Source organism: Enhydra lutris, unplaced genomic scaffold (assembly GCF_002288905.1).
Source record: "Enhydra lutris kenyoni isolate GAN:26980312 unplaced genomic scaffold, ASM228890v2 scaffoldscaffold18, whole genome shotgun sequence".
In the NCBI taxonomy this organism is placed as follows: Eukaryota; Metazoa; Chordata; class Mammalia; order Carnivora; family Mustelidae; genus Enhydra; species Enhydra lutris.
The window spans coordinates 4,262,515-4,406,693 of record NW_019154102.1 but is presented as its reverse complement, the minus strand read 5'-3'; positions in this window follow the sequence as shown (position 1 = coordinate 4,406,693).

The following is a 144,179-nucleotide window of genomic DNA, read 5'->3' as shown; positions in this document are numbered from 1 at the left end:
AGTTAACACTTTAATACATTTTTTCCCAAACATATGCTCACACACACAATATTATTATGATAATAAGTAGGCACATGCCTGCTTTCCAGCCAAATGATGAAAACCAGGACCATTTATCTCAGGGTTCATCTGTGGTTTGCTGAAAACTAATTTCTTCCTTATAAATACATCATATTAGCAAATGTATTCTGCTATATTATGAAAACTGTCTAGATTTTTAAGTGTACATTTTTCCTTATAAAAGCATATATTCTTCCATTATTATCTATGATACTATTAAGGACTCATGCAGTTATGCAGCAGATCATTTCTCATACTGCCACACTTTGATGCATTTTTAGGGTACTTGTGATAGAGTTGAAATATGTTTTATATAGTGGCTATGTCATAAATCTTGTGTTTTACTTTAACCACCTACTACATTAGGATTTATATAAAATGCATTTTGATCTCAACAACTTCTTTCAGATATTAATGTAAGTTTTTATGTTTCCTATAAAATCCTCATAATCAACAGATCAAATTATTAGTACATTGTACATTCCACTCTTATCCAAAGTCTAATTTGTAATGTGTAACATGAGAAGCAATGGTATTGGCTGTGATACTTCAAATTCAGATACACTAATCCACTGAGGCACAGGCTAATGAAGTATACACATAGGAAGTGTCCTTGACATTTAAGGAGGAGGGTCCTGTGATATGTCCCAGGTTTGGAACACTAGTCAGTTTCTTTCTAAAATTTCCAGATCATTTGCAAACAATTATCTCATTGCTCAACTTGGCCAATAGCATATTAGTAAGACATGTATTCCCACCAACTTTCTCCTATTTCAGAAATAAAATCCTTTCCCATATAATCAGTTCTTTCTTTTCATCTGTTTGCTAGTTGTGGAGTTATATTATTAACCTTCCATTCATACTGTGCGTTTTGCATAAATTAGTACCAAGCTTAATAATTCCTTACTCTCTTATAGTTCTGGAATGATGGGTATGTTTCAATCTCTTAAAAATATAAGATTAGTATATCAAATATCAGGACTGATTAATTACTATGATATGTGGCTAAGCATCCAGACTATAAATCTTTCTAGTATAAGGCACTTCTGTATTCAGTGTCCTAAATCACTAAGGAAGTAACTGTCTTCCTAGTATAGATATAGTTATGAATATTCCTTCAGGGAAGGCTGGCCTCTCAAATGACCATTGCATCTGAGTCATAGTGACTGCTCTAAGGTAAATGGCTGAAAACATCCCAATTAGAGTCAACATATCCCTCACTCAGTTTCCTTTACATTATGTATGCGGCAGGTATCACTGCATCTCCCTACATGCTTTCACGCTCACGGGTTTTTTTGCAGAGCTAGTTCCAAAAGAACAACCTTTGGTGTCAGCTGGTGTTGCTGAAACACCAAGCAAAGTCTGTTCTGAGCTCACTGAAGTCCTAGCAACAATCACTCCAGATTACTTTCCTGCCCTGGCAGACAATTTCCAGAACAATAAAGTATACACAATTGCTACTTTAAAAAAAAGAAAAAAAGTTCTATTTATTTAAAGAGAGAGAGAGAAAGAGAGAGAGCATGCAAGCAGGGTGGAGGGGCAAAGGGAGAGGAGAGAATCCAAACAGACTCCCCATTCAGTGCAGAGCCCAACGCAGGACTCACTCTCATGACCCTGAGATCATGAACTGAAGCCAACCAAGAGTCAGACGCTTAAGAGACTAAGTCACTCAGGCGCCTCTGCGCAATGCTATTTTTTAAATGAGACTTTCAAATAAAGCCAATTTCAAAAATTTAGCCACTACAGTATTTTTGAGGGGAAAAAAAAATAAACTGCAATGAGTTTTGAAATCTTCTCCCAATTCTCGTCAGGAAAACTCTGTGGCTTTCATCGGTAATGGTAGCTGTGAAACACTCTGTCTCAAACTGGCATGGATGCGTGTGTGAATGATACATGATAAGCAGGATCAGGATTAATAGTATCTTTCCAGGTTTAGTTTGCACAAGGCAGATGGCCCTTCCCGTCTCATCAGCATTTTTTACATAACTTGCTGATTATTAACCTTGGAAGGAAACATTATTAAACTTTCTCCTATGCTGTTAGCCATTCAGTGTCTGCACAGAAGCATCCCTCAATAAAAATGGACATATGTCCCCTGCACCTTCCCCATCATTCACTAGAGTGTGCCTTGAGTCATTGGATTTATGTGACCACTACACATTGGACTCCTCAGAAAAGACTGGGTTTAAGTGTACCCTACCTAAGGCATTCAACCACTTCAAATAAAGGCATTTGTAGTTGCTATTATTATCTTAACCAATAAATCAGCATATTATCTACCAGTTTACCCAGACTCAATTTTAAGGTTCCAAATAAAAATAGTGAATGATATATTACATTCTAAGAATTTCCCTAAATTATGCTTGCAAGTCATAGAAGGATTTTCTACTCTAGAAGCTTCCCTAGTTGCAGTCCTAGAGATGACCTGCTACACTATTCCTTCTTGTGAAAGGAATAGATTGTGATTCCTGTCCATATACAAGGTGATTAGGAAACATGCTTGGGGCTCAGATGAGCCTTTGAAGTCACCAGGTGTTAAAAGTTTGGCTAAACTATTCCATATTGCAGGCATGGCATCTATTTTGTATGGCCAAGTGGCCTACAGGAGTCTTGAACTGACGCTGGTCCCTCCTGTGAACATACGCCTTAGATAACAGCAAGCAGACTTGCAAATAAAGGTAAGGTCTGATACAACTCCCCCAACTGCCCTTGGGCTAGCGCTTATCCCTGCCTCCCAGGGCCTTCCTCTGTGCACCTTCTGTGTACCCTGGAGCTTACCAAAACTCTGCTCTTTTGGGTTTAAACTGGCCAGTTGGGGCTTGTCCCAGGAGCTTCAAAGTATTCCACCCATCCCCCTTAAGAAAGGCATGTGTTCCAGGTCCTGTTGTTCTCTGGCTCTGTGTGTGGCCTCTCCAATGTACCTGGAAGCAAAAAACTTCTCTACTTTTGTTCCTTTGTGACCTTTTGTTAAAATACTCTTCACTGGTTCACCACCTGACACCCCAGGAATCTACTTAACAAATGTTAACAAAGGAACAAGACCAGTTGCAAGAACCTGGGCTAAATATGCAGGGTACTTCGGGTCTGGATAAGCACTGTGTTCAACTTGAGCAACTGAAAGGTGCACAGTTATGGAGATGAATTCAAATATTGGTCAACAAAGGGAACCTGACAGCAGAAATAAAAAATATGGGGTGTCTGGGTGGCTCTGTCTATTGAGTGTGCAACTCTTGGTTTTGGCTCAGGTCATAACCTCATGGGTCCCAGAACTGAGCCCCGTGTTGGGCTCCATGCTCAGTAGGGAGTCTGCTTGAGATTCTCTCCCTCTGCCCCTCCCCCACTCACGTGTGTGTGTGTGTGTGTGTGTGTGTGTGTGTGTGTGTGTGTGTGAATGCACATGTTCTCAATATATAAAATAAATAAATCAATTTTTATTTATTTATTTATTTATTTTTTAAAGATTTTATTTATTCATTTGACAGACAGAGATCACAAGTAGGCAGAGAGGCAGGCAGAGAGAGAGGAAGAAGCAGGTTCCCTGCTGAGCAGAAAGCCTGATGCGGGGCTTGATCCCAGGACCCTGGGATCATGACCTGAGCCGAAGGCAGAGGCTTTAACCCACTGAGACACCCAGGTGCCCCAGTAAATCAATTTTTAAAAAAGAACTAAAAAACTGCATATAAGGAAAGGGTTTCCCAGGTCATATGAAATTTTCAAAAGTGTATATAGGTATAAACAAAGCAAAAAGATCTGGAGTATAGAAACAAACAAACAAAAAAAGGTTAATATAAAAAGGGTCAGGATATAGGCTTCTGGATCTTGAACATGGTGAACACTGGTAGCTGTTTGGGATGCAAACTATCCAGAATGGGAGGCAGACCTGCTGACTTAAAGAAGCTATGCACCTTGTATACATTAAATGTTCACCTCTGGAGTTTTAGTTTTTTCTTAGTTACCTGGGAATTATCCATTGTCACTGATTGTATAACTTCTCTCTTTATTTCTTAGGTAGGGCAGTTGTTTGTTTGTTTTGTTTGTTTGAATTTTTTAAAAAAGATTTTATTTACTTATTTGACAGAGAGAAAGATCACAAGTAGGCAGAGAGGCAGGCAGAGAGAGAGGGGGAAGCAGGCTTCCCACTGAGCAGAGAGCCCGATGCGGGGCTCGATCCCAGGACCCTGAGATCATGACCTGAGCTGAAGGCAGAGGCTTAACCCACTGAGCCACACACACACCAGGTAGGGCTGTTGTTTTAAGGCAGTGTTCTCAATGGGGGCAATTTGGTAATATCTGAAAATATTGTTGGCTGCCAAAGGACTGGACTGTGCTACTGGAATTTAGTGACTAGAGGCCAGAAATGCTGCTAAACAACCTACCGTATGCAGGAAAGTCGTTTACAACAAAGAATTATTCATCCTCAATATCAGTATAAATAGTGCCAAGGTGGAGAAACACTGCTCTAACAACAGTAAATACATAGATTTGTCTATATTTTTGTAGGTATTTGAGAACAAAAATAATAAATGAAATAATAATAGTTTTCATATTTGATTAGACATCAGAATTATGAGGGTTTTGAGAACCATGAGTTCTAGGAGCCTCCTCTACATTTGCCAAGTTAGAGTTTTAATGAATATATTTCATATTTTAAAGGACTAAATAGTTGCTTCTGTTAGGTATTCATGCTTGAGAGTAACTAAGGTATTATCTCCATTTCTGGCTAACTAGAGAAAAGGGATTTTATTTTCTGATTCTGTTTATTCTCACAGAAAGTTCTTATTGGTCTGTTCGTTAAATTCTGCCTCTAAGCACATATGGAAAAAATATAGAAAAATGTATTCTACATCAAAATTTAACATCTCTACACATGAACTGAGGGATTATAATGATGATGATTCAGATTATTAAAGTAATAAATATCATAGGAATTGTTGACATAGTTGTAGCATGCTGATACTTAGGGTTCAAACAATTTCTTTTTCCAAGAGGCTTACGTTGATTGTCACAGTAATGAAAACTAAGAAAACATTTTCAACTCTATTCATATTAAGTCCTATCCTTATTGACTCTGCTATGTTTTTTATTAAAATAGTACTCTAACTCAAGTACCTGAGAAAATGTAACATAAATATTTCTACCTTTTTATTATTGAAACATTTAAAAAAAATAAATCCTTTTTAAATAAATTTAAATTTATTTTAAAAATAAATTTAAAATTAAATTTTAAATAAATTACATTTCTGTATGAAAATTATATATGTGCTTTTTTGAAAATTAAATCAGATAATACATAAGAATATAAGGACAAAAGTAAATACTCACGATCCTCTGAGAAGATGGCAGAGAAGTAGCAGGGTGAGACTACTTCAGGTAGCGGGAGATCAGCTAGATAGCTTATCTAAAGATTGCAAACACCTACAAATCCAACGGGAGATCAAAGAGAAGAAGAACAGCAATTCTAGAAACAGGAAATCAACCACTTTCTGAAAGGTAGGACTGGCGGAGAAGTGGATCCAAAGCGACAGGAAGATAGACCGCGGGGGGAGGGGCCGGCTCCCGGCAAGCGGCAGAGCAACGGAGCACAAAATCGGGACTTTTAAAAGTCTGTTCCGCAGAGGGACATCACTCCAGAGGCTAAACCGGGGTGAAGCCCACGCGGGGTCAGCGTGGCCTCAGGTCCCGCAGGGTCACAGAAGGATCGGGGGTGGCTGAGTGTCGCAGAGCTCACAGGAATTAGAATGGGGAAGCCGGCTACAGAGACAGAGCCGAGGAGTGAGCTCATAGCTTGGGGTTACCTTGAACCGGTCGCAGGCTCGGTCAGCTCGGAGTGCGGCCGGAGGTCAGGCAGACAGGAGTAAATGGGTGCTGTTCTCTGAGGGCGCACTGAAGAGTGGGGCCCTGAGCTCTCGGCTCCTCTGGGCCAGAGACCAGGAGGCCACCATTTTCATTCCTGTCCTCCAGAACTCTATGGAAAGCGCTCAGGGAACAAAAGCTCCCGAAAGCAAACCCGAGCGGATTACACAGGCCGGCCCCTGGTTAGGGCAGTGCAATTCCGCCTGGGGCAAAGACACTTGAGAATCACTACAACAGGCCCCTGCCCCAGAAGAACAACAAGAAATCCAGGCAGGACCAAGTTCGCCTACCGAGGAGTCCAGTTTTAATACCAAGGAGAGCAGCTGAATTCCAGAGGAGGAGAAAGCAAAGCATGGAACTCATGGCTTTCTCCCCATGATTCTTTAGTCTTGCAGTTAATTTAATTTTTTTTCTCTCTTCTTCTGCTAAATTTTTTTTAATTTTTACCCTTTTCTTTTTTAACGTTTTTTAACTAGTTTATCTAATATATATATTTTTTTCTTTTTTCTATTTTTCTTTATTCATTTTCTTTTTTTAATTGTTTCTTTTTTTTTTTTTTTTCTTTCTGAACCTCTTTTTATCCCCTTGCTCCCCCCTCACGATTTGGGATCTCTTCTGATTTGGTTAAAGCATATTTTCCTGGGGTATTTGCCACCCTTTTAGTATTTTAATTGCTTTTTCATATACTCTTATCTGGACAAAATGACAAGGAGGAAAATTTCACCACAAAAAAAAGAACAAGAGGCAGTACCAAAGGCTAGGGACCTAATCAATACAGACACTGGTAATATGTCAGATCTAGAGTTCAGAATGACAATTCTCAAGGTTCAAGCCGGGCTCGAAAAAGGCATGGAAGATATTAGAGAAACCCTCTCAGGAGATATAAAAGCCCTTTCTGGAGAAATAAAAGAACTAAAATCTAACCAAGTTGAAATAAAAAAAGCTATTAATGAGGTGCAATCAAAAATGGAGGCTCTCACTGCTAGGATAAATGAGGCAGAAGAAAGAATTAGCGATATAGAAGACCAAAAGACAGAGAATAAAGAAGCTGAGCAAAAGAGGGACAAACAGTACCAGACCACAAGGGGAGAATTTGAGAGATAAGTGACACCGTAAGATGAAACAACATTAGAATAATTGGGATTCCAGAAGAAGAGGAAACAGATGGGGAGCAGAAGGTATATTGGAGAGAATTATTGGAGAGAATTTCCCCAATATGGCAAAGGGAACAAGCATCAAAATCCAGGAGGTTCAGAGAACCCCCCTCAAAATCATTAAGAATAGGTCCACACCCCGTCACCTAATAGTAAAATTTACAAGTCTTAGTGACAAAGAGAAAATCCTGAAAGCAGCCCGGGAAAAGAAGTCTGTAACAGGGGCGCCTGGGAAGCTCAGTGGGTTAAAGCCTCTGCCTTCGGCTCAGGTCGTGATCCCAGGGTCCTGGGATCGAGCCCCGCATCGGGCTCTCTGCTCAGTGGGGAGCCTGCTTCCTCCTCTCTCTCTCTCTCTGCCTGCCTCTCCGCCTACTTGTGATCTCCCTCTCTCTGTGTCAAATTAAAAAAAAAAAAAAAAAAAGTTGAGCAAGCAGTTTAATATATTAAAAAAAAAAAAAAGAAGTCTGTAACATACAATGGTAAAAATATTAGATTGGCAGCAGACTTATCCACAGAGACCTGGCAGGCCAGAAAGAGCTGGCATGATATATTCAGAGTACTAAACGAGAAAAACATGCAGCCAAGAATACTATATCCAGCTAGGCTATCATTGAAAATAGAAGGAGAGATAAAAAGCTTCCAGGACAAACAAAAACTGAAAGAATTTGCAAACACCAAACCAGCTCTACAGGAAATATTGAAAGGGGTCCTCTAAGCAAAGAGAGACCCTAAAAGTAGTAGATCAGAAAGGAATAGAAACAATATACAATAACAGTCACCTTACAGGCAATACAATGGCACTAAATTCATATCTCTCAATAGTTACCCTGAATGTTAATGGGCTAAATGCCCCAATCAAAAGACACAGGGTATCAGAATGGATAAAAAAACAAAACCCATCTATATGTTGCCTACAAGAAACTCATTTTAAACCCGAAGACACCTCCAGATTTAAAGTGAGGGGGTGGAAAAGAATTTACCATGCTAATGGACATCAGAAGAAAGCAGGAGTGGCAATCCTTATGTCAGATCAATTAGATTTTAAGCCAAAGACTATAATAAGAGATGAGGAAGGACACTATATCATACTCAAAGGATCTGTCCAACAAGAAGATCTAACAATTTTGAATATCTATGCCCCTAATGTGGGAGCAGCCAACTATATAAACCAATTAATAACAAAATCAAAGAAACACATCGACAATAATACAATAATAGTAGGGGACTTTAACACTCCCCTCACTGAAATGGACAGATCATCCAAGCAAAAGATCAACAAGGACATAAATGACACACTGGACCAGATGGACATCACAGATATATTCAGAACATTTCATCCCAAAGCAACAGAATACACATTCTTCTCTAGTGCACATGGAACATTCTCCAGAATAGATCACATCCTCGGTCCTAAATTAGGTCTCAACCTTTATCAAAAGATTGGGATCATTCCCTGCGTATTTTCAGACCACAATGCTCTGAAGCTAGAACTCAATCACAAGAGGAAATTTGGAAAGAACCCAAATACATGGAGACTAAACAGCAATCTTCTATAGAATGAATGGGTCAACCAGGAAATTAAAGAAGAATTGAAAAAATTCATGGAAACAAATGATAATGAAAACACAAAGTTCAAAATCTGTGGGACACAACAAAGGCAGCCCTGAGAGGAAAATATAGAGCGGTACAAGCCTTTCTCAAGAAACAAGAAAGGTCTCAAGTACACAACCTAACCCTACACCAAAAGGAGCTGGAGAAAGAAGAAAGAAATCCTAAACCCAGCAGGAGAAGAGAAATCATAAAGATCAGAGCAGAAATCAATGAAATAGAAACCAAAAAAACAATAGAAAAAACCAACAACACTGGGAGCTGGTTCTTTGAAAGAATTAATAGGATTGATAAACCCCTGGCCAGACTTATCAAAAAGAAAAGAGAAAGGACACAAACTAATAAAATCATGAATGAAAGAGGCGAGATCACAACCAACACCAAAGAAATACAAACAATTATAAGAACATAATATGAGCAACTCTATGCCAACAAATTTGACAATCTGGAAGAAATGGATGCATTCCTAGAGACATATAAACTACCACAACTGAACCAGGAAGAAATAGAAAACCTGAACAGACCCATAACCAGTAAGGAGATTGAAACAGTCATCAAAAATCTCCAAACAAACAAAAGCCCAGGGCCAGACAGCTTCCCCGGGGAATTCTACAAAACATTGAAAGAAGAACTAATTCCTATTCTCCTGAAACTGTTCCAAAAAATAGAAATGGAAGGAAAACTTCCAAACTCATTTTATGAGGCCAGCATCACCTTGATCCCAAAACCGGACAAGGATCCCATCAAAAAAGAGAACTACAGACCAATATCCTTGATGAACACAGATGCAAAAATTCTCACCAAAATACTAGCCAATAGGATTCAACGGTACATTAAAAGGATTATTCACCACGACCAAGTGGGATTTATTCCAGGGCTGCAAGGTTGGTTCAACATCCGCAAATCAATCAATGTTATACAACACTTTAATAAAAGAAAGAACAAGAACCATATGATACTCTCAATAGATGCTGAAAAAGCATTTGACAAAGTACAGCATCCCTTCCTGATCAAAACTCTTCAACGTGTAGGGATAGAGGGCACATACCTCAATATTATCAAAGCAATCTATGAAAAACCCACTGCAAATATCATTCTCAATGGAGAAAAATTGAAAGCTTTTCCGCTAAGGTCAGGAACACGGCAGGGATGTCCATTATCACCACTGCTATTCAACATAGTACTAGAAGTCCTAGCCTCATCAATCAGACAACAAAAGGAAATTAAAGTCATCCAAATCAGCAAAAAAGAAGTCAAACTATCACTATTCGCAGATGATACGATACTATTTGTGGAAAACCCAAAAGACTCCACTCCAAAACTGCTAGAACTTGTACAGGAATTCAGTAAAGTGTCAGGATATAAAATCAATGCACAGAAATCAGTTGCATTTCTCTACATCAATAGCAAGACAGAAGAAAGGGAATTAAGGAGTCAATCCCATTTACAATTGCACCCAAAACTATAAGATACCTAGGAGTAAACCTAACCAAAGAGGCTAAGAATCTATACTCAGAAAACTATTAAGTACTCATGAAGGAAATTGAGGAAGACACAAAGAAATGGAAAAATGTTCCATGCTCCTGGATTGGAAGAATATATATTGTGAAAATGTCTATGCTATCTAAAGCAATCTACACATTTAATGCAATTCCTATCAAAGTACCATCCATTTTTTTTCAAAGAAATGGAACAAAGAATCCTAAAATTTATATGGAACCAGAAAAGACCTCGAATAACCAAAGGAATATTGAAAAAGAAAGCCAAAGTTGGTGGCATCACAATTCCGGACTTCAAGCTCTATTACAAAGCTGTCATCATCAAGACAGCATGGTACTGGCACAAAAACAGACACATAGATCAATGGAACAGAATAGAGAGCCCAGAAATACAGCCTCAACTCTATGTCAACTAATCTTCGACAAAGCAGGAAAGAATGTCCAATGGAAAAAAGACAGCCTCTTCAACAAATGGTGTTGGGAAAATTGGACAGCCACATGCAGAAAAATGAAATTGGACCATTTCCTTCCACCACACACGAAAATAGACTCAAAATGGATAAAGGACCTCAATGTGAGAAAGGAATCCATCAAAATCCTTGAGGAAAACACAGGCAGCTACCTTTTCGACCTCAGCCGCAGCAACATCTTCCTAGGAACATCGCCAAAGGCAAGGGAAGCAAGGGCAAAAATGAACTATTGGGATTTTATCAAGATCAAAAGCTTTTGCACAGCAAAGGAAACAGTTAAGAAAACCAAAAGACAAGTGACAGAATGGGAGAAGATATTTGCAAACGACATATCAGATAAAGGGCTAGTGTCCAAAATCTATAAAGAACTTAGCAAACTCAACACCCAAAGAACAAATAATCCAATCAAGAAATGGGCAGAAGACATGAACAGACATTTCTGCCAAGAAGACATCCCGATGGCCAACAGACACATGAAAAAGTGCTCCATATCGCTCAGCATCAGGGAAATACAAATCAAAACCACAATGAGATATCACCTCACACCAGTCAGAATGGCTAAAATTAACAAGTCAGGAAATGACAGATGCTGGCGAGGATGCAGAGAAAGGGGAACCCTCCTACACTGTTGGTGGGAATGCAATCTGGTACAGCCACTCTGGAAAACAGCATGGAGGTTCCTCAAAATGTTGAAAATAGAACTACCCTATGACCCAGCAATTGCACTACTGGGTATTTACCCTAAAGATACAAACGTAGTGATCCGAAGGGGCATGTGCACCCGAATGTTTATAGCAGCAATGTCTACAATAGCCAAACTATGGAAAGAACCTAGATGTCCATCAACAGATGAATGGATAAAGAAGATGTGGTATATATACACAATGGAATACTATGCAGCCATCAAAAGAAATGAAATATTGCCATTTGCTATGACTTGGATGGAACTAGAGGGTATCATGCTTAGCGAAATAAGTCAATCAGAGATAGACAGCTATCATATGATCTCCCTGATATGAGGAAGTGGAGATGCAACATGTGGGGTTAAGGGGGTAGGAGAAGAATAAATGAAACAAGATGGGATTGGGAGGGAGACAAACCATAAGTGACTCTTAAGCTCAGAAAACAAACTGAGGGTTGCTGGGGGGAGGGCGGTTGGGAGAAAGGGGGGTGGGGTTATGGACATTGGGGAGGGTATGTGCTATGGTGAGTGCTGTGAAGTGTGTAAACCTGGCGATTCACAGACCTGTACCCCTAGGGATAAAAATATATTATATGTTTATAAAAAATAAAAATAAATAAATAAATAAATAAAGTAAATAGTCACTATATCACCTATTCAGAGTTAAAAACTGCAACCATTTAAAAAATATCATTCAATATTATTTATATGCACATAAACATACATTAACAGCATTTCCTTAGTTTAAAAAAGAATTGAAACAGTTTCTGCCTGGTCATTATAGAGTAGCAGTATTGGACTAATTCTACTGCCAGAAATTATTATGAAAGCTAAATAATTCAGTAAGTCTTAATGTAACTGAATCTGTATTCCAAAAATTTCTCCAAAAGAGAGGAAGTCAGAAAGGCAAGCAGGAAGGGAGGTAAAGAAGGAAGGAAGAAAGGAAGGATTTCCTCCCTCCAGATGGCTTCACTGATGAATTCTTCCAAATAGCAAAAGGAGAAATAATATCAATATTACACATATTTATCCAAAAAACAAAAATGTGAGACCACCTTTCAGCTCCTTTTATGGAGCCAGCACAACTCTGGCATCAAAAGTCATGTGAAAACTACAAGGGAACAGATTACAGGCCTGTATCTCTCACGAATGTACAGATATAATATATAAATATGATAAAACCATTTCCAAATGAGGTTTATTCCAAAAATCCAAGGTTGGCTTAACATATGTAGATTAGCAAGGATTAAAAACAAACAAACAAACAAACAAACAAAAAAAAACACAATCATCTTAATAGAGGAATAAAGTTCTCTGATAAATTTTAACATTTTAACATTCATTTACTTTTTAAAAAACAAAACAAACAGAAACCCTTTCAGCTAAGAACAGAAAGAAACTTCCATAATCTGTGTTATTTGCAAAAGGCCTACAACTAATGCCATACTTAATGGGAAGAATTATTGAATGTTTTTTTCTGCCTTGGACAAAGAGCAAAGATGTCCACTATCACCATTCTGTTCAACATTTTACTAGAGGTACTGGCCATGACAATAAAGAGAGAGAACTAAAAGGTATAAAAATTAAAAAGGAAGAAGTGACACCACCATTATTTTTAAGATGTTTCTATTACTTAATTCAAAATTCCAGAAGGATCCATAAACATTTATAATTAATAAGTGAATTTGGTAAAGTTAATACACACTTTATAAACAAAAAATGTGTACCTCCATCAGTTAAAATTACTTCAAGTAGCATAAAATACCTAGAAATCATTTAATTAAAACTGGGCAAGACACCTACACTGAAAAGTTAGACAAATTGCTGAAAGAAATTAAAGATTTAAATAAATCTTCATGAATGGGGAGACTCATAAGAACAATTCTATTCTCCCTAAATTGATCTAACTGACCACTGTAGGTATTCTATTCAATATCAGTTGGTGTTCAACGTTCAAGGAAAATTTTGGAGATGCAAGGAATATAGAATAGCCAAAGCTGTCTTTGAAAAGATAAATAAAATTGGAAGACTTAAACAACCAAAAATATAAAGTATAATATTGAAGATAATGTTAAATAAGTACATATGTATACAAAAAGACTACTAAGAAATATCGGAGGTCCCAGAAACAAACCCACTGGTAGATAATTACCTAATTTATATAAAGACTTCTGTAATTTAGAGCAAACTTGAGGTTGGTCTTTCCAATAAATGGTGCTGGAACCACTGAAGAGTAGCACAGAAGAATTTTACTACTACCTCACACTATTAAAAAAAAATTATTCAAGGAAGTTCATGATCCCTTGTTCAAGGTAAAATAATAAAGATTCAAGGGAAAACATGAGTATAGTATCTTCAAGGACTTGAGAAAAACAAAGGTTTCTTAAATAGACCATGAAAAGCATTAAACAAAGAAAAATTAATATTTTACAACTTCATCAAAAAGTCATCTTTAAACAGAGTACAAATGTAAATCACTGTGTGGAAAAGGACAGCTGCAATTCACATACTTAACACAGTACTCATATCTAGAATATGTAAATAACTACACATGAATTTTTTTTAAAAAGATAAAGTACATTATAAAACCTGGCCAAAAGCCTTAACTAGGAACTTCATCAACGAAAATGTCTAAATAGCCAGACTATAAACATTTGGTCAGAATTTTTAGACATCATGGAAATGCAAACTTAAACACTGAGACTGATAAACACCCACCAAAATGGTATAAATAAAATGACTGAAAATGAGGATGTACAGCAATTCAAGTTGGCATATGTAACTGTTGTAGTGTAAACCAGTAAAACAGTCTTCAAAAATGTTTTGCCAGTATCCAAAAAACTAAATATACATTTACCCCATAATTTAGCAAATTCATATACCTACAAATTTACTTTCAAGAATGTTCATAGCATCCTTATTCATAGTACCCAAAAACTGAAAATATATGTCAACAGTGGAATAAGTGAATAAATTAAATGTGTATTAAATTGCAATAAAAAGAATAGTATACTGATACACACAACAAAGGTTAATTTTTTAGATATTATATTGCACAAACAATATTGACAGAAATCAAAACAAATGGCCAATTTAGTTTGATTTTATTCTAGTGAACGGTACTGGGTAAGTCTGGGAGACTGGGATAGGACATAAATTACACAGTTTATCAAATACCACTGAGTTTATCAAATACCATTTCAAAAGGAAATAAGAGCCAAGTTTCACCAAAATAACTAGAGACTTCTGAACTCCCTCCTTCCCATAAAAACAGCAAATGTAGAGCTACACATTGGTCAATTATCTCCGGAAGAAACCCAGGGATTGATGCCTATACATCAAGCGAATGAAAAAATACCTATGGAAATAGGCAAAATTGAGACCCAATCTTGCCATACACCCCATTCCCAGCCCAGTGTCATACAATCAAGAGGGAACTTCCCAACTCCCAGGTCCTCCCAGAGGGGGTGAAGGGCTTGAACCTCTCCATGACTATAGCGGATAACACTTTATTGTATAGTTGAAATTTGCTAAGAGAGTAGACTTTAAATGTTCTCACAAGAAAAAAAAAAAAGTAAATATGTAAGAAGACAGATTAATTTTAACTGGTCAGGGGAAATACTTTCACAATGTGTATGTATATCAAATCATCATATTCTATACTTTAAATATCTCTACAAACTTTTTGTCAATTTAAATTCAATAAAGCTGAGAGGAAAAAAAAAAAAGATTGGTAGAAACATTAAAAAAAATAATAAAGGGAAATAAGAGCCAACCTGAAAGGTTTCTCACTGGCCAGAGTTAAATATCAAAAGAACAGTGACAACAACAGACTGAAATACTTCAAATATGTAAAAATATATTTGTTCATAATAATACCAAAATATATTTGTTAATCAACTCTGGAGATTTCTAAAGCACCATATAATTGTTCTGAAATTAACAAATAATGGGAAAGACTTGCATATTTAATTATCCCTACTTTTCCAGATAAACTGTTTCAGAGCATCCTGATATTTGATGAAAAAATATCATTTCTGGCCTCTTGTCAGATAATTGCAACTAACAGATGTAAAAGAAATGATAAAATTAGAAAATCACTGTTTGCAACCACTTATAAATAATAAATCTAGGCAATGATTATCAATGGTTGCTAAAATTATTAGGTGAAATGTTAATGGAAAACTTTATAATGAATGGATATACCTAAAACACCTGAACCTACTTATCTATCTTAACTTCAAAATTATAGGGACAGCAGGCATTATGACTTTCCTGACTTGATGTAAAATGGAATACATCACCTATAAAGAAATATTGCCATTGCTCCCAAATGCATATGAATCCAATCAAAGCTCTTGTTTCATCAATTGAGAAAATGAGGAAGCAGCCAGAATACCCGTCCAATGAATTCAGTTTAAATAGAAGTTTTGTGGGGCACATTGGTGGCTCAGTCGGTTAAACACCTGACTCCTGATTTCAGCTCAGGTCATGATCTCAAGGTTATGGGATCCAACCCCAAGTGGGGCCCAACTACAGGCTCCAAGTTGGGCCCCACATCAGATAGAGTTTGGAGTTTGGTTCCACACTTAGCATGGACTATGCTTGTCTCTCACCCTCTGTTTCCTGCCTCCCCACTCTCTTGATCTCTCACTCTCTCTTTCTCAAATAAATAAATAAAATCTTTAAAAAAATTAAAAATAAAATAGAAGTTTTGTCTCAAATTAAAAAGTTTTAAAAACTATGTCAAGATGTATGTGTAGACCTTGTCTGCATCTAAATTTCAACAATGTATAAAAATTTACTTTGAGATAATTTTAACATAGGTTAAGTATTAAATATCACTAAAGAAAATTATAATTAATTTGGTAAAGTGTGATAATGCCATTTTGTTTATACTTAAAAATATCCTCATCTGTTCCTTATATATATGGAAATACTTATGAATGAAATTATATGATGCCGAGATTTGTCTTTAAATACTACAAAAACAACATAAATAATAGTGGCAAGGGAGACATGGGTAAAACAAGATTGGCTAAATAGCATTAACTGTTGAAACTTGATGCTGGAAATGTGGATATTCATTATATGAATAGATATTGATTTTTTTGCTTGTTTGACAATTTCCATTAAGATATTGTTACTTTGTAGAATTATCATTTATTCTCAAGGTATTATTTAACTTCTTAAGTTTTTATTTAAATTCCACTAGTTAACAAACAGTGTAATGTTAGTTTCAGGTGTACAATTTAGTGATTCAACACTTCCATAAAATACCCTGTGCTAATCACAAGTGCCCCTCCTTAATCCCCATCACCTATTTCACCTCCCCTCTGGTAACCATCAGTTTGCTATCTATGGTTAAGAGTTCATTGGTTTGCTTCCCTTTTGTCTTCTATGATCATTTGATTTGTTTCTTAAATTCCACATATGAGTGAAATTATATGGTATCTGCCTTCTCTGATTTACTTTACTTAGCATAATACCTCTCTAGCCCTATCCAAGTTGTGACAAATGGCAAGATTTCATTCTTTTTATGGCTGAGTAATAGTCCATTACCTATACATACCACTTCTTTATCCATTCATCAGTTGATAGAAAGTTGGGCTGTTTCCATAATTTGGCTATTGTTGATAATGCTGCTATAAACATCAGAGTGCATGTACTCTTTGAATTAATATTTTTGTTTTCTTTAGGTAAATACCTGGGAGTGCAGTTGTTGGATTATAGGGTAGTTCTACTTTTTTTTTTTTTTTAAAGATTTTATTTATTTATTTGTCAGAGAGAGAGAGAGGGAGAGAGAGCAAGCACAGGCAGACAGAATGGCAGGCAGAGGCAGAGGGAGAAGCAGGCTCCCTGATGAGCAAGGAGCCCGATGTGGGACTCGATCCCAGGACGCTGGGATCATGACCTGAGCCGAAGGCAGCTGCTTAACCAACTGAGCCACACAGGCGTCCCGGGTAGTTCTACTTTTAACTTTTTATGGAATCTCCATACTGTATTCCAGAGTGGCTACACCAGTTTGTCTTCCTGCCAACAGAGTAAAAGGGTTCCCCTTTCTCCACATCCTTGCCAACACATGTTGTTTATTTTAGGCATTCTGACAAGTGTGACATGATATCACATTGTAGTTTTGATTTGTATTAGCCTTATGATGAGTGATGTTGTGCCTCTTTCCACGTGTCTGTTGGCCCCATGTGTGTTTAGTTTTGTTTTGTTTTGTTTTTTGAAAAATGTCTGTTCATGTCTTCAGCCCATTGTTTAATTGGATTATTTGTATTTGGGTTATTAACCCTTTATCACATATGTTATTTACAATTATATCCTCCCATTCCATAGGTTGACTTTTAGTTTTGTTGATTGTTTCCTTTCCTGTGTAGAAGACTTTTATTTTGATGAAGTCCCAATAGCTTAATTTTGCTTTTGTTTCCCTTGCCTCAGGAGACATATCAAGAAAGAAGTTGCTATAGCCACTATCAAAGAGGTAACTGCCTGTTTTCTCCTCTAGGATTTTTATGGTTTCAAGTCTCACATTTAGGTTTTTAATCCATTTTGAATTTATTTTTGTGTTTGGTGTAAAAAAGTGGCAAAGTTTCTTTCTTTTGTATGTTGTTGTCCAGTTTTCCCAACACCATTTGTTGAAAAGACTGTTTTTCCCTGCTTTCCTGCTTTGTTGAAGTTAACTGACCATATAGTTGTGGGCTCGTTTGCCAGTTTTCCATTCTATTCTATCGATCTTTTTGTCTATTTTTGTGCCAGTACCATACTGTTTTGATCACTACAGCTTTCTAATGTAACTTGAGGTCTGGAATTATGATGCTTCCAGTTTTGCTTTTCTCTTTCAAGGTTGTTTTGACTTTTAGAGATCTTTGTGGTTCCACACAAATTTTAGGACTGTTCAAGCCCTGTGAAAAATACTGTTGGTATTTTGATAGGTATTACATTAAAAGTGTAGATTGCTTTGGGTAGTATAGACAGTCTCACAATATTTGCTCTTCTAATCCATGAGCATCAAATATTCAAAGTTAAAATTTTATTTGAATTGTTTTTAGTATCAGTAATCAGTAAGGTTAAAACTAATCTCTTTCAAATCTGATTGATAATAAAATTTTTGTAAAAATATAAATGTTATTAAAATATTTTTTTAATTTACCATCTAGATATCACCACTGTTAATATTTTATGAATGATATTCCAGGTTTACCTCTTTGAGTATATAATTATAATGTATTGTATCATCATTATAATTAATAATTATTATTTAATATATAGTACTATTAATAACAAGAGAACTAAGAATATATATGCTAGACCAAATAGTGTATGTGTTTTAAGTATTGTACATAACAAATGAGGTCATTTATCCTTGTGAAACCCCTATGATGAAAGCATTACTATTTTATCTTACAAATGAGCAACCTGAGTCACAATAGGGTTAAATAATGCACCTAAGGTCACAGTTACTAGGTAAAGAAGATAAAAAAAAATACCTACACAATTCAACTTTGCAGCCTAATTTCTCTCAACAAAATTTTTTTTTAAAGATTTTATTTATTTATTTGACAGACAGAGATCACAAGTAGGCAGAGAGGCAGGCAAAGAGAGAGAGAGGAGGAAGCAGGCTCCCTGCGGAGCAGAGAGCCCAATGCAGGGCTCAATCCCAGGACCCTGGGATCATGACCTGAACCAAAGGCAGAGGTTTTAACCCACTGAGCCACCCAGGTCCCCCTCAACAAAATTTTAATAGAAAAAGACACCAACAGGAATTTGAGGATTGCTGAAATTAAAAAGTAGGTTTTGTTAAATCATTTTTGTAATTTAAAAATGAACACTATGGACTCCAGGAAACAAAATGAGGGTTTAAGTGTGGGGGGTGATGGAGTAGCAGGGTGATGGATATTAAGGAGGGCCCGTTTTGTGATGAATGCTGGGTGTTATACGCAACTAGTGCATCACTGAACACTACCTCAAAAACGAATGATATACTATATGGTGGCTAACTGAACATTAAAAAAAATTTTAAATAAACACTAAAATTAGTTTGCTCAACTTTTTAGTATGCTGATTTGTATGATTTAATAACATTCCAAGTAGAATGTGTCTATGCATGAGATTAGTTCATAATGAATGAGTGTGTATCTGCTTGTATAAGCAGATTCTTTGGTTGGTTTTATCATTAGTACCAATCCAACATCTTAGTTTCTATCATATAACTGTACTATATACTTATTAATCATAGTCATCAGGCCCAACATTTAAACATTTTATTATATATTCATTTTTCATTTCTCTTTCTCTGTCTCTCTTTCTCTCTCTCTCTCTCTCTCTCTCTCTCTCACACACACACACACACACACACACACACACGCAGATGATATGAAGACAGACATGCATGTAATCAAGCAACTTTTAAAGAACAAAAAGAGGGGCGCCTGGGTGGCTCAGTGACCTGCCTTCGGCTCAGGTCATGATCCCAGGGTCCTGGGATCAAGCCCCCCATCGGGCTCTCTGCTCCGCGGGGAGCCTGCTTCCTCCTCTCTCTCTGCCTGCCTCTCTGCCGAGTTGTGATCTCTGTCTGTCAAATAAATAAATAAAATCTTTAAAAAAATAAATAAAGAACAAAAAGATTGGCCCCAGTTTAGGGTAGGAAAATAATTACAGACCTTTACAGAGTATCTTGTAGAATTTCTATAATTATATTTTTAGTAATTTTCCAGTAGGAGGAAACTGCATGATAAAATGATTTGGTTTGCTAAAAAAATACAGACAAAGTTAGGGACTATTATGCAGTTCAAGAAAATTTAGTGGACTGAGTTGCTGAAATTTATAATGAAAAAGTGGCAGATTTAGGATAAAATCTGTGCATGAATGTCAAAACCTAAGCTTCTATGAAACAAACATAGAAGAATATTCTTTCCTTTTTCAGCTTTTTAACTTATCATGCTTTTAGAACTGTTTATATAATATTAATCATTTTGTCTTTCAAAGTACCAAAAAAAAAAAAAAACAACCCACATAGCTAATAATGGCATTTTAATGTCTTCATGGGTCTTTTTCCATTCATTTTCTACTTCTTTTTGAAATTACTTTTTCTTTTTTTTTTTTTTTAAGATTTTATTTATTTACTTGACAGAGAGAGATCACAAGTAGGCAGAGAGGCAGGCAGAGAGAGAGGAGGAAGTAGGCTCCCTGCTGAGCAGAGAGCCCGATGTGGGGTTCGATCCCAGGACCCTGGGATCACGACCTGAGCTGAAAGCAGAGGCTTTAACCCCCTGAGCCACCCAGGCACCCCAAAATTACTTTTTCTAATGTACAATGCTTATAATAGTACACATTTCACTAAGTTTTATTTCTCTTTATTTTCTAATTTTGTTAATTTGTTTTAACACTGGGAGTTTTAAAAATTGATTTCACCTTTCATATACAGCTGTGAAAAATGATTCTTGGCACCCATGTTGGACACAGATCTCTTGATATCTACTCCTGTGCTTTTACTATGTTCTAGATTAGTAAGTACTGCCTCAGTTTTGGGAGACTGAATACTTTCTAAGAATTTATAATTCCCATACCTTTTCTTCATTTGACTTGTGATTAGGAACAGAGATCGTTGTAGATTCATGTGAAAGGGCTTATGAAAATATAGTAATTTCCATAGGCCCAATGCTCTCTGCTGCAGTGGAGGTTATAGGGTGCACTTTTCTTCAGTTCTAGTCTGACCTGATGTCTGAGGCCATGTCTAAAGCTGTCCTTTTCCTTCATGTTAGAGGACATAGTGGATTTCTTGATTCAGTTCTCTGCATATGAATTAGTCAAAGAGATTTTACAATTGGCTTCTTGTGATTCTGTGTTGTGATTCATCTGCTTTGACCTTCATCCACTCTTGAGCATGACTTTTTTCCCCTTCCAATGACCCAAATGTCCTGGTAACTTCATTTACAGAGAATCCTTGCCTCTGTACTGAGACATATTGCTCTCCTATAGTTCCAAGAATCAAGGATCTGTCTATGACACAGTCTCTTCTTCCTAATGAATATGCAGACAAGTAGAAGGAACTAAAAATGGCTTGTGCATATTCTACCGGTTTTCCCATATCCTATTTACCTACCATCTCTGAGATTTTCCATGGTGTCTGTTTTTCCCCAGAGCACACCAAACTCATAGTGTTTAATTGGTGACCTGTGACAATTTCAGTCACTGGGGAATTACAACAGCTCCTGCCCTTGAGTATTTCAAGTCAGACAGGACCTGGAATACCATTACTGGCCTGGGAATTTACTAATTATTTCCCTTTCTTATAGTCATATCTAATACTTTTTTAATTCCTCTACTCAAAACAAGGGTTTATTTCTCTGTGATTTGCATCACTGCATATGCATCTTCTTTTAGTAGAAAAAACATATTACCTTTATACTGATTTATTCTTTACGAGGCAAGATTCTTTTAATTAATTTTTACTCTTCTGGTTATGCAAATTTTCTTTGGCTTTTTTAGTGACTTTTCTAAGGCAGTTTTTATAGGAGGATCAAACCTTTTTTTTTTTTTTTTTACTTACTAAAATAAAATTTTCATATAGTGAAATTCACAGATGATAAGTATGGAGTTGAGTTTTCAAAATATGTACACCGATGTGAAACTCACACTAATAATGTGTTTCTACGACTGTAGAACATTCATGTATGTCCCATTCTAGTTAACTACCATCTCCCACAGGCATACAATGTCTTGATTTTATCACCATAAATTAGTGTTTGCCTGTATTATACAGACAGAATCTTATAATGTATATGCTTTTACTTCTTTTACTCAACATGTTTTTGAGATTCTAATGGTTTTACATATCAGTTCATTCTTTATGCTGCTGATCACAAAAAATTGCATTTTATGAATATACCACAATTTGTTTCTCTTCTTCTGTTGATGGACATATCATTTGTTCTAAATGGTTTTTTTTCCACTTTGTAATCATTTCTCACTAGTATATTGATGGACAGTTACAGAATAAATCAACTGCCCATCAATAAACCAGCAGGAAATTCATCTTGCAAAATTACTAAATTCAATCATTAGTTCTAGTTTTGTAGATTCCTTGGGATTTTCTATGTAAAAATTCATGTAGTCTACAAATAAAGTTTTAGTTCTTCCTTTCCTATCTTTTGCCTTTTTATTTGTCTTAATAGTCTCATTTCATTGATTGGGACTTCAGGTACAATATTAAAAATAAGTGATATGAATAGACATGTTTGGCTTAATCTTGATCTGAGGGAAAATCAGAGGGAAATACTTCATCATTATTTATGGTATCAGTGGTAAATTTATTTTTATGCCCTTTATAAGCTTTAGAATGTGTCCCTATATTCCTAATTTATTAAGTTTTGTTACACACGGGTATTAACTTTTCTCACATACTTTCTCACAACTTTTCTCACTTTTTCTGCATCTATTAATATGCCTCTTCTCCTTTATTCTGTTAATATGATAAAGTGCATTGATTGATCTTCTATTGTGAATCCAAACTTGCATTTTTCAAACAAGTCCCACATAATCATGCCGTACTTATATATTGATGGATTACATTTCCTGATATTTTGTTAAGTACTTTTACATCCATATTCAAGAAATGTATTTATGAATTATTTCCTGCAATGTCAAGTAAAGTTTTGGTACCAGGGTTTTTCTGCCTTTATAATATTGAGTTTCTACTAATGCCCAGAGTAAAGTTTGCTTCAATTTTAGCCAATAACTGATATATACCTTTAACTGGTCCTGTGTTTCAAAACATCTAATCTCTTCTCTTGGTTGCTAAAATCATTGGGGAATAGGTCTACACATTTTCTGCCATCATTTATCAATCTCTCAATCACAGCAACAACCTTCTCAATCAACCTACTTTCAGTACCACTTGGAAAGCTTCAATGACTTCAATTCTAGTAGCTTCAGACTTGAATTCCAAGCCCATATTTTGTTTTTCTGTCTTCTCCCATTAGAGTATGTATGATCACCTAATGCTTAATACTTTTAAAGTAGAAAACATCACATTATCTTCCAGTTTACTCCACCTCTGAGCTCTCAGTATTTTCCAATGGCATCAATATCATGTTAAACTAAAAATCATACCTTATCTTTGAGTCTTGTTTCTCCTGTACTTCACAGACAGTCAACTGATAGTACCTATCAATTCTAGTCCTGAGATTCTTGTCAAATTAAGATCCTTAAGTCTCACTGTTGAGATCTTTCATGTTGCTTGTCTAGACTACTACACTGGCCTTCTAAATGATCTAATTTCTTCCAGCCTTCTCCCACCCCTCCAATCCATTTTAAACATTATTATGGATTTTATCTCATGAATGCATATGTCAGATCTCACCACTTCCCTCCTTGAAAACAAACCCATAATTATCTTATCAAATGAGAAAGGGGTTTCACATTCAAAGGCTGGAAATGCCATATTTTAACTCCCCAGGATAATTTCTACACTTGCTACACTTTTTGTTTATGTTTCTGTCCAGTATCAAAACTGAGTAACTTATTTTCCTTTGTATGCCACATATATTCCTGAATTCATTTCTGTGTTGATTTTAATTCCTTAATCTGGATCTTTCCCCCTTCTTACCATATATACTATAAGGTAATGGTTAATAATACAAACTCTGAAGTGATCAGATAAAATGATCAGATTCTAATTATGTCAAATGTTTTCTAGTGAACTATACAATTTTTGAAGGTAGGGTCTAAGTCTAATTCTTTATTGTTATCTCAAAATACATAGCATGTTATTTTGTTCCTGGTAAAATTATAAAAACTATTTGCTGAATGAATTAGTTTCCACTGACTTGCTTTTTTTATAAAACCAAAAATGTCACTGGTAGCCAATTTAAAGTGACAAATTGTGGCTAAACATTAGACTTGATCTCTGCAACTAAACTATGTCCTTGACTAGGATGTAAAGAGTTAGTTTAAGAACATTAATGTGTTTAAATCTGGGGAAATAATACATCTTTAAATTATTTACTAACCAAGGCCACATATCTTTGTTTTGAGTCTCATAAAGAGTTTTAAGTTAATGACCTTCATCTCCATTAGCTCTTCACTTATGTGATCTGATTGAAATTATAAGACTTTATCATTTCTCTGGAGACCCTCAGTTGAGAATGAAATGTCTTGAGATTTTTTTATAGATTTTTATTTTGGTTTCAGAAAAATAATTAAGTTTATTTTTAAATTTTATTTTATTAATTTTATTTTCATTAAAATAAATAGCCAAATTCATGTAGAACAGAAAGATACCTTTTTATTCTCTGATGTGGAAAATAACAAGATTTAACAGAACACTTCCTCAACATTAAGGCTCCAGCACCTTATCTAGACATGGAGACAATAGCAGGTATCTGGCATGGTAAGTTTCAAAATGGCAGTGAGAGTTGTTTGTTACCACATGTGGGACTTTCTTTACAGCTCCCTATAACTACTGAGGTTTTCACTTCACATGACTCTGAGATCCTGCACAGGTAATTGGGGCATACATGTTAGAAATATGTGTGTTGTTATTGTTGATATGATCTCATTAACACCTACAGATTACTAAGAACAGAGAAAACGGTTTCTCTATATATTCCCATCTTTTACATCATTTGGTATTTCTACTATTATTTAATCATACATAGTATTCTTATAATAAAGTAAGCTAGAGAAAAAATGTTATTAAAAATTATAAGGACGAATACATTTACTAGTGCTATCTTGTATTTATTTAAAACAACAACAACAACAACAAAAAAACAACTGCATGTAAGTGGACATGCACAGTTTATACACATGTTGTTCAAGGACCAACTGGTATATATATCTGTGTCCAGTGGTTTATGGAACTATGGCACATTATGGCTTTTCTAACATATTGTCAGTGAACAGTAACTATCAATATTCAAAGAAAATCACTGCTCTGTGGATCTTCATAAGATTCATTATAAAGTTTAAGTCATGCTTAAATTAAGTCATGGTCTATTAAAAAGTTTAAGTTACCCAGATGCCCAAAATATTTGGCTACATTCCCAAGGATTTGGTAGGTGAGAAACATTAAATATTCATCTGAAAGATTGGAAAAATTAGGTCTGTTATTTGTAAACAATTAGCATATTAAACTATGCAATATAATTCAATACTTCTAAGAATGGAGAAATAATTTTGCATTCATATAACATACAAAATATATTTTAACTGACTATGTTATCATTAAGGCTTCTGGTCTGCAATAAGTGAGTAAGAGTTAAGTTTGCAGGAATTCAAAAGTTATATGTGGGTTGGTGCCCCTAACCCCTATGTTGTTTAAGGGTCATTTGTATATGTACATAAACTGTGTGTATGAAGGTGTGTGTGTATGTGTGTCTGTATATATGTGTCTGTGCTGATAGTTCACAAAGTGCAACTTCTGGTGATTTTTCTATAAGTCTCCAAAGGTAGATATTTCGGGCATAAATACACAGTTCATGACTATTTAAATTCTTAGAGGTTAAATTTACAATGGTGAGAATAGAATAGAAAGGCATTAGAATGATCTGAATATATGTACAGCAACTTCAAAGAGGAAGAAAAATAAATATCTAATAGTCTGGATGTAAATTATGCCTCTAAACAGTTTGAATCATTTGGATATTATATGCATCTGTCTGCCCACTTGCTATAAAAGTCCTTTGTTCCACTGTGAGATCTCTTGTCTAAACTCAGGTAAACCTACCCAGCAAATGTGAAAAGATGTCTTATATTAGCAACATTTCTGAACTATTTCTTTAGCTTGAAAAAACAAAATTGATTTGACAACATGCATGAAAGTGTAACGACGGGTTACTGATTTTTATTTTTCACACATTTTTCCTAAAGCTTTTGGATTCAGATTTTATGTGAATCACTCTGTATTTGTAAACCACAAATTTTTGGTTTCAGTTGCTCTATCAAATGGTTCCAGGTCTTTGCTGAAGTCATCCGTGAACATAAAGAATGACATTTTGCTAGCAATGCACTTTATATCACAGTAACAATCCTGAGCTTCTCTTTTGTGGAATGACCCTGAAATGGATACAACTGGGAGAGATGAGGATCTAACAAGGTGAGTGAATACTTTCTTAGTAGGTGAAGCAAACCATTTGCTCCGTCAACCTACTTTTGTGCTTCAATGATAATGGGATCTTTTAGAAACACCTAGTCTCTCACAAACCATACCTGATAAGTTTCCATTTGTTACATCTATACACAGATATACTGGATTTTCTCCAGCTGGCTTTTCTTCCTACAAAAGTTTCTGAAATTCAAATTCTTCTCATTATACCTGGACTCTGTTCCTTGTTGAGGCTGCCAATGCATTTCTAGTTCAACATAAAAAGAACTGGTATATATAAACACAGATGAAACAGTATAATGACTCTTTTATATTCTTTTAGAGTTGTCTTTGGTTTGGCTGCAGTCACTGTTTCTTGAACCTAATCTCAGTTTTAACTCTGACTATTGATATCAATTTCCAGCCACCTACCACCCTCCTTTCCTGTCAACAATATCATTTGTAATTCTCAGAATATAAAATTTTTATATAGTCTTTTCTTTTATATAAAGTATATAATTTCTTTTCTTTTTCTTTCAAATCTTGTGGTTTTATAAACATTTGTAACATTTATTCTATATACACTGTGTGCTGCCCTCTGTTCAACACAAAGGACTATCTCACCTTTTATATATTTCATTTTATCTCAAAGCTGTGCAAAGCATGTGTCATTATGGTCTTCAGATGTTAACTTCCTCCAGTACTAAAAACTTAGTGATCCTATCCTGTTAAGATAAACCACTACCAAGCCTAGTCAGGAAGCTGTATATGGAATTTAAATTAGTGTTAAAGCTCAAGCGAGTTCAAGTAAAGATAATTAATCAAACTAATTCTTGATACTTTTAGTCTCAAATCCTATAAACCAATACTGGTAGTTGCAAAAGCCAAACTGAGAATCTGGCAATCCTAATTCTCAGTTCTTGCTCTGTCAACCATTATAACTTTTAGTACTATAATATATAACTGATAATTTTATGTATATACATACATATACACATACATATTAATATATATAGTAATATAATTATTGCTTGCATTTCTACCTAAGTAAATGAGATGTGACATAATTCACTTACATGCATGTATATTGTTATTCACATAATAGATGTATATCAGAATTATTATGGAGGTTTGCTTGAGAAAAGTAGTTTGTGCAATATCCAACAGATAGTGGCTAGTACAAAGTCCATCAGAGAGTTGAAACTCAATAATAGTGGGGAGAGTACGTGTCAGAGATGTGCTGTCCAATATGATAACTATTAATAATATGTGACTACTTAATTTTAAATGCAAATGAATTATAATAAAATAAGATTCTTTAAAAAACATGAGTTCCTTGGTATATTGGCAACACCATGTGCTCAGGAACTACACGGAACTTGTAGCTGTCAGACTGGATAGTGCAGAAGCTTTAATAAAAAGTGCTGGTAGATGGAAAGGATGGCCTTTGGTATCAAGCCGACCCAACTTCAAATCTCAACTCCACTACTACTGAGTGATTTTGACAAGGTTATTTTATACCATCTAGTAAGTGTCATATTGATCTTGAATTTGGAGTGTGGTCTGCTAAGATTTCTGTTTCACAGAGGCTTCAATGATCCTTGTATAGCCACAGTATCAGAAGATTGTAGAATAGCCAAGCCATTTAAAACCACATAAAAACCAGGGAAAAGCCAAAGACATAGCATCACAAACTCAAATGAATTCCACTGTCTCTCTGTGACAAATCTTCACTCCATTTGTATGTTGTTTTCAAGGTCTTCTGTTTACAGTTTCTTCCACTTACCACAGAGGAAAGGCTTTTGCCTTTCCAACCCTAATTAGAAATCCTCAGTTAATACCTCTGTTTTTGACACTATCCCAGCTGCATCAGTCAGTTTGGTTTGAGAGGGTGAAATACAGTGATGTTGCAAAGGGCCCGGCTAAAAACAGTTTTAGGGACCGGGATGTTTCATCATATTAAAGTTACAGCTACCATTCAGATCATTGATAGAGTTGTTTTCCACTTCAAGGGAAAAGAAGCCAAATATGGAGGTCCTCTAGTTGCTCTAAGACCCCGTCAGAAGACACAATGGCTTCTACTACAAGTTACATGATGTATGCCTTGCAAAGTGCTGTGGTGAGGAGCAATTGAAAAGTCATCAGTGAGGCACCGTTTCAAATCTATAGGTTACAGCAGACATTCAAGAAGTGACAATTGTTGATTTTTTGGCTACTTTTAAATAATTAGTAAGACACATGAAGAAGCTTGACTCTTCTCTTTTCCTAGGTAGTCTTGCATAAATGCAGAAATTTAGCTGGTAAGAGGTATAAATGGTCAATCCCTTCTTCTAGAAGGCTTTATCCCACTACAACATTCCTTCAAAACTTTTTCCCTAATCCTCTTTCCCAGTCAGACCATAGCTCACTCAAATGCCCTCCTTCACTATCCTCTTTTACCTACTTGGAATGTTCTACATCTTTTTCCTTTTTCTTACTTCCCCTGTGGAGCCTCACCTGCTATAGTCCAACTTGGCTGCATTTTCTTTTCTTAACTGTTATAGTAACTGCTGCCTGTATCTCATTATTATGGTGCATGTAATAAATTATAATGTATGTATTTTTTCCACATTTAAATGGCTCTGAATATGAAGTGGCATGTGTCTTCTAATTAATGGTATCTCACAATCTCTGCTGGCTTAGAAGAACATGTAGTATATGAGTACTTTAAGCCACAGGAATCAAATGTTTATGGGAAGGAATTGGATGAGATGATGAATTAGACATTTTCTTTCTGGATAAATAGTAGTAAACAGAAAGTATATTCCATAGTTTAAATACTCAATTATTAAATATATATGAGTTATTAAATTCCCCAATTATTAGTAATCATTTATTTAACTTTTGTATACTGAAAACTTCCATATGTAAAAAGATTACTTCATAAGTACAGAACCCCCAAATTATCATAGAGATGCATTTATGGCTCCTGATAAATATGTTGGCAAATTTTTTACCAAAGTGATGCTATTAATTTACAGTTCCACCAGACAAGTATTTGCCTTCCTAAATAAATGTTTGAATAATTTTAAGCACCCACAGAATGTTCATCAGAAGGTCAAGTCTTTCAGATTCAAAGTCCCATGATATTTTCATGTCATATTGTTGGTTACATAAAATGAACAGAATTTGAGTTTATCCAGAGGGCTCCTATTTTTGATCAGTCCCCATTTAGCATACTATTGGTTAGAGACCCGAATACCTTCAGAATCAATGGGAAATGTCCTTGATTTGTATATTCTGTTCATCACCCAACCTCAAAATTTTAACATCAGGGTAGATTTTAGCATAGTATATACACACAGAGAAGTCTGTGCCAGAGTTTTAAGATAGAATCTCTGTTAAAGGCATTAATATATTCTCTAGGCTTGGTCATTATTCAATGGGCATCTTGGGAGATCACTAACATTATTAAAATCATCAAATTTTAATTTAATTATTTAATTTATAATTAAATTAAATATGTAATTATTTCTATTATTATATTTGATATATATTAATACATTAATTAATTATATAATTATATTTATATAAATATATAATATATAACATATAATATATAATAAATAGATAAAATATTTATATGATCATATAATAGTCAAGTAATTATATATCATATAATTATATTAATAATTAAATATACAGTTATTTAATTTAAATAAATTATTAAATTTATTTTAATTAATTAAAATTAATAAAATTATTTAAAATGTGCACTCTCAGGTCCTACGCCTACTTTTAAGACCTCCTGTATTATAAACTGCATTTTAGGATTTCCCTTTTGGTTCATATACACATCAACATTTAAGAAACACTGATACAGGTTGTTACGAAGTCACATTAAGAAATATTGTTCTTAGCTCTTTAATGTTTAACAGTTGCTATCATTTCTTTAGGTGACATTCACAACAAAATGCAGAGAGAAGAATCCCTTTCCCCTCCATGGATCTGTGCTTTCTATATGTATTTTTTTTAAGATTTTGTTTATTTGACAGAGAGAGAAACAGTGAGACAGGAAACACAAACAGGGGGAGTAGGAGAGGGAGAAGCAGGCTTTCCACTGAGCAAGAGTCCGATGCGAGGCTTGATCCCAGGACTCTGGGATCATGACCTGAGCCAAAGGCAGACAGTTAACAACTGAGCCACCCAGGTGCCTCAATATATGTGTAATCCTTTTTAAAATTATTCTAATGTATGACATTCCCATGTTTTGACATTGCTTAATTTCCCATCTCAGATAATATTCTTTTTTTTAATTTTTTAAATTTATTTTCAGTGTAACAGTATTCATTATTTTTGCACCACACCCAGTGCTCCATGCAATCCATGCCCTCTCCAATACCCACCGCCTGGTTCCCCCAACCTCCCACCCCCTGCCCCTTCAAAACCCTCAGATTGTTTTTCAGAGTCCATAGTCTCTCATGGTTCACCTCCCCTTCCAATTTCTTTTAAGGCTAAGTTCTTCTTCTACTATTCCTAATAGCTTTGCTTTCTTGTACCCACAGCACTTTGAAATTTCAATGATCATTAACTATTTAGACCACTTAGCTGTTTCCAGCTATTCACTCAGATTTTTTTTTTTAAAGATTTTATTTATTTATTTGACAGACAGAGATCACAAGTAGACAGAGAGGCAGGCAGAGAGAGAGGGAAGCAGGCTCCCTGCTGAGCAGAGATCCCGATGTGGGACTCGATCCCAGGACCCTGAGATCATGACCTGAGCCGAAGGCAGTGGCTTAACCCACTGAGCCACCCAGGCGCCCTTACTCAGATTTTTTATTTTATTTTTATTTTCATTGAGAGTCAATGGCAAAATAAGTGAAGCAAATGGTTTTACTGTTTAAAAATGTGCATGTATCACAAAGATAATATTCTAAGAATTCACCAGTATGATCTCTGAAGAATAATGTGCTAAATTCCATTCATTCATTTAGCAATTAATTAACGAGCATCTACAACTTGCTGGATCTAAGTACTAGAGATTTTGCAGAGAAGAAGGGGGAAAAAAGTCTTTATTCTCAGAAAGCTTACATTGTATAAACAGAGAATACAAGATGGCCAAGGAAGAAGTAACCACAATTTTCATATAGTGATGATTACCATGAAGAAAATAAAAGAGGGAAATGAGCCAGAGTAGCAGAGAGTGTGGTAAGAATTATGGGCCACCATTTCTCTCTGGAACAATGCTGGTTTACATACATCAAGTCTTAGCCCTATGGTTAGTACTTTGGTGCCAATTTAGAATTTTTTGTGTGTGGATATTACTTATCCATTTCTACTGTCACCTAGGTTACTCTTGAGATCAGAGCTGAAAACTAAAATAAAAGGGTTTTAGAAGTAAATCCTTTTTACATGCAGGATGTAAGATTCAATGATAAGTAATAAAGAGAGAAAGGAAAGCCTGGTTGTATACCTAAAACTTCCAAATGTATGAAAATATGGAAAACTTGATATATCCTACAACTTACGTATTCCATATTATTTTAACATATGGCTTGTTTATTTTTGTATTCTTGTTTAGGATGAAATTGATTACATTAAATAATGGCCCACAAAAGTTAATTAACTTGCTCTAGCTCACATATATTAGAAGGAAACAAACAAACAACTAAAAACATTGTTACTTGGGAATTTGTAACTCTACAGAGCAAACAGTTTCTTCTCTTTTTCTTCCTCACTACAAAGAAAATAGAGGACTGCTGGGCAAGCCCCAATGAACAAAACTTGCTTAGAAGAAGCAACAGCTGGAAGTAAAAAAGACAATAGGGCAAGTGGCCCAAATCCAAATGGAAACTTAGTGAACACTGGGGACCCAAGGAGGTCCAAAGCATCTATGAATGGAGGTCCAGGAATGCAGGGTCATGCATATGGGACTTCTTTCTAACTCAGTCATTTCTTTCTGGCTCAGTATATCTTTACTCTTAAGAGACAGGAAAGAAATTCAGAAAGAAAAGTAGACATAACTATACCACATACTATACTAAATACTGTATAGCTACATGTAGATATATGAGGATGAAACAAATAAAAAACTAAACTCAGAAACATACCTGAAATACTTTTAAAAATAAAAAGAAACCACATACTGAGTTTCTGCTGAGAGTATTTCCTGACTCCTTTATAACGAACCAATGATTATCTGGCTATCTGTTATGGACTATTTGTGTCCCCTCCCAAATTCATATGTTATATATGAATTTGTTGTGATGGTACTAGGAGATGGCATCTTTGGAGGTAATTAGTTCATGAAGGTGGAGCTCTTATGAATAGGATTAGGGCCCTTAAAGAAGGGACAAGAGAGCTTGTTTCCTTTCTCTGCTCTCCTACCATGTGAGGATACAAGAACATAACCAACAAACCAGGAAAAGTGCCCTCATCAGAGACTGTATCTGTAGGCACCTTAATCTTGGACCTCTTAGCCTTTAGAACTCTGGAAAAAAAAAAAAAAATTTGTCATTAGTCATTAGGGAGATTCAAATCAAAACTACATTGAGATACCACCTTACACCAGTTAGAATGGCCAAAATTAACAAGACAATAAACAACAAGTGTTGGAGAGGATGTGGAGAAAAGGGAACCCTCTTACACTGCTGGTGGGAATGCAAGCTGGTGCAGCCACTTTGGAAAACAGTGTGGAGATTCCTTAAGAAATTAAAAATAGAGCTTCCCTGTGATCTTGCAATTCCACTATGGATATTTACCCCAAAGATACTGATGTAGTGAAAAGAAGGGCCACCTGTACCCCAATGTTCATAGCAGCAATGGCCACAGTCGTGAAACTGTGGAAAGAGCAAAGATGTCCTTCAACGGATGAATGGATAAAGAAAATTTGGTCCATATGTACAACGGAATATTATGCCTCCATTAGAAAGGATGAATACCCAACTTTTGTATCAACATGGACAAGACTGGAAGAGATTATGCTGAGTGAAACAAATCAAGCAGAGAGAGTAAATTATCATATGGTTTCATTTACTTGTGGAGCATAAGGAATAACATGGAAGACATTGGGAGATGGAGGGGAGAAGTGAGTTAGAGGAAATCTGAGGGGGAGACAAACCATGAGAGACGGTGGACTCTGAGAAACAAACTGAGGGTTTTGGAGGGGGGTGGGATGTGGGTTTGGGTGAGCCTGATGGTGGGTATTATGGAGGGCACATATTGCATGGAGCACTGGGTGTGGTGCATAAACAATGAATTTTGGAACACTGAAAAAAATTAATTTAATTAAAAAAAATTCGGTTGTTTAAACCACTCAGATTGTGGTATCTTGTTATGGCAACCTGATCTAAGGCACCACCTGAAAAATCTAAAAATATTCAATGTAGATGATGAGTATTTCAAACATAATCCTTACAAAATGCTGTGTAGATACTGCTAAATCTCTTCCTTTTTCCCCCTTTTTAGTAATGATGTGATGATGATGATGATAATAAAATACAAAGTGGAGGAAAATGATAATAACACATAAATGGATCTTCTTTTGAGATTAAAATATAAAAGTAGAAAAGATAAATACAATTTGGATAGAATTAAACATGTATATTTAGGAAAATTCAAGAAAGCATTGACTCTATGAAACAAGAGATCAACAAATAGATTCTATGAAATGTGATCACTTTCAGAAGTTGGCAGAAATTACAAAAATAATCTAAGGACAAAAACATAAATTATAAATTTAAAAACTATAATATAATCAGGTAACAACAAAAAGTAAGGAGATAATTGAGATAAAGGAGAAATTTGAGATTCTCTGAGAAGGTAAAGTTAAGATGAAAAACCACAGATGATCTTATAGGTGAATAAATATGGAAGACAGAAAATGTACATGCAACATGATTATCCTTGATTGAAGGTTTACAAATAAAATACAGAGTATCTTCCATTGGTTGAAGAAAAATTGGATAACAGATTGTGATGAACCCCAGATTAAAATTGAAGAAAGGGGGGAGGACTACTAAAGCATAGCCTAATAAAGTTTTAAAGTTTAAGTACCAAAAAAATTCTTAAAATATAAATAAAAAGGAATATTAAATAAAAATGAACCAAAAAAATCATATCAAAGAGTTGCAATCACAGAAAGAAAAATAAACCTGGTTTCAGCTTTCTTCAGTGAAGTTCTAAATTCCTTAAGATATTGGCACAAAATCCAAAGAGGACTTTCATGACAAGAATGGTCAAAGATTGATTAATAACACTTCACCCAGTTAAATTTTTTTTTTAAAGATTTTATTTATTTTTTTGACAGAGAGAAATCACAAGTAGGCAGAGAGGCAAGCAGAGAGAGAGAGAGGAGGAAGCAGGCTCCCTGCAGAGCAGAGAGCCCGACACGGGGCTCGATCCCAGGACCCTGAGATCATGACCTGAGCTGAAGGCAGAGGCTTAACCCACTGAGCCACCCAGGCGCCCCCACCCAGTTAAATTTTAATGTAGGTATACACTGAGAGGAGGGGTGGGGAGACTAGATTTGTAAGAACCAATGAAATAAATTTTGAATTTTAGTCCTAGAAGAAAAGAAAGGAAGCTATGATCAAACCACAAAGAGTCAAAATAATGATCTTTAGAACTTTAGGTTTGAAAAAATGTGACTGACAGATTGCATTGACCACTGAAACTTGTGATTAGAATTAATTCTAAATACTTGTAAATAAGGTTGCAAAACAGAATGCAAATTTCATTAATAATTCTTAAAATAGAGCATGCAAAAATGTCAAAATGATTTAATCATGAACCTGAGGACTCAACAACTTATAAATTTAAACCATAATTTTCTTTAAAAGGTAATTGAGAAGGTCAGAAGTAGGAGAAAACAAACATAAGCTACTTTCTTAAAATCTTTTTTATTTCACAGAGAGAACTTTGATACAGGCTTATTTTGAAACTATCATACAAAAGTTCTCATGTCAAATATTGTATACTTTTTATTCTTTAGAAATTTTACAGAAAATACTTAAAAGCATAACTCATTTAGAAAAAGAATTAAAATTTATCAAAAAGAAAAGAAACCTGTGATTTTGTGTGGAAGGTGGGCTCAGTACAAATATGTAACTATGTTGCAACATAAAATACTTTAAGTAATTAGCTTAGCTAACAGAAAATAATAAATAAACATTTACAATTGATAGGCCAGTACTTGTGTATGTTTACAGTGGCTTTATTCACAGCAGGTCACGGGGAAACAATCCAAATGTCTATCAACAGGTGAAAGAATGATGAAATTGTGGCTTAGGTATACAATGGAATATTACTAGGCAATAAAAAAGAATGGACTGCTGGCACATGCAGCAATATAAACAAATCTCTAAAAATTTTTTTTCTTTTTTTTTTTTAAAGACTCAGTTATTTATCTTATGAGAGGTGGGGAAGGGGGAGAAGGAGAGGGAGAGAGCATCCTAAGCAGACTCTGAGCTGAATACAGAACTCAGTGAGCCTGAGTCTGACATGGGGCTCAATCTCACAATACATGAGATCATGACCTGAGCCAAAACCAACAGTTTGAATGCTTAACTGACTGATCCACTCAATCACCCCTCTAAAATATTTTCTTGAGTGAGAGAAAACAGTTATAAAATAATATATGCATGATTCTATTTACATGAAAGTCACAAAACAGGCAAAACTAAGTATGGTGATAAACCTGAGAACATGGTTGCCTGGTGACAGCAAGACTGATCAGAAAGGGATTTGAGAAAATATGTCAGTGTAATATTATTGTTCTCTATCTTAACTGGGGTGTGGTATATCTCTTTGAACTGAACACTTAAGATCTGTATATTTTTTAGTGTGTAAATACTAACTCAAAACAGAAAAATTCCCTGGGTAATGTTGCTCTGATGTGTATCTAGAGTGAAATAAAACCATAATAATCTCATACCCTCCTCAATGAAAATTTTCAAACTTCTGCACAGAAATTTGTTCCACCCATCCCACACATTCTTTCATTTGATGACCCTGACTCCTACTTTCTCCTAGAGAAAAAGTAGAAGCCATCAGTCAGGATTCCATCAACTACCCCATAACCAGTTATTTTATTTCCAAATTCTCACTATCTGTTCCCAGCCCCTCCTCCCTTCTAATGTGTATGAGAAGTCAAATATGCTATAGTTCTTTCTTTCTTTTTTGTCCTGTACAGTAAACATATCAGGGACTATACTTTTTCTTTCTTCCTTATTTAATCTCATCTTTTCTAATTTTGCTCCTTGATTACAAAACCCAAGCCTTTTTTTTTTTTTTTAAGATTTATCTATTTATTTATTTGACACAGAGAGAGAGAGAGAGAGAGAGAGACATCACAAGTAGGCAGAGAGGCAGGCAGAGACTGGGGGGGAAGCAGGCTCCCTGATGACCAGAGAGCCCGATGCGGGCCTTGATCCCAGGACCCTGGGATCATGACCTGAGCCGAAAGCAGAGGCTTACCCCACTGAGCTACCCAGGCGCCCTCCAAAACCCAAGCCTTTCTTATAAAAAGCTGAACAAAATTACTGTAGATTTATGCATCTCCTGACATTCCTTATAACTATGTTTAAACTATGTGTTTGTTTCCCTTTCTTCATATTTCATCAACTTTAATGCATAATAACTCTATCAAACTATTATCGCTAATAGTCTCTTTTTGAACTTCATGCTACTATATACAATGATCATATTTAGATCTCCTCTTGAATTATATTGAATAATTTGACACTGTTGACTCTTGGTTCCATTATAAAACCCTCCTTTCTTTTGATTTTCTGGGCATGTAACTTCAGTATTCATTTCTGTCCCTTCTCTCAGGCTCAATCATCACCATCAGCTATATAAATGTCAGAATTCTTAAAGGAATATTCTAGGTCCTTTCTCCTGTCACTTTCCTCCTAACTAATTTCCTCTATGCCAGGGCTAGATATTGAAGCAGAAGGTATGTTACCAAAACTCAAGAATATATTGACTGATAAGAGTCAGGGTGTTACAAAAAAAAATCAAGAAGGGAAACAATTAAAAAACAAAAGACTATAGTAAGTATTAAATATAACAGAATAGAATATTATAATACTTCTGAGAATGGGTAACAGTGGGCTGGGGGGAAAAAAAAAAGGAAGGCAAAGAGAACTGGTAATTGCTTGTGTGATGCCCGACAGTGTTAAACATAGGGTGGAAGTGGATTTTAACGTGTCATAAAGAGATACGCTAATTTAGTCACAGTTACCACATTGTACTGGGTGATTTTTGTTTGATGATGCTCTTAAAATATAAAATATTTCCACCATTTAATAAAGTTATACTTAATGCCTTTTTATAGTTGAAATAACTTTAGTAATAAATACTGTTACTGTACCTTCAGCTACAAAAACAAACTCTTCTGAGGTTAGAGACTGGCACTAATCAAATTTTGTCCATTTTGTAAACTGGTTCTTATCTTCCTAGGCAACTAATTATCAGTCAGCACTCATATATTGAACTTCTTTATCAGTGTTTCATTTCACTTCTTGGCTTCCAACAAGATTAAAATCTGTATCAATGGTAGTGACTGAAGACTGAGAAGTACATCCATTGAGCTTTTGACACATTCTATATACCAGAGATTTTATGTTTTTTGTGGCTGGTATATTTCCATAGCCAGGTATATTTCTAAAATGCAAATGTGATTACCTCTTTTCCTCAATTTTAAATGCTGCCATATTGTATATATGTTTAAATTAAAACTCAATGTTTTGGGCCCCAAACACTTCATAATCTGATCCCTATCAATATTAATCATGTTGTAGAGCTCCAGAATATGACCACTTTTCCAAACATTCCCATTTCCTCTTGGCCCAGCAAATGTGTATCCAAGATAGGAAGGCTCCTCTCTCCCAGAAGAGTTTGATTATGAATTAAATACTTCCTCTTGTAATCTATTACAACTTGTCAATATGCAGCTCTTCCTTTAGGTTCTCAAAGGTAGTAATTATGGGATGCCTGAGTGGCTCATTTGGTTAAGCTTCTGCCTTCCATTCAGGTCATGATCCCAGGATCCTGGGATCCAGTCCCACATTGGATTCCTTGCTCAGTGGGGAGCCTGCTTCTTCCTTTGCCTCTGCCTGCTGCTTCTCCTCCCCTGCTTGTGCTCTCTCTCTCTCTCTCACAAATAAAAAAAAATCTTAAAATAAAAAGTGGGGGGGCGCCTGGGTGGCTCAGTGGGTTAAAGCCTCTGCCTTCGGCTCGGGTCATGATTCCAGAGTCCTGGGATGGAGCCCTGCATCTGTCAAATAAATAAATAGAATCTTAAAAAAAAAAAAAAAAAAGTAGTAACTATGTAGACTTCCATCACCAAAACTAGTTTTGCCTGGGGTATGAATCCTTTCTGTATCCTCAGAGCTGAGCTTAGTATCTGGTGCACATTAAATATATAGTGAGTAACTGAATAATTGAAAAAGAAATGAATCATTGAATAAACAAAAGGAAACTAACCACTGATCCCAGATCATTTGAATGGCTTACATGAAGCCATATAACAAACAAATAGTAAAAATAAAAATGACTTTCATTCATGTATTCATTCTGTCTTATTGGTATTTTATTAAATTCATTTACTTATTCAATATCTATAACAAAGCATAAGTCATAAATTGTCAATTTAAAAACTTCTAAGTAAATCTGTATGATTCTGGAACAAAAGGACAGATACTCTTGACAAGCTTCTCCCATCAGCTGGGGGGGTACCCCTTGCTGCTCCTTTACAGGATTGGAAGTAGAAAGCTATATTGTTAGTAGTGTAGAGCTTCTTTCAAATGTGGTAAATGCAGTTTGTGTGCCAGTTTTGATATTTTATTTGAATCAAAAGAATGAATTTGGGAGAAAAATTTTGTTTCTGAAATAGTACATATCTTTAGTATAAATGCAGCATAATTAAGATTTTTTGCAGCATACCTAATGTTACACAAGGTAACAGTTATCTATGTGTAGCCAGCATATAGCAAGGTTCACAAACACATGCATACACAATAAAAAGAAACACTGTGTTAGTAAAAATAAAAGGTAATGAATCAGATTAATTTGCTATTTATTTTTCAAATGTCATTTTAAATCCATTTTGAGTCAACTTTGTTTTACCTGATTCTATATAATATATATTACACATTTCTAAAAGTCAATTTTTGTTGACACCCCACACAAGTTAGTGCATGATACCTCAGTCATATACTTGTTCAATAAATACTTTTCAAGAGAGAAAGATACTAACTGTCCAATGGTAAAATGGTAGTGTCTTTTTTTTTTATGCAATTTACACCTAGTAAACACTGAAACAATGAAAAACTAAGTACATATGTATTTTTTTAACTTAGCTTAGTTATCATACCTTAGCTTAGTTATTATACATTTTGTTTTAATAAGGAAATAAGTGACTGCTATTATGACTAAATGAGGTAGCCACTTAAAATTTTTACTGGACAAATTTTTAAAATTTTATTTCCCAAACACAGTAATTTCAATAGGGTCTATATAGCATGAAACAAGACCTCATATCATATTTTAAAGTCTCTTTTTCCACATATTTATGTCACTATTTGTCAGTTTGGGATCTAAAACAGAATGCCATAACAACCAGAGGAAAAAACTGCCCTGAGCAGACAGAGAAAGAATTTCAGTGTCACTGATTCCAGATCTGTAGTCTTGGGTAACACAATTTTCTATAGTATTTTACAACTGAAATATTCTACCGTATCAGAACAATTAATCATGCATTTTCAAAAGTATTTAATTGTTGTTTTAATCCTTAATTCAAAAGAGATCAGAAATAAAGCCTCAGACAACTTCATCAGTCTTGTAACTCAGCCTCCTCATTAAGTTTCAGCCTCAAAACAGTATGCTAACTTTGTTAATTTAATGTTGATTATTAAACATTATTTCCTCTTTCACTAAGTAATCAGGGAAATTGATAGTTGTGTTAGTCTACACTCTGCTTCATCTGCATTGTTGTGAAAGCATATTAAATAGCTTTTTATAGAGCTTGAAAGTCAGAGAAACATGCTAATCTAACACATGCACGCACACGAGCATGATAATGATATGAACAACCCAAACAGTTTTAGAATAAGAAGTTTAACACATTTAAAATGTCGCTTCAGAATTTATCAATGCAAAAAGAAATCTAACACAATGTAAATATGTTGCATTTTGAAAGTATTTGTATCAAAGTTATTATCATGCATACACACATATACACATACATATACACAGATGCTCAAACACACACGCGTGCACACACACACACGTGTGTATGTATATGGAGACCTGAGTTGAGATTCTTGTATTTATAATATATTACTTATGGTATCAAATCTCCACTGGTTGGGGCACCTGGGTGGCTCAGTGGGTTAGGGCCTCTGCCTTCGGCTCGGGTTGTGATCCCAGGGTCCTGGGATAGAGCCCCGCATGGGGCTCTCTGCTCAGTGGGGAGCCTGCTTCCCCCTCTCTCTCTGCCTGCTTGTCTGCCTACTTGTGATCTCTCTCTCTCTGTTAAATAAATAAATAAAATCTTTAAAAAAAAAATCTCCACTGGTTTACTTTATATAACAAATAAAAATTATGACATACAAGTATATTAGATATCAGATATACAATTTGTAAATGGAATCTGCATCATGACCTATATAGTCTTTTGAAAACTTTAATAGTCATACCTTAGTCCTTTTTCTCTAAGTGAAATAAAGACTTTACCAGACAGTAAATACAATTTATAGAAACCTACAATTATTCTCAACAGAAATGGACATTCCCTAATAAGACCTCTCAGGCATTCATTTATAACTTTGATATTGTGTTGATTAATTCACTTTTTTCAGTCTATCTTTTTTTTTCTAAAGATTTTATTTATTTATTTGACAGAGAGAGATCACAAGTAGACAGAGAGGCAGGCAGAGAGAGAGAGAGAGGGAAGCAGGCTCCCTGCTGAGCAGAGAGCCCGATGCGGAACTCGATCCCAGGACCCTGAGATCATGACCTGAGCCGAAGGCAGCGGCCCAACCCACTGAGCCACCCAGGCGCCCCATCAGTCAATCTATCTTAAAGCTTTCACTTAGTCTGTTAGTCATCCTTACTCAAAATATTTCTGGAAGCATTTATACAAGAGGTTAGAGTTCATAAAATAAAAATAAAATACATTATCCATCCCATGAAGCCTGCTGTTTAAAGAGAAGACAAATATACAAAGAAATAAATTTAAAGTATGATATGTTCCCTAATACTGCAAGTTAAAAGAAGGCTCTAGTGAAGGATATAACTTTTGAAATGAGTAGTACAGGCAGGTGTGATTTCTCTAAGTGATGAGTAGGGTGATCTCTCATAGAAATGAACAGTATCGTGGATTTTGGGGACCATATGTTATTTGTTCATGCTGGAGGGTGATGAAGCAAAAGAAGGAGCTGTTGCTTTGGTATGTGCAGGAGGCATATCAAATACTGCCCAGGGTCTTTACTGTGCGACACTGAATTAACATAAACCCCCATTCCTTTTTCCTCCATTTCTTACCTTGGCTAATGGAATATACATTTACCTCTTCATTCAGAACAGAAATCTGAGAAAGATCCAAGATCACTATCTTTCTCATCTCCTGATATTCAGGTGGGTCCTATTTCCTATCTCTCATCCCTACCCACCCTTTGCCTCCAACTTCCTCAATTAAATTGTCATCATCTCTTTCCTGGGTTACTGCAGTAGCCTTGAATGTATTTTATCTGCCTAGAGTTCCATTCCTCCATGTATTCACCATGATGTTCCAAAAACAATACATAAAACAGTGAAGTTTTAATGTCATCGCCTGATGAATGGAACTTACTACTTCACTTACATGTGAAACATTTTCTTTCTAATGCATTGTCACTTACTGGACGACAAATGTGATTAGTCATTTTTGTGTCCTCAAGAGCAGCTATAATGTGACATCAGCTAATAGTAAGATTTAATAAATACCTGTTAATTGAATAAATAAGAAACATTCTTAAAATTTTACCAAAGCCTTCAAATAGTCTCTATTAAACAAATGTAACTTCTAAAAAGTCTTATTTCTGGGGCGCCTGGGTGGCTCAGTTAATTAAGCTTCTGACTCTTGATTTTGGCTCAGATCATGATCTCAGGGTTGTGAGACCGAGCCCCACCTCTAGCTCTGGGGTGAGTGTGGAACCTGCCTAAGATTCTCTTTCTTCCTCTCTTCCTTCCCTGCTTATGCGTGCATGCTTGCTCTCTGATTCTTTCTCTAAAAAGAAATCGTCTTATTTCAATCTTTCTTCTTCTACTCAAGCTTGTATGTTAATTTTCAGTTTTTGGGTTTTCTTCACTTTTTCACATATTTTCTGCTCCAAAGCACAAGAGCGAAAAATGAAACAAAATTAAAAAAAAAAACAACAAGCAAACAAACAAAAAAATTAAAATAAATAGTTAAATTCCTTATACCTTATTACCTTACTACTTGGTCTGCATTAATATAAATATTCTGACTAATTAAATACAATCTCCCGGGATTGGCTGTGAGCTCCTATGTGACTGCATGCTGTATTTTATACCATGTTTTAAGTATAGTTGTCCTGGAAATGAGCAAAACATCAGTAATCATTAATTGATGGTGAGTGGAAACATATAGCTAATACATTTGATTTTTATCTCTCACTTGCTCTTTTTATAACCATATGTCTTAATCTTTCTTTAAAATTCAATGGAATAATTAATTCAATGTGAATATGATATGTGATTGATGTCAAGCCACTTCATGAATTGCTGCTGATGGTAAAAATGATTTTACATTATATAGGCATTTTATATATATATATTTTTATACATTATTCTAGGGAGTTTAACCTCATTCAGGAAGGGTACCTATATACTCAAAAACTAAAGACTGTAATACCATGAAGATTTACATAAAAACTAATATAAGGAATGACGAACTCGCATTCGTATGGGAGAATGTGAAATCGTGTATTTTGTATTTAAAAAGAAGAAGATTCAGCTTTGTCATTGTTGAAAATATGTCCTTTAAGGATCAAAAGAACAGAAAAGCAAACCTACAAAACACACATATACACAGGAAATCTCTGTACCAGAAAAACAACTTGGTCAACTAATCTTCAACAAGGCAGGAAAAATGGAAAGAAGACAGTCTCTTCAGCAAAGGTGTTGGGAAAACTGGACAGCCACATGCAGAAGAACGAAACTGGACGATTTCCTTACACCATACATAAGGATGAAATGCCTAAATGTGAGAAAGGAAAACAACTTGAACTTTATAAAGAATGAAGGCGGGGGGGGGGGGGGGGGGGGGGGTGCGCCTGGTTGGCTCAGTGAGTTAAGCCTCTGCCTTCAGCTCAAGTCATGATCTCAGGGTCCTGGGATTGAGCCCGCATTGGACACCCTAGTTGGCAGAGAGCCTGCTACTCCCTCCCTCTCTGCCTGCCTCTCTGCCTACTTGTGATCTTTCTATCTGTCAAATAAATAAATTCTTTAAAAAAAAAAAAAAAAGAATGAAAGGCTCCTGATGAATGCTGAGTTATTTATAGAAGGTTCATCTTCTTTTCTGTTCTAGGACATACGAGCACTGTTGAGCATGAATAAAATGGAAACAGTGCTCTTTTCACTATATCCCACTTCACATTCCTCTTTCCTGGACTCATGGAAAACTAAACTTACACGGTTTCGTTTTGACAATGATTATTTGAACAGTTCTGACTAAACAAACGTATGAAGGGTAACATTCAGCCTCCTGCACACTTTTCCCATCAATCTTTCTTTTTATTCTGGCAACTAAAGATGCCTTGTATTCAAATGTAGATTTTGTTTCAAGCCATCCTTAATAACTGTATGAAAGACATCTCCCCTAGAGAGTTGACTACCTACAGCACATTTTATAAGAGCAAGAAACAAACTTCTGTTATGTGAAACCATGTGCCTTGAGGGTCTCTGTCTTTTGCCTTATATTACAAGATAGCATTTCCTAATTTAATATACATTTGTCTGTAACTTTCCTTATCTAAATTCTGAATTTTTATTTGATAGAATTTATGCCTTTTCTGTGATATTAGTGTCTCTTCCAAAAAATGAGCTTCCTGTACCGTAGAAATAGTAACATTCTGTCTGAATTGAGACAGTGGTTTTTAATTTGTTATAAATACTCTCAGGTTGCTTGCTTTCTGTATAGAATATTCTTTATAAAGACACTTTTCTTCACTCCTATTTTAATTTGATTGTAAGTGACGAATCACTGTGTACATCTCTTCTTCCAGCTTCTAGATATTCAACAACACTGGAAATAACTATAGGTTTATTTGACAGGTTATCATACAGGTAAATTTAAGAAATTAAGAAGCTAACTGATTTTGGGTGGGGATACAGATTTTTAGGTGAAAGGATGTATAGTTATGATGCCATCAGGTTGGTGACTGAATATCCTTGTTGTTGGATTAAATTAAATGTTATAATTAATGATGTTTATGATAGTTTTAGCCTGATAACTTTTAAGTCCTTAAATAACAACAACAGCATACAGTTAATGAGACACTTAGGGGCTCAGAGATCCAATACTACTAGCAAGCTCACAAAATAACCTTCACAATAAAAACAAAATGTCCACGTTTTTCTATCTTCTTAACTTTGACAATCTATGTTGATATGAAAGTACGAACTCATCGCATCTTATTATCAGTAACTGTCCCTACTGTCCCAGACAAAGGAAATGTTAGAATACTTCTCCAAACTTAAAGTAACAACAAAATGCAAAGAACCAGAGAATTTTGAACTAACATAAGTTAGGATTCATGCCAATAATTTTTGGATTATTTTCAGTTTTTTATATGAAATATATTTTTTAATCTACAAGGGATATTATATATGCATTCATGTGCATATTTTTAATGAATAAACACTTGAAAATAAATAATTGATTTGTGAAAATTTAAGTGTTAGTATTTGAGCAAATATGGTATCCATAAAATTCTTTTGAGTCAGGATGAGAGAAAGAAGGGAAATAGCAAATTATAGAATTCAAACACACACACCATTTATTATGGTCTGCTTCGACAGGGTTTGGCCTAGAAAAGTAGTGAAATTTGATGGATAAAGATATAATCAAATGAGTATCTTAACCATTTTGAACAAACTTTTCCAGAATTCCAACAGCATAAAGGGCATTGTACAAAATTTTGAGTGTCAGAGATATAAAACTATTCTAGTTTCTTTTTAAAGCTAAAGGACTATTGTTTCTAACATCATAACACATTTGTACTACAAAAGGAATTCAACATACACATTTAAGTAATACAGAAAAGCACAAAGGCAAAAAAGAAAGTATAAAATCACCCTAAATTCCATCTAATATCATTGTTAACTTTATTATTTTTTAAAGACTTTATTTATTTGACAGAGAGAGAGCACAATTTGGGGGAGAGGCAAGCAGAGGGTGAGGGAGAAGCAAGCTCCCCATTGAGCAAGGAGTCTGACATGGGGCTCTATGCCAGGACTCTGGGATCACAACCTGGGCCAAAGGCAGACGCTTCATTGACTGAGCCACCCAGGTGGCTTAACTGATTGAGCTACCCAGGGACCCCCATTGTTAACTTTAGATGAACATCAGTCTCAACATGCCTTTCTATATTTATCTTCCTAACTGAATAAATTTAATGAGAGACAGAAAATATTTTTATAGAAATTGCATCATGCTAAAAATGTTACTTTTAATGAAACAAAATTTTGACTCAATTAATTAATGTAAGTAAGGTTTTACACTGTGAAGAAATCCGTAGTTAGTAGAGTAAGGGATCACTTTTTAATCTTTAAGAGATGGAGTCAATTTTTCAGCTGCGTGTTTCAATTTTAGAGGATATTTGAATTCCCATCCAGAATGATCAGATAAATAGTATTCTTCTGTTTTTCTCTGTCCTTCCCCACCTGCCAATTTCTGAAAGCCACATTATTATTTATACATTGTCAAAGTTTATAAAATTCATATTCTGTTTTACAACCTTCATTTCCAGAGATGTTTAGTATTAATTCTATTTTTAAATGGATTCAGTGTTCTCAGCCAGTCCTTTATGACAGGTTTTCCATTTCAGATTTTATTTTGTTTTGCTTCATCACTTAGTTGACTGGAGTTATTTATCAAATTTGCTTTGTTTTTTTCCCTTCAAAAATGGCCCATAAATGCTGTATTCCCTGAGTTTCTGCATGCCTGAAAATATCTGTCATCCTGCATTGTTTTGTCCTGTTTTATTGTACTTGAAGGACAATTTGGTTATCTGTAAAATCTTGGCTCAGGTTTTTATTTTCCTCGGAACTTTGTAGCTATTGCATCATGACATTTTGGCATTTAATGTTGCTGTAGAGAAATCTAAGGCCAGACTGAATTTGTATTTTTCCACAATACATGACTTGTTTCTTTTTGTGCCCAATTACCTGAAGAATGCTTTCTTTGTATTTAAGGTTTAATAAATTACATATTATTGCCAATTGTTCTATACACATTTATTTTCTACAATATCTCCTAGTGTATTTAACATGTTACACTTATTTCTTATAACATCTATGAATGGCAAATACTGTTCTGTTTTAGGATTTCTACTTCAAAAATAAAAATTGTGTTGGCTCATCATTGTCTGGTATCTCAAATTACCACCTTCAGTTTTGTTGCTTTGATCTCCTCTGAGTTCATTATTATTTCACCAAAACTTTATGTTCATAATTTGATTTTAATCTACCCCTTTGTTGTTTTTGATGTTTCTAAATTATTCATTAGTTCTATAATGGATTTTACTTTTTTTTTTTACTTTATTTTCCTAAGTCTACAATGTCCCTTTTTATATTTTAGTATCTCATCTTTGAGGGTTTTTAAAAAGATTTTACTTATTTGAGAGACAGAGCATGAAAGAGAAAGAGAGAGAGAAGGAGAGAGACCAAGGGAGAGTGAGCAGGGAGAGAGAGGGAGAAACAGGTTTCCCCCTGAGCAGGGAGCCCAACGTGGGGCTGGATCCCAGGACCCTGAGATCATGATCTGAGCTGAAGGCAGACGCTTAACCAACTGAACCACACAGGTGCCCTGAGTTTTTTTTTTTTTTAATGATACCTAATATTTATTAAGTTTTCATGAGTGGGGGAATGTATTCTGTTTCCAGGGCTACATTTTGATTTGAGTTAGGTTCACTGTACTTTAAAAAAAAAATCTTTTTTTTCTTATAATATGCATGCAGACTTACACTCTTTTTTCTTTTTTTTTCAACCCTTTTATTTACTCTTTTTATTTAAAATTCTGATTTATAATTTCCTAAGTGTCTGGACATAGACATACATAAATAATTTTGATTACATGTCACAATCATAAATGCAGATCTTGGAAGGCTGAAATTGAGTAACACCATCTGGATTGACAATAAGCCCATAATGTAGCATAATGGATATTTATTTATTTGTCTGTTTGTTTATATTTCTACACTTCAGCTCCAGGAATGACTGATCTATCTTATTTTTTAAGTTTTATTTTATTTTATTTCTTATATTTTGACCCCTTCCATTAATTTCTCCTACTCTCCATCCATGCCTCTGGCAACCACCAATCTTTTCCCTGTATCTATGGGCTTGTTTTGTGGTTTTTTGTTTGTTTGTTTGTTTGTTTTCTTTTGTTTTTAAGATTACACATATATAAGAATTCACATGGTATTTATCTTTTTCTGTCTGACTTATTTCACTCAGCATGATGCCCTCAAAGTCCATCTATATTGGTGCAAATGGCAAGACTTTTTTTAATGGCTGAAAAATATCCCATTGTATATGTATACCATGATTTCTTTATCCATTCATCCATCAGTGGATTCTTAGGTTGTTTTCAGATCTTGTAAATTGCATTGCAATGATATGAATGGGCATTTATCTTCTTTGAATTGGTGTTTTCATTTTCTTTGGATAAATAACTAGGAGTGGTATTGCTGGATCATACACTAACTCTATTTTTAATTTTTGAGCAATCTCCACATTGTTTTTTATAATGATTATACCAATTTACATTACCACCAACAGTGCATGAGGGCTCCCTTTTTCCATATCCATTCCAAAACTTATTTCTTGTCTTTTTTTTTAATGACTGACTGACTGATTGATTTGAAAGAGAGAGAGAGAGAGCACATGCGGAAGTCGGGGGAGGGGCAGAGGAAGAGGGAGAGAATCTTCAAGCAGACTCCCTGCTAAACATGGCACCTGGCACAGGGCTTGATCCTATGACCCATGAGATCATGACCTGAGCCAAAATCAAGAGTTGGATGCTCATGTGACTCAGCCACCCAGGTGCACTTATTCCTGTCCTTTTGATAATAGCTATTCTAACTGCTGTGAGGTGCTACTTCACCACGGTTTTGACTTACATTTTTCTGATGATTAAAGATATTGAGCATCTTTTCATGTAGCTGTTGGCCATTTATAAGTTTTCTTTGGAAAAAAAAATGTTGAGATTTTCTACCCATTTTGTAATCGGATTATTTATTTTTTAGCTATTGAGTTATGTGAGCTCTTTATGTATTTTGGGTATTAACCTTTATCAGATATATGATTTGCAATAATTTTCTCCCATTCAGTAGGCTGCCTTCTCATTTTGTTAATGATTCCCTTTATTGTACAGAAGCTTTTCAGTTTGAGGTAGTTCCACTTTTTTTTACTTTTTGCTTTTGCAGATTTCACTTTTGGTATCAGATTCAAAAAATCATCATCAAGACCTAGTCAAGAAGCTTACTCTGTTTCTTTCTAGGAATTTTATAGTTTTAGACATACAGTTTTATAGTTTTAGTTTACATTCAAGTCCTTAATAATTCTTTTTTTTTAAAGATTTTATTTATTTATTTGACAGAGGGAGAGAGATCACAAGTAGGCAGAGCAGCAGGCAGAGAGAGAGAGGAGGAAGCAGGCTCCCTGCTGAGCAGAGAGCCCAATGTGGGGCTCGATCCCAGGACCCTGAGATCAACCTGGGCTGAAGGCAGAGGCCTAACCCACTGAGCCACCCAGGCGCCCCAAGTCTTTAATAATTCTTAAGTTAACTTTTGCATATGGTGTAAAATAAAGGTCTAGTTTCATTCTTTTGCATATAGTTGTCCGGTTTTCTGAACACAATTTTTGAAGAGACTGGCCTTTCTCCATTGTATATTCTTGGCTCATTTCCTAAATTAACTGACCACGTATGTATAGGTTTATTTCTGGGTTCTTCATTGATCTATATATACATCTGGTTTTACACTAGTACTATACTGTTTTAATTACTAAAAACATGATTTTTTTTTTAAGATTTTATTTATTTGACAGAGAGATAGAGAGCACAAGCAGGGGGGGTGACACACAGAGGGAGAGGGAGAAGCAGGAGCCTGAAGTGGGGCTTGATTCCAGGACCCTGGGATCACGACCCTAGACAAAGGCAGATGCTTAACTGTCTGAGTCACCCAGGGGTCCCAGTTACTAAAAATTTGTAATGGAGCATGAAATTAGGGAGCATGATGCCTCCAGTTTTGTTTTCCTTCTTTTCTTTTTTTTCTTTTAATTTTTATTTATTTAAAAAATTTTTTTTCAGTGTTCCAAAATTCATTGTTTATGCACCACACCCAGTGCTCCATGCAATATGTGCCCTCCATAATACCCACCACCAGGTGCACCCAACCTCTTACCCCCTCCCCTCCAAAACCTTCAGTTTGTTTCTCAGAGTCCACAGTCTCTCATGGTTTGTCTCCCCATCCGATTTCCCCCAACTCACTTCTCCTCTCCATCTCCCCATGTCCTCCGTGTTTTTCCTTATGCTCCATAAATAAGCGAAACCATATGATAACTGACTCTCTCTGCTTCACTTATTTCACTCAGCATAATCTCTTCCAGTCCCGTCCATGTTGATAGAAAAGTTGGGTAACGGAGGCATAATACTCCCTAGTGTATACGGACCATCTTCTTTATCCATTCGTCCGTTGAAGGGCATCTCGGCTCTTTCCACAGTTTGGCGACTGTGGCCATTGCTGCTATGAACATTGGGGTACAGGTGGCCCTTCTTTTCACTACATCTGTATCTTTGGGGTAAATACCCAGTGGCGCAATTGCAGGGTCATAGGGTAGCTCTATATTTTGTTTTCCTTTCTTAAGATTGTTTTGGCTATTCAGGATCTTTTTGTTTTTCCATAAAAATTTTAGGATTGTTTATTTCTGTGAAAAATGACATTGAACTTTTGACAGGGATTCCACTGAATCTGTATATTGCTTTGTGAAGTATGAACATTTTAACAATATTAAATCTTTCTAATCTATGAGCATGGAATATTTTTCCATTTATTGTCTCTAATTTATATGTCTTCAGTTTCTTTCAATAATGTCTTATAGTTTTTAGTGTACAGGTCTTTCAGTTCTGTGATAAAATTTATTCTGAAGTATTTAATTCTTATTTTATTCTTATTTTATTCCTAAGTATTTTATTCCGTGATAAAATTTATTCCTAAGTATTTTATTTTTTGATGCAATTACAAGGGGAATTATTTTCTTAAATTCTCTTTCTGATAGTTCATTATTAGTATATACAAATGCAACAGGTTTTTGCATATTGATCTTGTATCCTGCAACTTTACTGAATTCATTTATTCTAACAGTTTTTTGGGTACAGTCTTTAGGGGCTTCTATATATAGTAATGTCATCTACAGATAGTGATCATTTTACTTCTTTCTTTCCAATATGGATGCCTTTTATTTCTTGCTCTTACCCATTTGTTCTAGCTAGGGCTTCTAGTATTAAGTTGAATGAAAGTGTTAAGAGCAGGCATTCCTGTCTTATTCCTGATACTAGAGGAAAATTTTTCAGGGACAACTCTCTGGGACACCCTCCCTCTTTGGGAGCTTTGTACTCTACCATTCCATAAAGTTTGCTTTGGTGCCCACCCCCCACAAAAAAAGAGGAAAATTTTTCAGCTTTTCACCCTTGAATATGTTAACCCTGGCCGTTAATATGTTGAGGTATAGAGGGAATATACCCCCCTTTGTTGAGAATTTTTATCATAATTAGATGTTGGATTCTGCCACATGCTTGTTCTGCATCTATTGATATGATTATTTAATTTTTATCCTTCATTTTGCTAATTGAGTGCATCACATTCAGCAATCTGTGGATATTAAGCCAGGCTTGTACCTCTGGAATAAATTCTACTTGTTTATTTACAAGATCCTGATATTTTGTTGAGAATTTTTGTATCTATAATCTTTAGGATATTGGCCTATAATTTTCTTATGAGAACCTTGCCTGGTTTTTGTATCAGAATATCACAGTCTATAGTATCATGCCACTGTCTTTACTCTTGATAATGCTAAATGTTGACAACTCAGTTTAGATTTTTTTTTATTGCGCAGAGTAGGCTAAGTTTTCTTCACTTTCTAGCCTGATCTGTGATGTTCACTTATTTATTTTTCTTTATGCTGTGGCTTGAGGCCTTGTTTTTGTTTATTTTATCTACTTTTCAACTGTGTGGTCTGATGATAAGTTGGTGGGTCAAGCAGAGGAGAATCACTCTCCTTACACTAGATGCAGTTTAGTTGGAGTAAATATGTTTGATTCTCTCTTGTGATAAAGAACCCTTTTCTCCCCGTGATGTCTAGGCACCCTACTTATGGAGGAAAGTCTCATGAATTCTGATGGTTCCTCTATTTCAGTAAAATCCTACATCCTTTGTTTGTATTAGGAAGAATCAGTTCCTACTACTGACTTCCTTCTTTCTACCTATCTCTTCCCATCTAAGTTTTCTGTTCTTATTTCCACTCTACACACCATCCTCCTGCCAGTAAGAAAACAGGAAAAATAAATAGAATACGTTCCTTCTCTTCTCTCCAAATCACAGTATGTGTGAGGCTTTTCAGGATTCGTATTTACCCATAAATTACACTTCTGGCATAGGCTGAGGATACAGTTACACAATGACAAAATTTTCTGCCTCTTTCCTTAATTGTTCCTTCTTAAATCTGTCAGCCTGAGGCTATACCATTTTCTTTATTTGGTTTCAATGAGCAGTGTGTTTGTCTTTACAACATCTGTTTATTTACTTGGACTTTATTATTGCTACCCAGAAATCCCTACTTTTTTGTTCTCTCTCTCTCTTTTTTTCTTTTTTTCTTTTGGTCATGAGTCTGTCCAACACTAGCCATTGATCTGTTTATGAGCAATGTAAGGGAGAAGAGAAAATAAAAACATAGGCGCAGACTAAGACCTACTCCTGAACACACTCCTCTCTCAATTTAAGTTAAAAGAAATTTGCTTGGAAGAAAAGAAGTAAAGAGAAAATGATGATGGAAGGAGAAATTTGGGGTAGATACTAGAATTTTCTGTACTGTTTTTATTATAAGAAATTGCTGGGCTGGTAAAAATAAATAAATAAATAAAAATGGCCTGTTTGTCTAACATGGAGAACAGAAGAATAAGAACCAAAAGGCTCTGTATTTTGGAATGAGTGGTTGGGATATAAAAACAAAATACATATGAAATAGTCTTAATTTTGAATTCTTATAAAGAGAGATCTATATAGGTCATAAAGACTCAAGACTTCACTGAAATAATAAGTGGATGGAATTTGAAGATAAAATATTGCCATATGAAAATAAGTAGCCCATTTTAGATAGGCTGGATTTTGAGTATATAAACAAAACATATCTTTATTTATCCTATGTTACATTCAAACATACTTCCTTAGAGATGTTTAATGCCCTCAGAAGAAACAATATATTTGTAATCACTTCCAGTTACAAGAAGAGTTTAAGTCTGATACTTCAAACTCAATATTAATATTAAGAAGTTCAGGCTTGTTCAAATAAAAACTTCAATTGCATATCCATTTCAAAGATTCTCTTCTCCCTTTAGTTTAGGACCTGATACATGGCTTAGGGGACTTTCACTGGGGAATATGGATGTATTCTCCTTTCTCACTCTTTCTCCACCTTCTTTTTTCTTCTTCTGATGCTTCTAAAACTTGGACAGGGGAACAAAGAGTTGTGTCTATTCCTCAGGGCTTACCATGGCAGTCCACCCCAGACTTTTTACTCCTAAGATCCTCTAAACTCTGTCTCCACTTTTCTGAGCATAGTGTCTTAAGATTACCCAACAGGGGCATCTGGGTGGCTCAGTCGTTAAACTTCTGCCTTCAGCTAAGGTCATGATCCCAGGGTCCTGGGATCGAGCCTGTCATCAGGCTCCCTGCTCAGCTGGGAGCCTGCTTCTCCCTTTCCTGCTCCCCTTGTTTGTGCTTGCTCTCTGTCAAATAAATAAATAAAAACTAAAAAATTTTTAAAAATTAGATTATCAAGACATTTCCCTTATTTGGCATCTGTTTTTCCTGAGGGAACTCATGTATTTCTTCCATGCCAAACAATGGGAAAGCAGGCTCCTAATCTTTTCTGTGGCTTGCCCCATGAGCTCTTTGAGTTGGCACCCTAACTTCTCAAGTTTCGAATAGAAGTCAGTGTGATGTGCTCCTAAAAAATCTTTTGTGTTCTTTATTGTATGTGGACCACTAGAGCTTATAAACCATAAATATGGGGAGTATGTCAATCTCTCTTTCCTGCAAACACTTCTAATGCATCAAGTTCTCTTGCGAAGGTGGTGGGGGGCAGAAACAGGTAAAAAACAAACAACTTCCCTCCTTAGAAGAAATATCATTGCATTCTCCATTAGAGCGACTTAATTAACAACTCGCACACTACCCAACTCTCATTTTCCAGAAAGATTAGTTGGCCAAACTTTAGTGAGTCCTAAAAAGATATATTTAGCAGTGCCTTTTCTTTTTTTAAGCAGTGCTTTTTAACATGGAGGAGAGTTTTATATCTACCCACAGAGCTTTGATTAAATATCCTCAATATTTTGGGGCTTAATATTCTGTTCTTCTAAGATAACAAGTCATGTTTATTGTTTACTAATACTTCACTGCTTTAATATGATACTTTTACAAAATGAAGAAATAACTTGGCAAGGTTTTTTAATTAATAAAAATGATTTAATAAGGAATGGAAAAGATGTTCTGTTGTTGAACAATTTTAACTTAATTTTCAATATTTTAAAACAAATTTTAAAAACATTTCCCCAACCAATCCGCATAAAGGTCTATTTGAGGTAATCAAAATATTTCTTTTTTCTTTTAAAAGTGACATTTCAGGGGCACCTGGGTGGCTCAGTGGGTTAAAGCCTCTGCCTTCAGCTCAGGTCATGATCCCAGGATCCTGGGATGGAGCCCTGCATCCATTGGGCTCTCTGCTCAGCAGGGAGCCTGCTTCCCCTCCTCTCTGCCTGCCTCTCTGCCTACTTGTGATCTCTGTCTGTCAAATAAATAAATAAAATCTTTAAAAAAAAAAAAAAGGTGACATTTCAGTACTACTACTACTACTACTACTACTACCACCACCACCACCACCACCAATGATTACTCCTTCAGGGAAATCATGAGCTTTACTCATGAGATGATTATTTCATCAGGAGAGAAGTATTATATAAAATGAAGCCTCTGACAGGTAAATGTTTATTAGAGAATATGATTAAAGGTATCAAAATTATTTTACCACTATTTCTTTCTACTTAAGTAATAGTCAGTTGTTGCTTAAATGTGAAAGAACTCATACATATTTCCAGTTTTGCTGTTGATAGTGTTGAAAGTTCATTCCTCTTCCTTATATTTTCATGGGGAAGGGCAGTGATCAGTGCACCAGACTAAACTTCTTTCCCCTGGGAAGAGTGACAGATCTGATTGGTGAGTTAGGAACAGACAATGGGCATATTTAGATCAGTTTGTACTTTTTCCTTCTTTGAACAGAACTATAGACACAGACATATGGGGGAAATCTGTATCTTTACAATTAATAGGGATCATAGAAGAATCTGTAGATTTGAGATAAACTCCATTAAATGGAGTATTAGGTTCTGGTCTATTGGTCTACAAACCTTGGAAAAGAAACATGAGTAGAATCTGTGACGGAAAATCTTACTTAAAGTTTAAGGCATTTGGTGTATCCAAGTAGTTACTTTTTCCTTGACAGTTCGCTGCATCCTGCCTAAACAACTTAAAGCCTGAGGCGACATGATATCTTGACCTTCTTGTGCCTCTGTGGCTCTTGGCAGTTTTGTCCACTGGGGAGTGTCTGCTTGTATTTATACAGGAAGATGAGTAAGCCTTAGCCAAATAACAGGAAAAGTCTATGCAAGTAGGTCGATGGCAGGGAGCACATGACTCACAGCTGAGTGAACTTCATGGTCTCATTAGTCATCCTGTTTAAGCCACAAGTGTGTCTTTGAAATATACAGGTGTGGAATGACGTAGAACTACAGGTAAAACTGAGACTGACTAAATCTTGTCAGGAATTATGGTTAGAATATTTCCTCTTTTTTCAGGCTGAATCTGTAAGCAGCTACTTTAAAGTGTCTATAAAATACCCTTATGTGCCTTGTTGTCTGGACTCCCTATTTATGTTGTTGGACTCTATTTCATCCTATCTAACATATGTTTCCTGGATGATAAATTATGCAGTCAGTCTACCTAGTAAACTCTAAGGTGTGACTTTAAATTATTGATGAGAAGTTTAGGTATGTAGTTATCAAAAGGTTTCCTTAAATTCAGTTCCTTTTGATGATGTTTGCGCTGTATTTAGAACTCAAATAGGGAACTATGCAATGAGCAGATAACCATTTGGATTCATGTAGCTGATCCACAGAGTCCTTATAAATCTACAATTGCAGTTTTTACATACACAAAAATAGAGATATAGGAAAATAGTAAAATAAATCCTATGAGATTCAACTTCCACATTCTTGTTCCATTTACTCCACCACCCCCACACATAATTTTTTTTTTTTCTGGAGTATCTATTTTAAGGCAACTCCTAGTAATCTGATCATGTTAACTATAAATGTATTAGTAAGTATTTCTAGCACATAAGGATTTTAAAAATTGAACAAAATCATTAATTATTTATTTTTACTAATTACATCATTATTAATTATTAATAAAGATTTTATAGGGCAACAAATATACTGTCTGTATTCAACTTAGCTCAACTTTCAGGAAAAAAAGTATGTATAGGTTTTTTTGTTTTGTTTTGTTTTGTTTTAATAAGGGTTCACCTAAAGTCTTGCATTAAATTCAGTTGATAGTCTCAGATATCTCATTTTATCAGGAGTGGCTCTCTCTCCCAACATTTTCCTCCATATGTGTTCTCCATATGTCATGTCTCTGGTGTAATTTTCCACATTCTGTATAGTGTGATATTATTTGTCATGATTCTCTTTCTCCTGAAAGTCTCATAAGTTAATTGGGGAATAGATACAGAGATAGGTTTAGATTCAGGGACAAAAACTTTTAATAAATATATATGGTTCTGAATATTTCCTATTATACACTCATAGTAAAATACAAATTTTACCATTGGTTCAAGTAGTGTCAGCCTGACACTTTCATTTTCAACTTTCCGATTATCTTTGTCTTAATGAGTTAGCAGACATTGAACATCATTGCTTTGATCCACTATATTCCATTTGTGCTATTTCCTTTATTCCCCTAGAGGTTATTGGCTCTGATTCTTATATAAAGGAGAGTTTCCCTCATGAACTTTTGATTTATCTAAAAATAGTCCTTGTAAGAGAGACCAGACAGATGCTTGCTTCTTTCCTTTTACTTACCTTGTGTTAAGACCATGGTTAGACTGCTTTACATTGGATTAAAAAAAAAAAAAAAAAAGGAGAAATCTTTGGGTATGGGATTATTGAGTTCAGCAGTGGGGGTGATCAAGGATTTAGGATGAATGTTGTTGGTCAACTCAGAATTCATTGATCTTAACTTACCCATATAAAAAAATTCAAGGCACAAAATCTATAGTTATTTTGGAAAACTATGTCAGAAAGAAAAGAATGAGGAAAAATTAAGGTCAAATCCAACTAAATTAGTTATATATTTCACAGAAAGAAAATAATTAAGAATACATTGGCATATTAAAACTCTTCCAAGTTTACTGAGGATTATCATCCAGCTCACCCAAAAATACCGGAGAGAAGGAATATCTTTCTTGGCCTACAGGTTTCCCTAGCTATGGGCCATGATGAGAGCCATGGTAACCCATAACTTAAAATGTCACAAGAGAGTGCAGAAACTGTGTTCCTTTTTTTATTTTTTAAGACTTTATTTATTTGAGAGAGTACAAGCAGGGGGAGCAGCAGGGAGAGGGAGAAGCAGGCTCCCACTGAGCAGAGAGCCCGACAGGAACCATGGGATCATCACCTAAGTCAAAGGCAGATATTTAACCAACTGAGCCACACAGGTGCCCCAGAAACGTGCTCCTAAACAGAACCATATTCAATGAAGCCTTAGGCAGCAAGAAATTCAGAATTCAAGGCGTCAAAGTAAAGTGAAAATTAGAATTTTGAAAGTTCAAGGAAGGTTTTTCTACTGAAATTATATAATTTGTAAAAAGTCACACCCACAGGAAAAGGCTTCAATATCACTCTCTCAGAAAGAAGAAAGTGATCTATAGTATCAAAATTTTCACGTGGATGGAGTTTCTCTAAACTGATAACTTAATTACTGGGTCCGCACTGGTACCCCAACTGTTTTCACTTTTTAGCTGGGAGAAACCCAGAAGTAATAAACATGTAAACATGACAGATATGTAAGAGTGTCAGTCAACTATACTTCTCAGAAGAGGAAATTTGAGCAATGGCTTTCCATAGACTCCAAAAAATTGAAGCTTAGATCACTGATTTTTGACATTTCATGTTTTTCAATATGAGTATTTAAGGTTATACTTTTTTTCTGAAGACTATTTTAGCTGCATTTCTGAAATTTTCCCATGTGTTTTCATTTCAACTCAAAATCTTTTCTAATTCCTTTTGTAAAATTTCCTTTGATCCATAGATTACTTAGAAGTGCATTGCTTAATTAAAAAAAAAAGTTTGGGATTTTCCACATTTTTTTATTATTCATTTCTAGTTTATTATGTTTTGGTCACAGTATATACTCTGCATGATTTTAATCTGCTTTAAATTGATTAAATCCTGTTTATGGCCTAGCATATGGTCTATCCTGGTAAATACTTTATATGTGCTTGAAATGAATATGTATTCTTTTGTTGGATGATGTAGTCTATAAATGTGATTTAGGTTAAGCTGATTTGTAGTGATGCTCAAATATTATAAATCACACTGATTCTCTAACTTTTGTTCCATCAATTACTGAGAAAGGAGATTTGGGTGTAATTTTAAGATAATATGAGAGAAGATGGGCTGTAAGGCATGCCTTAGACTGTTCAGATTGCTGTAACAAAATATCACAGATTGGGTGATTTAAACCAGGTAAGTGTTAGATTTGGTAGAGAGAACTTATGAAATCATTCCTATGTAGTGCTGGAATAACACATTATTCATGACATTTGTTAAAGATAGTAGGGAAGAACTAATTGAAGAGGTATTACTGCAACGGGGGTTTTGCAGTAGAGAGGAGTACTGAGGCCCAACTCTGAATAAGGCAAGGACAAGCAGAAATGTATAGCCAAGCAGCAAGGTGGGAAGAGTAAACAACAAAGCTGAAGGGATTCTTGGTAGACCAACTCAAGAGAATTCTTACTGAAGGCAGGTCAAGATGATATGATGATACAAAATGGAGATGAGAAATTTGATCAGATGTTCAGGATGAGGGATATTCACTAAACCGACTCAGCAGGATTTTTGCTAAAACCGAGCTAAGGTAGTTAAGGACAGAGTCCAACTTCAGGCCTCCTCACAGGACTCAGAAGAGCCTGACTCAAGTTTGATCAAAGACAGAGTCTCTTTCAGTAAGAGAATTTCCCAGAAGGCTAAGGCTCACTTTAAATCTCCATGACCATATAATTATGCAGCTGTAAATGGTAAGGACACACGCATTAATAAAATATAATCTAAATGAATTAAATATATATATATATATATGTAACTGGAATGTACAGTATTATTGCTGTCATATATATGAGTTATAAAACCATCAACTATTACCATTCTATAATCTGATTTTAGAAAATTCTAAAGTTCCATAGCTCTTCCAGCGCAGTAGGGCTTCCATATGCATACACACATACAAACACACGGGACACCCAAATATATAAAGAAAAACAGAGAATGTGAAGGCAAGAGCAAGAGTGAGGGAGGTGGCAAGAAAGAATCAGTATTGTCTGTCATTTGTTTAGAAATGGCTTTATGACAACCAATGTTTCTGCTGATCTTGATTCTAAAGCAGCATGATTTTCCTACCTTTTTTAAAAATATTTTATTTATTTATTTATTTATTTATTTATAGCACAAGCCAGGGGGTCGGGGGCAGAGGGAGAGAGAGAATCCCAAGCAGACTCTGTGCTGAGTGTGGAGTCTGACCTGGGGCTCGATCTCACAACCCACACATCATGACCTGAGCTGAAATCAAGAGTTGGATGCCCTACTGACTGAGACATCCAGGCACTTCCAGAAGTACAATTTACAAATCTTGTTTCCATTATATCACACACAAGAGATTAGTTGCATGTGTCACAGGTTCCCACATTCGACACTCAGAATAATGAATGCAACTCTATGTCTTTCTCTATCCTCAGTAAATTATTGTCAATGAAACTAATATTGAAAATATCATAGGAAGAATCTGAATCCTCCGTGTGTGTGTATATATACATATATACAAATATATATATTTTTATATATGCATTTTTTACTTCATTTGTGTTATATTCTAGAATTTACACACAGTTTTGTAATCAATTGTACTTTTTCTTTGCATATTCTTCCACAAGTGAATACAAGTGAGTAATTCTGTCATTGTCATACCTCATTCTATGAGAAGTAGGTTGGCTGAGAAGGCCCTTCTTTCTTTTTTTCTTTCTTTTATTACATGCATTTTTTTAAAAGATTTTATTTATTTATTTGAGAGAGTAAGCGAGAGAGAGTGAGAGAGAGACAGAGAGAGCGTGCAAGTGGTGGGGGAGGGTCAGAGGGAGAGGGGCAAGCAGACTCCCCGCTGAGCAGGGAGCTCTGACTCCAGCTCTGTCCCAGGACCCTGGGATCATGACCTGAGCCGAAGGCAAACACTTAACCAACTGAGCCACCCAGGCACCCCTATTACATGCATTTTTAAAGACAATATTTAGTGCTTAAAATTTAATTATTAGTATCCTTTACTGAATGGCAATATAATGTAGTGGTTAAGACCTGAGCTTTTAGATTAGACAGATGTGACTTTTTGCTTGCTGTGCTACTACCAGCACTGGCAAGAGCAGAAACAGTCAGAAGAGAGCAAAAGACTGTCAGGACATGAATCTACTCTACCAGCTGCCAGTTATGTGACTTTGAGAAATTTACTTAAAATTTCTGAGCTTCTCCCCCTCTTAAGAGAGATAATAATAGTACTTTCTCTAATGTTTTTTTTTTTTTTCAAAAGCTAAAGATATAATTTCTTGGCACAGCTTATGGAAGATATTAAATACCCTATAAATGTTTGTTGGCAGCCAAGGTAATTGAAATAGTAGCAGCAGGACTTGTCACAGTAGTTTAAACTGTAGTCATACCAGTAGTAGCTGTAATAAATTCTGCTTATACCTCATTGTTGTGCCAAATCATCTTGGTTGAGAGTCAATCAATTCCTTAGGATATAGCCCTGTGGGAGAAATTTTACTGTAAAAAGATCCCTGAGAACCTGTGCTGGTTTTGTACTAATCCCTTTAAACTTGATATCCACAATTTTGTTGTTGTTGTTGTTTTTGCCGTTGTTGTTATAACCATCATCTAGACATTGCTATACTCTGAACACATGAGTCCCAGAGTGGCCAGGGTGAGGGAACTGATGGAATTTAAAAAGCTGACTTTGAGACATGGCATAGCACGGAAGACATACATACACTAGGCCTTGTTGTCTTCACACCGCACAGCACAACAGCATTGGAAGTACATAAGGATATGTGTCCTAGATGCTCTCTGATGCTAGTAGAACAGATTGTCTTTTAGAGGCAACCTACATTCATTGGCTTTACCTGAGTAAATCTAGAGAAAGGAGCATGGATGATAAAAGTGCAGTCAGAATTCTAGAAAATTATAGCCCAGTAGTGATGCTAGGATACGGAAGATTTATATTAAGCCTCAGTGAAGTGGAAATAGCCACAAAAGAATAAACGCCAGAGATTTTAAAAGTCATTCAGCAGTTCCATTTTATTTTACTTTATTTTATTTTATTTTATTTTATTTTATTTTGTGAAATAAGAACCTGCCTACCAAAATTGCCTAGGCCACTTATCTTCATCCACACAAGAAGTTAAACAAAATACATATTTTAAAGCTCTCTCCATATTTGGTAAGTAACACAAACTCCTTGAACCCTTGGTGTTCTGTTTCATAACACAGGCATGATAATAATTATACACAGGCCTATTTTAGGACTCAAATGAATTGTGTAGAAAAAACATCTGGCATTGAGCAGGCCCACCCTGAACTTAAGTGCTTTTCTACATGGTGACAGTGCTGAGGATCCTCACTGGAAAATTAGAAGAGACAATCATATAATTTCGTCTTCATATTTCCAGGCCTCAGTCCTCTTACATCAAGGCTGAAAACAGCCTTATACATAGTGTGTAAACATGGTACCATCAGCTCTGCTCATCTTTGCGAATTAGTTCAGGTGGTTAGAACATACTGTTAATAACTCTAGGGTCATAGTTTTGGTTTCAGTTAGGGTAAGTTGTATTAAAATAGAAAAAGAAGAAACACACAAAAATTCTGTTTTACTGTCAAACTACACATCTAACCATTTTAAGTGAACTCATTATTATGTGCTATTTGTCAAAAGAAGGTGCTCTAACAATGGAGGAAAAAGGAGCTGGACAGCCCATTACTGGTACAGGTAAAAGTAATTTCAAGTTAACAACATCGTTATGTGTCCTAGATGACTTTGTCTCTTCCCAGTGTGGACAAATCCAAGCGAGAATTTTGAGTTCTATTTGGAGTATGAGCAATAAAGACAAGCCAGCTACAGTTAAAAGCTGAAAGAAACAAATACATTTTCTGTTCTATTTGGCCTCTATACCTTGTTAGGAAGGATTTGGGACCACAAAGGCTATAACAAAAAAATTATTTTAAAAAAGGATTTAATTGAAATATTATTTAGGGATTTTTTAAGAGCTTTCTGCATGAATTTACTGAATTTAGTTTTCCTAGCCCAGATAAATTACATAGACCCTCCCCAAAAAAGAAAATTTGCAGATGAGTAAGCTCAACGTTAATAATCTCTGATGAAATAGTGAAAAGTTGCTACAATCTAGAGATAAGAAAATGCAAGTCTGAATTTTTTTTAAATCAAGTTTAAAAATTTACAACAGAATTATAATATTTAGGCTATGGAGTTATATCATTAATGCCAATATTTTATATAAACTGTACTGCACCTTTAGAAAAAAATGCATCAAGTATTTAGAAAAGGTAGGGAAACACTAAGAGCAGGTGATGCCAAGGAAATTATATAGATAGATAGATAGATAGATAGATAGATAGATAGAGGGGTGCCTGGGTGGCTTAGTGGGTTAAAACCTCTGCCTTCAGCTCAGGTCATGATCCCGGGGTCCTGGGATCGAGCCCCACATCGGGCTCTCTGCTCATCGGGAAGCCTGCTTCCTCCTCTCTCTCTGCCTGCCTCTCTGCCTACTTGTGGTCTCTGTCTGTCAAATAAATAAATAAAATCTTTTAAAAAAAAGATAGATATTGATATTGATATATGCTGATCTGTTAATATATGTTCGTATTAATATTAATAATATATTTATTATTCTAATTTTTCAAGATTGCTGTGGACATAATACAATATGGATTTGAATGAGGTTTTGACAAAACCTCTCCTGTATTCAATGAGTCAAAATGGAGAGTGGTAGATGAGGTAAATGAATTCATAACTTCTATACAAATATGTGCTAGGAAATTAAAGAATCGCTATCCCTTAATTATATGTCACAGGTCTATGGTTTCAATTTGTGTTTATACCAGTGATATGGTAAAAGTCAATACAAGAGAATATATAGTTAAAATTCCCTAGTGGGAGAATGAGGCATGATTTGAAATCAAGGCTGGGAAAATTTTGGCAAGTTTACTTAATCATTTTCCACCTCTATTGATTCATTTCTGAATTATGGAAAATATTACTTTCCTCCTAGGGTACTGGATTAACATTATATAAGAACATGTATATAAAGTTTGTAGCACATTGCTTGTCATTTTTTAAGAATTCAATAAATTATCATTACTATATTGTTTGGATGGTAATTATAGTCATACTTCATGCCTTTGGGTCTTTTCTTTGCCTTTCATTCATTTAGATATATTAAGGACACTACTGGATATATAAAGGACAGTGTCCCCACGATATTTGGCTTCATTTTATTTACAATAATATTTCTCAAAATAGTTCCATTCCATTTGATCTTCTATGACCAAGTTGAAGCCCTCCTTCGTCTCATCCTGAATTAGAGAAAGCGCTTCCTAGCTAATATTCTTGCTTCCAAGCTTTTTAAAAGTTTCTATTTATCCAGGAATTGTGCTGAATTTATCTTCCCAAAATCTATTTCTAAAATACCACTGCTATATTCTAAAATACTCCAAAATGTGTAATGGCATTATCCCATCCTCAGGAAAACATCAGCTTCCTTACTTTTAGACATTGATACTTCAAAATCATTCCCATGCTATCATAATGTCTTTGGGTGCCTCCACTTTCCTTTAGGACTCTCCATTTTGCCTCACTGCCCTATATTGCCTGTGCTACCAGTGAACACCCTTTCCTTCTATCATCTCCCTTTTGTTTTCTGAGCTACTTCTACCAGTGTAAATTATCTGCTCTTAAATTTTTTTTTATTGTGCTAGCCTACGTTGATCTAATTCTTCCATACCCATCATCCAGGAATTAATTATGCAATTCTGTGCTAGGTTAATAATAAAAAAGTCTTGTTTTGGAGGTTTACTTGTCATAGATATCCTAGTCTCCCCAGTTAGAAACATATCATTTTTTTTTCTAATTTGGTACATACAGCAATGCAGTATGCACAAATTTGCAAAGCAGGTATGAGATATATAAATGTATATTAAATAATTTAACAAGACTGCTAATTGAATGATTTCCTTAACACTGAATCCATTTTTTGGCCCAGGTCCATATAAATCCAAAAGCATGTAAAAAGACTGTTGGTTTGTTATGGAAATCCCAGGGATATGAATCAAATTATCTGCAGAGGAGACTTCATTTATCCACAAAGATTTTTTCATTCCAGTGACACGTTAATAATGCTTTACTGATGTGTATATTCTATGTACACTGTGCAGATCTCTATCTATTTCCTGTCTCTCGTGACTCCACTAATGATCCCTTCATAGCTAGAACAAAAACTTGGTTTCCCCACGATGCTCCATCATTATTCAATATACCACGGAGCAGAGCCACAGCTAGCAGTTGCCAGAATTTCCTATTCCAGCATGCAAACCTTTGTCAAGCTTGTTTTAATAAATGAAAGAAAAAAGAAATCCACTGGACTTTCCTATGTTCTCCTCTAAGGCTTACAGTGAACAATGAGCCCAATACTGTGCTGTACATCTGACCGCTGAGCTGCCTGAAGAATTCAGACTTCACTAAGCCCAAGAGCCAAGGGAGCTATTAGCATAAATCTAAGCCCAGAGCTTAACATTCCAGATGAGACTAGTGTCACAGGTTCCGCTGGAAGTGATTTTTTCTTGATTCTTTTCCATTTGGATGTGTGAAAATATGAGGGAGGCTGAAGCAGTTGGAGAGGGAGGGAGAGCATGTCTAGAGTGATGACACATTTAAAAATACCATCCTGAGAAGCCCTGAGCTCTCTAGCTATAGATTCTAAATATAGTTATGCCAACAGGAGAGACATGCGCCAGTCTGGGCTTTCAGAAAGCCACTCCAGCACCAGGTAAAGATGACTCACCCAGGGGGCGTCAAGCTGTGATGTGCCATTTCAGCATTTTCTAACCAAAACCTTCAAAGACAGTTCCTTCCCAGAAAGTCACACTCTTCTCAGAGCATAGAGGAATAACACATCAATACTGAATTCCTAGCATTAGATCATTGTTAATCACCTCAAAAAACACTTTTTCATTGTTATTACAAAAAGGCTTTCTAGATAATGACTCTTATTGGCTAAGGAAATATACAAAAAAAATAGACAGTAGCTATTATTTCATTTTGTACATATGTTGGCTTGAATTTTTTCCATTAAGTTGATTTTTATAAGGGAATCTAAAACTGGTCTTTCATTAAACATATCTAACATTCCAAACAATAATTTGAGCAGGATCATAAGAAGGAAAGCTCTTGTTTATTACATGGTTTTTGTTTATTTTTTACATCAGAATGTGCACACAGAAACACACAATTCCCTACAACCTCTTAAACCATCAAACCTATTTGAGCCTATTGTTAAAAATGAGTAGGAAGGCATCTACTATAGTTCTTGCCCACTGCATATTTATTGTGCTGATTAGATTTATTGCATTTTAATGGCTACGTGTTCATAAGTTGATTCTTAACCAGGGCTATTTAAAAACCTCCTGTGATGAGCTAACTATAACAAACTTGCCATCTGTGTCTCTTAGGAAGCAAAAGTTTTAAATTTAGTCAACTTGTTGGCATTCTATTTTTTCAATCCAATCTCGTCTGTAAATTCCTTTCTCCAGGTTCTGGATTCTAGAGGTGTGGGGGTGGAGGGTAGACTAGATTCACTTGTTCCTTAGAGTTGGAACCAGGAGGAACCTCTTAACTGTGACTTCATTGAGTGGTGACTTAATATTCTAGCCCTAGCCCCTCCTTTCCTCTTCCTCACTCCTCTTTAAAATAAGAAGTCAAGATGTTACCAGGTGATGCCAGTGGGATAGAAGCATTGAAGAAATTGTCAACCACATTGGAAATCAGGAGCAGAAGGTGGAGATTTCATGTTCTTCTGCAGACACATTCATTCAGTGGTTTTAATGACTGAACTTTGTCATTAGATCTGAAGGGCAGACAGCTAGGTCTCTGGAACCTGTAACTTTTCTTTCCTTTGAGTCCTAATTTCTTCATCTTATCTTGATACAATGGACAATGTCTCCTCTTTTTGATTTTTGCTTCCAATGTTTTTGACATTTGTATTTATCCTTTTGTATCTCTTCCTGCCTCTTTTCTTTGTCTGCCTTGCTTATTTTCATTCTTCTGTCTTCCCTCCAAATTAGAAAATAAATAGAAAATAATAAAAATGCAAACAAAACAATCTTTTACTTTGGGGAAGAATTTATCAGTTTTGTTGCTTTGGATGTTAGCATGAGGTTCTAATTGTAGAACACTATCAGTTTTTATTAATTTTCTCTACAGCTTTCATATATTCAGAGATAATTAACATAATTTGACAAAAACAAATGGGTAATAAATTTCAGCCAATTTTGGAATTCCTCATCTATTATCAACTAAACTAAATAATTCCCCTATAAATGCCATTTGACTATGGTAAGCACTCTAAATTTATTTTAGAAATACATGTCATTTTTTTTTTTTCCAAAATTAAGTCAGATTTAAAAATTCCGGCCTCAGAATGGTATCCAAATGCCAGGAAGCCTTCTATTCCGAATGAACATCTATTAATTAAAGGTGGAAAAATGGGGAGTGTGGGGTAAAAGAAAACCATGCATTAAATCAGTGCTTAAAATTATGCCCCACCCATGGGGTGCCTGGGTGGCTCAGTGGATTAAAGCCTCTGCCTTCGGCTCAGGTCATGATCCCAGGGTCCTGGGATTGAGCCCCACATCAGGCTCTCTGCTCACTAGGGGGCCTGCTTCCTCCTCTCTCTCTGCCTGCCTCTCTGCCTACTTGTGATCTCTGTCTAATGAATAAATAAAATCTTAAAAAAAAAATTTAAAAAAAATAAATAAAAATAAAAATAAAAATTATGCCCCACCCAGGATAACCAGTGGAAAAATACTAAAATTTGTGTTTAAAAATTAACTATGAACAGAAATTAACCTGTGCCTATTATCTATGTATGACATAGACTAAAGAACAAAAGCAAATATGACTTGTTTCTCTTTACATGCATTTTGAAGTCACAGTCAATGAATTTTGCCACAGAGTTTTTCTGACATTGTTAAGACTCACATGCACATAAATTCTAGAATTCAATTTCTTTGAATCATAGGTAAAATGGCTTCTCAGATACCTAATACCTTGACTTTCAAAAAATTTTGGTTCTTTTCACCAATCTTCACATTGCATTAAAGTATGAATTATAGATGCTGGCCTTTGGGAAGGAGCTAAACTGATGACAAGCAATTTGATAGGAAGCGAATTCATATTGTTAAGTGGCTGCCATGGGAAAGAGAGGTGGTGAAGGAAACTGGTGTCTGGGACTGACGTGCTATTTGCACTCTTGAAGACCCCCCACAGTCCAGGGAAGCCTCAGAGCTGGCCTTCCTCCATCTCACTCAGTCCAAATGCATTATCTCACTTTCTAGTACCTTTTAACATGCCAAGATCTCATCTTAACCCAACTTCCCTAGTTTATCTTAATTCTGATTCCTGGAACAATTATTTGCTCTAGAGACAGGAAGAAAAGATACTGATGAGGAAATTTCTATTCCATTAACTTTGATCAATTCTACAGTTTGGGCGAGTGGTCAAACTTCAGTCTAAATACACAGGTTTATCCTGGTTGCTTACTTTTGATCTTGGCAATGTGAAATTGCTTTAGAAAAGAATAATAACCTTTATAACTGTTAGTATTATTTATTAGTATTAAATAAGTAGGCTAGTGACTCTCATTACTCTTATTACTAAGAAACCAGTTATGAAATTTTGATCAAATAATTTCCCCTCATACATTTTCTGGAAGTTTCTTCTTTTGGACACCCATCTTTGGGATGATTGGATTTTCAGAAATCACTTCCAAAAGATGTTCCTGGAAGCACGAAGTATAAATAAATGCCATTGTGCTTCAAAATTAGGGGACTAAAATTAAAAAAAAAAAATTCAAAATTAGTTTCGGTTTCATTAAGCAATAGACCAATATAGCAAAAAGAGAACTGATTTTGGAATCAGGAAACTGATCTTCTTGTTGCCCTGACCATTAAATAAATGTGCAACCTCGGAGAAGCCACTTCATCTTTTTTTAGCGAGTCTTCACTTGTAACTTGGCACAGATTAAAAGAAAAATCTCTGGATATAGATGTGTTAAGGACAGGCAGTAGTTGAATGTTTCATTAATGCTCCATTTTCTTGGTTTTCTCCATCATTTCTTACTGAGAAAGATTTTGAACTTTCTCAAGAAACGTAAAGGTTACATAAGGGTTACTGTAACACTTAAGATTTACTAGATGTTACAGTTTCTTTTAGGAAAGCACTTTAATAGTTTTATTCATCACTCTATCCCCACAACATAAAGCATAATAGGTATTATGAGCAAGTATCTGTTGAATGAATGACTTAATAGGACTGGCACATACATCTTAGGAATTCTGACATCTAAGAGACCTTTTTAATATTATCACTATATAGGAAACCTCCCAAGCCCTTTATTTCTGGACTAAAAGCCAAAAATTAAGGTCCAAAATAGCATTCATCCTGTCTCAAAGAACCCCAAAACATCACATACATAAAACATAGATATTCTAATAAAATATGCAAAGTATTTCACTGAAATTATAATAATAAAAATTTAATTTATATTAATATGCTTGTATCTGAAATTATAAATGTATACAGATTCAAAAGATGTTATATAAATATTTCTATAAATTACTTGGATATCAGAAGACTTTTTGATAATATTTGTTTTAGTAATGACATAGGGTGATATTTAGTAATGCATAGGGTGTTTATAGTGAAAAAATGTGTTTTCGGTACTTTTTTCTTTTTTCTTTTTTTTTCATTTCTTCCTTCTCTCTCATTCAGGTGCTACTTAACAGTACATGTGCAGAATATGATGCTTTAAAACTGGGGTTCAAATCCCTGATCTGTAATTTGAAATTTATTTATTATTATTATTTTTCTCATCTTTAAAACAAAAATAACTCAATATTAATCTAACTGGGTTATTTTCAGGATGAAATAAGTTATTACAAAAAAGCATCTTAAAATAAAGCATGTCACAAAACAGGTATTCAATAGATGTTAGCAATGCTTTTAAGCATGATTTTTATAATGAGAAGCATAATTAACTCTCCAAAGAAGAAAGAAATCTAACTTCGAAAAATCCCTAATCCACACAATGAATATTCTCAATCATGATCCCTTTCTACTCCCACCACATTCTTCACTTGCCTTCCTACGTCCCCTCCCAGCTTCAAGAACAAGGCCAATTTTCTCTGATAGGCTATGAATAAACCTGGCTTTTAGTAGATCGAAAAAGGGTTGAGTATGATACTTGGAGCCCTCAGTGATGAACTTGTCTAATCTAATAGTTCATTTGTTCCTTCCTTCCTTCCTTCTTCCCTCCCTCCCCTCCTCCTTTCTTTCTTCCTTTTATAATTGCAATATTTGTTGACATACAATGTTATATTAGTTTCAGGCATAAAACATACTGATTCAACAACTCTATACATTATACTAAGCTCACCAGAAGGATAACTACCATCTGTCACCATACAATGCTATTACAGTACCACTGACTATATTTCATATGTTCCATCTTTTATTCTCATGACTATTCATTCCACAATTGAAAGCCATTATCTCCCACTCTCCTCCACCCATTTTGGCTATCACCTCACCTCCTTCTCCTCTGGCAACCATCAGTTTGTTCTCTGTATTTAAGGGTCAGTTTCTGCTTTTTATTTTATTTTATTTTATTTTTTATTCATATGTACCCAGGCTTTTAATCCTTATTACCAAATGCTTCAGAATTCATATATGAATCACCTCAGTCTTTTTTCCATATCCAAAGACAGATATTAATCAGAAGCACAGAACAAAAATAACTGGTGAAAGCTGCAATAATGTCTGACATTTACTTTTAAGATTTTTAACATTGGTGATACTCCCCACCACAAATTATGTCTAATTTCATTCCTCCTACAAACAAACAAAATAACAAGGTAGCTTTGCCCTTTTAGGGGCGAATATGAGTAAAACTGAGAAAAATGTATTGCTTGTGAAGGCTTAGCTCCTTTACACAGCCTGATCTATCAAAGGGACCCTCCCACTCACTGATAACCGAACAAGTGAAGGACTCCCAGATTTGCATACTCTGCCTCATAAGACTTTAGTATTTTTCAATGATTTCAATGATAAGAAAGTGAACAACAGTATGGTACACTTTGATGATGGAGAAACAATTGATAATGTACAGCATGACTTATAAGAAATCACTAAAACGGCCTTAATGTTAGTGTTTTCACTAGCATCTTCTGGGTATTTATTCATTTTAGTATTCATTTGAGAAAAGTATACATTGGAGTGATTTGAAAATTTATTTAGCTAAGAATTCAAGTTGATACTTTTAGTTCCTCTTTAATGAATTTATATTTATTTAGATAAGTACAGACAGAAACTACTCAAAGTCTGAAAATGACCATTGTTGAGGTATATCATTTATAAATAAGAACAAAAGTAAAACCATTATTTTCAGACAAAATCTAGGGGCTGTGAATAATTACTTTAGTCAGGTTTATTGAAACGTAATTTATATATAATGAAATTTATCCCTTTTGGTGCAGAGTTCTATGAGTTTTGGCAAACACTTTTTGCGTAAATACTACTACAAATAACATGGGCCATTTCTATGATTCCCCCAAGTCCTCTCCATATCTTTTTAACCAATCCTTTCCCAACCTTAGACCCAGAAACTACCTGCCTGTTATCTGTTTCTATAGTTTTGTATTTTCCAGAATGTCATATCTATGTAATTATAGAGAATGCAGCTACTGAATCATACTTTTTCATTCAGCATGATGTATTTGAGATTAATCCTTGTTAGAGTATCTACTAGTAGCTTGTTCCTTTTTATTATCGAGTAGCATTCCATCCAGCATAGAAAGTACCATCATTTGTTTATTCCTTCATCTGTTGAAGGATATTTGGATTGTTTCCAGTTTCTAACAATTAAGACTAGAGCTACAGTCAATCCTCCTTTTGACGTTCTGTATCGGCAGAAGTTTTCACTTATCTACAGCAAGTGCCGCATACTGAACTGCAGGATTATATGGTAAGTAAATTTTTAACATCATAAAAAAATGTAAAACTTTTTCCAAAATGGCGGGACCATTTTGAAATCCCACCAGCATTTTATGAGAGTTTTAGTTCCTTCATATCCAGACTTGTTTTCTTGCATTCTAACTGGATTATTTTAGTATTCATTCATCTACCCATCTATTTATTAATTTACCTGAAAAATAGCTTATTTGGATGATTTACAAGTTTATGATGAAAACTAAAATTGATGCTTTTTGCCCTCTTAATGATAGTACTTTGATCTAAGTAAGTACAAGAAAGAAGTGAGGTAATAAGAGAAAGCAGTAATTACCGAAATAAGTAATTTATAAATAAAGACAAAAATTAAAAACCACAATATTCCATAAATTCTAAGAATGTGAAATTATTTTATACTTAGTTCCATACAATTAACAATATATAGTTACTGCTTATAAATCTATTCCTTTGGAGTATTACCACGGGTATTGCTCTAGAACTATTTCAAAGAAGCTTAAATATCATCTTACTCATAAATCTTCACTTCTCATTTTCTCTGACCCTTATCAATATTTTGTTATATTTATCATGATACAAAAATAATGGTGTATGTATGATATTGTGCAAATTTCTACAAAAATAAATTATCAGAAATTCTTAATGCCTATCATACAGAACTGATAAATATAAAAGGAATTATTAATGGTATAGAGAAATAACATTTATTTTAATTAAAGTATTGAGATTTTATTCAAGGAGTAAAGTTAAATGAACATAAGATTAAAGAAAGAAAAGCAGGAGTTTTGACAGGTTGAAGAGCTAACACTTACCCACATTTCCACATTTATGTATTACTGTATTGAAAGTATTTTTGTTGGGGGCGCCCGGGTGGCTCAGTTGGTTAAGTGGCTGCCTTAGGCTCGGGTCATGATTCCAGGGTCCTGGGATCGAGCCCCGCATTGGGCTCCCCGCTCAGCGGAGAGCCTGCTTCTCTCTCTCCCCCTCTCCCTGCCGCTCTGCTTACTTGTGCTCTCTCTCTAGCTCTCTGTCAAATAAACAAATAAAAAAAAAAATTAAAAAAAAAAAAGTATTTTTGTTGTTACATGATTGACTTCATAACTTGTACAAAACTAAACATGACTGAGGTTATCAAGCCTCAAGTAAAGAAGAACAAGTACTGACTTAACTATTATCACTTGAGATTTAAGAATTAGTACAGTATGTATTACAATGAGAACTAAGACATAATAAATGAGTTTAAATCAAAAAGAAAAAGATATAAGTAAGCATTACTACCTTTGGAGAAAGAGAGATTGAGGAGCCTCTGCTCTGGAGATCTCATTTCAGAGAGCTTCATGCCATTTGCTTTGGAAGATTTGGACATGCAAGCTCCTGAAAGCAAGGGGATATACATCGGAGCATGCATTTCATAATTTATGCCTTATGTCTCTCAATAAAGCACAATTAAGACAAAAGAAAACCTAAATGCTAACTTTATTTTTAGAAAACATTTTTTCTAAAATTTATCTAAAATTGGATCAATAGTGTGTAATTTTAGTTGTTTTATTAGTATATAATTAATATAGAACAAACTGCAACTTTTTAAAATGTACAATTTATAAATTTTGAAACATGTAAACATGGATGAAACATTCATACTTTAAAGATAGTGAACAATTTTCTTCTTGCCTCTTATTAATGCCACCTTTCCATCTTTTTCTGAATCCACCTCCATAGTTGTGCAACACCTGGTCTGCTTTTTTGTTAATATAAATTAGTTTGCCCTTACTAGAATATTACATAAATGAGATCATACAACATGTACTTTTTTTGCCTGGCTTTTTAAATTCAGTATAATTTATTTTTATCTCCATTCATGTTGTAGTATGTATCAGTATTTCATTAATTTTTTGCTGAATAGTTTTGCATTTTATGGACATACTGCAATTACACTTATGAATAGACATTCATTTCCAAGTAAACTATGAATAAAACTGTTATAAACATTTGCAAACATATTTTTGTAAAAATATTTTATTCCTCTTGAATAAATATCTACATATGGAATATCTAGATCATACGGAAGATGTAGGTTTCATTTTTAAGAAACTTCTTTCCAAAACGGTTGTTCTATTTTATATCCTTCAAACAGTTTGTTTCAATTGCTCCACACTCTTGTCCACAGTTGGTACAGCAAGTCTTTTTAATTGTAGCTATTTCAAAGATGTGTAGTCACTACAGTGGAGTATCTCTGTAGTTGTCATATTCACCTTTTCCTAATAACTAATGATGCTGAGCATCTTATTAGGTGCTTATTTGCTATTTGTACATTTTCTCTAGTAATATGTTCAAATATTTTCCCCATATTTTTGTATTGGGTTTTTAGAGTTCCAAATATATTCTAGATATAATTACGGTACCAGACATACACACTGGATATAATTTCCGTCGTTTGCCTTTTATTCTCTGAACTCTGTCAAAGAACAATAGTCTTTAATTTTGTTGAAGAAATATTTTTTTAAAGATTTTATTTATTTGACAGAGATCACAAGTAGGAAGAGAGGCAGGCAAAGAGAGAGAGAGGAGGAAGCAGGCTCCCTGCAGAGCAGAGAGTCCAATGTGGGGCTCGATCCCAGGACACTGGGATCATGACCTGAGCCGAAGGCAGAGGCTTTAACCCACTGAGCCACCCAGGAGCCCCGTTGAAGAAATATTTATCAATTAATTCTGATTCCTATTTATAGCATAATATCAACAAATCTTTCCTATTTTAAGTCCACTGAGGTTGTTTTCCTCTAGATGTTTTGTAATTTTAGGTTTTAAACTTAGTTCTATGTTCATTTTGAGTTAATTTTGATTAATGGTGCAAAATATTTTTATTTTTCTGCTTATAGATATCAAATTGATATGGCATCATTTGTTGAAAACAAAATCTAATCTCCACTGAAATGCTTTTGCATCTGTGTTATGCATCAATTATCCACATACACATGGATCTAGTTTAGGATTCTCTTTTCTGCTCTGTTGATCTACTTGTCTATCTTTATGCCAACACCATGCTGATCTAAGACCTTTCTTTTTCTTTACTTTAGTATTAACTGCTACAGATAGAATGATAAGTAATCATTCAGTTGCATTTCACAAATTTTGGCATGTTGTGTTTTCATATTACTATCATTATATTTTATTATATTATTATAGATTATATTATAAATTATTATATTATTATACTATTATATTTTGATTTTGTGTTTCACAAAACAATTTAAAAGTTTGTTACTAAGTTTCTATATTTGGAGGTTTTCCAGAAATCTTTCCATTATTGATTTTTAATTATTATATATCACCTGAATACTTTTATATTTATGTAGTCTTTTTTTTTGTAGTCTTTTTTTTATATCTAAGATGTTCTTTCTTAATAAATGTGGATACACTTGAAAGAAGGTGAAAGTGATCTGTATTATACTGTTGTTGGGTGGAATGTTAGAGATTTCAATTAGGCATGTTGTTTGATACTGTTAATTAAATCCTCTGCATTCGTACTGATTTTCTGTCTACATGTTCTGTTAATTATTGAGAAATATTCCTGAAATCTCTGACTATAATTTAGAGTGTTTCTCCATTCAGTCCTTGCAATTTTTACTTCATATATATTAAAGCTCTGTTATTAGTTACAGAAGCATTTAGAATATTCATAACCTCATGATGAATGAGCCTCTTTATTAGTATGAAAATATGTTCTTTATACTTAGCAATAGTCTTTGCCTTAAAATCAAATTTCTGAAGTTAGCATAACTATTGAAACTTACTTTTGATTAGTGTTACTAGGGTATATATTTGTAAATCCTTTAACAATAATTAATTTTTTAAATCTTGAGATGACTATGAATTTACATGAAACTGTAAAAAATATTAGCAATCCCATGTGCCCTTTACCCAGTTACTTTTCATGGCAACTGTGCAAAACTATGGTGCAATATCACAACCAGGATACACTGATACAGTCAAGATACAGAACATTTCCAACAAAACAAGGATTCCTTATGTTGCCCTTGTAGGCACCACGACTTCCTTCTTATCCTATATGCTTCTTTTTCTAAATATTTTTTTCTTTAAGATTTATTTATTTGGGAGAGAGAAAAACAGAGACAGAGATGGGGTGAAGGAGAAGAGGGAGAGCGAGATGTTCTTAAGCATGAATGTCATATACATGGAGTCATACAGTATGTAACCCTTGGAATTGGCCTTTGTAACTTGGCATAATTGTCTGGAAATTTATCAAGGTTGCTGCATGTATCAAATAATCCAACTCTTTTTATTGCTGAATAGTATTTATTGGTATGGGATTATCATAGTTTGTCTACCATTCAGCAGTGTTAGGACATATAAGCTGTTTTTAGTTTTTGCTATTACAAATGATGCGGCTCTAAACATTCATGTACAGATTTTCATTTCTCTGGGATAAATGCTGGGTTGTATGTCAACTACATGTTTAGTTTTTTAAGAAACAGCCAAACTCTTTTAGAGAGGGGCTGTACCGTTTTACAATCCTAAAAGCAATGCATAAGTGGTCCACTTTCTAAATATCCTGTCACTATTTTTGTGTTGTCATTATTTTTTATTTTAGCCATTCTGATAGGTGTATAGTGTTATCTCATTGTTTTTACTTTGCATTTTCTTAATAGCTAATGAAATTAAACAAATTTTCATGTGTTTATTCGGTATCTGTAGCTCACCTCAGTGAATTTTTTTTCATCATGTTTTTTGTCCATTTTATAACTGATTGTTTATTTACTGTTAAACATTGGGGGTGTTTGCTTGTTTAGTGTTTGGGGCTCTTTTTATTTCTGTTTACACTCAAGTTAAAATATTTTACAGTAGTATTAGAAGTTCTTTACATATTAAATAACTTTTATACTCAAGAATATATATAGAATATATTCAAGTATTCAGTTATACTCAAAATACAAAGAATATTGATACATTCTTTATAATATGTTAAAGAATATTTTGAAATATTCAATATATCAATCCTTTACTGAATATGTGGTTTGCAAATACTTTCTCCCAGTCTGTATCTTTTCTTTTTTTCTTTTATTGTTTTATTTATTTGACAGAAAGAGAGAGCACACAAGCGGGCAGAGGGAGAGGGAGAAGCAGGCTCCCAGCTGAGCAGGGAGCCCAATGTGTGACTCGATTCTAGGACTTCAGGATCATGACCTGAGCCAAAAGGCAGATACTTAACCAACTGAGCCACCCAGGAGCCCTATACTTTGTCTTTTCATCTCTTCACCAGAACCTTTTGCAGAGCAAACTTTCAATCTTGCAATTCAATTTACTGATTTTCCTTTTACCTATTCTGCTTTAGTTGTAAAGCCTAAGATCTTTTCAACAGGCTCTAGATCCTGAATCTTTTTCAAAAAGTTTTATATTTTTTATATTTTACATCTAAGTTTATGATCCATTTTGACTTATTATGTGTATAAAACTTGAAGTGTATGTCAAGGTTTTTGTTTCTTTTTTTTTTACTCTAGATAGCCAATCGTTCCAGCACCATGTGTTGAAAAGGAAACTATCTTACCTCCACCGATTGGCTTTTACTCATCTGTCAATAACCAGTTGCATATTTTGTTGGTCTCTTCCTAGATTTTCAATTTTGTTCCATTGCACTGTGTCTGTTCTTCCACCAGTACTACAGTCTTGTTTTCTATAGCCATGTAACTATCTAACAAGTCTTAAAACTGAGTACACAGATTCCTACTTTATTCCTTTTTATCAAAAATATATTAGCTATTCATACCATAAGATGCAGCAATTCCACTTCTGGGTATTTATCCAAAGAAAACAAAAACACTAATTTAAAAAGATATATGCACCCCCATGTTCACTGTGGCATTATTTACAATAGCAAAGATAATGGAAACAATCTAAGTGTATATCAGGGGATATATGGATAAATTGGAATATAAATATATATATGTGTGTGTGTGTGTGTGTGTGTGTGTGTAAATGTTTATATATATTTACACACACACACGTATATACATCCATATGAAATATTATTTAGCCATAGGAAAAAAAGAAATCTTACTACTTGGAAAAAACAAATGGACCTCAAGGGAATTGTGCATACTGAAATGAGTCTGGGAGAGAAAGACACATACTACATGATCTCTCTTAAATGTGGAATCCAAAAAGCAAACAAATAAACAAGTTCACAGATACAGAGAACATGGCTGTAAAAAGTGGAGGTGGATGCGTAAGCTTTGTTGTTGTTGTTGTTGTTTAATTAAAATATTTTTTTTAAAATAAGATAGTAAAGACCTGCAGGTGACAAATCGTAATTCAGAGGAATGATTTAAATAGAATGCTTCTACTTACCTCATACCAAAAAATAATTAGCAGATTTAATGGTTAGTCACCAGATGTAAATAAGCAAAGGCTAACTAATTATTTTTGAAATGGAAGCACATAACCATATAAGAGTTATTGAGACAGATATTCATAAATCCCACAAGAGACAAGTAACCATTAGAATAAAGCATATGTTGATAAAGTTTAAATGAAATAAATGAAATATGAATGAAATAAATGAAATAAAATTAATTATTAGTTCTAGGGATTTATGTATTTCTTAGAATTTTCCATATAGACAAAAATAAGGACTTTTTATTTATTCTTTTTAAATTTATATGCTTCTTATTTTCTTTTAGTTCCCTACTGACTTGGTTAAGACTTCTAGCACCATAGTGAATAAGTCTTGAGAGAGTATGCCCTGGTCTTGTTCCCTGTCTTAGGGGAAAATCATTAAGACTTTCATCATAAAGTATAATTGTTCACTGTAGGTTTGTTACAAGTGTTCTTTATCAAATGAGCAAGTTCCTATCAGTATTTTTTTCTAAGAGTGTTTATCATGAATGGGTATTGAATTTTGCCAAATGCATTTCTATACTGAATGATATGATTTTTCTTAAGTTTATTAATACAGTGGATTACATGATTAATTTTTAATTACTAAACCAGGCCTACATTTATAGAATAAATCCCACTTGATCATGGTATATAATTATTGTCATATATTGCTGAATTCTATGTACTAACATTTTATTATGGATTTATGCACCTATATTTGTGAATATTGCTCTGTAGTTTTCTTTTACTATCTTTGTCTGATTTTGATATCAGTGTAATTCTACCATCATAAAATGAATTGTGAAAAATTCTCTCTTCTATGTAAGAGAATGTGTAGAACCAGTGTTAACTCTTGTTTAAACATTTGGTAGAATTCTCCATTCAAATTACATGGCCCTAGAGATTCATTTTTTGGAATTTTTAAGTTAAAAATTTAAACTTTTATTCATAGTTTTAAGTCTATTTAAATTATTTCTTGATGTGTTGTGGTTATTTATGATTTTGGAAAAAATGGATAATTTTTTCTAAGTCGTCAAATTATATGAAAATCATGTTTTATTTTTTTATAATAGTTCCTGAATATCCTTTTTATGCTTACAGGAACTGTAGGGATATTCTCTATTCCATTTCTGTTATTGGTAATTTGTATTTTCTCATTTATTCTTTGACAGGTCTTTCTAGAGGTCTGTTCATTTTATTGGTGCTTTCTAAGCAGCAGCTATCTGTTTCAATTACTTATTCTATCTTCAATTTCATTAGTTTCTGCTCTAAACTTTATAATTTTCATCTTTTTGTTTGTTTGGGGCTTGTTTTGCTCTTCACTTTCTTAATTTAGATAACTGATTCAAGATGCTTGATCTTTTCTGTGTTTAGTGCTATAAATGTCCCTCTCAGCACTGGTTTAGATGTGTCCTCCCAAATCTGGTATGCTGTATTTTGGTTTTCATTTATTTCTGCTTCCTTTTGTTCACCTGTGAAAGAAAAGCTGATTTTGACCCATGTTTCATTTAGAAGAGGTTGTTCCATTTCCATGTTTTTGTAGTTTTTCCCATTATAGTTCTGTCATTTAATTCTAATTTGATTATATTGTTGTTACAGATACTCTATACGACTTCTTTTATATTTGTTGCAATTTGTGTTATGACTCAGGATGTACTCTATATGTTTCATGAGCACTTGAAAATGTGAATTCTGCTATTGTTAGGTCAAGTGTTCTATACATGTCAATGAGATCCTGTTGGTTGATGCTGTAGTTGGGTTGTTCTATATATGCCTTGCTAATTTTCTATCAGTCATTGAGAAAACAGTGTTGAAGTCTCACAATTACATGGTTGGTTTGCATGATATATCTTTTTCCATACTTTTAACTTTTATCTTATCTTGTTATATTAAACATTTCACAGACATCATAAACCAATTTTTTAAAACATATTCTGCTAATCTTTGTCATTTCTTTTGCACAGTATGATGATTTTCATTTAATGTATGCTGAGGCTTAAATCTGTTATTTCCTTTTCCTTTTCCTTTTTTTGTTTTGTTTTGTTTTCTGTTTGTTCTGTTTTTCCATTTCTTTCTTTTTCTTTTTCCTGCCCTCTGTCAGTTACTTGAACCTTTTTTAGATTTCCATTTTGATTTATGTATAGTGTTTCTGATTGTATTTCTTTGTGTAGCTCTTTTAGTGTTTTCTCTGGGTATCAGATTATATATACATACCTAAACACAGTCTTCTGGTATTGCCACTTTTCTAGTTTGAGAAATCTTACCTCTATGTCCCTTTACTCCTCCCTGTTTAAAATATAATCATCTTAAATACTTCCTCTACATACATGTGAAATTATATGAAGTAATTTATAATTTTTGCTTCAACAATTAAACATAATTTAGAAAATTAATAAAAGAAGGAAAGCCTACTGTATTTGCCCACATTCTTCTTTTATATTGAAATATAACTAACATGACAATGTTAGTTTCAGGTGTACAACATATTGATTTGACAATTCTGTATGTTACTTAATGCTTACCACATAAGTATAATCACCATCTAATGTTTTTACAATATTATTTTTTTAAAGATTTATTTATTTTAGAGAGAGAGAGAGAGCACAGGCAGGAGGAGGAGCAGAGGGAGAAAGAATTCTCAAGCAGCCTCTCCACTGAGCATGGAGTCTGACTCGTGACTCAGTCCTAGAACCCTGGGATCATGACCTGAGCTGTAATCAAGACTCAGACACTTAAATGACTGAGCCATCCAGGTGTCCCTACAATATTACTATTTTCCCTATGTTGTACTTTTCATCACTATGACTCATTTATTTTGTGACCGGAAGGTTGCACCTTTTAATCCCCTTTAACTATTTCACCCATCACCTGCTCACCTATCTTCTGGCAACTATCAGTTTGTTCTCTGTATTTAAGATGAGTCTGTTTGTTTTCTGTTTGTATTTATCCACATTCTCATTCACATTTCCCTTCTGTCTAAAAAACGTACTTTAGTCATTCTGATTGGTCTGCTGGTGACAAATTATCCCAGTTTTCCTTCTGGGAATGTCTGGATTTTCCCTTTATTCCTGCATAATATTTTCCATGAGTCTAATATTTTGGGTTGACAGAGCTTTTCTTTCAGCACTTAAAAAAATGTGCCATTTTTCTTCTGGTTTCCATGGTTTCTGAAGAGATACCACTATCATTTGAATAGTTCCCCCTCCCCCATAATAATGTATCATTTGTTTTTGGTTGTTTTCAAGATTTTTTTTCTTTGCCCTTAGGTTTCAAATGTTTTGTTATGATGTACATTGGCACAGCTTTCATTGGGTTGAACCTGCTTAAGTTTACTCATCTTGTTACTGTATGTTGAGGTCTCCTTACATATTTTGAAGTTTTCAGCTATTATTAATTTGAGCAATTTTTCATGACTACTCTTTTTCTCTCCTCCATCTGGGATTCTAATGACAAAAATGTTTTACATTATAATCCTCCATTTATCTTAACATATATCTTTCTTAGTATTATATATACACATATACACATATATATTAAGAAAAATGGAAGATTATAATTAAGCATTATGATTATGTAAACATTATATGTATACTTACTTTTATTTATATATTTCTATATATTTACTATTTTATCCTCTCCTATTCAGTTTAAGTAATTCCTTTTATTATTATCCTCTTCCCTGTTATTTTTTATGTTCTATTCTACTTGTCCACTGACATTTTAAATTTTGATTATTTTAAATTCTAAATTTTCAGTTTTGTTCTTCTTATCTTGGTTCAATGTACTATTTATTTTCTATAGTTTTCTATTTTTCCATTTGATCCAAATGTGCACAATTACTCACTGAGGCATTTTTATCATGACTGCTTTAAAATCTTTGTCAGATATTTCTAGTGCCTCTGTTATCTCATTCTTGACTCCTTTAACAGTCTTTTTAAACACAGTTTGAGTGTGTTCCGAATCTCAGCATGGCGAATGATTTCTTTACCGGTATTATTTTATGTTAGGAGAATCTGAATCTTATTTAAATTTACCATGCTTAATTAATATATAATTCATATACCATAAAATTAAGCTCTTTAGAGCTGAACAACACATTCTACACTTGCAGTGTGTACAGCACATTCACAAGACCATGCAACTCTCACCACTATCCAATTTCAGAATATTTTAATCACCCCAAAAAGAAATCATATGTCAATTAGCATCCACTCCTATTCATCCCTCTATAGTCCCTGATAACCACGAATTTCTATTGTTTCTACGTATTTGCACATTTTGAAAATTTCATGTAAAACAAACCATACAATAAAAAATCTTTCATGTCTGGCTTTTTAAATGTAGCCTAAAGTTTTCAAGGTTTATCCATGTTGTAGTATGTATCAGTACTCTATCCCTTCTTATAGCTAAATAAAATTATAGTGTATGGATATACCAATTTCATTTACTCAATAAAGAATAAGGCTGCCATAAAGTTATTTCGCGAGGGTGGAAGGAGGTGAGCGAATGTGTTTTCAATTATCTTGAGTATGTACATGGAGGTGAAATTACTGTTACATGGAAACTCTAGGATGGAGATTTTTTCAGAACTTCCAAACTGTTCTCCAAAACTGATGCACTATTTTGCATTATTATAATGATATGTGAGGGCAAATATTCCATATCAACTGACTTTTTCTGATGCCTTAGATCTTTGGTTTAATTTCCTCAATTCAAATAACTCACTGGGCTCTACCCTAATTCTCACTTCCTGCACATCATCCTGAAAATTCTTTCAAGGTACTAAACTGAGTCAGTCTCAGTGCTCAACCTTTCTTTTCCCCCTGTCTGAGGGAATTGTCCTTTCAAAATCTTGAAAACTGTGTGTGTGTGTGTGTGTGTGTGTGTGTGTGTGTGTGTTTACTTGTTTTCACTGCTTCTTTACTGCTCTCAGTTTTTTGTTGTTGTTGTTTCTGGTGTTCTAGTAGAAGGTCAAATCTGATTCCTTTTACTCTATCTTGATCGAAAGTGAAAGGCTTAACATATAATTTTGAGAAGAGAAGAAAAAGAAAAAAAGGGAGACAACAATAACAATAAAAATAAAAATCCAGGGGCATCTGGGTGGCTCAGTGGGTTAAAGCCTCTGCCTTCGGCTCAGGTCATGATCCCAGGGTCCTGGGATGGAGCCCTGCATCCGGCTCTCTGCTCAGCAGGGAGCCTGCTTCCCTTCCTCTCTCTGACTGTTTCCTCCTCTCTCTCTCTCTGCCTGCCTCTCTGCCTACTTGTGATCTCCGTCTGTCAAATAAATAAATAAAATCTTTAAAAATAAATAAATAAATAAATAAATAAATAAAAAATAAAAATCCACAGATGTTAGACTCAATCATCGCAACAGAAAATAGCTCCCAATAAAGTATTCCTATTGCCCTAACACTAGAGATTAGTGCTTTTGGATTCACAAATTTCCTTAAATTGTACACATTAATTTTGTATATATGTAAGCAAAATTTTCTCTAGAGGAAGTCCATATTTTCCTGCATTTCAAAGAAATCTGATTAATAAGGAATTAATAACAAATTTAAGAAGAGCTCTTAAGACCAGAAGTTATCAAATCAATTGAGGTTAGATAAACCCTTTTAAGAAAGGGGCACCTGGGTGGCTTAGTGGGTTAAGCCTCTGCCTTTGGCCCAGGTCATAATCTCAGGGTCCTGGGACTGAGCCCCACATCAGGCTCTCTGGTTGGTGGGGAGCTTGCTTCCCCCTCTCTCCCTGCCTGCCTCGCTGCCTATTTCTGATCTCTCTCTCTCTCTCTCTCTCTCTCTCTCTATTAAATAAATAAATAAATCTTAAAACAAACAAACAAACCTTTTAAAAAAGTCATACTGTGGCTCAAGAAAGAACTTCAGTTTTAGAAAGTTTTCCAGGCAAGGAATAGGACAAAGTCTAAAATTTCTTTTCTAATGAAATATTTCTTATAGTTTCCTATCAAACTTGTACAGATTTGAGGCAGAAAGAGACAAATGACCCCTGCAGTCATCTTTTCAAATAAAATTGCTGAACACTGGCTTTTGTAAAACTGTTAACTCATTTTCTTCCAAAAGATCACTCAAGTTCTGGTAATTACTATTTTTCTTAGCTGTCATGCCAAATTGAATAGATTTATTTTCTTTCCTATTCTGAGTGTTAATAAGAAGCTAATAATAAGAAGCTAATATAATCCAAAAACCTAAGTACTCGAGCATACATGGTTTGGAATACGGATTAGATTGCTGTGGTTTTAACCAAGTAATAATAGCTACTGTCAGAAAATAAGCAAGAAGCAGTCACAGTATCTATTTTTTGAAGCTCCTTTAAACATATTATGTCTAATCCAAAGGAGAGTATTTGTCATTATTGAGGGTTTTTTTGGTCATTATTGAGTTTATGAGTCTCTTTAACATAATGGGATGTCAAAGAAACAGAGTTAAAATGTAAAAAAAATAAAAAAAAATAAAACATTGTCTGTTAGTTTGTTGATTATTTAAATTCACCAAATAATGTGAATTACTCCTCATATCTGGACCTCAGCAATGACCTCCATCCCATCTCTGAATTTCATTTGATTACTGACTAGCAAATTCCTGCCTCAAACCTAGAGCAATTATAGGGATGCTAGGAAGCTCAAGTATGTAATGGAATAATGATCCCAAAAATTACCTGGAAATATGTAAAATAATACATGACATATTTCAAAATATAATCGCTTTCCTAGTTGGATTTTTTGGGGGAGGGGGGTGGCAGGATATTTCCAAACAACCTTAATGTCAAACTGCTATAACAAAATGCCATCTATGTGTCCAAACAGTATAGAGCTTCTTAATCTAGAGTCGGTTTGGGCACATAGTAATCTCTCAATGCATTTAAGCAATTATTAACATTATGATATTAAGATCCCTGTCTTTAAAGATACATAAATATTTAATACATGCCCCCTGTGTGCCAGGCCTTGTGCCATTCTTTCATACTAAAAGGTATAGAATATCATGGGATCAAATAAACAAGAAAGCAAAATATTAATGACTGCAGTGTCTACTGTTAACAGGAATTAATATGAAAAACACTTGACATTATGGAAGCTTTAGTTAAATTGGAAAATATCAGGCAAAGAAAATACAATTAAGCCTAGGTATATTTAAGCTTTGCTATTACCACCACACAAGATGGGACATACAACTTCAATACTGTAGATTGAACAACTGTAAAATTCTAAGGCAAATGACCATGTTGTTTCTGCTCACACTTCACATGCACAAGAAAATATGGAATTATTTTTCCTTGATAATAAAGCACATCAATAAAGGTTAAAATCTTTCCCCAAATTAAAAAATTCCTCCAACACAAAATTTTCACCCTAAAGCTTCCTACTAAATTGTCTCACAAAAGAAATCTTAGTTATTAGACTTCACCTCAAGAGATATGGCCTTGCATCACTAATCTGTCAGGATATGGGGTCTCAATATGAGGTTCCCTATTACAGATAATTTGTATGCCATATCTCTTAGGAGATATTTTGATTTTTCTTGAAGATTTAATTTATTTATTTGACAGAGAGAGCACAGCAGGGGGAGTGGGAGGAGAGGTGGAGGGAGAAGCAGGCTCCCCACTGAGCAGGGAGCCCAATGTGTGGCTCCATCCCAGACCCTGGGATCATGACCCAAGCCAAGGGCAGATGCCTAACTGAATGAGTCACCCAGGTGCCCCAAAATTTAGATTTCTTTTTAAGAGAAATCTCTTAGAGCTAGTTACAAAGCAGGGCATTTTTATGGATTGACCTCTCTTTTGATTAATTCTAAACATACAAATTTAGTACATTCTCTGATTCAAGCCCTTTCTGGTGTCATTTGAGCTATAGCTGAAAAATACTCAGTTACTTTGATGCAGGTGGTGGATCTTGAAGGTGTATATAATATATGAGGTTTCTAATACAAAAGAAGTAACAATCAAGAATGGACAGACAGTCAATTTTTCTGATGGACAATATCTAAAAACAATGTGTAATAGTTTTGAACATTTCTTTTCAAGGAAGTTAAAATTTAGTATTAATTCATAATATTTTGCTGATAAGAGACAATGTTCATAATTCTGGCATTGCCAAAGATAACCTTATTGGCATGAAAGGAAATAATACAGATTGAAATAAACCAGAACAGTGTGTTAATGTATTTGAGCATTTTCAATTAATAACACCTTAGGACCATGCATGCATTTATCATACTAGCTCCAATTAATCTGCAGGATCCTAAATATATGCTGAATACTTATAAACCATAAGGTATAGAGAGGCTGGAATCAGGTGGGGTATTTTGGTTGAAGAGGATAAATGAAGTTAGATATTTGAAATGCCTGGATGCCAGCATAGGACCCAGAAAAAAATAAACGGTGGTTGAAGGAGAAAAGAAGACAATGAAAGACACAAGAACATACAAGAGGAGTACTGAAAAACGAAGACACTTGCAGACAAGAAGTATTTCTTATCTTTCTTCTGAATCCTCCATAGCCTAATGTAGGACTTATTTAGCACAAAGCTAGCGTTCAAAATAGTCACAAATGTATTAATTGATTAAAAAAATTTCCCAAAATATGTTACATCTAATTGATTTTTTACGGAAAATCCCACAGGTGAACATATAAAATAACAGACAGCAAACAAAAGCAGGTGGGAAAGGAGAGAAAAGCATCATCTGAGGACTGCTATCTACTAAGCATAAAATTAATAAGATAGCTTGCTAATCCTTTTTTCTCTTTTATGACTTATTTAAATTCAATTAGCTAAAATATAGTGTATCATTGATTATCTACATGCATTGATCTCTTGGGAGAAATTTCAGATGTAGAGTCCAGTAAATCATCATTTGCATGTAACACCCAGTGCTCATTACATCACATGCCTTCCTTAATAACCATCACTCAGTTACCTCATCTCTCTACTCACCTCCCCTCCAGCAATGCTCAGTTTGTTTCTTGTAGTTAAGAGTCTAATTACAGTTTGTCTCCCTCTCTGATTTCATCTAATTTTATTTTTCCCTCCCTTCCTCTATGATCCTCTGTCTTGTTTCTTAAATTCCAATCCTTTATTAAGCATTGCAGGTGTGTGTGTGTGTGTGTACACACACATATCTGCAGTATAATTACAGGGAATCAACTGAAGCAATTAGCTGAATTTACTAGTAAAACCCCAGATTGTCAGTATCTTGATTTAAGTACCATCTATAGGGATCCTCTTGTAAGGTAGGAAGATCGTAAATGTGATTGTTAATGTACTCAGAGGTGAATAGCCCCTATGACTGACTGACATTAACCAATGTCATAACAGATTCATGTATATAACCTAAAAAACAGTTCTAATTTTATAATACACATGGCCTGTGGAATATCAAATATCTCTTTTCTAATCAGCATACCAATATATAAGTGAAGCTGAATTTATATCTGAATATTATAGAATGAGGGTGTGTTTTATGATTTGATTGTAAAGTTAGTCAAGATACTATTATTTACCAACTCACTTTCATCCTTACCCATAGACTCTGCCTTTCTTCTTGCTACAACAAATTAGCTTTCTGAGCCCCTACCCAAAACTAATCTTCATGCATTATATTCTATCTACTCATACCTACTAAAAGACATTCACTTTTCTCTTTTTCAACATTATATTTTACTCTTATATTTTACTTACTATATTTTACCATCAACCAGCTTTTCCCATAAACTTTCTGTGGAGTGAAGGATTAATCTAGACCATTATTATTTCAAGACTAAACATTAACTTGTAATAGTTTTTAACTCACTCCTCTCACACCTCAGATAATTCATCAAGACATCATACATTCATAGTTCAACCATGGCTCATACATTCAACCCCACCAACTTCAAGCAACTATAGTCTTCTGACTAGATTAATATCATTGTCCCCAACTGGCCTTCTTGCTTTCTCCCTTAAATTCTTAAATTAATTCGGTCAGTGATCATTTTAAGCACATATTAGATCGTGTATCTTCTCTTCTGCTCAGATACTTCAGAATACTATCTACCTCAGCACCACAGCCAAACTGATCAGTTTTACTTCTGCTATAGTCTTCACTTATCCTGCCCTAGACACATCCATGCTGTTTCTTAAGCATATTAAGCACATCTCCACTCCTCTACTTTTCCCACTGCCTGGACCATTTTCTTCTAGGTATTATTTCCTTGGTTCTTTGAGGTTTGTTTTCAAACATTATTTTGTCAGTGTAATACTCCATAACAACTTTTTAATAAAATAACTATTCCCCTCATCCTTGCCACATTCTATTCTTACCTAATCATGTCTCATTTGTGTATTTTTTTTCCCTACATAACAATTAATATTATCTAACTGATACCACCAGCTTTGCTGTTTAGTAGCTATGCGACTTTGGGCAAATTACTTAGCAGAATGCCCCAGTTTCCATATTTATAAGATGGAAATGCTATTAGTAATTGCTTCATAGTATTGACATGAGGATTCAATAATTTGATATATGTAATATGCTTAGACCAGTGCCAGTTAAATCAGCAATATGATAGTTATCATTTTATTATGGTTGTTATTAGCATCTTATACTTATTCATAAGGTAAGGCAAGCCTACCTTATGGAATATTCCATGAGAGTTGAAATTTTTTATGTCCACTGTTTTATCCTAATGCCTTAATCAGAATGTGGTACATGACAGAGGACTGATAAACATCATTTGAATGAATGAAACATATTAGAAGGTGACAAATGAGTTTTTAAGTTTCTGCCAGTAAAAATGAATCAGTCCTTTTTCAGCTCCTAATTATTCCTTTTTTTTTTTGAGTATTTTTTACTCATAAGTCCTCCTCATTAGACAGACTAATTCTAAAATGTGAGGATACTGCTTTATCTTTGTATGCTGTAAAACATTAACTCCACTGCCTTCACTTTCTAGGGCTACTTTTAAAGTTTCCTTTATATTTCCAAAAACAATGAAAACCCTAAATAACTCAGTTATATCCAGTAACCACATAATAGGAGTTTTCTTCCTGTAATGCAATAAAGCAAGAAAAGCTTAACTAAATTACTGAAATATCAATATGCCAATTACCTATCCTATTATATTTCTAGGGAACAATTTGTATTCAGTATACTTTTATGAATCATTAAACAGCACTCTGTGGGGGCATATAACTTCAAGTATATCAATGGTTACTAATTGGTTGCAGTGCCTTTTTTATAATGAATATTAGGCATTCAGTCTAGGTAGATGAAAGAAATATTACATTGTTTTCTAATTCATGAAAGTTTCTATTGATATTATTAATTTGAATAAAATGAAACAACTCCCTCAAATAGATAATGAACTACTTTTTATAAGAATTACTTTTCTGTAAGGATTAATGCAGTCTGTAATTGGATAAAAACAGATACAAATATAGCAAAAAAAGCTTCCCATAAAAGTAAACCGGTACTTACCAAAAAAATGAACCACTTAAGAATTTACATTCCAGTTCTACCTCACTTACCAATTATTTGAGATTTTACTTTATTTTATGAGCTCTTCAGAAAGAACATCATGACAACAAATTTAAAAAATTGGCAAGTTTATTATTTACTCACTTTACTAAAGAGAAGAAAAGGAGATGATGGCAAATGGCAGGCTGACAAGTTGAACACATTGTTTCCTAAGGGATATTTTAATAGGCAAACACAGCAAGTGACTTATATACAGATGTCAGTACTCTGGTTATCACCTTATAATATCTGCTTAACAGCAACATGATGCATTTTCATATACAGTCTTCTTAAAAATACAAAAATACTTTTTTTTGCCCTTGGGCTAGGATATAAAGTTGCATTTGACCTTTATATGCTTGGACTTCAGGTCACACTTCCTTGGGCAGTAATAAGACCATTATGAAGGATGAGTCACTGTGACAGACCAACAATTTTTGTAGCAATAGTCCTGTGCATCTGATAAAGTTGGGAAAAATTATTGCCTATATAGGAGGGTGACCAACAGAACAGGGTGAGACTGTCAATGTATATTTGCCATTCCAGTTTTGACTTTGGGACATCCAACAACACTTGTGTCTTCAGTATATGATAAAAACTTGCCGTCTTATCCCCATTTTATTAAGTCTATGGAACTTCTAAAAGGTTATGTGTCACATCAAAGCTTACTAGTTGCACTTGAAACACTAATATCACAAAGTTCCATTTCCACATTCTAAACACAGAAAATAATCTTTTATGTAATTTTTTGTTCACATGATGCTTAATTTTATAACTTATTCAAGTGAAGTCTGCTTTTGTGGGGGAATACACATGTTTAATTCTGAAGAAGAGGAAGGGGTAAAGGGAAGAAAAAGAGAAAATGAGATAAAATTCAGACTTTCACTGTTCTGCAACTGTTACTCAAATTCTTTCCTGAGCAGTTAGGTACACATTTTACCTCTTTCTTTTCCTACCACTCTTAATTTTTTTTTTTTTTTTAATTTGGTTCTCTTATTTCTCTTTCTTCTTCTATGTAGCTACCTCAGAATTAAAGTTGACCTTGGAGTTTAACAGAGTTTGGTAACAGCATAAGCCTCACTCTAAATCATGCAGTTAATTTTGCCCTCCTAATGAATTCAGGACCAATGATAAGTACATAATATGAAAAGAAAAACCAATCAATAATACTGAAAATTCACATATTTATGTACTTCTTATTCATAGTTCCCTTTTCATTTTTTTAAAAACCGTGCTCATTTTCTTAAGCAAAACCGCCAATATTATATAAATATATGTCATTTCAAGGAAGTTTGTATCTATGTTTACATGCATAGTCTAGGTTCAAGTGATTTTTACAGTGGATGTAAACTATTAATAACCATTATATTGACATGTTTTATGGCAATTAGCCTGTCTTGCTTGTGTTAACAATTATTGAAGTAATCTTCTCTCTTATAAATTATTGGTAATGTGTAGTATAATGCATGCATGCATCACTACTTGAGATTTTTTTTTATTATTCTGTAAATAGGTTTTCATAAAATAAATCCTAGAAACAAATGCATGCAAGAATATATTTCTAAATTTATTACTTCATTAAATTAAATATCAGTACAGTGACCAAGGTAAAGCTAACATCAGGTTGTATCTTATTAGGATTTCTAGACTTTTTGGAGCATAATAACTAATCTTAGAAATATCCTGTGATTAAAAGAAAAGACAGAAAGAAGAAGAAAAAGAAATCTCCTGTGCTGTCTAGTGTGGGTTATTTACAATACAGTCAATTCCTACAAAGTCTCTGATTCTTTAAAATTTCATTTTTAATTACTAATGTCCAGTTATAATAAAAATATTGAAACACTAAGAATACCTAACAGACCACATATAAAACTGGGCCATATCAGCTGTTTAGGAAAACTTTCACCTCACATTGTTACACTTAAGGTCAAAAGCTGGACATTAAAACTAATACTGTACATCACATTCAATTAAAGGCATTAGAAAAACATTCTTAATTTTAAAAGTTTTAATCTAGTTATTAAATATTATATTCCAATGAATATTTATAAATTTAGATATTCTCTAGACACAAAATATGTAAATACATATAACCACACTTGTGAAGGATTAGTTATCTGAGATTTATTGGAGGTTTATTTGCTCATTTGGTTTTCCAATTCATAATGTTTATTGGGCAAACTCTATCCTCTGAATGATTCATTTATTCACTTACAGATTTCACATGGTGTGAATAATATATATATATATATTTATTACCTTTTGCTGCTCTGTATAAGAAAATGAGCTTATGCATGCCTTTATCTGTTGCTTTATTATACAAAGTAATCTGAAACAAAATATCTTTGGATCATCCACTTTAACTTGTGTTTTTATATACCCATTTTCCACAAGTATGTGCAATGAGTATTATCTAAAATTTACGTTTCAATTTCAGTATAAATTACTGCTTAATTTTAACTTCACATTGAAACTTTTTCTTTGCAACTGCTAAGGTAACTTACTGCATCGAGACCCTGAACAAACATCATTTTATTTTTTTAAAACAAGATTTATTTATTTGAGATGGAGAGAAAGAGAGAAAAGAGGAAGAGGCAGAGAGAGTCTTAAGTACACTCCGCGCTAAGCACAGAGCCTGACACGAGGCTCAGTCTCACGATTCTGAAATCACAACCTGAGCTGAAAACCAAGAGTTGGATGCTTAACTGACTGCGCCACCCAAGCACCCCTGAACAAACATCACTTTAAAAAGGAGACATGATAAATGTTGTAAATTTGACATATATTTTTTTCTCCAACTTGAATTCAAGTTTGCCTGGAATGTTCTGAAGTTTATTTGCTTTAAAAATGATTCATCTTTGGAGCATCTGGGTGGCTCAATGGGTTAAAGCCTCTGCCTTTGGCTCAGGTCATCCCAGGGTCCTGGCATTGAGCCCCGCGTTGGCCTCTCTGCTCAGCGGGGAGCCTGCTTCCTTCCCCTCTCTCTCTCTGCCTGCCTCTCTGCCTACTTGTGATCTCTGTCTGTCAAATAAATAAATAAATAAATCTTTAAAAAAAAGATTCCTCTTTTTTCTATATGACAGCCTCCTAAAATTCCATGGCATGCCATTTCAAATTTTTCAGATTACAATGATTAAATCTTTGTAAGCAGGCCTACTGTTGCTGAGACACAAAGATACAAAAGATTACAAATGTATGGTAACTATCCAAACACAGGAAAATAAGGGAAACATCTATAACAAAAAAAAATTATATCTATTTATGTATATATCTATATCTATATCTATATCTATCTATCTATCTATCTATCTAGTGTGCTGGTAGCTCAGTTGGTTAAGTGACTGACTCTTGATTTCAGCTCAGGTCATGATCTCTGGGTCATGACGTCAAGGTCCTCCACTGGGCATAGAGCCTGCTTAAGATTCTCTTTCTCCTCTCCTACAGCTTCCCCTCCCCTCTAAATATAAATAAATAAAAACCTGTCTTTATCATAAAACAAAAATTATAAAATACCATGTAATCGAGTTAATAAAAGTAATTAAAATTTTTAAATGAAATTTATAATACAATTAAAAATCCTGGACAATTATAAGACAATGCTTTAAATTATATACCAAAAACACGTCTTTGGTTTATTACAGATCTGCATTTCTAGAAGACCAGCCAAAGATTCAGGGGAATTTGGTGCAAATGCAAACATTATTTTTACAACCACACATCAACATTTGCTTTATAAAATCTCTGCTCTTCTGGGGAGAGACAAGAGAAAGAGCCCTGAACTTGGAAGAATGGGAATCTAGTGTGATTATAAATTTTACCTGAACAACCTAATTTCACTCTCAAAACTACCATGATATTCTATGTTTCTGTTGTAAAGAGGACTTGAACTTACTATCCTACTTTGCAGCCAAAAAAAAAAAAAAAAAAAAAAGGTAGTGTTGGAATATCGGTTATATGTGGTTTTTTTTTCCCACACTATAAACCTAAAAACTGAATGATCTTTATTCAAATAATTTTTGTGCAGTTGAACCATTATTTTCATTTTGAGTTTCAATAGTATTTAGTATAATTAACACCTCTCTAACATGCTTATTAAGTTTCATTAAATCATTTCTGCTGAGCACATTATTTTGTTATCAAAGTTCAGGAATTTATTGTGATTCTTGTTAGTTTTGTGATATCCAGTCATAATTTCTTACTGTTCATAAAAGGTCCATAAACAGATTAAAGGGATCTTCTTTGGTATAGCTTCCTATGTTTTTGTATTTCAAAATTTCACTGGCCTTCATATAGAATGACAAGACTGTTCTAAGCCTGGTTCACTACTATTTTCAGGCAAACCATTCAGAACATTTCATGGACAACCTTCCTTTATTGATAAACTGAATACTACCTTTTACAGTTATTTGCTGCTAAAAATATGCACTTGCTCTGTGGTCTGGAGCAAATCACTCACATCTCTCTAACTCAATTTCTTCAACTACAAAATTAAAAATAATGAATAATTTATAACTCATAGAGTCAAACACTACAATGTTAGTCATATGGTAAATGCACTGTGTTTGTTCTCAGTACGCAATATTCCTACAGATCTATGGTATTCAGTAGTTTTATTCTACTAATATTCTATCTAAAAGGCTAAACTTAATATATTATGTGTTATATTCTAAAATTTTAGAAGCCTATTAATGTCTTTAATTCCCATATGTTGACCTAAATACTGCTTCAGTTCAGATAGCAAGCATATTGTTAGTGTAGATATCAGCACAGTACTGTGTTTTACTTCCATATATAATTGCTTTTGATTATTCCTTATGCAAGCAGGACAGTTACTCCTACCATAGTGATATGTATGACAGAACAGAAAAGGTACTTCTAGGGGTATCAGTAATTGAAATTCTAATCCCCAACTTGCTTTGTAATTTTGGTTAAGCTATATAATTCTTTTTTCATTACCATTTCCTCATCTATAAAGCAGGCCCAATACATCTTTATTCTGTAAGGATTTCTGTGAAGATAAAACCAAGTTATGTTCACAAAATTTCCTTGAAAAATAGAAAACAGTATTGATGATAACCAGTATTAGAAAGTAAATATAAGCTCTTTGTTATATTTTTAAAAAACAGGAAAATTATCTCAGTAAATAGTGATCTTTGATATCCTGGAATTTCAAAGCACTTTACTAACATTTTACTTATGAAATAAACTCCAAGCCAGATTCATCCTTATGATGGTAATCTATCCTTTTTTTCCCTTAAATAAAATTCTTTTTTTTTTTTAATGAATACTTAGGAAGTGAGCCATTTTAAACTTATGTTTTCCTTTTTTTTTTTTTTAAGATTTTATTTATTTATTTGACAGAGATCACAAGTAGGCAGAGAGGCAGGCAGAGAGAGAGGGAAGCAGGCTCCCTACTGAGCAGAGAGCCCCATGTGGGGCTTGAACTCAGGACCCTGGGATCATGACCTGAGCTGAAGGCAGAGGCTTAACCCACTGAGCCACCCAGGCACCCCCAAATAAAATTCTTCTTAAAAGAGGTGCTATCATTCATGAAATTGTCACTAATGAAGTATGCCAGTTTCTTGCAGGAATGCCTTGATATATAAAAAGTTACTTAGACTTCTAAGGCTATGCAAGGACTTCTTGACACAGTGTTTCTCACTGAAGAAAATGACCTAAGATATTTGTATACAATTGTTCGTTCTCTTGGAGGTGAAGAACAAAGATAAAATAAATACATCACTCTAACAGCACAAAAAACTAACAGAAATAAATCTAATTTCAGAGAAGTATTAGTCTCTGGGAAGCACTCTTTAAATACCCTACTTGGGGCTACTTAGTTTCATTTGCTTTACTTTAATCACCATAGTACACATTATAATATCCTTTTGTTTGTTTACTTTTTATGCTACCTTACTCTATTATACTAAAGGACAGCAGAGCTGATATATTTTTAGAGAATTTTGTATACTCTCAATGGTTGGCAAAATCCTTTTAGAAGTTTGACAATAACATGCCTTTCTCTATTGATTTCTTCTCTTCCATTTGGCAAATATTGATTTTTGTGTGTGTGTGTGCATTTACAAGACTCCATTTTGTTTAATTCCTTCTCCATGAATCAGCATTGCTGACAACAGGAGCTGAAATGTCTGAAACTTAAAGAAATGCCTTTGATTGAATAGTTGTCCTAGAACTAGAGATGGAAATGCAAAGAAATAAAATGGGACTTCTCAAAGGGTTCCATGAGATTTATTAAGGTCCTCTTTGTTTTAAAGACTAGAAATTGAAAATAATCTATTAAGACTAATATGTGATCTTAAAAAAAATGCTTATATTAGCAATATACACCAAGTCAATTTCCTAGAGTTTTCAATTCTTGCCTGAAAAACTTCCCTTCCTTTTTTACCAGGAAACTGTTTAAAAAAAAAAAAAAAGTCAGTGCTGATCTAGGAAGCAATGTTTCATAGTATATAACGCAACCCCCTCCCTAAGCACTGTGATAAGGTCAAGGGTGACCTTCTAGTGCAAGGAGAATCATCCATAGGCAGCCCTAATTACAAAGCATAAAAGTAATATGGAAGAACTAGAAAAGTCATTAACACCATGTTTAAGAAGAATTAAGACAACAGAGATAAGTAAACAAAAAAGTGAGTTGATCATAGAAAAGATGAGAGTAAAGGCACCTGAAGTGGAATTTCATCATGTTAATGAAGAACAGTAGCATCAAGATGTATTTTTTCAGGTACTGAAATTCATAGAGCAACTTTGAATACAGAACTTCCTAAAATGGTCAACTCTGACTTTAGGTAGTCCCAGGTTCTTCCTCTCAAGGAATCCACTGACTAGTGAAAGAGATATCATCCTGAACATTTCATAGAAATATGCATAAACCCAATGGCTACAGAGAAAGAGGAATAATCAACTCTATACCAGGAAGTCTGGAAAGCCATTGGCAGGATTAATCAAAATTAGTTTCAGAGGCAAAATGAGATCAAATGCACTGGGAGCAGGAAACTTGGTAGATGACAATTTAATAACAAGTTTTCCAAACTTAAACATTGGCATTCAGCAAAATGCCATCTACTGATTTATTTTCTCTGTTATAGCACAGGTCAGAAACCAGGCCAAAGGCAAAAAGGTGGACAGGATATGAGTGCTGAAGGTCAGAGAAAAGCTTAATTAAAACCTTAAGAAAGAAACAGACTTAATTAATGAGGTGAATAGGATTTACTGAAAAATGCATAACCACCAGTTTAAAATGGTAACATATAATTTAGTTTCAAGCAATTTCAACATGAAGCTAAAATTTGTTGATAATTTGGAATTGCCCTCTCACTTGGCTTCAATGATGTTTTCTCCTAAACATCCTGAACTCAACATTTTTTTCAAAATGGGTTTGTTTAGTAAAAAATAAGATTGGGGTGCCTGTGTGGCTGTCAGTTGGGCACCCCACTCTTGTTTTTGGCTCAAGTCATGATCTTAGGGTGGTGAGATCGAACTCTGCATCTGACTCACTTCCTCTCCCTTTGCCCCTCCCCCCATGCATGTTCTCTCTCTTTTGGAAAAAAAAGATTAAAAGTGTTTTATTAATTATTAATGTTATTAGTTTTAATACTTGAACAAGTTTTGCTCTGAAATCAGTTGTTTTTATAAATTACTTGCAAGTGGAACTAGATACTAATGGATACATCTATTTAGCTGATAGCATATTGACCTCCATATTCTTCGATCTACTCTTTTTTTGGTCTAAACTCTTTTTTGGTCTACTCCAAGATATACCTCTTCTTTCCCTTCTGCTTATTAATTCTGGGAATTAACTCCTTCCTATACTATTTTTAAAATGCATTTTGGAGATATTTTTAAATGTTAAGGTAATGAGTTAACATATTTCAATAATATATAATATATTGTATATTATTATATTTCTTGCTATTATAAAAAATGGTGCAACGAACATCAATAGATCTTTTCCTTCCTCCCTTTCTCCCTTCTGTCTTTTCCTCTTTCTTTCATTTTTTCCTTCTTTCCTTTCCTTCCTTTCTTCCTTCTTTCAGAAATTAAAAATGAAAAAGATTCAGAGAAAAAATTGAAAGACATTAAGCTATACCACTATCTGATTACAATTAATAGTCTTTTTTAAAAGTCTTTACTTCACTAGTCTCCATTTTTCCCTTATTCTGTTTGATTCTTTTCAATAGGATCAGATTGCAGAAAAAAGCCATCATCATATTGTTGGGTCCCCAATGTTGGGTCCATGGTCAAAGGAGAGAAACTGATAAAAAGCGAAGTTCAAGCAAAGCTTTATTTCGCGCCAAGCATCAAGAATCAAACCGACCGTCAAACAGACCGGTCAGGGCTGCCCCTTACAGAGAGGGCGCCCCCCCCCGGGGGGCCCCCCCCCCCCCCCCCCCCCCCCGCTTCACAGACTAACTTTTATAGAGCAAAGACCATGTGGTTGAGACTGGCCACACACCGGTGGCCAATGAGATTGCAACACACAGAGAATAAAGTTGCACAGTCACGGTAGGTCACACATGGGTGGCCAATTGAACTACAATTTACCCTATAGTAGACATTTGAACTAGCCTATCACCTTGGTCAGAATTGGCACCCAAAAGGCGGGGCCCACACTCCTTGCCAGCTAGGGAGATATTATGCACACTTTACTGATTGGATGTCTCCACCTGACCCAACTCATCCAGAAAACAGCATTCAGGCTGTTATCTCCACCTGATCTGACCCACCCTTGTATTTGGGCTTTGTTACCTGGGACTGGTTTCCCGGACTTGCTTTTAAGTAAGTGGGGGGGGGGCAGGGTCAGTTTAAGTTTTACTGCATAAACAACAAAATGGCTGTTCAACCGAGGTGGGGCTGCTCTGGCTAAATAGGCCCTTACGATATCATTTACCCACTTAATTAATAATAGTAGTAACAAATTATTAGAATTTTCAATTATTAATCAAATATTTTGTTCTGGGTTGCATAACATTAATAATATATTCATTTGTTTTCTAGTATTGAAAGCACTCCAAGAAGGGTGCCATTCCTACTCCTATTTTACATAGGAAATAACTGAGCACCAGAGGTTACGGCATCAGTATGTACCTTAGTCTATAGCTACTTATCTACATTTAGTTATTTTACTTTCTTTAATAGATTCTAAGATAGACTTATCTCAATTCAAGCTCAATTCCTAATAATAATTATATTTTTAAAGTGATTTATCAAATAATCCTCATCAATCTTATGATAAGGTAAAAAGTATTCTCCTTAATTTACAGAGAGCAAATGGAGTCAGTAGAAGTTAAATAATTCATCCAAGGTTACAAAGCCTGTGAATGGCAAAAATGGATTTGATACTAGGCAGTGTGGCTTGATACTGTAAACTATTGTGCTCCAGGGTCTCTCTATAAAAGAGGTTTAAAATTTAGGCATAAGGCCTTGTTTTGCTTGCTCTTTCTTTCCCCTTCTTATAATTCTGAAAATATTTTCTTAAACTATCTTCTAAGAAGAATCTTTCTACTCCATCTAAATTTAATTCATTTCCTTATGACTTCAACTCATAATTGTAATGATAAACCCAGCTGTGGTTAAAGTCACAGATGGCTCAAACAGGTGACAATGAGCTCAGATGAGAAGAGGAGAAGGAGGAGAAGAAGAAAGAGGAGCTGATTGTTTCCTAAGGAACAACAGTTCTGTTTTTTCATACAAACTCAATGACTGAAAACTTCAAAAAGGTAAAACGTAATTCAAATAAACAGCTGGATGAGCAGAATCAGTTTCAATCAAGTGGTCAACACAATTAAAATCTTAAAAAGTAAATAACAAAAATTTTTAAAAAGTTACAAGGGACTTAAAAAAAAAGGCTAATGGAGGACACCTGGCTCAGTCAGTTGATTAAATGTCTGCCTTTCGCTCAGGTCATGATCCCAGGGTCCTGGAATCAAGTTCCACATTGGGCCCCCTGCTCAGCAGGGACTCTGCTTCTCCTTTTGCCTCTGTCTCTTTCTCTCTCACAAAAATAAATAAAACGTTTAAAAAAGACTAGTGGAGTCCTTATCACAAAATAACAGCTTGATTTTGGAGGACATTTGATAATTCATCTGCCAAATAACTCAATGAGAAAATGCTCTAGAAAGATGGCAACCCAAATGTGTCTTGGGTCTTCTATTGTTTTTAATCTGACTTCCTTTTTTGAATGGAACATTAGTGGGCAGGTCAGAAGACAAAATCTAAGTCTGTGAGTTTTCACAGTATATTCCAGTATATATTATATATATAACTTCCATACTGGAAAACAGTTTGGAGGTTCTCAAAAGATTAAAAATACAACCACCCTATGACCCAGCAATTGCACTACCAGGTATTTATCCAAATGACACAAAAATACTGGCTCATGCACCCTCTTGTTTATAGCAGCATTATCAAAAATAGCCAAATTATGAAAAGAGCCCAAATGTTCATTGACTGATGAATGGCTAAAGAAGTGGTATATTACTCTGTCATAAAAAAGATTGAAATTTTGCCATTTGCAACAATGTGGATTTAGAGACTATTATGTTAGTTAGAATTAGAGACTATTATGCTAAGCAAGATAAGTCAGTCAGAGAAAGACAAAATACCATTTACTATATTTGGAATTTAAGAGACAAAACAAATAACATAGAGGGTTTGGGGAAAAAAGAGAGAGGCAAACCTTAAAACAGATATTTAACTATAGAGAACAACTGAGGGTTGCTGGAGGGGAGGTGGGTGGGTTAAATGGGTGGTGAGTATTAAGAAGTATACTTGTGATGAGTATTGGGTCTTGCATATAAATGATTAATCACTGAATTGTACACCTGAAACTAAGTGCAGCCTACTTAAGATTTTTTCTCTCCCTCTACCCGCCCCCACCCCACTCACCCTACCCTGCTCCCTCTCACAGTGTGCATGCTTTCTCTCTCTCTCTCTCAAAATTATAAGTAAATAAATAAATAAATAAATAGTTTAGATCTTAAGAGGGTAAATTGTTTTCATCTAAAGAAGTTTACAAATATTAACAGTCATACTGCTGTTAAGATAATAAGAGGGAAGAGGACAGGGCTGGAAATGGTTTAGTAGATAAATGAATTGAGATTATGTTTCCGAAGGTTAGACTATATCTATTGCCTATTTAAGTACACACCATAAGTGGTATCTGAGAGAATTACATATCTCAATTAATCATTTTAAAATGTAATGAGCATTCAACTGGCAAAATGAGTTGCAATCAACTTATTTTGCCTAATATTCTAAGGACTTAATTTCCAGCCTATGCTCTTGTGGGAATAATGCCTAGGAACATTATTTATTTCAAAGCAGTCTGACATCAAGCCTTCTTTCCCTTCCAACTGAAAAATCCTCACGGTATTATAAATCAGTTTTACTCAAGAAGCTTGATAATCCTATCACCATATTACACAAATAGTAGTGAAAATTTAAATAATATGCTGTCCCTCCTTCACTGGGGGAATTTTTCAGGATTTTAAAATGTATTTTCACTTTATTGTATTTCACTGGTGACTTAATTTCTATCATTATTATTTTACATCTGTTAATTTAACATCATGAATATCATGCCAGTGTTATGCTTTGCAAGGAGGTTAGTTAATTATAATCCATGGTTTGGGAGTCATTTACTTTGTTGTACTTTGACTTCATGTAAAAATAACTTTTTTGATATATGTGTCTGGTATATGCCAAAGGAATGATAATAAACCTGCTAATAGTATTGCAAGGTAACCACGGTTCTTGTCACGAAGAGCCCTTCCTCTTTGATATGTAGCTACTTGCATCATTCTTGAATATGAGTTGTTAATGTAGGTGTTTGACATGGGCTTCTTTCTATCAGAATGAAAAAAAAAATTACTCTCACATTTGTGTCTGTAATAGCCTTTGAATCCAAATCTATACCGTCTCTCTTTTCCTATTATTTTATAATGATGGGAGATGAAACATGTCTTTTTCACTCTGAAGAGAAATTTTCCTTCATTTTGAAAAAGGTATACTGTTCTAGATTTTTTTCCTCCAAAAATGGACAAAGAGGTGTTCTAGCAACTTAGCTCAAATGGATCATTTATGTTGGTAAACATATGTACCATAAGCTATAAACGCAGCAGCTTGTAAACCCATTAAATGGGGAAATTCTACTACAGTGTTTGCTAAAACTTCAGTGACAGTAATTCTTTGAGCAGAGCTTTGATGGATGAATTGACATTTCCAGGTAAGGGAGAGGCACAGTATAATGTATTATAGCCATAATGATAATGCCATGTCATCAAGACAACAGTTACCAGGTTTGGCATCTTTTAAGATGAAACTTAATGTTTTGCCAATAATTTCCATGTTAGAATGGAAGGAATCACCTTAGACAGATTTTCCATGCTAATCTGTGGCTTCAATTATGGTAGGAAATAGATATCCACTGCTTTGGGAGAGTGCCTTTTTAAAGACTTAACTCCTTGTCAGATAAAGCTAGAAACAAGGAAAAAGTATGAATCTATTTATACAGTATTCTAGGAACTTTCTTAAAAAAAAAAAAAAAAAGAATTAAAGGCCAAATCATTTCAAAGTGACTCCAACCTCAATGATGGATTCAGATGATTCCAGTTGTGTCATATTAATAGAAAGGACCACTACTGATCCCAAATAAAAACTCACAAAGGGTGGAATCAGGGCTAGTGACTGTGGCTCACACCAAATTAAATATTTGAAGAATGCTAACTCTGGGATAGTTTGTGTCCTATACTAGAAGCTCTAACTCTAGACACACTGGTTTCGTGGTCTTAGTTGGGACACAGTGGTTGGGCATACAAATCCAAAGAATTCTAATCTTGGGAACCCAAACATGATACACTAATGAGAACTGTGTAGTCATGTACACAATACAGAAGTGATCAAGAAAATAAAGAACATATCCTGCTGTGTGTGAATAACATAAGAGTTATAATAAGAACTCAAGGACCCTTCTGGTACAAAAGACTCCTTGATTTCCCCCGCCCCCAGCTCTCACAACATTTACAGCTATGACTGAGGATTCATTAAGGAAGCCCTAAGAATTGACATACTATGGCTAGGTCAAAGAGAACAAGAGTTGAGGCACAAATCTTAAACTACTTGTTAATAAATTCATGGAGTATTTGAGTACTGAAGTTTTAAAATAGGAAATAAAATACTGTGTATTTATTTGATTTAATTAATCAGTATTGAATACTGATGAAGAGTGTTTATATTCGGGTTTTTTTTTAAAGCAAAAAAGATAACTTTTGGAAAAACACATTAACACCCAACAAGATTATATATGTTAAAGTTACCTAAAAAATTAAGTTGTAATTATTTAAGAAATTGGTTATATGTAATATATTTTTCTGCACAATGTCAGATAAATACAGTTTTACAGTATCCCACTAAAATAAAAATTCTGAAGCACTACCAGATTTAAACTCCTTTAACAAGGCTCATGTGTCACTTTCAGTAGGAAAGAAATTGGCTCAACTTCCTGATATAGCACTGGTACTTCGTCTAGGTTCAAACCATAATCTCTTCATCTTACACATTTATTTTCACAGTGTTCTTAATATTATGGTCTTCCTATTAGTGCTCTATTAAAAATCAGAAGCTACTGTCTTTGACTAATGTTTCAACCAAATAGTAGATTAGAGAAAGTTGAAAATAACAACCATGTGCTCTAATGCGTAAATAAAATAGACCATTTTTTTAAGTAAAAGAAAAGAAGCATCTTTCAGAAAGGATGGCAAATATGGGGCCCCATGCTCTCAGGTGCTCTTCTGGAACAAATGGTAGCTACTCTTAGATGACCACATGATCTTTCCTGATGAGCTTCAAATTTATTTTGAAGTCAAGGCTCCAGGGAGCCACTAGCCACAAATCACAGTTGGAATTATAGATAAAAATCACTGCCTATCCCTAGATTAAGCAGATGATAGTGGCTGTGTATGGGGTTATTTGACAACATTTTCTATTATAAAAATATTATATGTTTCTTGCAGTAGCATCAGAAAACAGAAACTTAAAATTTTATATTAAATAACAGATAATTGAAGCATTCCCATTTAAGAACTGTTAACTATTTTAGCATTAGCTAAACATTCACATTTTTAGAATTCCTTTGTGTATGTAAAATATGTGTCTTATAAAATTGAGACAGTGTGGGAATTCATAATGCCTGGCTAGAGAAGATTTAATAAACATATGACTCTCTGGATGAGACTAGTTGAAAAGCAAAGAAGGGGTATCCAGAAAACTGGGCCTCCTTTAAAGCTTCTGGGCTGAAAATAGCCATGTCCTTGTTGCTGCTCAATACACTCATCCAGGAAGGAAATGTTTGGGAGAAATATTTATCTTTGGTGGTCACTGATTCCATATACTCCCTGGGTTCGCATGTGTCACAGACACTCACCCCATGTACTCCCTGTCTGCACGCATGACACGAGCACAGCTTGTTCTAATCACATGATACTCCCTATGTCACTGTCCTAATTATTAAGGCTTCTTGCTAATTTTTGTTGTTATTATTCCCGTGTATTGATAACATTCACAATAAAAGTGGAGGCAGAGTTTGGCCTAGGGCCTTTTGCCACTAGATCATCATGGCTTCTCTTTTCTCCTACTCAGGTGTCTAGAGTAATCTTTTCATTTGCCACCTCAGGGTTTGCTGGCCAAATCCAACAGGATAGTACTTATTGACCTATCATCATCTTCCTTCTTCTGGTTAAAAAAAAAAAAAAAGCAATTTTCCAAATTTTTCTCAACAAATAGTTTTCAAAATCATCATCTGTGATGGCACATACTTATCCACTGCATAGATACAAGATAAGAGAATTATACCTTTCTCTTGCTCTTCTACACTATGTTTTTAATCTTCCCTTAATAAAAATGACAAATTCCTTATAAATAAATGTATATTTCATTTTAGCAAAATTTGGTGGATAAGGTGAGACCAAATATTATGTGTTTGTAAATATGCTCTGGCAAATGTTCTGACAGATGTTTCAGAATGTGGTGAGGTAATGATGCAGACCCACAGAGATTTTTTTTAAAAAGCAGGAAAAATCTAAGTTGGCAGATAGCACAATGTGCACAGATCACACTTGTGACAGCCAGGACCAAAAGCCTCAGAACTAGCTTTCCTTCCCCAGAAAAGCCAATGTGGAAAACACTTCTCCATATCACTTCAAACTCTGGTTTCTCGGTGTGGAGTCCCAGGCACAGCACATAAAATCTATGACTGGGCATCAAACTATGACACCTATAATATATTAGAAATATTCATTCCTTTCCTTATGAAAAAGTATAAGTTTTCCATGGTATTTATAAGTTTCCCACTTTTTTTTCTTTTTTCCTCTTTCTGTCTCTCTGTTCCATTCTCTTTAGTCATTTATAAGAACAAAGAAAGAAGAGTTGAAGAAAATATTGATTTGCTTTGGGCTAGAGACTGGGGAAGACAGATGTGATTTTTAAAAATAGATTATAAAGATCAAAACAGAACACAGTAAAGTGAGTTTCTGAGTGTAAGAATGGGAATTGTTTTGGAGATGATTTAATGAGCGCTGAACAGACCTTATAAAACCATTGACCAAAATACAACCTTAATTCATGGAATAAACACTTCAAATAGCTTAATTAATCATGGATACAATAAATAGCTGAGATGTTAAATGTATTTACATATTTCTGATAATTTGGTAGAGCAGAAGCTCTTTGCCATGAATTATCTGGTATCCTTCCAAATACACAAAAATGTAAGGTGGAAGAGTTTGTAACTGAGCAACTCTAGGGATATGCATTTCCTTTAGTAAAGGATTTTGTGTTTTTATCTTCATTTGATCAGGACAATGTTTCATGATTTGGAAGTAGATGTTAGTAAATGCCTTATGGAGTTATGGGAACTACTTTTAACCAAAAAGAGTAAGAACTCTAAGAAGCTCCTTAGATGAACCTTAACAAAATGATACTCTTCTCTATTATACCACTCCTCATGAGTGCTGGTTTACAATGTTTTGATTATAAGCCACTGAAGCATATTCATCAACACATAGAAAATACTGCATACTTCCATTAATGATTTGTTTGTGCAATTAAAAGCAAAACAAATTAAACACATTTTTCTCTGGCCTAAATTCAAAGCTGTTTTCAAAATAAGAGTTTCAGATTCAAAATGCAATCATATGTTTACAAGTTGATTATAGTTTCATAATGATTTTAAAATGTGGAAAAATAACCTAGGGTGGCACAAAGAGAAATCAATTAAGACACAGTAAGAAAATATTAGTGATTCTCTTTATTTTTAAAGTCATCTGTAATAGTCTATTCATTCTACTATAACAAAATATCATAAACTGGGTGGCTTAAACAACAGAAATTAATTTCTTACAACTTTGGAGGTCTCAAAGCACAAGATCAAGGTACTGGGCAATGTGATTTCTGGTGAGATCTCTTTTCTTGACATGTAGTCAGCTACCTACTTGCTATATCCTCACATAGTATTACATGACAGAAAGAGAGTATGAAAGAGCGAGTAATTCCTCTGGAGTCTATTCTTATAAGGGTACTAATCCTATCAGAGTAGGGCCCCTTATGATCTGATTCGACCTCAGTGAATTCCTTAGAGACCTATCTTCAAATATAGTCATATTGGGGCTTAGTTCTTCATTATACGAATTTTAGGGGAACACATTTAGTTCATAACTATCTGTTTTGTATTATCTTTTATGGCATGCTTCATGATGTTTTACTATACTAGCACAATAGTATATTTCTACAACATACACACTCATAAACATATACAAAGACACAAAAGTGTACACACACATAGGTATGCATGTATGCATGGCATGTCTCATAAAACAAAAACAAAAACAAACAAAAACAAAACAAAGAGAGGCCTGTCCACAAGCATCAAAGTTTGGAGACTGCTGATCTAGGGTATATTTTAATGCTAGTGGTGAAAAAATTACTACGTCTCAAGATAGCATAGTTTATTTTTAGATATTTCTTTTTGAAGTTTTCTAGTATTTTCAGTTAAAATGTGTCCCCTCAATAATGATCATTCATTGGTTTCACTTCTACTATACATCAAATAAAACAAATCCACCCCTTTTTCATGTCAGAACCAGTTATTTCTATGAAGTTATTAAATTTAATACAATGCATTTAAATATTTATTTATTGAGTCTCTCTTATGCCACCAAATGCTGGTATGTAATCCCCTCCCCTAGGAAGTATATAGATTGTTTTAAAGATATTCATTTATAGGGATTACGTTACTGAAATAAGGTGAGATCAAGGAAGAGGATGTAACTATGTGAGGTAACTGATGTTAACTAAATTTATTATGGTAACCATTTTGAATGTATGCATATTTAAAATACTACATTGTACACTTTAAACCAATACAATATTATGTCAGTTAAATGGATAAATAAATGTCAATAAAATGGGGGAAAAAGACCAAGGAGGTGGCGGGCCAAAACAGTAGCTACACTAAGAAAAAACACCATATGTGCAGAAAGGGTGGTGATTAACAGAAGCATTCCTGCAAATAAAATTTTGCAAATAAGCCCTTCAAGGGGATGGAGCAGGAAGGACAGCCTTCCAGGGATAGAGTGAAACTGAGGTCCTAAGTGGTCCCAAAATGAAAGAGAATAAGGCAGATTTGGGGAAGTACCAACAATTCCATAAACCTCAAGCACAGCAGGTGGTTAATGTTGGGATCTAAGCTGGAACTAGATTTTTAAAAACCCCAAAAAACCAAACCAAACCAAACCAAACCAATCTCCATGACAGTAATGACAAATGTTGGGATTTTGTATACATGGTAATAAATAACAGTTAAAGGACTTTAAGCCAGGGAATGATATACTTAGTGTTTTAAGAAAATCTCTCTATTTGGGTAGTGAGAAAATGATTGCATATCCATAGGCCAAAAAGGAGGTGAGAAATTATGCTACCCAAAATATCTACTAAGGCTAGAACTGATTTGACAGTGACATGGCATTACAAGAACTGTCAACCCCATCTCCAGATTTTGTGTGTGTATGTGAGGGTATGTGGGCAAATTTATTCACTTGTAAGATCTTAAGGCAAGGAAGCGAAAGTTTGTCAATAAGGTTGGAGATGTGGAAATATTTACTTACAGGTATTCCAAAGACACAGTGGCAAAATGCCTTGGAGAAATAAAATCAAGATAAAGAAGTCCAGAGTAGTACAAGGATAAAGTATAAGTGAACCCATAAAGAAAACTGATAATTAGGGGGGGGCTAAAGTTTTGCAAGATGAACCAAGTTAGAGAGGTATATAAGCAATGTTTGTAAAACCTGGCCTCAAAATCACCACTCCCTTCCTTCCTAGGAGTCAGTGGTGACCTAAAGTGATTATTATTCTGTGATTGTCCTGTCCTACTTGACCAAACTAATTGTATGTCAAAAACAGCAGCAGGGACACCTGGGTGGCTCAGCTGGTTAAGCATCCGACTCCTTATCTCAGTTCCAGTCTTGACCTCAAGGTTGTGAGTTTGAGTCCTGCATTGGGCTCCATGCTGGCCATGGAGCTACTTAAAAACAACAACAACCAAAAAAACCAAAAAACAAAACAAAACAAAACAAAACATAAAACAGTGCAATATCACACACTGTCACTGTGTCAGGCCTCTCTGGAAGTAGTCTTCTATGTTCCATGCCAAAAGGCTCCAATTCCTAACTCTTCTTATAATAAATGGTTTTATGTCCCTCATAAACTTGATTAGTCCTCATAGAAGATATTCCAGTTTGCCTATGACGACAGAGCAATTTACAAAATTTAGTTTTTAATTTCTGCCATGTTTGTTCCAAAAATGATTTTAAATAGCTGAAATAGGTGATATTATAAAATGTTGGTGGGAAAAAATGAGAAAATAGGACAAAAAGAGTAAATAACAAAATATGAGTCAATAGTGACATTAAGTATATAAAGTATATGTCATAAGGTCTTCAGTATTTACCGAAATGAGGCTACAGATCTGGTTATACTATTGTCTACAACACACAGTGTGTGCGTGTGTGTGTGCTCACATGTATGTACACATAAAGTATTCATGTGTTTCTGATCCTGATTTACAAAAAGAAAATACTCAGAGAGTCACAAGGCTCCAGTTCTTTTGATTCAGTTAGAGTTATCTGGGAGTGTTTAAAGGCTTTAATGTCATGGCCTTTCGTGATAAATCTATCTTCTGTGATTTCTGTTCACAGAAAGTTTGCTGAAAGGCAACTCAAGTGAATGATATATTAAGGTTGTCAAAGATCACAGCAATCACTCCAAAATCCATTTCTGAGCACCTAAACCTGTGAAGTTTATGGAGATTCAAGGGCCCCCTAGCTCTTTTTTTTTTTTTTAAAGATCTTATTTATTTGACAGAGAGAGATCAGAAGTAGGCAGAGCAGCAGGCAGAGAGAGAAGGGGAAGCAGGCTCCCCGCTGAGCAGAGAGCCTGACGTGGGGCTCGATCCCAGGCCCCTGAGATCATGACCTGAGCCGAAGGCAGAGGCTTAACCCACTGAGCCACCCAGGTGCCCCAAGGGCCCCCTAGCTCTTGAATGCTCTTTTCTGCAACTAATCATACTAAGCTATATTTTAAAAAATGGCACTGCTGACCTCTCACCCTGGCCAAGTCAATTAGATTAATAGTTCTGACATAGCAAATGGAATAGCTAATCTCACAGGTGCTCTGATCTGAAGTATCATTCCTAGCTGACTTCAATCATGGCTACTGGTACTGCTAAACTAAGAAACCACCTTGGACAACTCAGATCATTCAATTAGACTAAATTAGAGCCATAACGAGCTAGAGTAAACAAATAGCAGATGTTGATTAAAAAAATCATAAAGTAGGAGAAGACCAACATTGCTGTGATTTCTCCTCATGATATATCTAGACAGTGAAGACAAAAAGAAATATACAATTTCAAATACCACATAAAAGAAAGCAAATTTGGTTTTGAGTCTATGTCTAAAAGTTTAATACCATAGAATTACTCAATGACTTTAGGTTTTATCCTATATACTATAAAGAAGCTGACTCACCAGGGCACAAAGGTGTAAATAGATGCTCCTTTACTCACCTTAATACTTATTTTAAGGAATATGCTTCCTATAGGAATGTATTTGGTATATTCTTCCTAAAAGAAACCACAATTCATAGGATAAAGAAAATAATGATGTTTCTGATATTTATTGGAAAATAACTTTGAAAAAGAAGCATTTTGCATTTAGATTTTTGGAACAAGCATCAATGTCAGTCATTAGAAAAATTATTTATTTATGTATTTTAAAATTGCAACCTTTACTTCTTTTTCTTTGGACACTTCCCGTCCTAATTCTCCAGTTTTCCCACTTCCTACTTACGCCCTTCAGTTCAGCTTTTATTTTTCTTTCCTTATTGGTAGAAAAGAAGTATGCTAGATTTTTAAATATTTTTCAAATATTAACTCATCTAAAATTTACAGCAACCCTGTGAAGTAAGTCCTACTATTGTCTTCATATTACATATGAGGAAATTACTATATATAAAGATTCAATAATTTTCTTATTTAGTGTTTAAGTAATTTCCCCTATGTGTGCCCAAGCTCCTCCATGTTCCATTTCAGTTCACTATAGCTTCAAAATGGCACTTTTCAAAAAACATGTTGTTTCAAAAAACATACCTATGTAGAGGTCTAAAGAAATACACACACACACACACACACACACACACATAAAAATAAAGAGAGTAATAATATAAATTATTTTTCAAATTATAAATATGTATCAGCTAGTTTAAATAATCTGTATGATAATCAAATCCTTAAGCAAATGAAGAAATAAATATGCATGTATATAAAGCTAATTCAAGTAAACAAGTTCACTGTAGAGGATTTAGAAAACTTACAAATATTTACTTATTTATTATTTTTTAAAGGTTTTATTTATTTATTTGACAGAGAGATAGAGCACTAGCAGGAGGAGCAGCAGGCAGAGGGAGAAAGAGAAGCAGGCTCCCTGCCAGAAAGAGAGCCCTATGGACCTTGGCTCCATTCCAGGACCCTGGGATCGTGAACTGAGCAGGCATTTAACTGACTAAGCCACCCAGGCGCCCTCAAAATGTACAAATATTTAAAAGCAAAAAGTTAAAAAACACAAGCAATTTCAACAATTGTAGAAGCCACTCCTAACATTTTGGTGAATTTCCTTCCAACCATTTACACATGAACATGTAAGTTTTTCTTTACATTTAATTATGTCAATTCTGACATTCTGATAATATTAATTCCATGTTGCCATTCATATGTTGCCATTCTACATTTGCCCAAACTTTAAAAAAAAACATTTTTTAAAAAGATGTTATTTATTTGAGACAGAAAGAGAGAAAGAGAGCATGAGAGGGGAAGAGGTTAGAAGGAGAAGCAGACTTCCCACCAAGCAGGGAGCCCGATGTGGAACTAGATCCCAGGACTCCAGGATCATGACCTGAGCCAATGGCAGTTGTTTAACCAACTGAGCCACTCAGGCACCCCTCAAAAAGCCATTCTTGCTGTAAGATCTACTTAAGAAAATAAAACTGTTTTCTCCACATAGTGTTAGAATTGGCAGTGACCCACAGATACTTCTGTTTTCACTGTCATGGCCTTAAGGGAGACATTTGTTGAGCCCTCTTCCTCACAAATAGTCAAGTTTAGAAATGGTCAAGTATATATCTTAGTCATCAGTACCAAAGAAAAATGTCTTCTATACTGTAGGCCCTCAGCCAGAATAGGCTGAATTAAATTCAGAGTATAATGAAGACTGAAGATGTGTAGATCTTACATCCTTAAAACTTTAACATTTGATCAGCCACAACTATAAGACATTGGAATAGCTACAGTGGCACAATGTATTTATTTATTTATTTATTTATTTATTTATTTTTAAGATTTTTATTTATTTATTTGACAGAGATCACAAGTAGGCAGAGAGGCAGGCAGAGAGAGGGGAAGGGAACGCGGGCTCCCTGCTGAGCAGAGAGCCCGATACAGGGCTCAATCCCAGGACCCTGGGATCATGATTTCAGCCGAAGGCAGAGGCTTTAACCCACTGAGCCACCCAGGGGCCTCCGGAACAATGTATTTAGAATCAACTAGGACAGTACGATTTTTTTAGTGCTAGTCTTGGGAAAGTGTCTTTGGGAATATTAACATCATCTGTCAGTCCAAGGCATTTGTTATTATGTGTGTCCGTTGATATTTACAGGGTATTCTTTGGTGAATCCTTAACTTCTGAGAATAAAATCCATTTTTATTGCTTTTATGCCTACCTGAAAGAAATATATTTGAATTATTTCTGAGTATTTAATTACTTAATGGGTTTATAGGATATTGGATCATGCCATTATCTGTTTTGTATGTCTTAAGATTTTAAAAGGGTTTTCCCCTTGCATTCTCTGGAATGTACAAAGCAGTTAGCTGATTTAATTTGTGGACATTTCAAAATCACGAATGTCATGCTTTCTACCTCATGTTACCTGAGGGAGCATTTCATACTATTTCTCTATATATCCATTATAAAGTAAATTTCTCTGGTGGTGTATGTTAAACATTATAGTGCAGGCTGGGAATGCCTAGAATTCAGTGTATAGGAGTATAAGTAATAACCTAATCCAGTTTATCACTGGTATGTAACTAAACTTTCCCTTCACTAAGATTAGCATGAGGAAAGAAAGAGTGAAATTTATGTTGTAGATTTTTTTTTTCTTTCCTGTTTTCAGGTAATTTATCTCAGACAACTTTTAAGATGTTAAGGGAAAAATATGTAGAAAAACTTCTCTTTCTTTTTCTTTTTTTTTTAAGATTTTTTACTTATTTATTTGACAGAGAGTGAGATCACAATTAGGCAGAGAGGCAGGCAGAGAGAGGAGGAAGCAGACTCCCTGCTGAGCAGAGATTTCCAATGTAGGGCTGGATCCCAGGACCCTGGGATCACGACCTGAGCTGAAGGCAGAGGCTTTAACCCACTGAGCCACCCAGGTGCCCCTAGAAAAATTTTCAATATAGACCCAGAAAACACATAAATTGCTTTTATAAAGTGTTTTTTTTTTAGAGTAATTCCTAGAAAACTAGTCTCTTAATGTAACTTTATGTTTAATATTAAAAACTGTAAGAACTATATTTTTAATCATTTACTGTATTATATATACTGTATTATTACTGTATTATTAATAATATACTGTATTATTGCTAACCAGCATTTTCATAAGTTTCACTTTTGAGAGAAAATTCCTGATAATTAATATAAAATTTAACTTAGTTATCTAATATAGACAGTATTTCCTGGTTTAGTTACTCTATGAAATAAATATTAAAGCATATTTTGGTATAAACTTCTCCTATATATTTTTAAGTGTCATTTAAAATGTGTTGTTAACTGTAAGAAATTTCACCTTTTTCTACAATAGGATACACACAATTATTTGGACATCATAGTTTAAAACTATTAAGTAATTTTAAAACTAATCTTTCTAGAGGTTACATATTTAACTGGAGAAAGACACAATCAGATAATTTTATTTTGTTTTTTGAATTTGAGCAAAATTTTTAGCCACTCTAACAAGGGAATAGTGGGCTAGATTTCATTACCTCTTTAGTTCTCTTCAAGGCCTAAAAACGATAATTATAAATTGATGAATGAGAGAAGATCTGCAGAAATTTCAATACTCGTGTATTTTAGTACTCTGTCAATTCTAAAGACCAACCTCCATATGACTGTTAGTTAACCAGTTGAAAACGTTTATTGTCAAAGGGGTTTTCCTCCAATTAGCCAGCTAGTGCAAAGCAATAAAATACTACCCAATATACAACCTTCATTTATGTATCATCACACATCTGGCCATCTAACTACTGTAAAAGGTTCCCATGGTCCCCTTCAGATAGAGGGTTACTCAGGAGCTGGATGTAATTTATGAATAAAAAGACAAAAAGCCTTTTAAATTTTACTTCATGATCTAGAGCTGGAGATGAGAGATAAATACGGAGGTTCCACAACTCTTAAGCTATAAACCACCATGCCTGTTTTAGCATTTACCAATTTTTTTTTTTAAGATTTTTAATTTATTTGTCAGAGAGAGAGGGAGAGAGAGCAAGCACAGGCAGACAGAATGGCAGGCAGAGGCAGAGGGAGAAGCAGGCTCCCCGCCAAGCAAGGAGCCCGATGTGGGACCCGATCCCAGGACGCTGGGATCATGACCTGAGCCGAAGGCAGCTGCTTAACCAACTGAGCCACCCAGGCGTCCCAGCATTTACTAATTTTTAACCACTGCTACAAGGCTTCCAGCAATCAATTATTCCCTGGCTCAATGAGGGGCTCAAAGCTATATCAAATAAATCAGAAATCAACTTTACCGATTTCTAAATATATTTTTTACACCATTTTTAAAAAGGGCTAGAGTTTGGTTCTGTGACAATTATTTTTATAGCACATAAATATTGCAAAGATTTTTAAATGGGAAAAAGGGAATTTTTAGATTCATACAGTCTCTTTCCATTTTCCCTTTCTCAAATTAATAGAAAAAGTTGAAGGAAAGACTTATTTTAATTTTTACGCGTTTTGCTTCTGCTTTGGGTAAAACTGGTTTGTAATTGATGGCAGCCTTATTTATTTCAGTTAAACCACCATCTTTCTGCATCTCATTTCTGTTGGAATGCTGTCAGATAATGTGAAGAGGGATATTTGGTAGAAGCACTGTTAGCATTTTCCCCTCCACCACAGCCACTGGAACCAAGTGATCACAAATTTCTCCTTATTTTTCATTCTCTTATATTTTCACTCCATTTTCAGTTTTTTTTTCTCACTTTCCTTTCATAGATATTTATTCTCCACTTTACGATGTTTACACACAATTCAATCACCATAAACACTATGTTGTATTTCAGAAAATCTTCAGCCTGGTCAGGAAGTAAGGGATATAGGTTAGGGTGATAGACTGAAAATGATGTTGAGAAATTATTTAAAGATAAAAGAAATAGGGGTGCCTGGGTGTCTCAGTCGATTAAGGGACTGCCTTTGGCTCAGGTCATGATACCAGGGGTGTGGGATCCAGCCCTACATCTTACTCCCTGCTCAGTAGGGAGCCTGCTTCTTCGACTCCCTCTGCCTGCCACTCCCTGCTTGTGCTCTCTCTCTCCCCGACAAATGAATAAATAAAATCTTTTAAAATAAATAAATAAATGAAAGTCCGGATACCATTTTTGAAGATTAATTTTGAAAAATGTGTAAGTATTGCATTAAGCATTTTGAACATACAGTTCTGAGAGATGTGAGCTCTATGCTGAACTCAGCTAGATTATAAAATTATGATTTCTATACATATTATATTGATCTAAGTGTAATTAATATGTTTTTCAAAAGAATGCTCCCTTCAAAAAGTTATTTGTAGGATCTTAATGTATAAAAATGTTTTAAAAAATCATTTTGGGTGTTGGAGGATTCCAGGCAAAAAGGAAAACCATGAAAAGAAAATCTATGGGGGAAGATGGAAAAAGTGTTGATCTAACTAACTTTGGAAATTAATGAAATCCATAAAGAGGAAAACACAAAAGAAACTACATAATACTGTTCTCGAGTTTAAAAAGTTGCTATACACTTGGGTAAAGGTTAATAATTCTGATACTATTATAAATATATATTGGAATTTAACAATTTGGATGGTGGATATTCGAATCCGGGTTTCTCACTATTGGAGCTGGAAATGACAGGTAAGCAAGGCAGAAGGCTAGAATGATGGTGCAATAACAGATAACCAGAAATAACCTCGGAGACATCATTATAAATTTGTTTATTCTGTTATATCCACAAATTGTTACATAAAGAATGGTGAGGGGCCCCTGGGTGGCTCAGTCGATTAAGTGGCTGCCTTTGGCTCAGGTCATGATTCCAGGGTCCTGGGATGGAGCCCTGCATCGGGCTCCCTGCTCAGCAGAGAGCCTGCTTCTCTCTCTCCCTCTGCCTGCCACTCTGCTTACTTGTGTTCTCTATCTCTCTGTCAAATAAATAAATAAAATCTTTAAAAAAAAAAGAATGGTGACATATAGAATATACATGTAACCCATATATAAACATATATATACACAGGTATATGTATACATGTACAAACGTACATGTATGTGTATATGTACATGTGTGTATACGTTATTATGCACACATGTATTTCTCTTCATTGTCAACTGAGGCCAAAAGAAATAGTATCACAGTAGCTATGAGCATATGTAGCAACCATTTCTTGGTTTCTGATAACTTTCTTTAATACAAAATGCTAAGGTTCTATGGATAAGTAACTGGTTCTAGGATTAGAGCAGGAAATATACAAGATTAACATGGAGCATCTTGTAATGTCAGAAAGTAAGAATGTACTATACAAAAAAATAATAATGAAGCATGTCAGTGAGGCACAGGAATAAGTAAGAAAGCTCCCAATGACAAAAGCTGGGATTATTTAAGCATCAAAATAAATTCTTACTGGTTTATAACCCAAAATATAAAATAAATACCCATAAGTATAAATACATAACTTAATAAATTAATAAATGGTATAGAAGAGATAAGTTCCCACATAAAATTCCAAATGATTTATGTATATACCCTGCCTTCAAGGTGGGAGACCATAACTCCCCACTGCAGAGATGTGTGTGGACTGTACTTAGTGACTTCCTTCTAAAGAATACAGTACTGGAAGGGGAAAATTAAAGAATAACTTTATAGTGCAGACCATTTGGCTACTTTATACCAGCAATCACTTCTGTGCAGATCATTTGGCTCTGACATTTGAAAATTTGGTCCAAAGAGGAATCTTTCTGGCAATTCCTTTCTGCTTTCTGGTTTCTTAACTTTGGCTCACATTTTAGCCTCTTTGGTAAGAGGGTTTGAATGATTTCTTTTTCCATAAGCAGTGATTCAGAGTCAGTCAAAGCTCTGCCCTGACCTGGATAGGTGATTTGATATAAAGTTTTGCTTTCCTCCAAAAGTGGCAAAAGAGAGAGAGAGAGAGAGAGAGAGAGAGAAGAAAACAGAAGAAAAGAATTGTTCCAAGTTTATTCTTTTAAACTGACTGCTTTATCTGTTCGGCATAAAAATTTTTTGACACTGGGGTGCCTGGATGGCTGAGTGGGTTAAAGCCTCTGCCTTCAGCTCAGGTCATGATCCCAGGGTCCTGGGACTGACCCCCGCCATCGCCATCAGGCTCTCTGCTCAGCAGGGAGTCTGCTTCCTCCTTTCTCTCGGCCTACTTGTGATCTCTGTCAAATAAATAAATAAAATCTTAAAAAAAATTTTTTTGACACAGAAGTTAATGAAAAAGGTGAATTATGATTATACAATAGAATATTATTATTGTTATATGACACAGTGACTTCACTGTAAGCTGAACAGGCTCAGTACTTAGTGTCACAAAATGAAGTATAGAATGTCTTCTTTGAGTTATTTAGATTAATATTTATGTAATTATCAATGTTCATTTTGCAATAATTTTTGCACCATACTTGTTGAGTAAATCAAAACTTTCATACAGACCAGAAAAAATTTATCTGTGTCTAATGTTCATAATAGATGCTTATTTTTACAAATAATCTATAATAAGAACCAGAATGCACATAAGGATAATTTTTACACAAAAATGAGATTTGGCAATGTCACTGCTCAGCAAAATTACTTAACACAAGTTATTTAAGTAGTATTAATCAATGCAACATCCTGTAGATTTTATCTTTTAAGTAAAAGGTTAGCATACAGACTTAGGTTATACTATAGAAAACTTATTTTAAATGTTGAAAGGAAGTATGAAAAAATCTTAATATTACATATGAAAAAAACTATCCAAAGCAGCTGTAGCAAACTAAAACTAAATCAATATATATTTGATATATTGTATAACTTTATTAAACTAATATTTTAAGTGATGCAATTATGAAGCTAGTCTAAAGGTTAAAGAATTTTAATAACAGAAATGGACCCACTCTTCATATTATCTATTTTTTTCATTAAAATGAGACTAAAGTATATTTGTCACAACTTTATAAACAGAATCAGAAATGGGCAATTGACAACAGGCAATTCCTAAAAATGTTAATATGATATGTCTAAATAGAACTTTTACAGAAAGCACTTTGATCTTCATAAATCTCATTTGTCACTGAAAGACATACTCTTTGGCCATGATTATACTGTCACTCAGTTGTTACCAATGAGCAATTTTTAGACACTTTGAAATATTCATATATACTTACGCGCTAACAAGTTTTATTTAATGTTCTGAGGGTGAAGTTTACTTGCACTTCTAATACAAAATGTTTCCAGAAATATGGACAAGCAATACACAAAGACTATAACAAATCACCAACACTTAAATTTAGTAAACTCACAAAAGTTTAATAATTCAATGAGGTGCTATTGGTTCATTAAGTATTAAACTATTAGTCCTATCTTGACAAGAAGATAGAAGAGTCATACTGACTTTCATGTAGGTGGCCTTATATTTGTGTTCTACAGGGCTCCAATTTCTACCTTTACTCTATCCATTCTGTACATACTTTACAAGACTATTCTATTTCCATGGGTTCTAGAAGTCCCAAGTATTTATGTTTAATAATTGTATCTGTCCAATATTCAGACCTTTCTGACTTATGGATATACTTGTCCTGTTTTCTCACTCAACGCACATTAAAATCAATTCAGACAAACTCAAACAAATGGTTTACTATTGTCTTACATCAACACTACTTCAGTTATTTTTTAATCCTTATTGAAATCGGGTGCCTTGGAGAAATTAAAGATGTCAGGTTTGGGCCAGGGTAAATATAATTTGAAACTCCTAAATTACCACTGCTCCAGAAAATTGAAAAGTGTTCAAATACCGATGGGTACTTTTCACAAGGACACAAAAGAATTCTGCTTTTATGTACCACTAAGTATCTTGGGGCTTATCAGTGTTTCTGCATAAAAATACTAAAAAAAAATAACAATCCATAGAGTTTATTTTTAAAACTTTTAGAAAGCTGATGAAGCAAACAAGATCTAAAGAAGTAAGATTACAAGGACGGAAAGGCCTCAAAAAATGAGATTACTTGGAAGTCACTTTTACCTTGAGTATACTTGTTGGTTATGGTGAGAAGCAATCATCTGAGAATTCTTACTTAACACCAATGACATCCATAGCTATAGAAAAGAGAAACCAAAAGGATGTTTGTCATAGACTTGAATATTGTCAATAATTTAGCTGAAATTTCTTTCAGGAGAACAGCCAAATTCTACGTTAGTACCTGAACTAACAGAAGGTGAAAAACCTAAGTGAGAGACTATTAGACATAGTGTTTTAAACAATATTCTGAGTAAAACATTAGAGTTGAGATCTGCCAAAACATACAATAAAAATCCTGAGGGAGAAGAGGGTAAAGTAGAGATGGTTCTATCAAGATGGAAGTCAACTGTAAGCTAGCCCCAACCTTCACTAAATTAATGTGATCAGGCACTGTTCCATCTGCCACATAAGAAATGAGGAACTTCACAAGGATTATAATATCATCAGGAGTCCCTAAAATATATATGTACAATATCCACTACTCAATAAAATAACTGAAAGTTTCACCAAAACAAAAACAAAAACAAAAAACAGTAATACATTCACATGAATGATAATTAAAAAAGAAAAGAGAAACTGATGTACAGGCAATTTTTAGACTTTGGAGTTAGTCGACAAGTACTATAAAACAACTGTCAAAAATATAAGAAAGCATTTTTTAGGGGCACCTGGGTGGCTCAGTGGGTTAAGCCTCTGCCTTCGGCTTAGGTCATGATCTCAGGGTCCTGGGATCAAGTCCCACATCGGGCTCCCTGCTGAGCAGGGAGCCTGCTTCCCCCTTTCCCTCTGCTGCATTCCCTGCTTTTGCTCTCTCTCCTTCTCTCACTCTCTCTCCTTCTCTCACTCTGTCAAATAAATAAATTCTTAAAAAAAAAAAAGAAACATTTTTTAAAATATTAGGCAAAATAGAATAAAAATAAATCAACATATCTAATCTATAAAAGTCAAATGGATAGTTGATAAATGATAAATATAATATGTGAAATTTAAAACTCATTGTAAAAGAAGGGCAGCATTACTCTGATATCAAAACTTGGGCAAAGAAATTATAAGAAAAGACAAATACCCCCAAATATCCTTTATTAGTATTATATCTAGCCCATCAAAAAGAAGTGGAATTTTGTCTCAAGAATAAAGGTTGGGATAACTTTAAAAAATTACTATAATCTACAATATTAGTAGAATGAAAAAAGTCATAAGACTGTATCAATAGATGCACAAAATGTAATAACAAATCTAACATTCATTCCTGTTAAAACTTTCAACAAATTAGAAACAGAAGGATAGTGCTATAATCATAAAGGGGATCTAAAAAGAACCTAGAGCTTACATCAGACTTAATGGTGAATGACTAAATACTTTTTCCCCTAAGGTCAAGGACAGTTAGGAAATCTGTGGTCACCACTTTCATTTAATACTATAGTTCTAAGCGTGTTATAAGACAAGGAAAAGGGATGACTGTCTATACAAAAAATCTTATAAAATATACCCCAAAAAGCTATTAAAACTAAAAAGTGGGTTTAGCGAGGGGTAGGATATAACATTAATATACAAAAATCAACTCTATCTCATATACTAATAACAAACATTTCAAAATTACAAAAAATATTCAGTAATATCTTTAAATAAAAACTTGGATAAAGCTATAAAAAGATGGCTATGAAAAAATATAAAGCATTGTGATGAGAAATTAAAAACCTAAAAAGTGAGATATATCTGTTCAAGAATCAGAAGATACACTATTTTAAGATGGCAGTATACTCAAATTAATCAACACAGTGCAATCTAAATTTGAACTAAAAGACTAAATATAAACATAAACTAAAAGCAAAAAAAGACACCCATCAGAATAGCTGGGATGGGGGGCAAAGAAAATACAATTCTTGGAGTCAAAATGCATCAGTTAAAACTCTCAAATTCTGTTGGAAACACTCAGGAAAATGTTGGGTATCCATTAAAACAGAACATGGGTATAACTATGGCCCATCAATTTCATTTATTGGTATTTGCCCAACAGAAATCCATTTAGGTCTATCAAAAAAAAGAGAAATTTAATAAAAGTACATAACATTAATTATAATACTCTAATGTAAATAATTTATTGTCCATCAATAATATAATGGATTGTTTTAAATTCATATAATAGAACATAATATAGCAATAAAAATGAATTATCTACTTCATGTAACATTGTCAATCTCAAAATATGATGCTGAATTATCAAAGCCAGACATAAGAATACATTTTTGTACAATTGTATTTAAATTTAAAAAGTGGTGAAAGCAAATGTATGATGTTCAAAGTGAGGAAAATTGTTACTCTGTGGCAGAATACTGATAAGCAGAGGATATGAGGGGGCTTCTGTGGCTCTGATAATGTACTTTCTTAAAATATATTTTAGGGTTAGTTATACTGATATGTTACCTTTGTCAAAATTTATCAGAATATGTCCTTATGTACTGTGTGCTTTTGTGTGTGTATAACTTAATATTTTTTAAATGGTCCAGAATCAAGCATAAAGAAGTTGTTCCTGTCAATTCTGTGATAATTTGGGCATTAAAATACTAATGATGATAATGGATTATAACATATTGATAATAATAATTAATAGTAATAAAAGTTTGAGTGATGTTCAAAGGAGTAAGGGGTGTTTTTCATTACCAGGTAACACCAACAAATAAGTATAGGAATCAGAAAGAATTGAGAGAGTAGGCAGTTAGCTAGATATGAGCCGGGAACGAGTGCTTTCCAACTGATAAAAAGGCAGAGGCCAAATTCCAGAGAGCCAGGATAGACTCCAGGATACACATGTGTTCTTCCCTATGACCACCACTCTACGGCAACCTATAGCTTCATTATAATACTTTCATTTTTTTTTCTTCCAAGTTTTTATTTAAATTCTATTTAGTTAATGTAATATTAATTTCAGGTGTAGGATTTAGTGATTCTTCGCTTACATACAACATGCAGTGCTCATCACAAGTGTCCTCCTTAACATCTATCACCCATTTAACCCATCCTCCTGCCCACCACCTCTCCAGCAACCCTCAGTTTGTTCTCTATAGTTAAAAGTCTGTTTTATGATTTGCCTTTTTTTCCTCTTATATTCATCATTTTGTTTTTTAAATTTCACATATGATTGAAATCATACAGTAGTTGTCTCCCTGACTGACTTATTTCCCTTAGCATAATTCTCTCTAACTCTATCCCCATTATTGCAAATGGCAAGATTTCATTCTTTTTCATGGTTGAGTAATATTCCCATGTGTGTGTCTGTGTGTCTGAGTGTGTGTACCACTTCTGCTTTATTCATTCATCAGTCAATGGACATTTGAGTTCTTTCCATAATTTGGCTTTTGTTGATAATACTGCTATAACATCAGGGCACATGAATCCCTTCAAACTAGTATTTCTGTATCCTTTGGATAAATACCTAGTAGTACAATTGCTGGATTGTAGGGTAGTTCTATTTTTAACCTTTTGAGGAACCTCCACACTGTTTTCCAGAGTGACATTCCCACCAACAGTTTAACAGGTTTAACAAATTCCAGTTTGCATTCCCACCAACAGGTTAACAGGGTTGACCATTCTCCAGATCCTCACCAACATCTGCTATTTCCTATGTTGTTCATTTTAGCCATTCTGACAGATGTGAGGTGGTATCTCATGGTTTTGATTTGTATTCCCCTTATAATGAGTGATGTTGAGCATCTTTTCATGTGTCTGTTAGCCATATCTACATGTCTTCTTTAAGAAAATGTCTATTTAGGGACGCCTGGGTGGCTCAGTCGGTTAAGCCGCTGCCTTCGGCTCAGGTCATGATCCCAGGTTCCTGAGATCAAGTCCCACATCGGGGTCCTTGCTCAGCAGGAAGCCTGCTTCTCTCTCTGCCTCTGCCTGCTTGTGTGCTCTCTCTCTCTCTGACAAATAAATAAAATCTTAAGAAAAAAAAAAAGAAAATGTCTATTTATGTCTTCTGCCCATTTTTTAACTGGATTGTTTGTTTTTTGGGTATTGAGTTTGGTAAGTTCTTTATAGATTTTGGATACTAACCTTTTAACAGATATGTCATTTGCAAATACTTCTCCCATTTCTCCTCTTTTGATTTTGTGAATTGTTTATATTGTGGTTCTAACCCCCAGCAGAGAATGGCTGCCATAACAATTCCAACAAGAACCATATAGGGCCAAAACTACCCCTCCCAAGGAGGAGTTCCTTAAATGACTGGCTGTAACTTTAGTCAGAAACTTTCCTAGCTATGACGATAACCTACCCGAACATAGAAAGAAAAAAACCACCTGGACCCACAGTGCAGCTGCATCTCAAGAGCGTGCTTTCGCTTAAACCACTACTAAACCCTTGCTTACAAGTTTGCCTCCAAATTGTTTCTTGGCCAAATTCAAGAAATAAGGCCAGAGAACAGGACTCATCATTGAGAGAATCAGAAAAAAAACACCATTTTTCTATAACGAATGGAATTAAAGATTTAGACAAGGATCACCATTGCAGGATGGTTAAAGAAGGAGGTAAATTTAGGTAGGGAACAGGGTTTTCAAATGGTATCAATTTACCTTTCATAGTCTGCTTAATAATTATAAATTGAAAACATTACTTTATGGTGGAACATTCCAGCAGATGCCAACTCAACTAAGGAGTCAACAATAGGGGGAAAAATACATCCAACAACTAACATTATGTGTTTCTTGATGTGACATTTAAAACTAGTTTGGGTCAAATTTGTCTCACATGAATCTAATAATGAAAAAATTATATTAATCTATGTGACATTCTAGATAAAACAGCTGGATTTGACTCTTCGGGTACACTATTGCCATGGAAGGAAGAAAAAAAAAAAAAAGAGAAAAAGAAAGGGTGCCTGGGTTGTTCAGTGGGTTTAAGCCTCTGCCTTCAGCTCAGTTCATGATCCCAGGGTCCTGGGATCAAGCCCCATATCGGGCTCTCTGCTCAGCGGGAAGCCTGCTTCTCCCTCTCTCTCTGCCTGCCCCTCTGCCTACTTGTGATCTCTGACTGTCATATAAATAAATAAAATCTTAAAAAAAAAAAAAAAGGAAACTTTTCCAATTAAAAGAAACTAAGGAGATATGAAAACTAAATACAATGCACGAACCTAGATTAAATCTTGGATGGTGCTGCATTCCCTCCAAAAAAATTATAAAAACCCTACTGGCATAACTGGAGAAATTTAATTTGGACTATGTATTAGATAAAATTATTCTACCAGTGTTAAATTTCTTGGGTATGATAATAATGCTATATATAGTTATGCAAGATAATGTCTTTGTTCTTAGAAGATACAAATGAAAATTCAGGAATAAAGTATCATAATATTTTGCAATTTATTTTCAAATGTACCCAAAACTAAGATCATAAGATGTGTGTGTGTGTGTGTGTGTGTGTGTGTGTGTGTGTAACAGACAGACAGGCAGACAGGAGGGAATCAATACAATGATAATATCTTCTAATTCATCTGGTATCAAACAAAAGAAGCATTGCTGAATAGTAATATACTATATTTTTTCCATTATCTATACCTTGTGTCTTATCCTCTCAGTATCCCATCCCCTTTGTCAGGTCTACTTTACTTAAAGATAATGTAGGAACAAGGAGTCTAAATCAATGGTAACATCCATTACAATATATTAAAAAAGAACTTGCAAAGGGGAACTTTCTACATAAATTAACAGAACTAACCATTACTGCATTTATATTAAAGATGAAATTTTGAGGTAAAGAGAAAATACAGCCAGAAGTTTTATTTGAGGTTCATAATTTAATTGAGTAGATTTTTATAACTCATAGTGACTTTTCCAGTTAGATATAACAACCAAAAATTTAAAGATTTTCATTCTTTGGGGTGCATGGGTAGTTTAGTTCATTAAGCATCTGACTCTTGGTTTTGGTTTAGGTCATGATCTCATGGGTTGTGAGATGGAGCCCTGCATCCAGCTCAGTGCTCAGCAGGGAGTCTGCTTAAAGATTCTCTCCTTCTTCCCTGACTTGCTCACACATGCATACTCTCTCTCTCTCTCAAAATAAACCTTCAAAAAAAAAAAATAAATACTTTCATTCTTTAACAGTGAGTTTTTTTTTTTCCTTCTGTTTGAATGATCAGGGAAGAAGAGATTATTTCAAATGGTAAGGAAATCTACCTATACATTCTATTCCTAGAAAATTCTAAGACAGCAACATACATTTCCCATTTGCTTCACGACCATATTTTTAAAATAAACATTTGTCTCCTAAAGGAGACCTTCTGTAACAAGAGCTTTGAACAAACATTTAGTTATAGTTATGAATCCCAGCTTTCTTTCCGTTTATTTTTCATGAATGAGAGGGGTACTCGATGGTCTGATATTTCCTTGTGCATTGAAATTATAGTGTGAAGTGAACTGCATCCTTTTCTAGTTAGCATTTATATTGGGCCAATCTCATCCTGATCATTTATATGCAATCATTTGCATGTTTCTTTTGCTCTCTCTTCCATCCCTGAGAGGTCAGCAAGTATTACTGTCCTCCCTTGACAGTGGAGGTCACTAAAGTACAATGAGAATAAGGAAGGCTTGCAAATGATAGGTTCAGCAACTCCAACACAAGAAGCATAATTTGCATGCTCCCTGACTGCATCTTGTGATACAGTCTCTTAACCCTTTAGTCATCTTCTGTGGTTTTTATTGTTCCCATTACTCAATTCAACTTCACAAGAGTGTTGGAATATTCACTTAGTGCCATTAACATTCAACTTACCTGAGAGATACAAATAGTTCAGAATATGGAACATGGGTTCCTGATTACTATGTGAATGGATGAATAAATAAATGAAAAAAATCCATACATAATTATATACATAATCCATTTTCAAGGGAATATGAAATCTAGGTGAGCAGGAAAAGAGCAAATATGAAATATGAAAAACAATGAATAGAAGCTCTATAACAATTCCTCTGTTAGACTATAATATCCAACGAAGTAGACAGTGTGAATTTTTTACTTGCAGTTTTATCTCTAGTGCCCAGCACAGAACGTGGCACATTTAAGTTGCCAATAAATGTTTGCTGAAACAACAGTTGCTATAAGCAAATATAGCAAGGAAGTACTTTCTAGCTAAGTACTGAGTAAATTCAAAACACAGAAGTCATTTAGACTTTCAGTTAGAAATCACTTGTAGATCTGAATTTTAGAGGAAGAACATTCTTAATTTTGTTATTATTCTTCTACTATACATATATATGTATACAGAATATACACATATATTCTTCCAGTATACATAGCCACATTACTGGTCTTCTCAAATCTTCATTCTCTGTGTCCTGCAATTCTCCGACTTCCTTCCCTACTTGCTTTGCTCCCGTAGTTCTCATCTACATTTTTTTTTTTTTAAAGATGCCAAGCAAATTCGTGCCTCAGGGTCTTTGGAATAGCTATATCCTGGACCTGATATCATATAATCCCCATCTCACTTCATAATCAGGCTCACTCCATAATTAAGCTCCACTATCATTATATTAGCAAAGCCTTTCTTAACTACCTTACATAAAATCTGCAAATTCTTCTCATTTTCCTGCTCCCAATTCCTCAGACTTTGTTTTGTTACTCCACAGCAATGCTTGCCACTTATAAATATTTTAACCCATTAATTTGTTTATTCTCTCTCTTTCCTACTGACTACAAATCGCATGATGGGAGAGATTTGCTTTTTTGGTTTGTGTCTTTTAGTGTTTTATTCTTATTATCTCAAATATTTCCTAGTACATATTATGTGCTCAATAAATATGAACATGAAAGAAGAGTGATGTATTAGAAAATAAAGTAAAAAAACAGTAATGAGAGATGGAGATAGACATAGAGTAATATAACTGAAGTAGGCCTATTATGCCAAAAAAAAAATTAAACACATAGTGAAGAAAACAAATAAGTATGATATATTACCAAATGAGATAAACAAGCAAGGCATCAAAATAACTCCCTATGTTTACAGCATGGGCTGGGATGATGATGAAGCATCTCAAAGCACATAGCCCATCTTAAAAATCTATTGCGTGTCAGGGAATACATTAAGTCTCTAACTTAAAAAGACCTAGGAGACTACATCTTCCTCTAAGCAATAAAGAATAGAGGACAAACTAAGGTGGGGTGGGGCAGTAATACAAGAAGCCATAAAAGAAGTACGTAAGACCTTTGGGGATAATATCAGGCAAAGAAAACAAATGAGGCTATACCAAATCAAACTCTCCCATGTTAAATTTTTACAAATTTAATTATTTCTCATTTCACTATAATTTCTAAAATTATAAATAGCAATATAAAAATGTTGTTAAAAGAAACTTTATAAGTGAAATTCATGAAATTCCTTATTTTTCATGTACTCCATTGATTTATAAGATTTTAAAACATCAGTCAAAAGGAGTTAAAACTTCTACTGTTACCTATTTTTCAATCAGTTTAGTTGAGTTTGTATCAATTGCACTTCTGCACTAAAATTCTTTTCAATTAAGGTTGTGGTTGAAGATACTATGATACATTGAATGGAATATATACATAGTTCATTGAATTTTAACACAGTATCTCCTATTCTGTACAAGCTTCTTCAAAATAACATTCTCTAAACTACTGAGCTTTTCATAAACTTATGGTAACAGAATTCCCAGATATTATATTTCATAATCATACTGATACCCACCTGTAGCAGGTTAAGCGTCCCCAGACAATTGGAAAGAAAAAAAAAAGGTATACAAGATAATTTTTCATATAGGATTGCTCCAGCACTGTAGATATCTAGCACCCTTGCCCCATTCACTAATTTGATAAGCAAAAAGATTCCATGCAAAATGACTCAAAATTGTGAATCACTGTTAAGAGAATGGACGAGAACATAGGAAGCTGAAGGCAGTATAAGTCTACTGCAGCAATGCAAGCAATAAATATGGAGTTTATATTTACATAGTAGGTATGGGAAGAGGAAAAAAGAACACAAGTAGTTAAGGAATCTTGAGGAATCTTGATATTAATCATACATAAGCTTGTTCTGCCATATGGAGACTTGGTGTTACCATAATGCTAGAAGGATTTTGTCTTATAGGTCCTTGTCTTCCCACTGTACTTCTCTAGCACACTGATCCTCACATGTCATGTACTAAGTGCTTCCTTATTTTATTTTTCCAGATTAAGCTCACTTTTCTTGCCTCTTCCAAGTAATCACAGTTGATTTTCTTATCACACCCAAAGCCTTTCTTCTTCCCTTATTATTCCCATTCAAATCAGCACTGATTACAATGGCCAAAATTCCCCAATTCTGGGGTCTTTCTCTCTACTTATCCTCCTTAATCTGCTTGGAGAATCTGATGCTTCCACATTTTTAATCACTTCATTTCATAAAATTTTTCTCCTCTCATGTTTACTGACTGTGACCCTTTCCTTTGATATGATTTCAATTATCAAGAGAATCTAAAAGATGCTGCTTTATTTCTTCACTTCTTTTTTATATCTTCCAAATTTTTAAGTCATCATCTCCTTTTTAAAAATATTTATGTATTTATGTGTTTATTTTTTTAAGAGAGAATCCTGGGGGAGGGGGTTGCAAGCAGAGAAAGGTGCAGAGGGAGAGAGAGAGAACCAGCTGAGCATAGAGCCCACTGCAGGCTTGCTGTCACAACCCTGAAACCATGACTTGACCTGAAATGAAGAGTTTGGCACTTAACTAACTAAGCCACCCAGGTGTCCAATTACCATCTCCTTTTTTTTTTTTTTTTAAGATTTTATTTGTTTATTTGACAGAGAGAAAGAGAGAGAGAGAGAGATCACAAGTAGGCAGAGAGGCAGGCAGAGGGGTAAAGACTGTAAAAGGGAAAAATTGAAAACTGAATATGTGCAAGTGTAAACCAACCCAAAATACAAACACGGGGGGGGGGGGGGGGGAAGAGGAGGGAATTCAGATGCAATTATACAGGCGGGGTACTTTAAAAACAAAACAAAAAACCAACAACCAAAGGGAGAAGCAGGCTCCCCACCGAGCAGAGAGCCCCATGCAGGGCTCAATCCCAGGACCCTGAGATCATGACCTGAGCCAAAGGCAGAGGCTTAACCCACTGAGCCACCCAGGCACCCCTATCATCTCTTTTTTAATCATCATTTTTACTCAGATCATCTCACACCTCTTCCTCTTCTTTTCCCCCCATTCTCTTCCTTTTCCTTCTCTTCCCTCCTTCTTCTTTTCCTTCTCTTCTACTCTTTCTCTTTATCCTCCCTTCCCTCCTCTTTTGTTGTCTATACTAAATTATAACCCTACTCACTTCTATATAGTTAAATTTCCTCATATTTATCACTGTGTCTTAACTCCGGCATTTATATACCTCTTTAACCATTGACACATTCATGGCCCAGTAAGACTGAACAAATTCTCTCCCTCATAAAACTTCACTGGCCTCCTTCAGTTTTCTTAACAACATCATCATTGTTAAAAAGCTCCAAAATAAAGTCAGAGTTCTTTTTACCCACTAGTGCCTACTTTCAAATGGCATTTTAGATTTCTATATTCTAGTTTTACTTCTTTATTTTTCTAACTTGATTTTATTACATCATGCTTTGTATGGTATGATAAATTCTTACCTAATTCGTCTGTTTCCAGAAATGCTTAATTCAAAGTCATTTTACTTCTACCCATTGAAATATATTCGGAAACCTCTTTACACAGAATTATTCAAGGCTCTCCACTGACAAATGAAAGCCAAGTTCTTATTGTGGTATTTAAGGTGTTTTTCCATGCAATCACGGAATTACTGCAGTTCAATTTATGTAAAATGTCATTATGTTTCCTACTTGACCCAATAGGCAGGGTTCTGAAGGCAGAAAACATCTTGTTTACTTCAAAGCCCACTGATAAACAAGGTCCAATCAGACTTAGAATGTAGTTAGTCTATTCAAGGGTCCTTGCTTCCAGAGAAGCTCTCCCCCAAGCACATTCTTCTCCTCCTTCTTCTTCTCCTTCTTCTGCTTCCCCATCATCATCATCATTATCATCATCATCTTTAGCTTATGAGTCTCCAGAAAGAACTAAAAGCGTGGGAAAATTAGCAAGGGGGGAAAAAAAACTCCTTACTTTCATCTCTACATTTTCTTAATCGGTCTTCATTTGCAGTAGGATCCACTATTACTATTGCCAGCTAAGTAGCAGCTGCAAACAGCAAATAGCAAGAAGCAGTATTGCACTATTATCTATTGCAACACCTGATACCTGGGGTGATGTTAAAATGCAGACTCTGATCTAGCAGCTCTGTGGTGGGGCCTAGATGCAACATTTCTAAATTGTTCTCAAGTGATGCTAATGCTTCTAGTTTATAGAACACTTTGTGTAACAAAGACCTACTGGAATGCAGTGAGGTGGGGATGGAGGCAAGGTTACTTAAAAGTAAATGTAGAAAAGAGTAAAAAATTTTAAAAATTGGCTTCAATTTTGCCAGAATGCCAGTTAATCTGTTCTAGCTGGTTCACCGTATGTGAATATAAAATCAATTAAGAGAAAGATTTCATCAAAAATGAACTGTACCATTCTATTTCCACATACTTTGTAGATAATGTACACTTATTTATTGCCTCTTTTACTGGAGAAAAGTCATTTACAATCTCTTAGTATCTTCATAACTTTTAATAATTTGCTGTCATGAATTCTCTACCCTCCATATGGTTCCTGACACTATTCTTTTTTTCTTCACATACATGCTGCATAGTTTTAAATTTTCATATTTTTTTCTACTTTGACCTTCGTATTTTGGCATCTCAAATTAACGGGGACATTGTCCACAAACAGAAATAACCAAATGATGACAAATACAAATATCAAGGCATTATTTATTATCTGAGCTAGTACCTAAATTCTAATTGCAAGTCAACTGGTTAAATAGGTGTGACTAAATGAGTAGGCAAGCAATGTCTCTAACCACCCCTAAGTTCAAACTCAAAACACAACTGTTATGACCAGCTGGCCTCAAGTAAATGAAGTCATAAAAAACAAAAACAAAAACCTGGCTCTTAACTTCTTGTGTGAGGAAAGAAGAAACAAGTGTGAGAGAGGTGACTATTCTCCTTGCTTTGGAAGAGGATTCTAGAAAAAGCATCATAGTTGCAGGCAGAGTCTATTAATGCATTGTGGAGCTGCACACTAGCAATCAGAAACTTCTCACAGAGGTTAGGGATTGTATAAAAAAGGAACAGGGAAAGGCAGACTTCCCTCTCAAACTCAGGGTACTTCAGTAATGAAAACAGAAAAGAAACTAAATAAAAGGCACTGAAGGAATTAAGTACTTCTAATTAAGTCAATGAAATCAAAATCGTCAAATTCTCAAGGTATTTTTTTCATTATTGCATTGTGCTGCATTTTAAAGTTATGGATACATTCTGTGGCTTGTCAAAAATAACCTAACAATGTTATTTCCTTTGTTTATGTAAAAAGTCTTTTTTTTTCATTTATTGATGTAGCATCATAACTCAGAAAAGAAGTTATAAGCACTGTAAATGGATATACCATAACACATGCTCCAATCCTAATCATTGTTATGTTGTCCCCATGCTAACAATGGCATGCTACTTATCAGATTGTCCAGCACTGTAGTGTAAAGCAGAAAGAGGCACAGTGGCCACGTACAACATCTGTACTGTGTTTCTGGAGAAGCCAATTTTATTGGAAGAAAGGCAATCTGTAATGAGGAATAAGAGACAAAATAGAAATTTGACTCAGGCTTTTCTGAATCCATGAAAGGACATCGGTACACACACAGAGTCATAAACACAGAATCTTTTATGGGCTTAACAAGAGGATAACCGAGTAAGTACGTTGTGTTTGGAATATATGCCTCTCTGAAGCATTCTACTTATCACTCTCTAAGGACCATTAACCAAACTGATACTAACTTGAACTTTAACCCTAGTCCCATAACACTGGGATACATGAAGAGCCAATACCTTCCATTGTATTTCTTCCAATGAATCCCCACTTCCATCTCCAGAAACAGTGTTTCATCTGACTATGTCTATAAATAGTTGAGCAAAAGAGAGCTACAACATTGCCCTGAGGAACAAAATAATCAATTTAAGATTATTGCTCACTATTTAGGAAATATATTTATGGGTGTCAGGAGAGCTCTCTGAGCCAGTTTTATGGTAGAAATGAGTCCTTGGATAATTCTATATTCCTTCACATGAATACCCAATATCTGGAATCAGTGATAACTTTAATGTTCAGTTAAAAATATATATGTATATGTATTTATAGAGAAACAAACTTAACACTTTTTGAACAAGGAAATATACATGGGCTTTTTTGGGGGGTTTTGTTTTTTTTCTTGTTTTTGTTTTTGGAACCCAAAAAGGGAACATCTCCTAAGTTTGCTCATTTATATTCCATTGTACAAAATGTTTGTCTATAAAAATGTTCTTAAACACACACACAGGCAAACATACACACACACATTCATACACACAGACTAGCACATACACACTATTCAATACATGTTCACACACTGCTTAAGATCCAAAGACAAGAGGAGTTCAAATTCACCCAAATCACCAGACTGGCTGCCTTCTTGAAAAATAGCTTGCAAAATAAATTATTTAAGTTCTATTTGCTTTAACTGTGACAAAAACAGAATCATTATTCACAAATTTAAATGTGGACCTAACATAGTTGGTACACTAAGTCATTTTCTCTTTTAAATTCTCTCTTCCCTGTTTTCTTTTTCTCCCACCTGTCTTGATCATTGTTTTTGCATTTGAAGAGCCATGCTATGAAACTAGGAAACACAATCTGAGGAAATTGTCCCTTCTAAAGAGAACCAATAGATTGATATTACTTTGTGTTGAAGACATGCTTGGGCCTTGTCCTTAGCATTTCAACTGCATACATTTAATTTTTCTCTGTGTGTCATGTCACTTCCAGAATTACTTTCATTTATACAGATGAGTAATATAAAAGTAAATTTCAAAAACTAATTCATCATGAGAATTAATGGGTGCTGGTGGGGCAGGTTATAATTCTCTATATATACAGAAATTCTATGGGGTGACTTAATGCAATTCAAACTTTGCCTGATATGCTCTTAAACAGAGGAATGATATTAATTTCCAGGGACTTAAAATACGATAGCTCAAAGCAGCCATCCTTATGATAGGTATAAACCTCTTAAATGGGCCATTCTTTCCTAACAGGTGAGTGAGGTACCCTTTTCTTATGGAAGGTGTTAAAAATTTTTGAGTTCATTCACTTCTGTTTAAAAATATTCTTTCATATTATTTTAATTATATGGACTAGATTTCAATGTTTATAGTCACAATCACAATTTAATCATCTCTCCTTGATATCCAGTTTATACTGATTTCATTTTACATCTTCTTCAGGTTCTTCAAACATACATTTATAAAGCATTTCTTACATCCATTGTGATGATAAATCATCATCTCTTTAGTTGTTTTTTTCAATGGGTAAACTTGAATGTTAGTTTTAATCTTTATTGCATTGCAAATAGATGTTTAGCTTTTTTTTTTTTTTTAACTTTTATTTATTTATTCGACAGAGAGAGATCACAAGTAGACAGAGAGGCAGGCGGCCGGCAATGGGGGCGCGGAGAGGGGAATGCAGGCTCCCTGCTGAGCAGAGAGCCCCATGCGGGGGCTCAATCCCAGGACCTAGGATCATGACCTGAGCCGAAGGCAGAGGCTTTAACCCACTGAGCCACCCAGGCACCCCAAATATCTGTTTAGCTTTCATCTTGATTTGGTGATGGTTTTTTTGGGTAATTTACAGCAAAAACAAAGGCAACAAAGCAAAAGCAACAAGTGGGACTACATCAAACTAAAAAGATTCTGTACATCAAGGGAAATCATCAACGAAATGAAAAGAGAATGTACTGAGTGGGAGAAAATATTTCCAAATTCTCTGTCTGATATATCCAAACTATATAAAGAATCTATACAACTCAATAAAAATAAACAAACTGATTTTAAAATTGTCAGAGGAGCTGCATAGACAATTTTCCAGAGAAAACATGCAAATGGCCAACATGCAAATGAAAAGGTGCTCAACACCCCTAGTTACCAGGGAAATGCAAGCCAAAACCACAATGAGTTCTCACCTCACTATTAGAATGATTGTTTGTTTTTAAAGTAAGAGATAAATGTTGTCAAGGATGTGGAGAAAAGGAACTCTTGTGCACTGTTGGTGGGAATATAAACTGGTACATCAACAGTGGAAAAAAACTTGGAAGTTCCTCAAACAATTAAAAAACAAAAACAAAAACAGAACTATCATATGATCTAGCAATCTCACTTCTGGGTATGTATCCAAAGGAAATTCAAACTGGATATTGAAGAGTTATTTACACTTCCATATTCATTGCAACATTATTCACAATAGCCAAATATGGAAATAACCTGTGTCCATCAACGGGTGAATGTGTAAAGAAGGTGTGTATATTGTAGTATTATGCAACCATGAGAAAGAAATTCTTTCATTTATGACAACATGGATGGACTTTAAGGGCATTATGCTAAGTGAAATAAGCCAGATAAAAAAGACAAAGAATGCATGGTATCACTTACATGTGGAATAAAAAATGAAGGAAGTCAAACTCCAAATCACAGAGTAAAAAAGTAGTTGCTGGTGGCTGGGTGAAAAGGGGTGTTTTGGTAGAAGTGTACTAGTTTCTAGGGATACAATGAATAGAACTGAGGATCTACTGTAAAACATGGTGACTAGAGTTCACAACACTATGTTCTATAATTGAAATTTTCTAAAAGATGAGAAAAATTTTCTCATCGCCCCCCAAAAAAAGGAAAAGAAAGAAAAAATATATAAGTAATGGATGTATTAATTAACTGGATGGTGGAAGTCTTTTCACAATGTCTACATACATCAAATCACTATGATTTATACTTTAAATATCTTGGAATTTTATGTATCAATTATACTTTAATAAAGCTGAAATTTACTATTACTACTACTACTACTACTAACTACTACTACTACTACTACTACTACCATCACCACAACCACTACTACTTCTACTAAGCAGGTCCAAAGTACCTTGGATTTCCTATAACCAATAAAAAAAGGTCAGCATATCTACTATAGTGAGCACTGTGAATTGTGTAAGACTGATGAATCACATACCTGTACCCAAAACAAATAATACATTATATGCTAATTTTTAAAAAGTCAACATAACTGAATGGGTTTTTGTATCCTTAATCGGAAAGCTGAGCCACAAATTTGTGGAATGATGAGAGGTGCAGGACTCACATGTTTTGTGGAGTCCAGTCAGAGGAAAAGTCTGACTTCTTGTCTTAGGAACACTTGCTGCCCAAGAACCATGGCTTTAAGAAATGAGCCAAATCCAATTCCTTATTTAGTCAAGGCCTACCTAGTAAGCAGATCTCTGAGTCTTTCTCATACCTTTTTTGCCTCTCTTCAAAAAAGCCCTGATGAAAATTATACCCTCAGAGAGAGAGCTACTAGAAATGATTGCTTATAGTAGCCACAAAGCATAGTACTGGCTTTCCCACTGACAAAGATAGCATTAACCTGGGTCATCCTGGATTTGAAACAAACACATACACAGGTGTGTGGAGAATCACATACTGACTGCACAAAATAGGGAAATTTCTTCTCTTCATGATTTCAGGAAAAAAAGGTCAAAGTGGTCACTTGAGACTGGGGCTTTTGTAATTTTTCTGTCTGATTAAAGTTAAAGTGGAGTGTCACTGGGCCAAGGAGCTTAAGGGCAAATGAGAAATTCACTGTGCATTGTTACAGAATAGAGCTAAATCCCATCTACAGGAAAGTGGTTTGAGAACTTACTAATAGAAGAAACTTCATCAGCAGCAAATATCTCATAAAATACAGAATAATTTTTTTGAGTTGTCAAAGACTAGACAGTTTTCAATTACTTTTCTGTATATAAATCACATTTAGGTGAAAGAGCAAGAAAGTGGGGAACAAAAATGAGAAGCAATTGCATTAATATGGATCTTAGGGGATCCTATGACCCCATAAAGATAAGGATCAGAGCTGATTCTTTGACTTCAGACTAGTATTTGGTAGGGATGTTTGTTAATCTGCAGAATGTAATTGAAAGAGAAAAGGGGGGAGAGGGAGGGAGGGAGGGAGATTTTTTCCTTTAATATCATCCTTTTCCATGCCCCTGTTGAAACTGTGAATTCTAGGTAAACTGAATTGCTTATAGATTCCAAACACACAATGATCTTTCTTCCCCTTTCTTTGCCCAAGCCAGTCCCTTCACCTATGACCTTCTTGTCCTTACACATTTTCATGAATATCTTTTTTCCTCCTTCAGAACCTAGCTCGGGAGGCACCTGGGTGGCTCAGATGGTTAAGTATCTGTCTTCAGCTTAGCTCATGATCCCAGGAAGCCCCCACATCAGGCTCCCAGCTCAGCAGGGAGACTGCTTCTCCCTCTGACTCTGCCTCTCTCCCCTGCTCATGCAAGTGCTCTCTCTCTCTCTAATGAATAAATAATAATAATAAAAATCTTTAAAAAAGAAAAAAGAAACCTAGCTCGGATATCTCTCTTCTTGAGAAAATCCCCCCTGACGCACAGATCATAAAATGCAGCAAACCAAAGAGAACCCCTTTGCATAGCAAGCATTTCAATATATTGTATTTGTTTGTTTTATGTTTTATTCTGCTGGATGCATAGGGATATCATCATAAATGCTATTAGCACCTATTACAGTGTCTGGTACATAACAGCGATCAATAATGATTTTGCTGATAAACCTCATAATCATTCTTCTCATGACTAGAACCATCATCAGCTAAGGAGAAACATGGCAAAGAAGGTATGCTGGTATCAGAATAAACCTATTACTAATAACAGTAAAACAATGTATCCATAATATACCTCTGAAGGTGGATCCCTAAAATTATGTTTAACTCAAACATGATTAAATAGTACATTAAGTGGGAAGAAATGTAACTGAAGCCATGACCAACATTATTTTTCAGTACTAACAGACATACTAGTTGATGAAACATAGGAGGCATTACATCCCTTCTAATTCAACAAACATTCAACAGAATCAAATGTCCCCAGCCCCCTTTCTCAGATCTAGATTTTACTATAAATGCAATCCTTCCCCAATCCTGGAACTCCCTTATCTCACTTGCACCCAATTTACTTTATTTTTATTTAAATTGAATTAACATATAGTATATTATTAGTTTCAGAGGTAGAATTCAGTTATTCATTAGTCTTTTATAACACCCAGCACTCATTACATCCCATGCCCTCCTTAATGTCCATCCTCCAGTTACCACATTATCCCATCTCCCTCGCATCTAGCAAGCCTCAGTTTGTTTCCTATGATTAAGAGTCTTTTATGGTTTGTCTCCCTCTCTGGTTTCATTTTGTTTTATCTTTCCCTTCCTTCCCCTGCACTTCTTTGTTTTGTTTCTTAAATTCCACATGAGTGAAATCATATAATTGTCTTTCTCTGACTACCTTATTCCACTTAGCATAATACTCTCTAGTTCCATCCATGTCATTGCAAATGGCAAGATTTCACTTTTTTGATGGCTCAGCAATATTCCATTGTGTGTGTGTATATATATACACACACACAGATCATGACCTGAGCTGAGCTGAGATCATGACCTGAGCCGAAGGCAGAGGCTTAACCCACTGAGTCACCCAGGCACCCTATACCATATCTTCTTTATCCACTTATCTGTTGATGGACATCTGGGCTCTTTCCACAGTTTGTCTATTTTGGACATTGCTGCTATAAACATCGGAGTGCAGGTGCCCCCTTTGGATCACCACATTTGTATCTGGGGGGTAAATTCCTAGTAATGCAATTGCTGGGTAGTAGGGTAACTCTATTTTCAACTTTTTGGGAGGCCACCATACTGTTTTCCAGAGTAGCTGCACCATTTGCATTCCCACCAACAGGATGAGACAGTTCCCCATTCTCCTCCTCCTCACCAAGTCATTTCCTGAATTGTTAATTTTTGCCATTCTGTCTGGTGTGAGGTAACATCTCATTGTGGTTTTGATTTGTATTTGCCTGATGCTCAGTGATTTTGAGCATTTTTTCATGTTTCAGTTGGCCATTTGTATATCTTCTTTGCAGAAATGTCTCTCCATGTCTTCTGCCCATTTCTTAACTGGATTATTTGCTCTTTGGGTGCTGAGTTTGATAAATTCTTATAGATTTTGGATACTAAGCCTTTACGGATAAGCCATTTGCAAATATCTTCTCCCATTACAGAAGGTCTTTTGGTTTTCTTGACTGTTTCCTTTGCTATGCAAAAGCTTATTATCTTGATGAAGTCCCAATTGTTCATTTTTGCTTCTGCTTCCCTTGCCTTTGGAGACGTGTCTAGCAGGAAGTTGTGCCCAAGGTCAAGGAGGTTGCTGCCTGTGTTCTCCTCTAAGATTTTAATGGATTCCTGTCTCAAATTTTGAGACATTTTCATCCATTTTGAGTCTATTTTTGGGTATAGTGTAAGAAAATGGTCCAGTTACATTCTTCTGCATGTGGCTGTCCTATTTTCCCAACACCATTTGTTGAAGAGACTTTCTTTTTCCATTGTATATTCTTTCCTGCTGTGTCAAAGATTAATCTGAGGATTCATTGCTAGGTTCTCTATTCTGTTTCATTGATTTATATGTCTGTTTTTGTGCCAGTACCATACTGTCTTGATAATTACAGCTTTGTAACAGAGCTTAAAGTCTGGGATTGTGATGCCACCAGCTTTGGTTTTCTTTTTCAACATTCCTTTGGCTATCTGGGGTCTTTTCTGGTGCCATACAAATTTTGGAATTATTTGTTCCAATTCTGTGAAAAATATTGATGGGGTTCTGATAGGAATTGCACTGAGTGTATAAGATGGCTCTAGGCAGCATAGATATTTTAACAGTATTTGTTCTTCGAATTCTTGAGCATGGAATGTTTTTCCATTTCTATGTGTCTTCCTCAATTTCTTCCATGACTGTTCTATAGTTTTCAGAGTTTAGATCCTTTGCAACTTTGGTTAGGTTTATTTCTAGGTATCTTATGGTTTTTGGTGCAATTATAAATGGGATCAGGGGCGCCTGGCTGGCTCAGTGGGTTAAGCCGCTGCCTTCGGCTCAGGTCATGATCTCAGGGTCCTGGGATCGAGCCCTGCATCGGGCTCTCTTCTCAGCAGGGAGCCTGCTTCCTCTCCTCTCTCTCTGCCTGCTTGTGATCTCTCTCTGTCAAATAAATAAATAAAATCTTTAAAAAAAAAATAAATGGGATCAATTCCTTAACTTCTCTTTCTTTGGTCTCAGTGTATAGACATCCAACTGAGTTCTGTGCATTGATTTTATATCATGACACTTTGCTGAATTCCTGTATGAGTTCTAGCAGTTTTAGAGTGAAGTCTTTGGAGTTTTCCACATAGAGTATCATGTACTCTGCAAAGAGCGAGAGTTTGACTTCTTTGCCAATTCAGATGCCTTTTACTTCTTTTTGTTGTCTGATTGCTGAGGCTAGGACTTCTAGTACTATGTTGAATAGCAGTGGTGACAGTGGACATCTCTGCCATGTTCCTGACCTTGGAGAAAAGCTCTCAGTTTTCCCCTACTGAGAATGAAATTCAACTGTGGGCTTTTTATATGTGGCTCTTATGATACTGAGGTATGTTCCCTCTATGCCTACACTGTGAAGAGTTCTTGTCAAGAAAGGATGTTATACTGTGTCAAATGTTTTTTTCTGCATCTATTGAGAGGATCATATGGTTCTTATCCTTTCATTTACTGATATAGTGTATCACATTGATTGATTTGCAGATGTTGAACCACCCTTGCAGCCCAGGAATAAATCCCACTTGGTCGTGGTGAATAATTCTTTTAATGAAATATTGGATCCTACTGGCTAGTATCTTGGTGAGGATTTTTGCATCCATATTCATGAGGAATATTGGTCTGTATTCTCTTTTTTGGTAGGGTCTTTGTCTAGTTGTGACTCCCAACCCAATTTTAAACTCTACTTCCTGATCCTTATTCCTCCCCAACTTTCATACCAAGGACCCTTCAAAACAGAACTATAACCCCTTACTAAAGGTATTGGACAGAAAATAATCAAAACAATGGAAAGCTTTATGTTTAAAGAACATCCAAATTATCAGTGAAGATTTTCTCAAAGTGTCTTGTGCCTTCAGAAATTTAAAAAGCTTCCATCTTAAAAAATGGCATTCTTGGTGATGGGGTGCTTTTGCTTAAAAAGGTAAATGCTTGGGGGCACCTGGGTGTCTCAGTTAGTTAAGCGTCTGCCTTCAGCTCAGGTCATGATCCCAGAGTCCTAGAATCAAGCCCCGCATCTGGCTCCCTGCTCAGTAGGGAGTCTGGTTCTCCTTCTCCTTCTTCCCCTACCCCTGTTCATGCTCACTCTCTCACTCTCTCTCAAATAAAGAAATAAAATCTAAAAAAAGAATTACATGCTGGACACATATAAAATACAAAGAGAAAGGGGTGCTTGGGTGTCTCAGTTAGTTAAACATCCGACTCTTGATTTCAGTTCATGTCATGATCTTAGTGTTGTGAGATCCAGCCCCACGTAGGGCTCTGTAATTAAGAGTCTCTCACTCCATCTCCCTCTGCCTCTCCCCTACCCTCGCCCCCTCCAAAATAAATAAGTAAATAACTAAATAAATAATACAAAGAAGTAGGTGAAGGTAAGTTGCATTTTGTACCTATCACATGCCAGGCATTTAGGTATTAACAAACAAACAAAAAATCTAGCAAATGGTCAGGATCAATTGTTTTGAAGGGTATTACAAGTTTCATTTAGAGATAAAAGTTTAGATACAGGTTTCTGAAATAAAATGCTATTATTCACACAGAGTCTAATGGAATAGCGTAATTTATTTCCTCAGCTATGAGTAATGGTAGAAGTTTAGTAGGGCATCAAGTCCAGTCATACCATTCTGAAGAAGAAAAAAAAAGCCTAAAGATGTTACTACATTTTTCTGGGAAGACAAGCATATTTTAAATAATGGATATACAACAGGGAAATTCTACAGTAAGGTAGAAAGCAAACAAGAGTGTTCTAAATAAAATTTCTGCTTGAAACATGACCATGTTATGCTCAACAAATAAACATAGTAGTGTATTTCTATTCTTTGAAATAGATGTGGATGTTATTTCTATTAGTGGATGTAAAATAATATCATTGTGGATTTAAGAGTTATCTTTTTTAAAAAAATTATTTAAACTTAAACTCTTCAGTAATCCAAAAATACAGTTCAGTGGCATTTTCATCATGTGGCTCAGTAACTAATCTAATACTTGAGAATCTAATTCCTGACATTAGATATTATATCCCAATTTCTAAATAGGATTTCAGTGGGATAAATGCATGAGTATAATTAAAGTTTTAGCATATAATGTTCTAAAAGTACTTGTCTTAATGTTACCAAAGGATGATTACATCATTTCCAAATTAATCCCCAATTTATAACCACTGATTGTGTGCCTAATTAAGAGTTAGAAAAATAGGGTGTCAAAAAAAAATAGCCTTGGAGTTGGAGTTATATCTGGCTTTTGATTTGTGACCTTTAATGATAGATGAAGGCTACATAACCATCTTTTCCATACAGTAACTGTATATAGCCTCTTAAATATCAAAAGTGAATTTTTTACAATTGTGAGATTTCTTTTCCACAAAAACTTTAACCCTTAATCAATAAGGCTGACATATGTATTCAACTCTAAATCTCTATATCTACATATTTTACCTAACCTTGTGTTCCTAGATCACTTAATTTTATTGGTATACTTCTATATTCCTCCCCAGATATCTAATGTTGGTAATAATATTACAGAATTTAAGAGCTATTGCTTCTTGGTGATTTTTCACAGTTACCATAGTTAAATTTCTCAGTAAAATTTATACTCATTTGTTTTTTCTACTTCTGAATGGGCCATTTAGAATTAAATGCTGCATAAATCCCTGAACTTGAGAGTATACTTTTAGAGGATCTAAATTATAGATATATGACATTCTGTTCAGTTTATCAGTGCAACATGTCTGTGTCTCTATGGAGATAGACTGCGTTGGGTGTCCAGTCAGCCACAGACTGCTGAATATCATTTGGCTTCAGTAATACCAATGTGCCTTTATCTAAGGTATGTACTATTCGTGGATGGGATCTTTTCATTCTCAATCAATCCAGCTTACTTCACTCTCCTTTTTAAAATTCCCTTCAGTGTCTGACCTACGCTTTTTCTCATAGAGGTAGTTATAACGTGGTGGTTTTAAGTCTCTGTGTGTTTAAATGACCTTTACCAACAGATTACTGAACACTTTCAATTGCAATTTATCTTTGCCTAAAGTGGATATATCAACTTACACTCTCCCAAGCTAATAATGTAATTCTTACTTATTATTCAAGGGTACACATCGATACCTTCTCATTCTCTTACAACATAACCCTCAGCCTTTTCACTTATTCTGAAATTCCAAATAGTTTTTGTATTTTCTGTGCATTGGAAATTGTTTTTCCTGTATATATATTTTCTTAATCTAGTGCAATCCATAACACATATTTAGGTAATGTTTGTCATAGCTTATTCTGAAAACTTTAATATAATAATCACTGAAACAACTGAAATTTTCATCTGTATTAGTTCTTCTTCTTCTAACACATCTCCACCATTTAACTGTAAATCCTTGGAAAAAGCAGAACAGTGATTTGTTGTGAGTAAAATCAGTACATGTTCTTTTTCTAACTCAACCATTAATTGAAAAGTGAGATATCTGGCACAGCAAGTTGCTTCTCTTATTCTAAATTTTATAGGTAGAAGAAGAACCAAAATAGAATAAAAACTCCTTTTGTGGGGAGCAGGGGAGAAAAATCTTCTGCCAGCAAATTTGAAGGTTACCAACCTGGGGGGGGGGGCAGGGGACACAAATATTGATTTAGAGTGTCTACTATCTCAATGTTTCCATCCCCTTAATCATATGAATCCAATTCTACCAATATTGAATAAGTGTCTACCATGTTAATTGAGCTTCTCTAATCATTCTGAAAATAGAGAATTCAACAGCACAGGATTCAAGCTTTCAGTCCTCATCTACTGACAACTTGTGGGAATAAAACAAGAATTTAGATAAGTATAAATCAAAAATACAATACAGGATGTACTCTGGTAGAATTTCAATTAAATGGCTCTTATATCTCAGGGTTTCTTTGTTTATATGTGGGTTGTTTTTGGTTTGTTTGTTTTTGTATCCTATATCAAAGATTTTAATTCCAATTAGCTAAAAGTTTAGGGAGAAAGAGTATCATTTATCCTAAGTTTCAGAGAATGAGTAAAATATTGACAATTACAAATAGGGTAAAGCTTTTCTACTCAGAAGGAAATTCTTGAGCAAAGATGTTGCTACTCTGTTTCCAGAAAAATGAGTGGAAAACCACTTCTATCTTTAGTGGTCATTGCTGTGAAATGATTCTAAAGCTTCCTAACTTTTGTCAAATATATCACTCATCACTATCACAAATGATGCAGAAACTCTTATTCTACAAGATTTAACAAGGCCATGGTCTTCAGAGTCTTTCTTGGGAAGCTAAAAGAAAGAATCGAAAGTAAAAGATTACAACTCCATCTGTGCTCTATTTCAATGTATCCTTTGTATTTGATGAATGACTTCTAAACCTAGAAAGTATTTGATCTGAAATTCCATTATTACGAAAGCAGGAGATAAAACTGAAAATATAAAATTTTCAGAAGAGTACACACTCCTTATTTTAAAATAATATAATTAGTAAAGATGCTTAAATACCAACACAGGAAAAATTTTAATTGGAGGTATTCCTAAAGCATGTGTAAGTAGAGAAATCATATGAATAGTCAACATTTATCCTGCCAAAGGGCAGACCATTTTTGACTAAATGCTATAATTAGGATATTCCTCTGCTATTTATGCTATCATGAATATACAATTTTAAGCTGGAAAAGGCTTCTGAATTGATTTGGTCCTACTGCCTCATTTCACAGTGGTTAAGCAACTTTCACAATATTAGAGAGAATCATTCTTTCAATGGAAGACTAGATACAGTAACTCCGGGATTTTATCCTCTATACTGGTATCCTTTCTTAGAGTCCCAAGAAACTTAAATCTCATCATTTGCCATCTCCAACAATCTCTGTAAGTAAAGTCTCTAAAGAATCAACTTAGTTTTAACAGTAGTCCTTTGTAAAGATCACGTGAGTAACTGGACATTTATTTTGTCATCTTTTCTGTAGCAAAATATAAGAGATATTGGCCAAATGCTGCCTACTTTGGAATTTTAGGAAAGGGTAACATCTTCTCCAAAAACAAGAAGAATCCCTGGAACAAAATCTTGTGCTCAGGGATATCTCACAAGATAGTACTTATAAAACATGATTGGAAAACTTAGCTTCATATGCAAAGTCTGGTTCATCATT